The 143,517-nt window shown below is 48.2% G+C and overlaps 1 protein-coding gene and 1 long non-coding RNA gene across 7 annotated transcripts; one reads left to right on the top strand and one right to left on the bottom strand.

Annotated features, from left to right (window-relative positions):
• Positions 1-33,042: 33,042 nt before the first annotated feature.
• On the bottom strand, positions 33,043-43,649 carry LOC142924835 (uncharacterized). Its single transcript, XR_012941930.1, has 2 exons — positions 42,523-43,649; positions 33,043-34,079 (listed from the first exon to the last, which is right to left on the bottom strand). It is a non-coding gene; the product is annotated as an uncharacterized LOC142924835 (long non-coding RNA).
• A 12,585-nt stretch (positions 43,650-56,234) lies between these two features.
• On the top strand, positions 56,235-130,368 carry LOC116943124 (ral GTPase-activating protein subunit alpha-1-like). Of its 6 annotated transcripts, XM_076067685.1 has the most exons (42): positions 56,236-56,628; positions 66,401-66,511; positions 67,980-68,029; positions 71,905-71,962; positions 75,683-75,726; positions 76,559-76,742; positions 78,977-79,092; positions 79,826-79,964; positions 82,245-82,453; positions 83,500-83,901; positions 87,540-87,731; positions 90,365-90,514; positions 91,556-91,704; positions 91,923-92,034; positions 93,231-93,468; positions 94,682-94,852; positions 98,444-98,653; positions 99,904-100,028; positions 101,192-101,444; positions 102,203-102,283; positions 103,754-103,948; positions 104,663-104,830; positions 105,104-105,297; positions 107,246-107,344; positions 108,258-108,413; positions 110,015-110,143; positions 110,747-110,872; positions 111,773-111,831; positions 112,768-112,876; positions 113,644-113,754; positions 113,889-113,957; positions 115,380-115,511; positions 116,106-116,286; positions 117,324-118,275; positions 119,044-119,115; positions 119,369-119,492; positions 120,004-120,159; positions 120,342-120,500; positions 122,870-122,997; positions 123,924-124,048; positions 125,753-125,784; positions 127,660-127,798. In XM_076067685.1, exons 1-41 carry the CDS (start codon positions 56,520-56,522, stop codon positions 125,764-125,766), a joined length of 6,561 nt encoding a protein of 2,186 aa, XP_075923800.1. In that variant the 5' UTR covers positions 56,236-56,519; the 3' UTR covers positions 125,767-125,784; positions 127,660-127,798. The 6 variants fall into 6 exon arrangements, with proteins under 6 accessions (XP_075923799.1, XP_075923797.1, XP_075923800.1 ...); XM_076067684.1 differs by lacking the exon at positions 125,753-125,784 and having other exon boundaries at positions 56,235-56,628; positions 98,444-98,530; positions 127,660-130,368; XM_076067682.1 differs by lacking the exon at positions 125,753-125,784 and having other exon boundaries at positions 56,235-56,628; positions 127,660-130,368.
• The last annotated feature ends 13,149 nt before the right edge of the window (positions 130,369-143,517 follow it).

Genomic DNA, 143,517 nt, shown 5'->3' with positions numbered 1-143,517 from the left:
TGCTCGTAATTAACATAACAATGTCATTACCATAACACGATTCATCTATTTTATCTTTATATTGCCTAAATCTCTCTTTACACATATATTTGTATAGTTTATCTCTTCCGTCAACTAACTACACCTCTCTCATCTACATTTCTCTCCCTGTCACAGTACATCTCTCTCATAAGCATCTCTCTACCTGTCACAGTACATCTCTCTCATCTCCATCTCTCTCCCTGTCACAGTACATCTCTCTCATGTACATCTCTCTTCCTGTAACAGTACATCTCTCTCATCTGCATCTCTCTCCCTGTCAGAGTACATCTCTCTCATCTCCATCTCTCTCTCTGTCACAGTACATCTCTCTCATCTACATCTCTCTCCCTGTCACAGTACATCTCTCTCATCTACATCTCTCTCCCTGTCACAGTACATCTCTCTCATCTACATCTCTTCCTGTCAGAGTACATCTCTCTCATCTCCATCTCTCTTCCTGTCACAGTACATCTCTCTCATCTCCATCTCTCTCTCTGTCACAGTACATCTCTCTCATCTACATCTCTCTCCCTGTCACAGTACATCTCTCTCATCTACATCTCTCTTCCTGTCACAGTACATCTCTCTCATCTCCATCTATCTTCCTGTAACAGTACATCTCTCTCATCTCCATCTCTCTTCCTGTCACAGTACATCTCTCTCATCTCCATCTCTCTTCCTGTAACAGTACATCTCTCTCATCTACATCTCTCTCCCTGTCAGAGTACATCTCTCTCATCTCCATCTCTCTTCCTGTAACAGTACATCTCTCTCATCAGCATCTCTCTCCCTGTCAGAGTACATCTCTCTCATGTACATCTCTCTCATGTACATCTCTCTCCCTGTCACAGTACATCTCTCTCATCTCCATCTCTCTTCCTGTAACAGTACATCTCTCTCATCAGCATCTCTCTTCCTGTAACAGTACATCTCTCTCATCTCTCTTCCTGTAACAGTACATCTCATCTCCATCTCTCTCCCTGTCACAGTACATCTCTCTCAGCATCTCTCTCTGGCACAGTACATCTCTCTCATCTCCATCTCTCTTCCTGTAACAGTTCATCTCTCTCATCTCCATCTCTCTCTGTCACAGTACATCGCTCTCATCTCCATCTCTCTCTCTGTCACAGTACATCTCTCTCATCTACATCTCTCTCTGTCACAGTACATCTCTCTCATCTCCATCTCTCTCCCTGTCACAGTACATCTCTCTCATCTCCATCTCTCTCCCTGTAACAGAACATCTCTCTCAGCATCTCTCTTCCTGGCACAGTACATCTCTCTCATCTACATCTCTCTCCCTGTCACAGTACATCTCTCTCATCTACATCTCTCTCCCTCTCACAGTACATCTCTCTCATCTACATCTCTCTCTCTGTCACAGTACATCTCTCTCATCTCCATCTCTCTCTCTGTCACAGTACATCTCTCTCATCAGCATCTCTCTTCTCATCTCACTGCAGCGATTCCGTCTCTTTCCTCCATCTCTTTCGTCGTTTCGCGGTGGGATTTTGCTTGTTTGTTTGTTTACAAACGGCAAGGCACCGTCGCATCCCTGCCACCCAGCCCAAAAGTCGGCAACCAAAATAACAAGAAGAGATGTTTTTTGTTTCGATTTCGGTAAAACAATAAAAACCCCTAAACATTTCAAGAGCGCGCAATGCGTGTGAGTAACGTCACTAAGCAGTCATTAAAAGAGCCACTGGTTGCTGACCCCTGACCCAGCCCTCGCAATGTGGGTGAGTTAGCAGTAATGGGGGTGAGTTAGCAGTAATGTGGGTGAGTTAGCAGTAATGTGCGTGAGTTAGCAGTAATGTGGGTGAGTTAGCAGTAATGTGGGTGAGTTAGCAGTAATGTGGGTGAGTTAGCAGTAATGTGGGTGAGTTAGTAGTAATGTGGGTGAGTTTGCAGTAATGTGGGTGAGTTAGTAGTAATGTGGGTGAGTTAGCAGTAATGTGGGTGAGTTAGTAGTAATGTGGGTGAGTTAGCAGTAATGTGGGTGAGTTAGTAGTAATGTGGGTTAGTGAGCAGTAATGTGGATGAGTTAGTAGTAATGTGGGTGAGTTAGCAGTAATGTGGGTGAGTTAGCAGTAATGTGGGTGAGTTAGCAGTAATGTGGGTGAGTTAGCAGTAATGTGGGTGAGTTAGCAGTAATGTGGGTGAGTTAGCAGTAATGTGCGTGAGTTAGCAGTAATGTGGGTGAGTTAGCAGTAATGTGGGTTAGTGAGCAGTAATGTGGGTGAGTTAGCAGTAATGTGTTTAAGTTAGCAGTAATGTGGGTGAGTTAGCAGTAATGTGGGTGAGTTAGCAGTAATGTGGGTGAGTTAGCAGTAATGTGGGTGAGTTAGCAGTAATGTGGGTGAGTTAGCAGTAGTGTGCGTGAGTTATCAGTAACGTGGGTGAGTTAGCAGTAATGTGGGTGAGTTAGCAGTAATGTGGGTGAGTTAGCAGTAGTGTGCGTGAGTTAGCAGTAATGTGGGTGAGTTAGCAGTAATGTGGGTTAGTGAGCAGTAATGTGGGTGAGTTAGCAGTAATGTGGGTGAGTTAGCAGTAATGTGGGTGAGTTAGCAGTAGTGTGCGTGAGTTAGCAGTAACGTGGGTGAGTTAGCAGTAATGTGGGTGAGTTAGCAGTAATGTGGGTGAGTTAGCAGTAGTGTGCGTGAGTTAGCAGTAATGTGGGTGAGTTAGCAGTAATGTGGGTTAGTGAGCAGTAATGTGGGTGAGTTAGCAGTAATGTGGGTGAGTTAGTAGTAATGTGGGTGAGTTAGCAGTAATGTGGGTGAGTTAGTAGTAATGTGGGTGAGTTAGTAGTAATGTGGGTGAGTTAGAATTAATGTGCGTGAGTTAGCAGTAATGTGGGTGAGTTAGTAGTAATGTGGGTGAGTTATCAGTAATGTGGGTGAGTTAGCAGTAATGTGGGTGAGTTAGTAGTAATGTGCGTGAGTTAGCAGTAATGTGGGTGAGTTAGCAGTAATGTGGGTGAGTTAGCAGTAATGTGGGTGAGTTAACAGTAATGTGGGTGAGTTAGTAGTAATGTGGGTGAGTTAGCAGTAATGTGGGTGAGTTAGCAGTAATGTGGGTTAGTTAGCAGTAATTTGGGTGAGTTAGCAGTAATGTGGGTGAGTTAGCAGTAATGTTGGTGAGTTAGCAGTAATGTGGGTGAGTTAGGAGTAATGTGCGTGAGTCAGCAGTAATGTGGGTGAGTTAGTAGTAATGTTGTGGGTGAGTTAGCAGTAATGTGGGTGAGTTAGCAGTAATGTGGGTGAGTTAGCAGTAATGTGGGTGAGTTAGAGGTAATGTGAGTGAGTTAGCAGTAATGTGGGTGAGTTAGCAGTAATGTGGGTGAGTTAGCAGTAATGTGGGTGAGTTAGTAGTAATGTGGGTGAGTTCGCAGTAATGTGGGTGAGTTAGCAGTAATGTGGGTGAGTTAGCAGTAATGTGGGTGAGTTAGCAGTAATGTGGGTGAGTTAGTAGTAATGTGTGAGAGTTAGCAGTAATGTGGGTGAGTAAGCAGTAATGTGGGTGAGTTAGTAGTAATGTGGGTGAGTAAGCAGTAATGTGGGTGAGTTAGTAGTAATGTGTGTGAGTTAGCAGTAATGTGGGTGAGTTAGCAGTAATGTGGGTGAGTTAGTAGTAATGTGGGTGAGTTAGCAGTAATGTGTTTGAGTTAGTAGTAATGTGCGTGAGTTAGTAGTAATGTGGGTGAGTTAGCAGTAATGTGGGTGAGTTAGCAGTAATGTGGGTGAGTTAGTAGTAATGTGTGTGAGTTAGCAGTAATGTGGGTGAGTTAGCAGTAATGTGGGTGAGTTAGTAGTAATGTGGGTGAGTTAGCAGTAATGTGTTTGAGTTAGTAGTAATGTGCGTGAGTTAGCAGTAATGTGGGTGAGTTAGCAGTAATGTGGGTGAGTTAGTAGTAATGTGGGTGAGTTAGCAGTAATGTGGGTGAGTTAGTAGTAATGTGGGTGAGTTAGCAGCAATGTGGGTGAGTTAGTAGTAATGTGCGTGAGTCAGCAGTAATGTGGGTGAGTTACTAGTAATGTGGGTGAGTTAGCAGTAATGTGGGTGAGTTAGTAGTAATGTGGGTGAGTTATCAGTAATGTGGGTTAGTTAGGAGTAATGTGGGTGAGTTAGTAGTAATGTGCGTGAGTCAGCAGTAATGTGGGTGAGTTAGCAGTAATGTGGGTGAGTTAGCAGTAATGTGGGTGAGTTAGTAGTAATGTGGGTGAGTTAGCAGTAATGTGGGTGAGTTAGCAGTAATGTGGGTGAGTTAGCAGTAATGTGGGTGAGTTAGTAGTAATGTGGGTGACTTAGCAGTAATGTGAGTAAGCTAGCAGTAATGTGGGTGAGTTAGCAGTAATGTGGGGTGAGTTAGCAGTAATGTAGGTGAGTTAGCAGTAATGTGGGTGAGTTTGCAGTAATGTGGGTGAGTTAGCAGTAATGTGGGTGAGTTAGCAGTAATGTGGGTGAGTTGATAGTAATGTGGGTGAGTTAGCAGTAATGTGGGTGAGTTAGCAGTAATGTGGGTGAGTTAGCAGTAATGTGGGTGAGTTAGCAGCAATTTGGGTGAGTTAGCAGTAATGTGGGTGAGTAAGCAGCAATGTGGGTGAGTTAGCAGTAATGTGGGTGAGTTACCAGTAATGTGGGTGAGTTAGCAGTAATGTGGGTGAGTTAGCAGTAATGTGCGTGAGTTAGCAGTAATGTGGGTGATTTAGCAGTAATGTGGGTTAGTGAGCAGTAATGTGGGTGAGTTAACAGTAATGTGGGTGAGTTAGCAGTAATGTGGGTGAGTTAGCAGTAATGTGGGTGAGTTAACAGTAATGTGGGTGAGTTAGCAGTAATGTGGGTGAGTTAGCAGTAATGTGGGTGAGTTAGCAGTAATGTGGGTGATTTAGCAGTAATGTGGGTGAGTTAGCAGTAATGTGGGTGAGTTAGCAGTAATGTGGGTCAGTTATCAGTAATGTGGGTGAGTTAGTAGTAATGTGGGTGAGTTAGCAGTAATGTGCGTGAGTTAGCAGTAATGTGGGTGAGTAAGCAGTAATGTGGGTGAGTTAGCAGTAATGTGGGTGAGTTAGCAGTAATGTGGGTGAGTTAGTAGTAATGTGGGTGAGTTAGCAGTAATATGGGTGAGTTAGTAGTAATGTGGGTGAGTTAGCAGTAATGTGGGTGAGTTAGCAGTAATGTGGGTGAGTTAGCAGTAATGTGGGGGAGTTAGTAGTAATGTGGGTGAGTTAGCAGTAATGTGGGTGAGTAAGCAGTAATGTGGGTGAGTTAGCAGTAATGTGGATGAGTTAGCAGTAATGTGGGTTAGTGAGCAGTAATGTGGGTGAGTTAGCAGTAATGTGGGTGAGTTAGCAGTAATCTGGGTGAGTTAGTAGTAATGTGGGTGAGTTAGCAGTAATGTGGGTGAGTTAGTAGTAATGTGGGTGAGTTATCAGTAATGTGAGTGAGTTAGCAGTAATGTGGGTGAGTTAGCAGTAATGTGGGTGAGTTAGCAGTAATGTGGGTGAGTTAGCAGTAATGTGGATAAGTTAGCAGTAATGTGGGTGAGTTAGCAGTAATGTGGGTGAGTTAGCAGTAATGTGGGTTAGTGAGCAGTAATGTGGGTGAGTTAGCAGTAATTTGGGTGAGTTAGTAGTAATATGGGTGACTTAGTAGTAATGTGGGTGAGTTAGCAGTAAAGTGGGTGATTTAGCAGTAATGTGGGTGAGTTTGCAGTAATGTGGGTGAGTTAGCAGTAATGTGGGTGAGTTAGCACTAATGTGGGTGAGTTAGTAGTAATGTGGGTGAGTTAGCAGTAATGTGGGTGAGTTAGCAGTAATGTGGGTGAGTGAGCAGTAATGTGGGTGAGTTAGTAGTAATGTGGGTGAGTTAGCAGTAATGTGGGTGAGTTAGCAGTAATGTGGGTGAGTTAGCAGTTATGTGGGTGAGTTAGCAGCAATTTGGGTGAGTTAGCAGTAATGTGGGTGAGTAAGCAGTAATGTGGGTGAGTTAGCAGTAATGTGGGTGAGTTACCAGTAATGTGGGTGAGTTAGCAGTAATGTGGGTGAGTTAGCAGTAATGTGGGTTAGTGAGCAGTAATGTGGGTGAGTTAACAGTAATGTGGGTGTGTTAGCAGTAATGTGGGTGAGTTAGCAGTAATGTGGGTGAGTTAACAGTAATGTGGGTGAGTTAGCAGTAATGTGGGTGAGTTAGCAGTAATGTGGGTGAGTTAGCAGTAATGTGGGTGATTTAGCAGTAATGTGGGAGAGTTAGCAGTAATGTGGGTGAGTTAGCAGTAATGTGGGTCAGTTATCAGTAATGTGGGTGAGTTAGTAGTAATGTGGGTGAGTTAGCAGTAATGTGCGTGAGTTAGCAGTAATGTGGGTGAGTAAGCAGTAATGTGGGTGAGTTAGCAGTAATGTGGGTGAGTTAGCAGTAATGTGGGTGAGTTAGTAGTAATGTGGGTGAGTTAGCAGTAATATGGGTGAGTTAGTAGTAATGTGGGTGAGTTAGCAGTAATGTGGGTGAGTTAGCAGTAATGTGGGTGAGTTAGCAGTAATGTGGGTGAGTTAGTAGTAATGTGGGTGAGTTAGCAGTAATGTGGGTGAGTTAGCAGTAATGTGGGTGAGTTAGCAGTAATGTGGATGAGTTAGCAGTAATTTGGGTTAGTGAGCAGTAATGTGGGTGAGTTAGCAGTAATGTGGGTGAGTTAGCAGTAATCTGGGTGAGTTAGTAGTAATGTGGGTGAGTTAGCAGTAATGTGGGTGAGTTAGTAGTAATGTGGGTGAGTTATCAGTAATGTGAGTGAGTAAGCAGTAATGTGGGTGAGTTAGCAGTAATGTGGGTGAGTTAGCAGTAATGTGGGTGAGTTAGCAGTAATGTGGGTGAGTTAGCAGTAATGTGGGTGAGTTAGTAGTAATGTGGGTGAGTTAGCAGTAATGTGGGTGAGTTAGCAGTAATGTGGGTGAGTTAGTAGTAATGTGGGTGAGTTAGCAGCAATGTGGGTGAGTTAGTAGTAATGTGCGTGAGTCAGCAGTAATGTGGGTGAGTTACTAGTAATGTGGGTGAGTTAGCAGTAATGTGGGTAAGTTAGTAGTAATGTGGGTGAGTTATCAGTAATGTGGGTTAGTTAGGAGTAATGTGGGTGAGTTAGTAGTAATGTGGGTGAGTTAGTAGTAATGTGGGTGAGTTAGCAGTAATGTGGGTGAGTTAGCAGGAATGTGGGTGAGTTAGCAGTAATGTGGGTGAGTTAGCAGTAATGTGGGTGAGTTAGCAGTAGTGTGCGTGAGTTAGCAGTAATGTGGGTGAGTTAGCAGTAATGTGGGTTAGTGTGCAGTAAGGTGGGTGAGTTAGCAGTGATGTGGGTGAATTAGTAGTAATGTGGGAGAGTTAGCAGTAATGTGGGTGAGTTAGTAGTAATGTGGGTGAGTTAGCAGTAATGTGGGTGAGTTAGCAGTAATGTGGGTGAGTTAGTAGTAATGTGGGTGAGTTAGCAGTAATGTGGGTGAGTTAGCAGTAATGTGGGTGAGTTAGTAGTAATGTGGGTGAGTTAGCAGTAATGTGGGTGAGTTAGCAGTAATGTGGGTGAGTTAGCAGTAATGTGGGGTGAGTTAGCAGTAATGTAGGTGAGTTAGCAGTAATGTGGGTGAGTTTGCAGTAATGTGGGTGAGTTAGCAGTAATGTGGGTGAGTTAGCAGTAATGTGGGTGAGTTGATAGTAATGTGGGTGAGTTAGCAGTAATGTGGGTGAGTTAGCAGTAATGTGGGTGAGTTATCAGTAATGTGGGTGAGTTAGCAGTTATGTGGGTGAGTTAGCAGCAATTTGGGTGAGTTAGCAGTAATATGGGTGAGTTAGTAGTAATGTGGGTGAGTTAGCAGTAATGTGGGTGAGTTAGCAGTAATGTGGGTGAGTTAGCAGTAATGTGGGTGAGTTAGTAGTAATGTGGGTGAGTTAGCAGTAATGTGGGTGAGTTAGCAGTAATGTGGGTGAGTTAGCAGTAATGTGGATGAGTTAGCAGTAATGTGGGTTAGTGAGCAGTAATGTGGGTGAGTTAGCAGTAATGTGGGTGAGTTAGCAGTAATCTGGGTGAGTTAGTAGTAATGTGGGTGAGTTAGCAGTAATGTGGGTGAGTTAGTAGTAATGTGGGTGAGTTATCAGTAATGTGAGTGAGTAAGCAGTAATGTGGGTGAGTTAGCAGTAATGTGGGTGAGTTAGCAGTAATGTGGGTGAGTTAGCAGTAATGTGGGAGATTTAGCGGTAATGTGGGTGAGTTAGTAGTAATGTGGGTGAGTTAGCAGTAATGTGGGTGAGTTAGCAGTAATGTGGGTGAGTTAGTAGTAATGTGGGTGAGTTAGCAGCAATGTGGGTGAGTTAGTAGTAATGTGCGTGAGTCAGCAGTAATGTGGGTGAGTTACTAGTAATGTGGGTGAGTTAGCAGTAATGTGGGTGAGTTAGTAGTAATGTGGGTGAGTTATCAGTAATGTGGGTTAGTTAGGAGTAATGTGGGTGAGTTAGTAGTAATGTGGGTGAGTTAGTAGTAATGTGGGTGAGTTAGCAGTAATGTGGGTGAGTTAGCAGGAATGTGGGTGAGTTAGCAGTAATGTGGGTGAGTTAGCAGTAATGTGGGTGAGTTAGCAGTAGTGTGCGTGAGTTAGCAGTAATGTGGGTGAGTTAGCAGTAATGTGGGTTAGTGTGCAGTAATGTGGGTGAGTTAGCAGTGATGTGGGTGAGTTAGTAGTAATGTGGGAGAGTTAGCAGTAATCTGGGTGAGTTAGTAGTAATGTGGGTGAGTTAGCAGTAATGTGCGTGAGTTAGCAGTAATGTGGGTGAGGTGGCAGTAATGTGGGCGAGTTAGCAGTAATGTGGGTGAGTTAGTAGTAATGTGGGTGAGTTAGCAGTAATGTGGGTGAGTTAGTAGTAATGTGGGTGAGTTAGCAGTAATGTGGGTGAGTTAGCAGTAATGTGGGTGAGTTAGCAGTAATGTGGGTGAGTTAACAGTAATGTGGGTGAGTTAGCAGTAATGTGGGTGAGTTAGTAGTAATGTGGGTGACTTAGCAGTAATGTGAGTAAGTTAGCAGTAATGTGGGTGAGTTAGCAGTAATGTGGGGTGAGTTAGCAGTAATGTAGGTGAGTTAGCAGTAATGTGGGTGAGTTTGCAGTAATGTGGGTGAGTTAGCAGTAATGTGGGTGAGTTAGCAGTAATGTGGGTGAGTTGATAGTAATGTGGGTGAGTTAGCAGTAATGTGGATGAGTTAGCAGTAATGTGGGTGAGTTAGCAGTAATGTGGGTGAGTTAGCAGTTATGTGGGTGAGTTAGCAGCAATTTGGGTGAGTTAGCAGTAATGTGGGTGAGTAAGCAGTAATGTGGGTGAGTTAGCAGTAATGTGGGTGAGTTACCAGTAATGTGGGTGAGTTAGCAGTAATGTGGGTGAGTTAGCAGTAATGTGGGTGAGTTAGCAGTAATCTGGGTGAGTTAGTAGTAATGTGGGTGAGTTAGCAGTAATGTGGGTGAGTTAGTAGTAATGTGGGTGAGCTATCAGTAATGTGAGTGAGTAAGCAGTAATGTGGGTGAGTTACCAGTAATGTGGGTGAGTTAGCAGTAATGTGGGTGAGTTAGCAGTAATGTGGGTGAGTTAGTAGTAATGTGGGAGAGTTAGCAGTAATGTGGGTGAGTTAGCAGTAATGTGGGTGAGTTAGCAGTAATGTGGGTGATTTAGCAGTAATGTGGGTGAGTTAGCAGTAATGTGGGTGAGTTAGCAGTAATGTGGGTCAGTTATCAGTAATGTGGGTGAGTTAGTAGTAATGTGGGTGAGTTAGCAGTAATGTGCGTGAGTTAGCAGTAATGTGGGTGAGTAAGCAGTAATGTGGGTGAGTTAGCAGTAATGTGGGTGAGTTAGCAGTAATGTGGGTGAGTTAGTAGTAATGTGGGTGAGTTAGCAGTAATATGGGTGAGTTAGTAGTAATGTGGGTGAGTTAGCAGTAATGTGGGTGAGTTAGCAGTAATGTGGGTGAGTTAGCAGTAATGTGGGGGAGTTAGTAGTAATGTGGGTGAGTTAGCAGTAATGTGGGTGAGTTAGCAGTAATGTGGGTGAGTTAGCAGTAATGTGGATGAGTTAGCAGTAATGTGGGTTAGTGAGCAGTAATGTGGGTGAGTTAGCAGTAATGTGGGTGAGTTAGCAGTAATCTGGGTGAGTTAGTAGTAATGTGGGTGAGTTAGCAGTAATGTGGGTGGGTTAGTAGTAATGTGGGTGAGTTATCAGTAATGTGAGTGAGTTAGCAGTAATGTGGGTGAGTTAGCAGTAATGTGGGTGAGTTAGCAGTAATGTGGGTGAGTTAGCAGTAATGTGGATAAGTTAGCAGTAATGTGGGTGAGTTAGCAGTAATGTGGGTGAGTTAGCAGTAATGTGGGTTGGTGAGCAGTAATGTGGGTGAGTTAGCAGTAATTTGGGTGAGTTAGTAGTAATATGGGTGACTTAGTAGTAATGTGGGTGAGTTAGCAGTAAAGTGGGTGATTTAGCAGTAATGTGGGTGAGTTTGCAGTAATGTGGGTGAGTTAGCAGTAATGTGGGTGAGTTAGCAGTAATGTGCGTGAGTTAGCAGTAATGTGGGTGAGGTGGCAGTAATGTGGGCGAGTTAGCAGTAATGTGGGTGAGTTAGTAGTAATGTGGGTGAGTTAGCAGTAATGTGGGTGAGTTAGTAGTAATGTGGGTGAGTTAGCAGTAATGTGGGTGAGTTAGCAGTAATGTGGGTGAGTTAGCAGTAATGTGGGTGAGTTAGCAGTAATGTGGGTGAGTTAGCAGTAATGTGGGTGAGTTAGTAGTAATGTGGGTGACTTAGCAGTAATGTGAGTAAGTTAGCAGTAATGTGGGTGAGTTAGCAGTAATGTGGGGTGAGTTAGCAGTAATGTAGGTGAGTTAGCAGTAATGTGGGTGAGTTTGCAGTAATGTGGGTGAGTTAGCAGTAATGTGGGTGAGTTAGCAGTAATGTGGGTGAGTTGATAGTAATGTGGGTGAGTTAGCAGTAATGTGGGTGAGTTAGCAGTAATGTGGGTGAGTTAGCAGTAATGTGGGTGAGTTAGCAGTTATGTGGGTGAGTTAGCAGTAATGTGGGTGAGTTAGTAGTAATGTGGGTGAGTTAGCAGTAATATGGGTGAGTTAGTAGTAATGTGGGTGAGTTAGCAGTAATGTGGGTGAGTAAGCAGTAATGTGGGTGAGTTAGCAGTAATGTGGGTGAGTTAGCAGTAATGTGGGTGAGTTAGTAGTAATGTGGGTGAGTTAGCAGTAATATGGGTGAGTTAGTAGTCATGTGGGTGAGTTAGCAGTAATGTGGGTGAGTTAGCAGTAATGTGGGTGAGATAGCAGTAATGTGGGGGAGTTAGTAGTAATGTGGGTGAGTTAGCAGTAATGTGGGTGAGTTAGCAGTAATGTGGGTGAGTTAGCAGTAATGTGGATGAGTTAGCAGTAATGTGGGTTAGTGAGCAGTAATGTGGGTGAGTTAGCATTAATGTGGGTGAGTTAGCAGTAATCTGGGTGAGTTAGTAGTAATGTGGGTGAGTTAGCAGTAATGTGGGTGAGTTAGTAGTAATGTGGGTGAGTTATCAGTAATGTGAGTGAGTTAGCAGTAATGTGGGTGAGTTAGCAGTAATGTGGGTGAGTTAGCAGTAATGTGGGTGAGTTAGCAGTAATGTGGATAAGTTAGCAGTAATGTGGGTGAGTTAGCAGTAATGTGGGTGAGTTAGCAGTAATGTGGGTTAGTGAGCAGTAATGTGGGTGAGTTAGCAGTAATTTGGGTGAGTTAGTAGTAATATGGGTGACTTAGTAGTAATGTGGGTGAGTTAGCAGTAAAGTGGGTGATTTAGCAGTAATGTGGGTGAGTTTGCAGTAATGTGGGTGAGTTAGCAGTAATGTGGGTGAGTTAGCAGTAATGTGCGTGAGTTAGCAGTAATGTGGGTGAGGTGGCAGTAATGTGGGCGAGTTAGCAGTAATGTGGGTGAGTTAGTAGTAATGTGGGTGAGTTAGCAGTAATGTGGGTGAGTTAGTAGTAATGTGGGTGAGTTAGCAGTAATGTGGGTGAGTTAGCAGTAATGTGGGTGAGTTAGCAGTAATGTGGGTGAGTTAGCAGTAATGTGGGTGAGTTAGCAGTAATGTGGGTGAGTTAGTAGTAATGTGGGTGACTTAGCAGTAATGTGAGTAAGTTAGCAGTAATGTGGGTGAGTTAGCAGTAATGTGGGGTGAGTTAGCAGTAATGTAGGTGAGTTAGCAGTAATGTGGGTGAGTTTGCAGTAATGTGGGTGATTTAGCAGTAATGTGGGTGAGTTAGCAGTAATGTGGGTGAGTTAGCAGTAATGTGGGTCAGTTATCAGTAATGTGGGTGAGTTAGCAGTAATGTGGGTGAGTTAGCAGTAATGTGGGTCAGTTATCAGTAATATGGGTGAGTTAGCAGTAATGTGCGTGAGTTAGCAGTAATGTGGGTGAGTAAGCAGTAATGTGGGTGAGTTAGCAGTAATGTGGGTGAGTTAGCAGTAATGTGGGTGAGTTAGTAGTAATGTGGGTGAGTTAGCAGTAATATGGGTGAGTTAGTAGTAATGTGGGTGAGTTAGCAGTAATGTGGGTGAGTTAGCAGTAATGTGGGTGAGTTAGCAGTAATGTGGGTTAGTTAGTAGTAATGTGGGTGAGTTAGCAGTAATGTGGGTGAGTTAGCAGTAATGTGGGTGAGTTAGCAGTAATGTGGATGAGTTAGCAGTAATGTGGGTTAGTGAGCAGTAATGTGGGTGAGTTAGCAGTAATGTGGGTGAGTTAGCAGTAATCTGGGTGAGTTAGTAGTAATGTGGGTGAGTTAGCAGTAATGTGGGTGAGTTAGTAGTAATGTGGGTGAGTTATCAGTAATGTGAGTGAGTAAGCAGTAATGTGGGTGAGTTAGCAGTAATGTGGGTGAGTTAGCAGTAATGTGGGTGAGTTAGCAGTAATGTAGGTGAGTTAGCAGTAATGTGGGTGAGTTAGTAGTAATGTGGGTGAGTTAGCAGTAATGTGGGTGAGTTAGCAGTAATGTGGGTGAGTTAGTAGTAATGTGGGTGAGTTAGCAGTAATGTGGGTGAGTTAGTAGTAATGTGCGTGAGTCAGCAGTAATGTGGGTGAGTTACTAGTAATGTGGGTGAGTTAGCAGTAATGTGGGTGAGTTAGTAGTAATGTGGGTGAGTTATCAGTAATGTGGGTTAGTTAGGAGTAATGTGGGTGAGTTAGTAGTAATGTGGGTGAGTTAGTAGTAATGTGGGTGAGTTAGCAGTAATGTGGGTGAGTTAGCAGGAATGTGGGTGAGTTAGCAGTAATGTGGGTGAGTTAGCAGTAATGTGGGTGAGTTAGCAGTAGTGTGCGTGAGTTAGCAGTAATGTGGGTGAGTTAGCAGTAATGTGGGTTAGTGTGCAGTAAGGTGGGTGAGTTAGCAGTGATGTGGGTGAGTTAGTAGTAATGTGGGAGAGTTAGCAGTAATCTGGGTGAGTTAGTAGTAATGTGGGTGAGTTAGCAGTAATGTGGGTGAGATAGCAGTAATGTGGGTGAGTTAGCAGTAATGTGGGTGAGTTAGCAGTAATGTGGGTGATTTAGCAGTAATGTGGGTGAGTTAGCAGTAATGTGGGTGAGTTAGCAGTAATGTGGGTCAGTTATCAGTAATGTGGGTGAGTTAGTAGTAATGTGGGTGAGTTAGCAGTAATGTGCGTGAGTTAGCAGTAATGTGGGTGAGTAAGCAGTAATGTGGGTGAGTTAGCAGTAATGTGGGTGAGTTAGCAGTAATGTGGGTGAGTTAGTAGTAATGTGGGTGAGTTAGCAGTAATATGGGTGAGTTAGTAGTAATGTGGGTGAGTTAGCAGTAATGTGGGTGAGTTAGCAGTAATGTGGGTGAGTTAGCAGTAATGTGGGTGAGTTAGTAGTAATGTGGGTGAGTTAGCAGTAATGTGGGTGAGTTAGCAGTAATGTGGGTGAGTTAGCAGTAATGTGGATGAGTTAGCAGTAATGTGGGTTAGTGAGCAGTAATGTGGGTGAGTTAGCAGTAATGTGGGTGAGTTAGCAGTAATCTGGGTGAGTTAGTAGTAATGTGGGTGAGTTAGCAGTAATGTGGGTGAGTTAGTAGTAATGTGGGTGAGTTATCAGTAATGTGAGTGAGTAAGCAGTAATGTGGGTGAGTTAGCAGTAATGTGGGTGAGTTAGCAGTAATGTGGGTGAGTTAGCAGTAATGTGGGTGAGTTAGCAGTAATGTGGGTGAGTTAGTAGTAATGTGGGTGAGTTAGCAGTAATGTGGGTGAGTTAGCAGTAATGTGGGTGAGTTAGTAGTAATGTGGGTGAGTTAGCAGCAATGTGGGTGAGTTAGTAGTAATGTGCGTGAGTCAGCAGTAATGTGGGTGAGTTACTAGTAATGTGGGTGAGTTAGCAGTAATGTGGGTGAGTTAGTAGTAATGTGGGTGAGTTATCAGTAATGTGGGTTAGTTAGGAGTAATGTGGGTGAGTTAGTAGTAATGTGGGTGAGTTAGTAGTAATGTGGGTGAGTTAGCAGTAATGTGGGTGAGTTAGCAGGAATGTGGGTGAGTTAGCAGTAATGTGGGTGAGTTAGCAGTAATGTGGGTGAGTTAGCAGTAGTGTGCGTGAGTTAGCAGTAATGTGGGTGAGTTAGCAGTAATGTGGGTTAGTGTGCAGTAAGGTGGGTGAGTTAGCAGTGATGTTGGTGAGTTAGTAGTAATGTGGGAGAGTTAGCAGTAATCTGGGTGAGTTAGTAGTAATGTGGGTGAGTTAGCAGTAATGTGCGTGAGTTAGCAGTAATGTGGGTGAGGTGGCAGTAATGTGGGCGAGTTAGCAGTAATGTGCGTGAGTTAGCAGTAATGTGGGTGAGTTAGCAGTAATGTGGGTGAGTTAGCAGTAATATGGGTGAGTTAGTAGTAATGTGGGTGAGTTAGCAGTAATGTGGGTGAGTTAGCAGTAATGTGGGTGAGTTAGTAGTAATGTGGGTGAGTTAGCAGTAATGTGAGTAAGTTAGCAGTAATGTGGGTGAGTTAGCAGTAATGTGGGGTGAGTTAGCAGTAATGTAGGTGAGTTAGCAGTAATGTGGGTGAGTTTGCAGTAATGTGGGTGAGTTAGCAGTAATGTGGGTGAGTTAGCAGTAATGTGGGTGAGTTGATAGTAATGTGGGTAAGTTAGCAGTAATGTGGGTGAGTTAGCAGTAATGTGGGTGAGTTAGCAGTAATGTGGGTGAGTTAGCAGTTATGTGGGTGAGTTAGCAGCAATTTGGGTGAGTTAGCAGTAATATGGGTGAGTTAGTAGTAATGTGGGTGAGTTAGCAGTAATGTGGGTGAGTTAGCAGTAATGTGGGTGAGTTAGCAGTAATGTGGGTGAGTTAGTAGTAATGTGGGTGAGTTAGCAGTAATGTGGGTGAGTTAGCAGTAATGTGGGTGAGTTAGCAGTAATGTGGATGAGTTAGCAGTAATGTGGGTTAGTGAGCAGTAATGTGGGTGAGTTAGCAGTAATGTGGGTGAGTTAGCAGTAATCTGGGTGAGTTAGTAGTAATGTGGGTGAGTTAGCAGTAATGTGGGTGAGTTAGTAGTAATGTGGGTGAGTTATCAGTAATGTGAGTGAGTAAGCAGTAATGTGGGTGAGTTAGCAGTAATGTGGGTGAGTTAGCAGTAATGTGGGTGAGTTAGCAGTAATGTGGGTGATTTAGCAGTAATGTGGGTGAGTTAGTAGTAATGTGGGTGAGTTAGCAGTAATGTGGGTGAGTAAGCAGTAATGTGGGTGAGTTAGTAGTAATGTGGGTGAGTTAGCAGCAATGTGGGAGAGTTAGTAGTAATGTGCGTGAGTCAGCAGTAATGTGGGTGAGTTACTAGTAATGTGGGTGAGTTAGCAGTAATGTGGGTGAGTTAGTAGTAATGTGGGTGAGTTATCAGTAATGTGGGTTAGTTAGGAGTAATGTGGGTGAGTTAGTAGTAATGTGGGTGAGTTAGTAGTAATGTGGGTGAGTTAGCAGTAATGTGGGTGAGTTAGCAGGAATGTGGGTGAGTTAGCAGTAATGTGGGTGAGTTAGCAGTAATGTGGGTGAGTTAGCAGTAGTGTGCGTGAGTTAGCAGTAATGTGGGTGAGTTAGCAGTAATGTGGGTTAGTGTGCAGTAATGTGGGTGAGTTAGCAGTGATGTGGGTGAGTTAGTAGTAATGTGGGAGAGTTAGCAGTAATCTGGGTGAGTTAGTAGTAATGTGGGTGAGTTAGCAGTAATGTGCGTGAGTTAGCAGTAATGTGGGTGAGGTGGCAGTAATGTGGGCGAGTTAGCAGTAATGTGGGTGAGTTAGTAGTAATGTGGGTGAGTTAGCAGTAATGTGGGTGAGTTAGTAGTAATGTGGGTGAGTTAGCAGTAATGTGGGTGAGTTAGCAGTAATGTGGGTGAGTTAGCAGTAATGTGGGTGAGTTAGCAGTAATGTGGGTGAGTTAGCAGTAATGTGGGTGAGTTAGTAGTAATGTGGGTGACTTAGCAGTAATGTGAGTAAGTTAGCAGTAATGTGGGTGAGTTAGCAGTAATGTGGGGTGAGTTAGCAGTAATGTAGGTGAGTTAGCAGTAATGTGGGTGAGTTTGCAGTAATGTGGGTGAGTTAGCAGTAATGTGGGTGAGTTAGCAGTAATGTGGGTGAGTTGATAGTAATGTGGGTGAGTTAGCAGTAATGTGGGTGAGTTAGCAGTAATGTGGGTGAGTTAGCAGTAATGTGGGTGAGTTAGCAGTTATGTGGGTGAGTTAGCAGCAATTTGGGTGAGTTAGCAGTAATGTGGGTGAGTAAGCAGTAATGTGGGTGAGTTAGCAGTAATGTGGGTGAGTTACCAGTAATGTGGGTGAGTTAGCAGTAATGTAGGTGAGTTAGCAGCAATTTGGGTGAGTTAGCAGTAATGTGGGTGAGTAAGCAGTAATGTGGGTGAGTTAGCAGTAATGTGGGTGAGTTACCAGTAATGTGGGTGAGTTAGCAGTAATGTGAGTGAGTAAGCAGTAATGTGGGTGAGTTACCAGTAATGTGGGTGAGTTAGCAGTAATGTGGGTGAGTTAGCAGTAATGTGGGTGAGTTAGTAGTAATGTGGGTGACTTAGCAGTAATGTGAGTAAGTTAGCAGTAATGTGGGTGAGTTAGCAGTAATGTGGGGTGAGTTAGCAGTAATGTAGGTGAGTTAGCAGTAATGTGGGTGAGTTTGCAGTAATGTGGGTGAGTTAGCAGTAATGTGGGTGAGTTAGCAGTAATGTGGGTGAGTTGATAGTAATGTGGGTGAGTTAGCAGTAATGTGGGTGAGTTAGCAGTAATGTGGGTGAGTTAGCAGTAATGTGGGTGAGTTAGCAGTTATGTGGGTGAGTTAGCAGCAATTTGGGTGAGTTAGCAGTAATGTGGGTGAGTAAGCAGTAATGTGGGTGAGTTAGCAGTAATGTGGGTGAGTTACCAGTAATGTGGGTGAGTTAGCAGTAATGTGGGTGAGTTAGCAGTAATGTGGGTGAGTTAGCAGTAATGTGGGTGAGTTAGTAGTAATGTGGGTGAGTTATCAGTAATGTGAGTGAGTAAGCAGTAATGTGGGTGAGTTACCAGTAATGTGGGTGAGTTAGCAGTAATGTGGGTGAGTTAGCAGTAATGTGGGTGAGTTGATAGTAATGTGGGTGAGTTAGCAGTAATGTGGGTGAGTTAGCAGTAATGTGGGTGAGTTAGCAGTAATGTGGGTGAGTTAGCAGTTATGTGGGTGAGTTAGCAGCAATTTGGGTGAGTTAGCAGTAATGTGGGTGAGTAAGCAGTAATGTGGGTGAGTTAGCAGTAATGTGGGTGAGTTACCAGTAATGTGGGTGAGTTAGCAGTAATGTGGGTGAGTTAGCAGTAATGTGGGTGAGTTAGCAGTAATCTGGGTGAGTTAGTAGTAATGTGGGTGAGTTATCAGTAATGTGAGTGAGTAAGCAGTAATGTGGGTGAGTTACCAGTAATGTGGGTGAGTTAGCAGTAATGTGGGTGAGTTAGCAGTAATGTGGGTGAGTTAGTAGTAATGTGGGTGACTTAGCAGTAATGTGAGTAAGTTAGCAGTAATGTGGGTGAGTTAGCAGTAATGTGGGGTGAGTTAGCAGTAATGTAGGTGAGTTAGCAGTAATGTGGGTGAGTTTGCAGTAATGTGGGTGAGTTAGCAGTAATGTGGGTGAGTTAGCAGTAATGTGGGTGAGTTGATAGTAATGTGGGTGAGTTAGCAGTAATGTGGGTGAGTTAGCAGTAATGTGGGTGAGTTAGCAGTAATGTGGGTGAGTTAGCAGTTATGTGGGTGAGTTAGCAGCAATTTGGGTGAGTTAGCAGTAATGTGGGTGAGTAAGCAGTAATGTGGGTGAGTTAGCAGTAATGTGGGTGAGTTACCAGTAATGTGGGTGAGTTAGCAGTAATGTGGGTGAGTTAGCAGTAATGTGGGTGAGTTAGCAGTAATGTGGGTGAGTTAGTAGTAATGTGGGTGAGTTATCAGTAATGTGAGTGAGTAAGCAGTAATGTGGGTGAGTTACCAGTAATGTGGGTGAGTTAGCAGTAATGTGGGTGAGTTAGCAGTAATGTGGGTGAGTTAGTAGTAATGTGGGAGAGTTAGCAGTAATCTGGGTGAGTTAGTAGTAATGTGGGGGAGTTAGTAGTAATGTGGGTGAGTTAGCAGGAATGTGGGTGAGTTAGCAGTAATGTGGGTGAGTTAGCAGTAATGTGGATGAGTTAGCAGTAATGTGGGTTAGTGAGCAGTAATGTGGGTGAGTTAGCAGTAATGTGGGTGAGTTAGCAGTAATCTGGGTGAGTTAGTAGTAATGTGGGTGAGTTAGCAGTAATGTGGGTGAGTTAGTAATAATGTGGGTGAGTTAGCAGTAATGTGGGTGAGTTAGCAGTAATGTGGGTGAGTTAGCAGTAATGTGGGTGAGTTAGCAGTAATGTGGATAAGTTAGCAGTAATGTGGGTGAGTTAGCAGTAATGTGGGTGAGTTAGCAGTAATGTGGGTTAGTGAGCAGTAATGTGCGTGAGTTAGCAGTAATTTGGGTGAGTTAGTAGTAATATGGGTGACTTAGTAGTAATGTGGGTGAGTTAGCAGTAAAGTGGGTGATTTAGCAGTAATGTGGGTGAGTTTGCAGTAATGTGGGTGAGTTAGCAGTAATGTGGGTGAGTTAGCACTAATGTGCGTGAGTTAGTAGTAATGTGGGTGAGTTAGCAGTAATGTGGGTGAGTTAGCAGTAATGTGGGTGAGTGAGCAGTAATGTGGGTGAGTTAGTAGTAATGTGGGTGAGTTAGCAGTAATGTGGGTGAGTTAGCAGTAATGTGGGTGAGTTAGCAGTTATGTGGGTGAGTTAGCAACAATTTGGGTGAGTTAGCAGTAATGTGGGTGAGTAAGCAGTAATGTGGGTGAGTTAGCAGTAATGTGGGTGAGTTACCAGTAATGTGGGTGAGTTAGCAGTAATGTGGGTGAGTTAGCAGTAATGTGGGTTAGTGAGCAGTAATGTGGGTGAGTTAACAGTAATGTGGGTGAGTTAGCAGTAATGTGGGTGAGTTAGCAGTAATGTGGGTGAGTTAACAGTAATGTGGGTGATTTAGCAGTAATGTGGGTGAGTTAGCAGTAATGTGGGTGAGTTAGCAGTAATGTGGGTGATTTAGCAGTAATGTGGGTGAGTTAGCAGTAATGTGGGTGAGTTAGCAGTAGTGTGCGTGAGTTAGCAGTAATGTGGGTGAGTTAGCAGTAATGTGGCTTAGTGTGCAGTAATGTGGGTGAGTTAGCAGTGATGTGGGTGAGTTAGTAGTAATGTGGGAGAGTTAGCAGTAATCTGGGTGAGTTAGTAGTAATGTGGGTGAGTTAGCAGTAATGTGCGTGAGTTAGCAGTAATGTGGGTGAGGTGGCAGTAATGTGGGCGAGTTAGCAGTAATGTGGGTGAGTTAGTAGTAATGTGGGTGAGTTAGCAGTAATGTGGGTGAGTTAGTAGTAACGTGGGTGAGTTAGCAGTAATGTGGGTGAGTTAGCAGTAATGTGGGTGAGTTAGCAGTAATGTGGGTGAGTTAGCAGTAATGTGGGTGAGTTAGCAGTAATGTGGGTGAGTTAGTAGTAATGTGGGTGACTTAGCAGTAATGTGAGTAAGTTAGCAGTAATGTGGGTGAGTTAGCAGTAATGTGGGGTGAGTTAGCAGAAATGTAGGTGAGTTAGCAGTAATGTGGGTGAGTTTGCAGTAATGTAGGTGAGTTAGCAGTAATGTGGGTGAGTTAGCAGTAATGTGGGTGAGTTGATAGTAATGTGGGTGAGTTAGCAGTAATGTGGGTGAGTTAGCAGTAATGTGGGTGAGTTAGCAGTAATGTGGGTGAGTTAGCAGTTATGTGGGTGAGTTAGCAGCAATTTGGGTGAGTTAGCAGTAATGTGGGTGAGTAAGCAGTAATGTGGGTGAGTTAGCAGTAATGTGGGTGAGTTACCAGTAATGTGGGTGAGTTAGCAGTAATGTGGGTGAGTTAGCAGTAATGTGGGTGAGTTAGCAGTAATCTGGGTGAGTTAGTAGTAATGTGGGTGAGTTAGCAGTAATGTGGGTGAGTTAGTAGTAATGTGGGTGAGTTATCAGTAATGTGAGTGAGAAAGCAGTAATGTGGGTGAGTTACCAGTAATGTGGGTGAGTTAGCAGTAATGTGGGTGAGTTAGCAGTAATGTGGGTGAGTTAGTAGTAATGTGGGAGAGTTAGCAGTAATCTGGGTGAGTTAGTAGTAATGTGGGGGAGTTAGTAGTAATGTGGGTGAGTTAGCAGGAATGTGGGTGAGTTAGCAGTAATGTGGGTGAGTTAGCAGTAATGTGGATGAGTTAGCAGTAATGTGGGTTAGTGAGCAGTAATGTGGGTGAGTTAGCAGTAATGTGGGTGAGTTAGCAGTAATCTGGGTGAGTTAGTAGTAATGTGGGTGAGTTAGCAGTAATGTGGGTGAGTTAGTAGTAATGTGGGTGAGTTATCAGTAATGTGAGTGAGTTAGCAGTAATGTGGGTGAGTTAGCAGTAATGTGGGTGAGTTAGCAGTAATGTGGGTGAGTTAGCAGTAATGTGGATAAGTTAGCAGTAATGTGGGTGAGTTTGCAGTAATGTGGGTGAGTTAGCAGTAATGTGGGTGAGTTAGCAGTAATGTGGGTGAGTTAGCAGTAATGTGGGTGAGTTAGCAGTAATGTGGGTTAGTGAGCAGTAATGTGGGTGAGTTTGCAGTAATGTGGGTGAGTTAGCAGTAATGTGGGTGAGTTAGCAGTAATGTGGGTGAGTTTGCAGTAATGTGGGTGAGTTAGCAGTAATGTGGGTTAGTGAGCAGTAATGTGGGTGAGTTAGCAGTAATTTGGGTGAGTTAGTAGTAATATGGGTGACTTAGTAGTAATGTGGGTGAGTTAGCAGTAAAGTGGGTGATTTAGCAGTAATGTGGGTGAGTTTGCAGTAATGTGGGTGAGTTAGCAGTAATGTGGGTGAGTTAGCACTAATGTGCGTGAGTTAGTAGTAATGTGGGTGAGTTAGCAGTAATGTGGGTGAGTTAGCAGTAATGTGGGTGAGTGAGCAGTAATGTGGGTGAGTTAGTAGTAATGTGGGTGAGTTAGCAGTAATGTGGGTGAGTTAGCAGTAATGTGGGTGAGTTAGCAGTTATGTGGGTGAGTTAGCAACAATTTGGGTGAGTTAGCAGTAATGTGGGTGAGTAAGCAGTAATGTGGGTGAGTTAGCAGTAATGTGGGTGAGTTACCAGTAATGTGGGTGAGTTAGCAGTAATGTGGGTGAGTTAGCAGTAATGTGGGTTAGTGAGCAGTAATGTGGGTGAGTTAACAGTAATGTGGGTGAGTTAGCAGTAATGTGGGTGAGTTAGCAGTAATGTGGGTGAGTTCACAGTAATGTGGGTGAGTTAGCAGTAATGTGGGTGAGTTAGCAGTAATGTGGGTGAGTTAGCAGTAATGTGGGTGATTTAGCAGTAATGTGGGTGAGTTAGCAGTAATGTGGGTGAGTTAGCAGTAATGTGGGTCAGTTATCAGTAATGTGGGTGAGTTAGTAGTAATGTGGGTGAGTTAGCAGTAATGTGCGTGAGTTAGCAGTAATGTGGGTGAGTAAGCAGTAATGTGGGTGAGTTAGCAGTAATGTGGGTGAGTTAGCAGTAATGTGGGTGAGTTAGTAGTAATGTGGGTGAGTTAGCAGTAATATGGGTGAGTTAGTAGTAATGTGGGTGAGTTAGCAGTAATGTGGGTGAATTAGCAGTAATGTGGGTGAGTTAGCAGTAATGTGGGTGAGTTAGTAGTAATGTGGGTGAGTTAGCAGTAATGTGGGTGAGTTAGCAGTAATGTGGGTGAGTTAGCAGTAATGTGGGGTGAGTTAGCAGTAATGTAGGTGAGTTAGCAGTAATGTGGGTGAGTTTGCAGTAATGTGGGTGAGTTAGCAGTAATGTGGGTGAGTTAGCAGTAATGTGGGTGAGTTAGCAGTAATGTGGGTGAGTTACCAGTAATGTGGGTGAGTTAGCAGTAATGTGGGTGAGTTAGCAGTAATGTGCGTGAGTTAGCAGTAATGTGGGTGATTTAGCAGTAATGTGGGTTAGTGAGCAGTAATGTGGGTGAGTTAACAGTAATGTGGGTGAGTTAGCAGTAATGTGGGTGAGTTAGCAGTAATGTGGGTGAGTTAACAGTAATGTGGGTGAGTTAGCAGTAATGTGGGTGAGTTAGCAGTAATGTGGGTGAGTTAGCAGTAATGTGGGTGATTTAGCAGTAATGTGGGTGAGTTAGCAGTAATGTGGGTGAGTTAGCAGTAATGTGGGTCAGTTATCAGTAATGTGGGTAAGTTAGTAGTAATGTGGGTGAGTTAGCAGTAATGTGGGTGAGTTAGCAGTAATGTGGGTGAGTTAGCAGTTAGGTGGGTGAGTTAGCAGCAATTTGGGTGAGTTAGCAGTAATGTGGGTGAGTAAGCAGTAATGTGGGTGAGTTAGCAGTAATGTGGGTGAGTTACCAGTAATGTGGGTGAGTTAGCAGTAATGTGGGTGAGTTAGCAGAAAATGTGCGTGAGTTAGCAGTAATGTGGGTGATTTAGCAGTAATGTGGGTTAGTGAGCAGTAATGTGGGTGAGTTAACAGTAATGTGGGTGAATTAGCAGTAATGTGGGTGAGTTAGCAGTAATGTGGGTGAGTTAACAGTAATGTGGGTGAGTTAGCAGTAATGTGGGTGAGTTAGCAGTAATGTGGGTGAGTTAGCAGTAATGTGGGTGATTTAGCAGTAATGTGGGTGAGTTAGCAGTAATGTGGGTGAGTTAGCAGTAATGTGGGTCAGTTATCAGTAATGTGGGTGAGTTAGCAGTAATGTGGGTGAGTTAGCAGTTATGTGGGTGAGTTAGCAGCAATTTGGGTGAGTTAGCAGTAATGTGGGTGAGTAAGCAGTAATGTGGGTGAGTTAGCAGTAATGTGGGTGAGTTAGCAGTAATGTGGGTGAGTTAGCAGTAATGTGGGGTGAGTTAGCAGTAATGTAGGTGAGTTAGCAGTAATGTGGGTGAGTTTGCAGTAATGTGGGTGAGTTAGCAGTAATGTGGGTGAGTTAGCAGTAATGTGGGTGAGTTGATAGTAATGTGGGTGAGTTAGCAGTAATGTGGGTGAGTTAGCAGTAATGTGGGTGAGTTAGCAGTAATGTGGGTGAGTTAGCAGTTATGTGGGTGAGTTAGCAGCAATTTGGGTGAGTTAGCAGTAATGTGGGTGAGTAAGCAGTAATGTGGGTGAGTTAGCAGTAATGTGGGTGAGTTACCAGTAATGTGGGTGAGTTAGCAGTAATGTGGGTGAGTTAGCAGTAATGTGCGTGAGTTAGCAGTAATGTGGGTGATTTAGCAGTAATGTGGGTTAGTGAGCAGTAATGTGGGTGAGTTAACAGTAATGTGGGTGAGTTAGCAGTAATGTGGGTGAGTTAGCAGTAATGTGGGTGAGTTAACAGTAATGTGGGTGAGTTAGCAGTAATGTGGGTGAGTTAGCAGTAATGTGGGTGAGTTAGCAGTAATGTGGGTGATTTAGCAGTAATGTGGGTGAGTTAGCAGTAATGTGGGTGAGTTAGCAGTAATGTGGGTCAGTTATCAGTAATGTGGGTGAGTTAGTAGTAATGTGGGTGAGTTAGCAGTAATGTGGGTGAGTTAGCAGTAATGTGGGTGAGTTAGCAGTTAGGTGGGTGAGTTAGCAGCAATTTGGGTGAGTTAGCAGTAATGTGGGTGAGTAAGCAGTAATGTGGGTGAGTTAGCAGTAATGTGGGTGAGTTACCAGTAATGTGGGTGAGTTAGCAGTAATGTGGGTGAGTTAGCAGAAAATGTGCGTGAGTTAGCAGTAATGTGGGTGATTTAGCAGTAATGTGGGTTAGTGAGCAGTAATGTGGGTGAGTTAACAGTAATGTGGGTGAGTTAGCAGTAATGTGGGTGAGTTAGCAGTAATGTGGGTGAGTTAACAGTAATGTGGGTGAGTTAGCAGTAATGTGGGTGAGTTAGCAGTAATGTGGGTGAGTTAGCAGAAATGTGGGTGATTTAGCAGTAATGTGGGTGAGTTAGCAGTAATGTGGGTGAGTTAGCAGTAATGTGGGTCAGTTATCAGTAATGTGGGTGAGTTAGCAGTAATGTGGGTGAGTTAGCAGTAATGTGGGTTAGTGAGCAGTAATGTGGGTGAGTTAACAGTAATGTGGGTGAGTTAGCAGTAATGTGGGTGAGTTAGCAGTAATGTGGGTGAGTTAACAGTAATGTGGGTGAGTTAGCAGTAATGTGGGTGAGTTAGCAGTAATGTGGGTGAGTTAGCAGTAATGTGGGTGATTTAGCAGTAATGTGGGTGAGTTAGCAGTAATGTGGGTGAGTTAGCAGTAATGTGGGTCAGTTATCAGTAATGTGGGTGAGTTAGTAGTAATGTGGGTGAGTTAGCAGTAATGTGGGTGAGTTAGCAGAAATGTGGGTGATTTAGCAGTAATGTGGGTGAGTTAGCAGTAATGTGGGTGAGTTAGCAGTAATGTGGGTCAGTTATCAGTAATGTGGGTGAGTTAGCAGTAATGTGGGTGAGTTAGCAGTAATGTGGGTTAGTGAGCAGTAATGTGGGTGAGTTAACAGTAATGTGGGTGAGTTAGCAGTAATGTGGGTGAGTTAACAGTAATGTGGGTGAGTTAGCAGTAATGTGGGTGAGTTAGCAGTAATGTGGGTGAGTTAGCAGTAATGTGGGTGATTTAGCAGTAATGTGGGTGAGTTAGCAGTAATGTGGGTGAGTTAGCAGTAATGTGGGTCAGTTATCAGTAATGTGGGTGAGTTAGTAGTAATGTGGGTGAGTTAGCAGTAATGTGGGTGAGTTAGCAGTAATGTGGGTGAGTTAGCAGTTAGGTGGGTGAGTTAGCAGCAATTTGGGTGAGTTAGCAGTAATGTGGGTGAGTAAGCAGTAATGTGGGTGAGTTAGCAGTAATGTGGGTGAGTTACCAGTAATGTGGGTGAGTTAGCAGTAATGTGGGTGAGTTAGCAGAAAATGTGCGTGAGTTAGCAGTAATGTGGGTGATTTAGCAGTAATGTGGGTTAGTGAGCAGTAATGTGGGTGAGTTAACAGTAATGTGGGTGAGTTAGCAGTAATGTGGGTGAGTTAGCAGTAATGTGGGTGAGTTAACAGTAATGTGGGTGAGTTAGCAGTAATGTGGGTGAGTTAGCAGTAATGTGGGTGAGTTAGCAGTAATGTGGGTGATTTAGCAGTAATGTGCGTGAGTTAGCAGTAATGTGGGTGAGTTAGCAGTAATGTGGGTCAGTTATCAGTAATGTGGGTGAGTTAGTAGTAATGTGGGTGAGTTAGCAGTAATGTGCGTGAGTTAGCAGTAATGTGGGTGAGTAAGCAGTAATGTGGGTGAGTTAGCAGTAATGTGGGTGAGTTAGCAGTAATGTGGGTGAGTTAGTAGTAATGTGGGTGAGTTAGCAGTAATATGGGTGAGTTAGTAGTAATGTCGGTGAGTTAGCAGTAATGTGGGTGAGTTAGCAGTAATGTGGGTGAGTTAGCAGTAATGTGGGGGAGTTAGTAGTAATGTGGGTGAGTTAGCAGGAATGTGGGTGAGTTAGCAGTAATGTGGGTGAGTTAGCAGTAATGTGGATGAGTTAGCAGTAATGTGGGTTAGTGAGCAGTAATGTGGGTGAGTTAGCAGTAATGTGGGTGAGTTAGCAGTAATCTGGGTGAGTTAGTAGTAATGTGGGTGAGTTAGCAGTAATGTGGGTGAGTTAGCAGTAATGTGGGTTAGTGAGCAGTAATGTGGGTGAGTTAACAGTAATGTGGGTGAGTTAGCAGTAATGTGGGTGAGTTAGCAGTAATGTGGGTGAGTTAACAGTAATGTGGGTGAGTTAGCAGTAATGTGGGTGAGTTAGCAGTAATGTGGGTGAGTTAGCAGTAATGTGGGTGATTTAGCAGTAATGTGGGTGAGTTAGCAGTAATGTGGGTGAGTTAGCAGTAATGTGGGTCAGTTATCAGTAATGTGGGTGAGTTAGTAGTAATATGGGTGAGTTAGCAGTAATGTGCGTGAGTTAGCAGTAATGTGGGTGAGTAAGCAGTAATGTGGGTGAGTTAGCAGTAATGTGGGTGAGTTAGCAGTAATGTGGGTGAGTTAGTAGTAATGTGGGTGAGTTAGCAGTAATATGGGTGAGTTAGTAGTAATGTGGGTGAGTTAGCAGTAATGTGGGTGAGTTAGCAGTAATGTGGGTGAGTTAGCAGTAATGTGGGTGAGTTAGTAGTAATGTGGGTGAGTTAGCAGTAATGTGGGTGAGTTAGCAGTAATGTGGGTGAGTTAGCAGTAATGTGGATGAGTTAGCAGTAATGTGGGTTAGTGAGCAGTAATGTGGGTGAGTTAGCAGTAATGTGGGTGAGTTAGCAGTAATCTGGGTGAGTTAGTAGTAATGTGGGTGAGTTAGCAGTAATGTGGGTGAGTTAGTAGTAATGTGGGTGAGTTATCAGTAATGTGAGTGAGTAAGCAGTAATGTGGGTGAGTTAGCAGTAATGTGGGTGAGTTAGCAGTAATGTGGGTGAGTTAGCAGTAATGTGGATAAGTTAGCAGTAATGTGGGTGAGTTAGCAGTAATGTGGGTGAGTTAGCAGTAATGTGGGTTAGTGAGCAGTAATGTGGGTGAGTTAGCAGTAATGTGGGTGAGTTAGCAGTAATCTGGGTGAGTTAGTAGTAATGTGGGTGAGTTAGCAGTAATGTGGGTGAGTTAGTAGTAATGTGGGTGAGTTATCAGTAATGTGAGTGAGTAAGCAGTAATGTGGGTGAGTTAGCAGTAATGTGGGTGAATTAGCAGTAATGTGGGTGAGTTAGCAGTAATGTGGATAAGTTAGCAGTAATGTGGGTGAGTTAGCAGTAATGTGGGTGAGTTAGCAGTAATGTGGGTTAGTGAGCAGTAATGTGGGTGAGTTAGCAGTAATTTGGGTGAGTTAGTAGTAATATGGGTGACTTAGTAGTAATGTGGGTGAGTTAGCAGTAAAGTAGGTGATTTAGCAGTAATGTGGGTGAGTTTGCAGTAATGTGGGTGAGTTAGCAGTAATGTGGGTGAGTTAGCACTAATGTGGGTGAGTTAGTAGTAATGTGGGTGAGTTAGCAGTAATGTGGGTGAGTTAGCAGTAATGTGGGTGAGTGAGCAGTAATGTGGGTGAGTTAGTAGTAATGTGGGTGAGTTAGCAGTAATGTGCCTGAGTTAGCAGTCATGTGGGTGAGTTAGCAGTAATGTGGGTGAGTTAGTAGTAATGTGGGTGAGTTAGCAGTAATGTGGGTGAGTTAGCAGTAATGTGGGTGAGTTAGCAGTAATGTGGGTGAGTTAACAGTAATGTGGGTGAGTTGGTAGTAATGTGGGTGAGTTAGCAGTAATGTTGGTGAGTTAGCAGTAATGTGGGTGAGTTAGCAGTAATGTGGGTGAGTTGGTAGTAATGTGGGTGAGTTAGCAGTAATGTGGGTGAGTTAGCAGTAATGTGGGTGAGTTAGCAGTAATGTGGGTGAGTTGGTAGTAATGTGGGTGAGTTAGCAGTAATGTGGGTGAGTTAGCAGTAATGTGGGTGAGTTAGCAGTAATGTGGGTGAGTTAGCAGCAATGTGGGTGAGTTAGCAGTAATGTGCGTGAGTTAGTAGTAATGTGGGTGAGTTAGCAGTAATGTGGGTGAGTTAGCAGTAATGTGGGTGAGTTAGCAGTAATGTGGGTTAGTGAGCAGTAATGTGGGTGAGTTTAGAGTAATGTGTTTGAGTTTGCAGTAATGTGGGTGAGTTAGCAGTAATGTGGGTGAGTTAGCAGTAATTTGGGTGAGTTAGCAGTAATGTGGGTGAGTTAGCAGTAATGTGGGTGAGTTAGCAGTAATGTGGGTGAGTTAGTAGTAATGTGGGTGAGTTAGCTGTAATGGGGGTGAGTTAGCAGTAATGTGGGTGAGTTAGCAGTAATGTGGGTGAGTTAGCAGTAATGTGGGTGAGTTAGCAGTAATGTGGGTGAGTTAGTAGTAATGTGGGTCACTTAGTAGTAATGTGGGTGACTTAGTAGTAATGTGGGTGACTTAGTAGTAATGTGGGTCACTTAGTAGTAATGTGGGTGAGTTAATAGTAATGTGGGTGAGTTAGCAGTAATGTGGGTGAGTTAGCAGTAATGCGGGTGAGTTAGTAGTAATGTGGGTGACTTAGTAGTAATGTGGGTGAGTTAGCAGTAATGTGTGTGAGTTAGCAGTAATGTGGGTGAGTTAGTAGTAATGTGGGTGAGTTAGTAGTAATGTGGGTGAGTTAGCAGTGATGTGGGTGAGTTAATAGTAATGTGGGTGAGTTTGTAGTAATGTGGGTGAGTTAGCAGTATTGTGGGTGAGTTAGTAGTAATGTGGGTGACTTAGTAGTAATGTGGGTGAGTTAGTAGTAATGTGGGTGAGTTAGCAGTAATGTGGGTGAGTTAATAGTAATGTGGGTGAGTTAGCAGTAATGTGAGTGAGTTAGCAGTAATGTGGGTGAGTTAGTAGTAATGTGGGTGACTTAGTAGCAATGTGGGTGAGTTTGCAGTAATGTTTGTGAGTTAGTAGTAATGTGGGTGACTTAGTAGTAATGTGGGTGACTTAGTAGTAATGTGGGTGAGTTAGCAGTAATGTGGGTGAGTTAGTAGTAATGTTGGTGACTTAGTAGTAATGTGGGTGAGTTAGTAGTAATGTGGGTGACTTAGTAGTGATGTGGGGTAGTCCGTCCCTGGCCGCTGTCACTGTTGGTGAACTCTCCGGCTGGGATTGGTGACTAGGAGATGTTAACTCCCGCGCCTGATACACAGGAGGTCGTGGGTTCGGTGCTGACCGTGACGCCTGCTGTATATTTGGAATGTGCGTGTTTTCTATCCCTCTCTCCTCGCGGCCGCGTGGATTTTTCTCCGGGTCCGCCGGTTCCCCCCCACCCCCTCCCACATTCGGAGTCAACATCGCGCCTTCAATGAGTATTTGTCCGCTTATAAGCTTCCATGCGATGATAAGCCACTTCGTTGAGCTCATCATTTGTGGCAACCAGGTCGCTACTGAAAACGCGCTACATAGCAGTTCACAGTGGAGCCTTTCACCTGGAGAGAGAGAGAGAGAAGGAAAGAAAAACAACGTGCAAAACGTGAGTCGATTTGTGGCGGGTTCTCTCCACCACGATCAGCGAGAAAGTGGGGACCACACACACACACGTGGAGACCACACACACACGTGGAGACCACACACACACACACGTGGAGACCACACACACACACACGTGGAGACCACACACACACACACGTGGAGACCACACACACACACGTGGAGACCACACACACATACACGTGGAGACCACACACACACACGTGGAGACCACACACACACACACGTGGAGACCACACACACACGTGGAGACCACACACACACACACGTGGAGACCACACACACACACACACGTGGAGACCACACACACACACACACGTGGAGACCACACACACACGTGGAGACCACACACACACACACACGTGGAGACCACACACACACACGTGGAGACCACACACACACACACACACGTGGAGACCACACACACGTGGAGACCACACACACACACACACACGTGGAGACCACACACACACACGTGGAGACCACACACACACACACGTGGAGACCACACACACACACACGTGGAGACCACACACACACACGTGGAGACCACACACACGTGGAGACCACACACACACACGTGGAGACCACACACACACACACGTGGAGACCACACACACACACACGTGGAGACCACACACACACACACGTGGAGACCACACACACACACGTGGAGACCACACACACACACGTGGAGACCACACACACACACGTGGAGACCACACACACACACACACGTGGAGACCACACACACACACGTGGAGACCACACACACACACACACGTGGAGACCACACACACACACACGTGGAGACCACACACACACACGTGGAGACCACACACACACACGTGGAGACCACACACACACACGTGGAGACCACACACACACGTGGAGACCACACACACACGTGGAGACCACACACACACACGTGGAGACCACACACACACGTGGAGACCACACACACACACACACACGTGGAGACCACACACACAGAAGTGGAGACCACACACACACACACGTGGAGACCACACACACACACACGTGGAGACCACACACACACGTGGAGACCACACACACACACACGTGGAGACCACACACACACACGTGGAGACCACACACACACACGTGGAGACCACACACACACACACGTGGAGACCACACACACACACGTGGAGACCACACACACACACACGTGGAGACCACACACACACACACACGTGGAGACCACACACACACACACACACGTGGAGACCACACACACACACACACGTGGAGACCACACACACACACACACGTGGAGACCACACACACACACGTGGAGACCACACACACACACGTGGAGACCACACACACACACACACACGTGGAGACCACACACACACACACACGTGGAGACCACACACACACACACGTGGAGACCACACACACACACACGTGGAGACCACACACACACACACACGTGGAGACCACACACACACACACACACGTGGAGACCACACACACACACACGTGGAGACCACACACACACACACACACGTGGAGACCACACACACACACACGTGGAGACCACACACACACACACACGTGGAGACCACACACACACACACACGTGGAGACCACACACACACACACGTGGAGACCACACACACACACGTGGAGACCACACACACACACACGTGGAGACCACACACACACACACACGTGGAGACCACACACACACACACACGTGGAGACCACACACACACACACGTGGAGACCACACACACACACACGTGGAGACCACACACACACACACGTGGAGACCACACACACACACGTGGAGACCACACACACACACGTGGAGACCACACACACACACGTGGAGACCACACACACACACACGTGGAGACCACACACACACACGTGGAGACCACACACACACACACACGTGGAGACCACACACACACACACACGTGGAGACCACACACACACGTGGACCCATACACACACACGTGGAGACCACACACACACACGTGGAGACCACACACACACACACACACGTGGAGACCACACACACACACGTGGAGACCACACACACACACGTGGAGACCACACACACACACGTGGAGACCACACACACACACACGTGGAGACCACACACACACGTGGAGACCACACACACACGTGGACCCATACACACACACGTGGAGACCACACACACACACGTGGAGACCACACACACACACACACACGTGGAGACCACACACACACACGTGGAGACCACACACACACACGTGGAGACCACACACACACACGTGGAGACCACACACACACACACGTGGAGACCACACACACACACACGTGGAGACCACACACACACACACGTGGAGACCACACACACACACACGTGGAGACCACACACACACACGTGGAGACCACACACACACACGTGGAGACCACACACACACGCGGCACGCTCACACAATAGGCCGAATCGCCCGCTCGCTCGACCCCCACCACCACCACCACCGCAGCCCACTTCTGTGCGCCCTCTGCCCGCGTCGCCTCGTCACGGGCGAGGCCCCGAGCGCCAATAATCACGGCGATTGTCTCACGCGCCTTCCGCTCTACTGTAACTCGCGCCGCAAAGAAGGCAAAGATTCGGGGGGGGGGGCAGCGGGCACTGATGGATCGCCGCGCGGGTGGTCCTGAGCCCCCCCCCCGCCCTCACCCACCCTCATCCCCACCCGTCCCCCCCCCCTTTGTGGCCCACACGATGCGACACGGGGAGTGGTCACGGCCTACGCGTGCCTCTGGCGCGCACGGTGGGAAATACGCGCAGATTTTTCTCCGGGTCCTCCGGGTTTTACCTCCACATTTAGAATCAACGTCACGCGTTTAGGATTGGCTGCTATAAATTTCCGCGCGATGATCGACTTCGTTAAGCGATCATTTGTGGCCAGGTTGCGTCTGAAAAAGAGCGACATTGCTCAAGGGACCTTACCTGGTCAAATCATAGAAATAGCTTAATTTCAATTTAGGTTAACGCGCTGCGCTACGAACCCGGCGACCCCGGTTCGATTCCCGCTCACGACCAACGCCAGTGACGATTATCTGAACCGGTCCTGGGCCTCCCCTAGGTCGGCTCAGCCTCAAATGGGTAACCTGATGCGGTGTGTAAAAAAACATCGCCACTGGAGAGACAAAGGTCCAGGTGGAGGATTTTGCCCAGAGGGAGGAGATGTATCGAGATGAACTTTGGGGATGTGGGGGGGTCGAGTTTGGAGGCTTGTTGGGTAACGTAGGCGCAGGGGGGGGAGTCCTTGCATACCCACGGGACCTCTTTGCCATTACCAAAGTACATGTTGACTTAAAACTTTCGTGACTGCAGGAATTTATATTCTATGGTTCTTTCGGTAAGGTCACGTAGATAGAAAAAAATATGACAATAAAATAATAAATGCAAATCAGGTATCGGTTTGAACCTTTATTGGCAATTAAACAGGAGGTGTGTTAAGATGTTCAAACACCAAATCGATAACCCTTTTCGCAAGGGGTCAAGTCTTGCATTAACCACACGCACTTGTGGAGAAACATGCAAACAACCATGGCTATACTAATTATTATTATTATTTGATGGCATTGTCTTTAAAACTGATGGGTCTACACCAGAGACAGGAGCAGCCTTCTGTAGGGCCTCGTCTCGCTGCCAGTGGCAGACCAGAGACCGCCAAAAAGCGAACAGTACAAACACAGACTTGACGCCTTGCGTAGCCACCCACAAGGATCGGGTTGCGAGGTATAAGATCGGAACCAGGAGGCGATCGTGATGAGACGCCTGCATGGCTCTGGATGATGTGATCAAGGAGGATGGAGTGGTATGTGGTGTCAAAAGCAGTGGAGAAGTCTCAGTGAACTGGGATTGAGAGTGCTCCTTGGTCCGACAAGAGGAGGTCATTGACCACACACATGTACGTATGTTGAACTTCTTTTGCACCGTATGCAGCCAACCGCGCCAATCGGAGGTGCGGCGGAAGGACAACAAGCGAAACGCCAAAAGCAGTTCTCAACAAATGAGTTTTTTTTTCAATCTCGGAAAGTGCACGGCCCCAGCAGGCCTCTTAATATCGGACGGAGAGGAGCGTTCCAGACGGTTCGCAGAAGCGCATCTGAAAGCGCCGCACGATGCGAGTGACCGCCGCCTTTGTTCGAGGGCCGAGCCAAAAGCGGCCGCCGCCGCGGGGCTGACGGCCGCAGGTTGCGTGACGATTTCATTGCTCCTTGACGAGACCAGCAAAGGTGTCTGTTGTCTCGTTCGTGGCGAGCGCTTTGTGCGTGCAGCGCGTGCGACCTCGCGATGCGCTCATGCGGAAGCCGATGTGGCTCGGACGAGCACGGGGGAGCATTTTCAGATCGTGCTTGGCCACGGATTCCTTTGGCAGTGGGGTGGTTTGTGGAGTCAAAGGAAGCAGAAGGGTCCAGCAGAACGAGGAGGGAGAGTGATCCGCTGTCTGTAGAGATTAGAGGGGCATTGACTAGGCGTGTTATTTAATGAACAATATAATTACATACCGATAAACTATATATGAATATATATAAAGATACACCGTAAATGTGTTTGCGTCGTATTAATATATAGTTGACATCAACAGTGTGTGTATCTCAAACAATTGCTGCATTATATGATTTGCACGGGGTACATTACATACATTTGTATACATCACATTATCATTTTAACGTGTCTCCCTACACACGCGCATTCTCTCTCCCTCTCTCTGCGATCCAAAAATTACAATTTTATTTTTTTACACGCTGTGGGGACGAGGGGTGGCTGCGTACAGTGGTTTGCGCGCTGCGCTATAGAAACCCGGCGACCCCAGTTCGATTCCCGCTCACAGCCAACACCCAGTGACAATCATCTGAACCGGTGCTGGGCTTCCCCTAGGCTCACTAAGCCTCAAATTAGTACCTAGTGCGGTGTGTAAAACGTCGCCATTTGGGAGACAAATGCGGCCGGGCGTGGTGTTGAACACCCACCCCCTCGTGTGCCGTAGCGTCCTTTCATAGGTTCTCGCTAACTGCACTTGCCCCAACAGTCTATTAAAGGCTATAACGGGGTTTCTTTGTCGTTGGTGGGGCGTGGTGGGGGGAGGGGAGAAAGAGGGCCCGATCTCAGGGTACCGAGACGAGATAGCCGCACCCTACGCCCTCTGTGAATCGAGAGCAACAAACAGCACATGGAGCGTGGAGGGAAATCATGCGAGGAGGAATCACCAACCGTGCTTCGCTGATCCTCGCTACAAATTGCCACTGACTTGTGTGTGATTATGGATTACAGCGCGCGCGCACACACACACACACACGTGTACACACACACTCTCTCACACACACACGTGCCTGCCCATGTTATTAGACCGCGTCTCAGAGGGGGTATTAAAGGAGCTTTGCATGCATGTGTTACTTCCATTCCCGGCGGAATGATGATTTGCATACAAAAAATATACGGATTTTGACCTTTTACATTTAAACCACAATCTCCCCATTTATATTCGTCGCGCCCGCAAATGGCAGCTCATTGTACGCGCTCTGTTAATATTTGCCGATCGGCGTTGTTGCCCGCGGCTTAATCTCTCGACTGAATATTTTCTCTCTCTCTCTCTCTCGAGGTTTTTCGCCGGTCAGACTGGAGTAGGTGGCGCGTGCCTATTAGTCACAAGCATCATAGCGAGAGGTCTACTGGATGTGGCGTATCGGACGTGGAACTATATAGTCTGGGTTACCGGAAAAAAGAGAAATCCAGCTCTGGTACAGCATGTGTATGGATGTATACGTGTTGGATGTATGGATAAACATTGTACAAAGATCCTCCGTCTGCACAGTTGCTCTCTTCTTCTCTTCATAAATCAGCTTGTAACAGGCAATAGCATCGTTTTCAGCTGTAGCTGGACGTAGGAACAGGTTTGTTCGTATCTCTGAAAGTTCATAAGTCGAATGTTCGTAAGTAGAGGTGGTCCCTGTAATGTCTGTTTCTCTCGCGCGTGCCTGGTGCACGGCGAGGTCTCATAAATCAACTTGTAACAGGCAATAGCATTGTGAAGAGCTGCAGCTTGACCTAACGGACAGCTTCATTCGTATCTCTGAAAGTTCGTATGTCGAATGTTCGTAAGTAGAGGTGGTCCCTGTAATGTCTGTTTCTCTCTCGCGCGCATGTCTGGGGCACGGCGAGGTCTCGTAAGACGCCCGCACGGCTCCTGGCTTCCTGCTCCGGCAAAGCGACAGACAACGTCCTCCACCGTCTTCATTCTACGATGCCTTCCACTTCATTGCGACGTTAATATTCTTGCCAGAGCTCGTCAGACGAAGCCACTAGATCAGCGTTCTTCATTTGCAAGGGCCGCTGGGGCCACTGGCAGCCCCTGGTGGTCGTTAGTGCGGCCGCTGACGTACGTCCGACAATAGGCAAACGTAACAAGAAAAACCCCATCATCATCGTGCTGCTATAAAACCCAACAATGGTTTCAAATGTGTGGCGGTCCTCACACTGCTGATGATGTCTTATCGGCGAAAGTGCCCCCCACCACCCTTACTTTGAAAATTAGTGGAGAACACTGGGCTAGATGATGACAATAAGTGGCAGGACAGACGCACTAATGGATCAACTCACAGTGATTCTGAATTTCACGACGCATGCGGCCACACTGTTTGACACTTACGCACCAATGTTTGTTCGATTGTTTTCAAGTCATAGACGTCGTGTATAGTGGGTTCACGTTATTCCCCTGCAGCCACTAGAGGTGCTCTCCACCGTGCTCAAATCGAATCGAGACCCACCCCTGCATTGTGACAAATTCATGCGAACTCCCAGAGCGGTGAATCGTTCCACCGCGCTCGACGACGACGTCAAAAGCTTTCGTCCACATTCTTCCCCGTTTGTTTCGGAATTTTTTTTATCTCTTTCATAAAATAAATATATATATATACATTTAATATTTATTTTCGATAAATGTTTCCATTATTCAGAAGCAAAATGCCCTGGTTCAATTGTGTGCATGGCAAGGCAATTCAGAGCCTTGTAATTTACTCATTCAGAGTAATCATGGTGATGGTGGAGGGGACGCATATCTATTGATGGTGATAATGCCCTTAACAGCACTGGATCTCGGGCTATAATTTGAGGGATACGGAACATTGTAATCAGACGTCCGTCCGGTGCCCGCTCGCTCTGCCAGAAAATTACCGGCAAGCAAGCGTAAACATAATCCGCTGCCATTCAGCATTCCCAGCGTTACGCCGCTTGGGGTGGCCACGGCGAGCTCAGACGGCAGCTGTGCTGCGTTTTGTGCGTGTGTGTGTGTCTGTGTGTCTATGCGCGGCTGTGGCTATGGGGAGCGGTCGTATAGCGGTTAGCGCTACGCTGCGCTACGAACCAGGAGACCCGAGTTCGCTTCTCGCTCACGGCCAATACCAGTGACGATTATCTGAACCGATCCGAGCCTCAAATGAGTACCTGGTGCGGTGTGTAAGCCATCGCCACTGGGGAGACAAAGGTGGTCGGGCGTGCTGCTATCCACCCACTCCTCGTGTACCTTTCCGGCCTCCATAGATGCTCGCCAACAGCACTTTTCCCAAACGTCTGTTAAGGCTGTAGGGGAATCTTTGTTAGCGCGCTGCACCACTATTCCGGCGACCCGAGTTCGATTCCCTCTCACGGCAATCACCAGTGACAATGATCTGAACCGGTCCTGGGCCTCACGTAGGTCGACATCCTGGTGCGGTGCTTAAACATCGCCACTTGGGAGACAAAGGCGGCCGGACGTGGTGCTGGCCACCCACCCCCTAGTGTACCGTTCCGGCCTTCATAGGTGTTCGCTAACAGCACTTGCCCCAAAATCTGTTCAGGCTATACGGGGAATCTTTGTCGTTGTCTGGCACGCCGGTTTGAAAAATACAGACTGGCCTACCTAAGATCCATCCGGGTGTTAACCAGGTTGGATTACGGCGTGAGGAGCTCAAAATTATTGAATCATTTGGACACAGTCCCATCGGTGAGCTCTTCCGGCAGGCGAGGCTGCGTTGGCTGGGTAACGTAGCCCGCATGCCCAGCCACCGTGGAGAGGAGGGATAATCAGCTTCTGTTTGGCCGGAACGAGCGGGCCAAATTGGCGCGGTACGGGCTAGAGAAGAGATACACTGATGCGGAAGATGTGGAGCTGAGTGGACTTGTCGATGACCGGTACCAGCGGTGAAGGACGCTGGAGGCAGTCGCCCTCTAACAACGGAGGGCAGAGGAGCGACGCTCACAACAACGAGCGGAGCGCTGGGGGACTCAAATACAGCACAGTAGTAGCCACAGGAGTTGCATAGGCCAGTCATCTCAATTCAGTCAATCCACGGCACCTGGGTCTGTCCCGTGACTTCCTGCCAGCGGGCCTTCGACACTTAATGTGGTCTCAAAGTGCACCTAGCATGGCACAAGCGCCACGGTGACGTCACCGTAAATTAGTGGCGAACTGCGTTTTTTTATAGGTGCCCACTTACAGCACTCGCCCCAACAGTCTGTTCAGGCGATACGGGGGATCTTTGTATTTGTATGTCTTGTCTTGATGTTGTGTGTTTTGGAACATGCCCCCCCCCCCCGCCCCCTCACAGTTTTAAATGGAGGGGTTTGTCATTGAGAACCGATACCAAGAGGGACAGGGTCACCTCAACTTGTTCCTCGGGATACTTAAAATAGTCGCGATTACAACCCGCGTGGGGGGGGGTCCTCTCCCTGCCTGCCTCTGTCTGGATGTTGTGGCTCACGTGGAGAGGAGGGGCTGATGAGCGGTGTCGCTGTTGCTCCGTTTGTTTACCCAGGCGAGGCTCGCCGAGTCTCAACTCTCCGTTGTTTTCCCCAATCGCTTTTTTGTTTCCCAATTCAAATGTGGCACATTTAGACCGTCGGAGTAATTGGGCCGGAGGGACAATTTTTCCATACAGTCAGGACACGCATATGATAATAGGGTTTTTCCCCTTTTTTCTGGTAACAAAACTGAAACCTTTTACAAGGAATACATTTGTGCATTAACCACAATACTCGTGGTCAAAATGCAAAAAATAACGATAATATATGCATTGTCCTTGAAACTTATTGGTCCACACCAGGGACGGCTTTCTTTTGAGCCTCGACCCAATTGGTGCTAGACCAGAGGACGCCAAAAGGCGTACGACAAGGGGAAAATCCCTATTATTATATTTTGGTACTGGCAAAGGAGGTCACGCATATGGTTATTTAATTTATTTTAACACCGGTATTAAAACATTTCAATTGTTCATTCGTTAAGTTAATATTTTTTTCTCATCTGTTATCATTGTTAATATCTACAAAAAACTCGACCAAGAGTCCTGAATGAACTGAGACAAAACATAATTTGATGGATGTTTATCAACTTGCTGAACTGGGATGGCAAAGTGCTGACCTCTCCTTTGCGGACTCGAGCTCACTCGGGAGAGGATCTCAGAGGTGGCTCTGTGATATCAGCTTGCGCGGGTCATTCTCGAGCACCAAGGGTTTGTACTATTCAGCAGTAGATCCGAATAGATTCTTCGTCTCGAGACGTGACGGCGGATAGACTTCGAGGAGAATGATGAAACAAGGACTTTGGCTTTCGCAGGAGCAAATCGTCTTGCATCCTGTGCCGTGATGAGTGTTTTCTCCATGAAGTGTCCACGCCAGATGAGACGCATTCCCTCTCCGTCGTCCTGTCGGGCATTGGAAGTCCTTGGACGTTGGGCGAGATGTTAACTGCCTCGCATGGTATGCAGGTGGTCGTGAGTTCGATCCCGACCCTGACGTGGATTTTTCTCCGTTTTTTCTCCAACCCACATCGGTGTGCTGAAGTAGTAACTAATTGGCATGTTCTGTTTTCGTGACAACCCTTACGAATTGGCTGCGTCGGGTGGTGGCGGGTTTAACGACACACTTGTATTTACGTGATATAACCTCACAAATAATAATTTTATTATCGAGAAGTTTCTGCTTGCCGCGTCCGCTCTCGTTACTTCCACTCGGCAGAAAACGATTTTACTACGATTCACTGTCTTTTTTTACCAGGTAAGGCCCACTGAGCTCTTTATCAGAAGCGACCTGGTCACAAATGATAGCTCAACGAAGTGGCTCATCATGTGGAAATTTATAGCAGCCAAATATTCTAAACCGATGTTTCTTATATAAATGTGGAGGGAAAAATCGGAGGCCTCGGAGAAATATCCACGCCACCACGAGGAGAGACACACCGCAAACTCCAAATACACAGGCGCCAGGGTCGGGATCGAACCCATGGGTTCATGTATACCAGACAAGGTAGTTAACATCTCGCCTCCGTTGTACCACGTGCTCCCCCGTAACGAACTAAAAGTGTCACTTTTTAAAACAAATAATCGTCACAATAGTAATGCAACATTCACGTTCAAAGCTCGCTCTGCGATTGCTTTCGAGGAGTCAAAACGTGAGATGAAGTTCCAATTATTTCGGGGGTTTAATCGCAGCAAATTGGGGAAATTGGATATGAGCATTCCACTAATCATTTGACAGCCTGTTGAAAATCGAGGGCACGATTTACTGCGGTTTCAGATGTATCGTAGGTAGGGGATGGGACGTGCGGATTCCAAAGGAGACATTACACGGTTACCATTTCAAAGTCCGCTATTGTGCCACGCGATTAATTCAAGGTGCATCGTCTATCTCACTGCGCGTGGCAACGGGCGCATCAAGAAGTATATATTCATTCTTACTTACACCTAGTCACAGCCCTGCTCTGATTGATTAACCACGCAAGGAACATACATATCAGCATCACTGAGCCATGCTCAATCCACTGCTGGGGTGAAAGCCTCGCACCAGGCCGCCGCCACCTCTAACGATCCTGCGATGTAATAGTCAAGCCTATAGCACCTGCACGCGAGCACATTTCACTACTCCACCTCCTCAGCGGACTTCCCTCCCTCTCTCTCCCGCTGATGCGTTCCACTCCTTCGACTGCCGCTGCCGTCAATGATGACCAGTGGTCCAGGACATGTGTTCTTGTTAAAGTAATACTGCATTGCATCTACTGTCTTGGGGGTGGTGGGTTTCTATGCGGTACATTCGTGTGTAAGTTGTGCCTATTTAAACAAAAAACACGGTAGTCGAAACGTGAGTGATTTTTTTTTTTTTAAGTGGGGAGCGGTAGTGTTGCGTTTCGCGCGCTGCGCTACGAACCCGGCGACCTGATTTCGATTCTGCTCATGGCCAGCAATCAGTGACGATTGTCTGAACCGGTCCTGGGCCTCCCCTTGGTCGACTCAGCCTTAAATGAGTACCTGGTGTGATGCGTAAATATCGCCACTGGGGAGACAAACGCGGCCGGGCGTGGTGCTGTCCACCCACCTCCTCGTGTGCCGTTCCGGTCTTCATAGGTGCTTGCTAACAGCACTTGCCCCAACAGTTTGTTAACGCTATACGGGGAATATTTGTCTTTGATATTCATGGGGAGCGGTGGTGCGGTTAGTGCGCTGCGCTACGAACCCAGCTACCCGATTTCAAATCCCGCTCATGGCCTAACACGAATGACGATTATCTTAACCGGTCCTGGGCCTCACCTAGGTGAACTAAGCCTGAAATAAGTACCTTAGGATACAAAAGCGGCCGGGGTATGGTGTTGGCCACCCAATCTCTCGTGTGCCGTGCCGGTCTTCAAAGGTGCTCGCTAACAGCACTTGCGCCAAAAGTCTATTAATGCTAATCCGGGGGTCTTTATAATCACGCGTGGTTTTCGTGATTTTCGGTAGCAGCTAACAGTGGCGAGTGATATCCGAACCAATTCTGAAGTGAGCGTGGTAAAGTATGATCAAACAACCCCCATGACCGACATGACGCGGGGAGGTCTTCATCCAGCAGTGGATTGATCAAGGGCCGTACAAAATATGTCTTTGATACAGGACGGAGAACCCAGCTGCTGTGAATATCTGTATTTTAATCATATTAATATCTGTATTTTATTTTCAATGTATACACTCACTACCATCGCGGCACGCATATAAATGATTGTCCCTTAAAACATTAATATGCATGGGCGCCATGGGCCACGTGAGTGTGCACACGACTACACCCTATTGCTAACTCGTCAAATGTTTTCTAATTAACGATGGCGAGTCCAACAGTGTGGAATTCAAAAGACAATACTGAATACGATTGCACGCGTACGGCTCTTTTGCTTAGACGAAGACCTTCCCACGCATCCTCACCGTGCTTCACCACGAGCCGGTCAACGTTACCATTACACAAGCCACTCACTTGATTCCTCGTAGCATACATCAACCGAATAGTGAATGCTCAAAACGTACACTTATTTTCTGTGCGCGTCGCCGGTGTAGTATATTAAACCAAGATTTTAAAAAAAAACTCGTAACCAACAACATTCTCTGTCGCGTTTTTTTTCTTCTCCTCGTCTTTTAAATTGCGTCGTTTTTAATATATATGTTTTATGGGTGCCTCGATGGCTCGAATCTTGTGCACCGCGTGCCAATTCGACGGCGCGCAGCCGTTCCAAAAAAAAAAAAAAGAGACGGCAATTTATTTTTGGAGAGACACTTTAAGATAACCGTGGCATTGGGGGTGAAAATTGCTGGGTTTGCGGACCTCTATTTGAGTTGACATCGCTGCTTTGTTAGAGAGGGAGACGCAATTTTATTTTGGATTTTTATCACTGCGCAACAATTGGCCCCTGCGGCCCTCCCCGTGTCACTCGGCAGAACGCCGCAACAGGAGTGTGCCGAGTGAGTGAGAGAGTGTGTGTATGTTTTGTTATCCTTCAAAAATCCTGCAACTTAATTGAGTGTCTGTCAATTCCCTACCCCACCCCCCACCCTCCTGTCCCCTTTCCCGTGTTTGACATTCGCGTTTTGCGGTGTATGTGGAGCCGCGCGATTTCGTACCGCGGAATAAAGATGACATCCGATTGGCAGTCTGTGTGCCTTCGAGTCCGCGACGCCGCGAGAGGTGTCCACATTCTGCGCCATCCGCCCGAATGTGCGAGCGGTGAATGGAGCGGCGAATAAAAGCAAACCCCCGATCCCTGACGATCCTGAGCCCGTAGGTGGTAGTTGGCCACCAGTGAATCATTAGCAGACGGCGTTGGAGAAAATTAATATTCTTGAGAAAAAGTAATGTTGGAGGACGGATCTTGCGAGCTCACTTGAAATGAAACGGTATCGCGATTGCTCCCGGACAGAAGGCGTTTCGTGTACCCGTCCAAAGCCCTCGGGCTCGGACCTTCGGAGCAGAATCCAGGGCGTGCGTGACCTGCGCGGCAAGCGAGAACTGAAACGCTTTTACGGAATTCCCCCCGCAACGTTGCAAAGCGAGCCACGGGCCAAAGCCGTGGACTTCTATCGGCTTTGGAGAACGGACGCGCGCGTCCGGTACCGCCGCGACTCAAACGAGAGAGCGGAAGGGGGGGGAGGCTTCGTTAACATTAAGACCACGACAAAAAGCGGCGTTTCGGATTTTCGCCGAATCGACCCCAGGGTGCCGAGCATCTACCGCGGAGGAACAATTGTGGTGGTGGGGGGGGGGCCTCCACGCACCCACGTGGACAAGGGCCAGACGAGGGGGCTGCTCGTTTCTGTCCCGCGAAACGCGCGCCGCTAATGAGCTCCTCTCCCTTAACTCGTCGCGCGGGCGCGCCAAGGACGAATGGATGGGGCTGGCACCCGACCAGCTCCGCTGCGGAACAAAAGACTCGCACGGCGCATCAGAGGCGGGAGACGAACGGCTCTTCCCCGCAAGCGGAGGGCTCCGACGTCCGCCTCGCGCGGCAGCAGCAGCAGCAGCAGATGCGAATGAATCTCCCTTTTTTGCCGCCGCAGATGTTTGCCCATTAAGGGCAACGTTTAGCCCGGACAATGATTAAAGCCCCGGTAGAGGTCTGGTACGCGCGCGGTCGCCGCGTCTCAAACAACAGGGGAAGGCCAACCGCTGGCTTCCGGCGATAAGAGTCGGAGGCACTTTCGGGTTCTTTAATTTTAGCGCGTGGCCCAGCTGATTCCCGTTAAATTCTTGTCGCAAAAAAAAACCGGTGGCTTGAATGATGGTAGCTTACACTTCAGTGCTGCTTTAATTCTGCGTTTAATAAAATACCGCGTGGCACTAATTACAAGAGGAGTAACGATGCATCAGTTCATCGATTAATATTGATTACGAAGCCCAAATTGCATATGTGAGAATCGATGTTTTGTTTTACTAGCGTGCGTGTGTTGAATGTAACGCGTTCCATGTCACATCTGCAGCCACGAGTGTCCGCTATGTTCACCACAATGATTGATTGTGGGATACAACGTATTTGGTACCGTACGTAAGCCAGCCGTGATAATCGGAGGAGCTGACAGACAGGGACTAGGAGAGGTTCCAGTTCAGCGCGAAAGCCGTAGGACAACATGGGAGAGGGCGACACATCATCATCAGGATCCATGGGCAGATAGCAACGTAGGGGGTCCACTGTGCATCTCGTCATTTGTTTCCACTTTCCTCCGTGGCCACAATCTGGCACCAACGGCTTGCGTCGTCGCCGTCGAGATATTCTCTGTTAGGTCATCTCTTTCCGATTTCCTTGTGGTTTCTTCCAGGGCGACACGGGCGGTCGTAAGCGGAGGAGGGTGCTGAATGAGGGCTTCACCACGGAGACTTGTGCGGTCTACAAGGCGAGCCAGGGGCAAAGACATATGTGTAAAAAAAGCTTTATAGCTCATCGGATTACCTCCAATATAAATAAATATTCTGACTCTGAATCCAGAGCGGTAGGAGAAGCGGGGCAGCAGGGGAGGATTGGGCCAAGGAAGTGGACATGGCAGAGACGAACAGAGCGGTGGTGTTGGTGGCGGCATGACACAAACAAAGGCCCACTCCCCTGTCTGTGCACGTGGGATTTGCTCCTTCTATATATATAATTAATGTACAGCGTTGTGGGATGCTATTAGCATGAATGACGCTCTATAAAGTGAAAGTATCATTACCCCCTACCTCACCCCTTCTTCCTTCCCCCCACGCCCCGCCACGTGTGCGAGCCGAGCGTGCGAAACTCAGATCGGTCTGTTCAGCCATCCCCCCCCCCCCCCCCCCAGGGCTCACCGATGATTCCCCCACCTGCGGAAGACTGTCGCCCTCGTGCCCGAGAGACCGCCGGCACGACCGCCCGCTTCTTGCTTGGCTGGCTAAGATGTCGCTGGTGCCCAAATACTGAGCATTGGTTACTATACTGCACCGATGAGTCCGAGTAAGGGCGAAACCGGTCTAGAGTTATTATTATATTCTTAGTTTTTTCGGTAAAGTCACGTTGAAGGGAAACAACAAAATAATAAAATATATATGTGTGTGTGTCTCGCTCCTGCCTGTCAGTTGGCCGGTCACATTTGCTCGAACATTTTTATTTTTACGGTTCGCCTACGGTTAAAAAAAGAAGCACATTCACAGTCGTCTTGAGTAACTGTCGTGATCTATTATTTTATTTCTACCTACGTGACTTTACCGAAAGAACCAAAGAGTATGGATTCCTGCATTCACGAAAGCTTCAAATCAAGATCAAATCAAGATTGTTGATGGGGGGAGGGGGGGGGGTCGTGTGTGCATACAACGCACGAGGCCAAACGCTGCTCTTCGTGGACACTCTTTCTGTGCGTGTCGCTTGAATCGAAACTATCGGTTGGCATCAGAGGCCATTCATTTCGCCCAACATACAGAGAAGGGCCCCTTGGGCTGGCGTGGGTCCCGATTGTCTGAGTTCGGTTTTGAGATTTTTTTTCTTTTACTCTCGGCGGTGCAAAGAGTCGGGCGATGTTGGCGACGTACGGCATTTTCGTTCGCTCTTCCGCGATGGGGCAAATTGCAACATCCGGTGAGTACACAGATAAACGCAGCAATTTAACCGTCCAGGGGCGAATACAATGACAGACCTTTAATCGTGTAATGTCCATCCACTCATGGCCCAATGCGGTCGTTGTGCAGCGGCAAACACGTGCGGGGTAAACAAGAGTCGATGCACTACCGTTACCCCCCCCCCCCCACAGGGGCTACGGACGAGTGTCATCTCGAGCCACGATGCTATTGTTCCACTTGAATAAGGAATGTTTTACAACAAGAGCAACAATTGGGGATAGGAGGGGTGAATTATTAGCAACCTAAACGGCCCAAAAGGTCAGATTACCATTTTTGACGAAAGTGCTTTTGAGTCGTTTGTTGGGGGAAATGCGCGGATCTTTCTGTTACAGACGGCAAGGCAGATCGTGAAGACTCGGCAGATCGTGAAGAATGCGTCTCGGATGTTTTGTTGTTTGGCAACAAATGGGCCCTAAGTCTATTCCTGCTGAAACGCGAGCTTGGTGTAAATTCCACATTCCTACGGTGTCGGACAGTATCTCCACACAATGACCATTGTTTCCATTTTTTGTTATATTTTCAAGATTTTATTTTGTTATGTTTTTCTCGATTTTATTCTCGCCTGTAACGACGCTAGGAATATCCATTCGCAAATCCACAAGAAGAGTGTATCAGCCCGTGTTCGAGAATGGCACCGTGGAACTTAGTATCACAGAACTACTTATGAGAACCCTTCAAGTGACCTCTTATCCACACAAGGGGCACTACACTTTCCCGTGGCAGAATCGGAATTCAACCAAATTAAGTGTATTTTTTTCCTTCCTGCAATCATTGAGTACAATAAAAAATGATAAAAACTGAAAATAAATAATATCCTCGAACCTTATACTCCAGAACTGGTGTGATGTTTGCCATTGAGAAGTTACAACTCTGTGCTTTGATGCAATTAATAATTATTGGTGACCGGACCAAGACCATCAATTCGCTACACTTGAGAACCAGGTTTAATCACAGGCGATTGAAACGCAGATTCGAACCCAGGATCTCAGCCGTGTCGAATCAGTGCCCTGACCCCTGACCCTTGACCCACCAGCCACCCCTGGCATGACCACTGTTGTAAAGTGATATCCATTTTGATCTACATTTATTGGGTTGGGCCCACGTGATGGCTCTTTCATGCCAAAAGTATTGTCATTAAACCCTCCACTACCCAACAATGTTGTCACTTTTGGAAAGACCCTATGCATTTCATAATAAAGATTTTTATGTATTCGTCGGCTGACTCAGCCTATCATCCCTGTGGGGTTGACAAAAATCAATAGCACTTCGTGAAGAAGTCAACAGCGGTTGGTTGCGGAATTTACACCGCTGGCTCAAGGCAGGGGATTTGAGCGGCGTGGCACATTTCCCGCTCGTTGCAGAGTACCGCGGTTCGACAGTTCGAACCAGCAGCAGCACTGGTTATTACTTTGGGTCTTATTAACCCTAAAAATCCTAATAAGCGCCGTCTGCTTCACAGCGGACGTTAAAGATCCCGTGGCGCCATTTGCAAGAGTGGGCCATTGTGTTGCCATCGCCGTGGGTCCACATTTTCCAAAAAACGAGCCAATAATTACTTAATTGCAATTATGTACACAGCAATCATCGCCCCCCACCCCCCATCCCATCCTTTGAAAACTTGGCAGGACCCTCCTAAGAAAGAGTCCACGAGACTCAGCCTTTCCTGCGTCCATTCAACTTTAAACTACTTCGACTTTTGACCCTACAGGAAAGACACTGATCAGTGGGTGGAACAACGTGTGACCAGTTGCACGGAACTCACCGTGAGAGACGGGGCTGATCACTAACGGTGGGAAGCATCTGCCGTGGGTTATCACCGACCATCAGTTGTGAGGCAGACACCGGCTTATGCTGTACCTATAGCCCTGCCAGTCTAAGCCCTTAAAAATGAATTGACAGAGGCCGTCTGATCGGCATTGGTTGTCGAACAGTGACACCTACAGGTGACCACTGCACATAGCGTGGACAGAGTCATTCACGGCTTACCCACTTTGCAGTATATGGTGCACGTGGGGTATAAACGCCGGTCGTTCTCCGTGATTTTTTTTCTTCCAGGAGACCGCCCTTCGGTTACGAGGCTGGTTTTTTTTGCAAGGGAGACCTGGGTGAAAAAAAGCTTAATTTCTCACTCGACAGATGAGATCAAAATCTTCGTCTCGACATGTGACGTCTTCGTCTCGACACGTGACGCTACTGACGTCACAATCGGAATGAAGCATTGGGCAAAATGGCAACGACTTGTAAGAAAGAGTGCGGCGTTTGAAAACCAAAACAACAAAAATAAACTCCTTAAATTTTTGTTTTTTAAACAACGGTTTTATTAACAACGTCGTTTAACTCACGGTCGAGAAGTACGTCAATGATGCGGCGCCTGCTCCCTCATCAAGGCTTGCTTGAATTAATTGATAACTTTATAAATGAATCTTCAATGTACAACTTTTGTTTGCGTGGAGTGAGGGTGCCCGTAACTCGTTGACACGGAGCAGGCGTGGCGCCTGAGACACGTGGCGCCTGAGACACGTGGCGCCACGTGGCGCCTGAGACACGTGGCGCCTGCTTCTTGGGCGAGGCGATTCGAGAGTTTAGGGACCGCGGCGTTTTTTTTATCTACACGTCTGTATATAAATAATAAGGCGTCCATACAAAATGTAAATTGCTTTAAAGTAGCGAATTAATTGATTGTTTGATGCCGATTTTGATACAGCCATGCATTGTCACCGGATCTGAGTACGTGTGCAAAATTTGGAATTGATTGGACAACAGGAAGTAGACTAAATTTTGATTACAAGATTTGACCACGATACAGGAATCAAGTTACGTAAAACCATTGAAAAAGTGGCAAACAGCCTCATATAAATGCTCACGGAAATGCTCAGCAATTTTGTAAACCTGTTCCTGGGGGTCTGATATTGAATCACCGTTCTTTCCCCTAATGATGGTAATAGGTTTGGCGCTACAGGTTACTTTTTGATAGCGTTAAAGAGCGATTTGTGATCGCGGGACATTGAGTCAGAATCCATCTCCTCAGCAACCTGCGACTACCACCCATCCTTGCAGCACCTCACGGCTCTCCGAACCTCCGAGCGAAGGCTGCGGTAAGCCTCCTCATTCTCTGACGTGGGATGCTGTAGACGATGAGAGTGGGCCAGTCGCTTTTTCTCAGCCAGCCTGAACACCTCCTCTGTCAGCCAGGGTCTCTGGGGAGGTCTGGACTGTGTACCCAAAGCAGCCATTGCAGTTGCATGAGCCACAGTCCTAAACTCGCCCATTTCCCCTTGACATCAGGAGGAGTGGGGGACGATGCCAACCCCAGCCGCAAGCGATGATGAAATTCTCGCTTGCAACTTTCATCAGCTAGCTGAGACCATGCCACAATGGGTTTGAATGGGGTACTGGGTGTACACCCACCACTGGAGTGGAAGAATGGCAGGCGCATCTTACAGATGACAAGTCGATGGTCAGTGAACAGATCAGCTCCACAGTAGGTCCTGGTGTCAAGGACATGGGCCTGAATCTGCTGTTCCGTCACTATGTAGTCCAGCAGATGTTCTTGCTTGGACCCGGCATGAATCCATAATGTTGTGTGGATGCGCCGATGCTGGAACAGCGTGTTGGTAATTACAAGCTCATGAGCTGCACACAAATCTAGCAGCCTCCTACCGTTGTTATTGAGCTGATCTGGCCCATGCCTTCCAATCACTCCAGACCAGATGCCAGCAGCACGACCAACTCGGACATTGAAGTCACCCAACAAGATGACTCTATCCCGAGGGGCCACTTTAGCTCACACCTGTGACAGGAGGTCATAGAAGGCATCTGAATCATCGACCTTGCCTGCATCCCTCCACGGATGTTCATTTTCGATGGGGGCATAAGTAACCACGACCACCACTCCTTGCCTCTGCTTGATGGGAAGGCGAGCCAAAAGTAGCCTGGGGCTTACAGCTTCCCATACCTCACTGCCACGCTCCCACGTCCCCTTCATTATTTTGTTCAGAAGAAAAGCCACTCCCTGTTGTTTGGCAGTCTCCTGCCCCGAGTAGAGGACTGTCCACCCCTCATGGTGGCAGGAGCCAGAGCCGGTCCACCGGACCTCCTGAATACCACAGAGATACAGGCGGTACCGGTCCAGCTCCCGACAGAGGAGTGGTAGCTTCTCCTCCGCAGTGTGCGTTTGAACATTCCACGTGGCCACCAGTAGTGTTTTTTTTGTTGTTTCTGGAGGAGCCCTGAGGGTAAGGATTGAGTCTCCTGGCACCGCCAAATGGGGTTTGGCCAGGAGACGTCATAAATGCCTGTCCCCCCGGGGCCTGCGACACAAGCTTAATAAGTGACTAAAACATCCTACGCTCACTCCCTGGAGCCTGCACATGGGCAAATGCTGCCAAAAAAATTACCCATGGCAAAATGATGTTATGTGTGCTGTTCTGTGAGATACAGGCATTTGCAGAATGCCGGATGCAAAGTAAACTGATGTAAAGATGTATGAACTTTCAATTGTAAATCCTTAACCCTATTTGTTTATATGTCTCCGATCCATAACTGGTGGCATAACTGGTAATACTTTACACTCACACAGAAAACAAACTCAACACATTCATCGATAACACTCTGTGGCCTTAAATGGAAAATATATATATACAATGGGCACCGTTTCATGTAATGATCCCTTCTTCATAGAACATAAATAGAGAGGCCAGAGAGATAGAGTAGGTAATTATATTTATCATCATTATATTTATCATAATTATAAGAGCTGTAGACTGCACTTTGCACCATGGGACCTGCTAAGATGTACATGAAGCAACACGTTTTCTGACCACCGGTTATTAAATTGTCACAGGAACAGTTACAGTAACAGACTTGATTTTAAGCTTTCGTGACTGCAGGAATTACTGTTTGGTATGCTTCTCTCTCTGTGCCCCCTGTTGTATCTGTGTTAGTTCCCCCTACTTGGGTGTCTGTTATGTGTTTCCCCTCTCTCGTAAAGTTACAGTAACAGTTAGCTATTGTGTAACAGAATAAACCCTTCAATATGCACAAAGTACCACTGAATAATGTTATTACTGACTATTTGTAGGCTGACCAAAGCCCAGCTTAGCGCTGACCCAATCAGCAGCGCGGGTGTTCACGGCTGTCCTGCACGACTCTGCGACGATGCGTATTTTGGGATGTGCCACGTGACCCCCGGCACGGCGTCCCCCACGCCCCGGGAGCTTCTTCAGGAACTGTTTCGGTGCTGGGGAGTGGAACGTTGGACATCATGCGGAAACAACGCGTCGAGGGCAATCCGAAAAAAATATATTTCGGAGGACTAACCAGAGGCGCGAAGAAGAACCACAGTTTTATATGAATTCGCATATGAATAATAATTATGAAACATTTTAATTTGTTTTATATGTAGGAGAAGAAATTTAGAACGTGACTCATCATAATGATTATCAGCGATGCTTTATCCACTGCTGGATGAAGGCCTCCACAAACCACGTAGGTCACAGGGAGTTATTTGACCATACTTCACCACGCTGGTAAGTGCCAGTTGGTGAAAACGGGGGGGGGGGGGGGGGGCGTGGGCAGGATCGTTTCGGATATCACTCGCCACTGACATTAGCCATGCCCGGGAATCAAACTCAAGTAAGTCATCAATCCATAATGCAGGTTTTTTTTGGGGTTAGATCACGTAAATACAAATGTGTCGTTAAACCAGCCACCACCCGACACAGCCGATTAGTAAGGTTTGTCACGTAAACAGAACGTGGCCAATTCGTTACCAGTGTAACGTAGCTCTCAGAGACGCCGTCTTGTCTTCCGTATATTTATTAAGAATAAAGTCCAGTGACAACTCAACACGTAACCGCGAGTGACCCCGTACACTTGGGTATTAACACAACTCTATTCTGAGACAGCACAGCTCCCAGTCTCAAGACAACTTGCAGGGGCCGCTCGCGCTGTTCCTCATCCTCGCCTGGGTCCGGCCACGCGCTTCTTCCCGAACTTGACCGTCCTAGGACGGAAGCTGTAAAATTTACGAAAAAATTGAGCGGAGTAATAATTGTATCTTGGGTACATTTAATGGCAGTGAATCTTGCACGAAACGAATGTCATCAAACACTGCACTGCATTTCACCGTAGCACTGTATTAATGGCATTGATGCACAAACTATGTCATAAAACACCTAACTTATGTCACTGTAGCAGTGTATTTAATTGACCTTCAATGAGCCTTTTGCCCGTCCTAGGACGGAAGATGTAACATTAAAGGTGTACATTTACGTTTTATTGTGATTTTAATTTTTTTTAGGAATTGTTGCACGTCAATACATTTTCTTAACTTATTTTTTGCTGCCTGTAATCCCAGCACTGCTGCCTGTAATCCCAGCACTGCTGCCTGTAATCATTGTAATCCCAGCACTGCTGCCTGTAATCCCAGCAATGCTGCCTGTAATCCCAGCACTGCTGCCTGTAATCACTGTAATCCCAGCACTGCTGCCTGTAATCCCAGCACTGCTGCCTGTAATCACTGTAATCCCTGCACTGCTGCCTGTAATCCCAGCAATGCTGCCTGTAATTCCAGCACTGCTGCCTGTAATCCCAGCAATGCTGCCTGTAATCCCAGCACTGCTGCCTGTAATCACTGTAATCCCAGCAGTGCTGTCTGTAATCCCAGCAATGCTGCCTGTAATTCCAGCACTGCTGCCTGTAATCCCAGCAATGCTGCCTGTAATCCAGCACTGCTGCCTGTAATCACTGTAATCCCAGCACTTCTGCCTGTAATCCCAGCACTGCTGCCTGTAATCCCAGCAAAGCTGTCTGTAATCCCAGCACTGCTGCCTGTAATCCCAGCACTGCTGCCTGTAATCCCAGCACTGCTGTCTGTAATCCCAGCACTGCTGCCTGTAATCCCAGCACTGCTGCCTGTAATCCCAGCACTGCGGAGGCAGCAGCAAGGGTTGGTGGATCACATACAGATTTTGTGAAACTCTCTTCCTGTGCGCGTCTAGGTTCCACATGCCCTGGGCTGGCCAGGAGAAGGCAGGACAGCAAGTGTGGGCTAATCGCCATCTGTTTCCATCTGTACGGGGATAGAGCGTTGCTCCCCTCTCTCGCACATGCGTGGGGGTTTTCTCCGGGTGCTCCAGGGTTTCCTCCTGCGTGTATTGGAATAAACGCGACTTGTCATCGCTTGGCTGACAACTTCTTCAAATAAAACCCCCCAATGTAGCAGCAGGAGGACCCTCTTGAAAAAGAGTCCCGTGGCTCAAGTGTGGCTCTCCCGCATACATAAGTACATTGTTAATATTCTTTGTTACTTTCGGTAAAGTCACGTAGATGGATAATAAAAAATAAAAATAATAATTAAAAAACAAAAATCAAAGCAAAAAAAACCCACGACGATTCGATCGCAACACAAGCGCTTGTGTAGCGAACGGAACGTCGTGGATTTTTTTAGCTTTTATTTTTAATTTTATTTTTATTATCTATCTACGTAACTTTACTGAAAGAGCCAAAGAATATGAATTCCTGCAGTCACAAAAGTTTTAAGTAAAAAATGACATTATTCATAATAAATAGGCATGCCATGAACTCACATTCAACTCAAATGCGAATACTTCATCTTGGAATAATTGCACAAAAGTTGGATTATTATGAATAATTACTATTCAATTACTGTGCTTCTTGCTTTACCGGTGAGATAAAATAATAGCAACGCGTGCATCAAACGCGTGTACTGTGCATCTGTGACAATTGCATTTGTTTGTCGATGTCGGGTGGTGGAAAGGATCTGAACGCGACGATATTTTGCCAAACACTCCACGTGGTCGAAATCAACAACAAAAAAGTAAACTACACATCAAACAGGCATTGCTCAAGATCAATCTGAGAAGGTGGCCGATGCATTTATACCAGTATAATTAGTATCATTCGGTGCATCTTTAAACACAGAATTGCTGCTACATAGCCCGGTGATTGAAGTGTCGTCATTGTCAGCTGCTGCATTTCGCACGATCAAAGCGCCGCCCTTCTCAAACTAAGTGGCATGGCTCTCACCTCCCCCACGCTCAGCGCCGCACCACTGGTGGAAATTCCACGGGCCCATGCCAGAAATGAGTGGAATCGGTCCATCAATAGCATGCTCAGCTGTTCCGCGCGAGATTGCGTTTTTAAAACGGTACCATACAATTTGCTTCAACGCTCTGAAAACGTGTTTCGCAAAAAGTTGTCGCTACCACGCACGTCTGTGGTGCACCGTCCCAGTATTTGCAGGGACCGAATGAATAGAAGAACTGTCCTGCAACGGAGCAGCAATGCCAACAAGAACATTTTCGAAAGTGAACAAAGAGTCAAAAAAGGTCGTACTTGGCAAATGGAGGTCACACTATCTCAGGTAACATCATGCTCGCCAACTAGACTCAAGCCATGCTTCTAACCCTAACCACACTACCCAACCAATCTCTATCCCTGTTCCTAACCATAACCACACGAGCCAACCAATCTCTAGCCCTGCACCTAACCATAACCACACTAGCTAATCAATATCTAGTCCTGCTCCTAACCATAACCACACGAGCCAACCAATCTCTAGCCCTGCTCCTAACCATAACCACACTAGCCAACCAATCTCTAGCCCTGCACCTAACCATAACCACACACGCCAACCAATCTCTAGCCTTGCTCCTAACTATAACCTTGGCCGACTGTTTTTGCATCACATAAATTTTTCTTAGGTTTGTTGAATTCCCGTCTCTCATCTTCTTGTTGTATTTACCTCCGTACAGTTTACGCTTTCTACGTGTTGCGTTGATGTCACCCTATATGCTCCCTCGCTCTTTGTTTTTACACCTGATGAAGATCGCTTGTGTTGCGGTCGAAACGTCGTGTTTGATTTGTTTTATTGTGATTTTATGGTATTTCTACATACGTGACTTTACCGAAAAAAACCAATGGGTAATTTATGCAGTCACGAAAGCTTTAATTCTTTATTATAACCATACTACCCCACCACTCTCTATCCCTGCACCTAACCATAACCACACTAGCTAATCAATCTCTAGCCCTGCACCTAACCATAACCACACTAGCTAATCAATCTCTAGCCTTGCATCTAACCATAACCACACTAGCTAATCAATCTCTAGCCTTGCACCTAACCATAACCACACTAGCTAATCAATCTCTAGCCCTGCACCTAACCATAACCACACTAGCTAATCCATCTCTAGCCCTGCACCTAACCATAACCACACTAGCTAATCCATCTCTAGCCCTGCACCTAACCATAACCACACTAGCTGATCAATCTCTAGCCCTGCACCTAACCATAACCACACTAGCTAATCAATCTCTTGCCCTGCACCTAACCATAACCACACTAGCTAATCAATCTCTTGCCCTGCACCTAACCATAACCACACTAGCTAATCAATCTCTAGCCCTGCACCTAACCATAACCACACGAGCCCACCAATCTCTGTCCTTGCTCCTAACCATAAAATCGACATGGATCTGGGGCCAGGCAGTTAGAGGAAGACAGTGCTTAAATATTGGCAGCAGGTGTCGTCAGATCGTCGCACGGATTCATCGATATGAATCGATATAAATCGATTCTTGCGCTCACGTATTGGGACGTAATGAATCGTAGCACGTCACAACACACGTGTTCTCGTAATTCAATGCACGGCAACGCGGCTCACTGCTATACATTGCATTCTACGCCCATCACAATGGGGCAAATGGTAGCAACCTTGACTCGAGACTGTGACAATCGAATCAAGTTAAAATCAGAATATGTAGCTATACAGGAGGAATCTAATGAGCTATGAAGCTCTTTTTTACCGGACATCTGTGGAAGAAAATACCTTTATGGCTCATCGGCTTTCTCCCCCAGTATAAATAAATATGTTGATTCAATCTTGATTTGAAGCTGTCGTGACTGCAGGAATCCATACTCTTTGGTTATTTCGGTAAAGTCACGTAGGTATAAAATAAAATAAATCACGACGTTTCGATTGCAACGCAAGCAATCATCATCAGGTGGGAAAGCCACAGCAAAAAAAATTATTGCTGCAAAAAAATGTTCTTGCTGTGGTTTTCCCACCTGATGATGATTGCTTGCGTTGCAATCGAAACGTCGTGATTTGTTTTATTTTATACCTACGTGACTTTACCGAAAGAACCAAAGAGTATGTTGATTCAGATCACGTGGTGGCGTGAATTTTCTTGTCTCCGTGTCCTCCGGTTTTCCCCCTCCACATTAGAAACATGCATTACGATGTCTTATTATTATTACTTCGGCGCTATAAATGCCCCAATGATGGACCAATTGGTTGATCTATCATTTGTGGCCAGGTCGCTTCTGAAAAATAAGTTAACACCTGAGTGGGTTTTGCCTGGTGGGATGGGTATGGTTTTATTTTTTTATCTACGTGACTTTACCGAATAGGACCAAATAGTATGGATCCTTGCAGTCACGAAAGCTTTAAATCTAGAATTTGGCTGATTTGTTTACCTAGCTTGGACTTTGCACTACTATCGTATTTTTTGTACTGTTTGTCGTTGTAACGTCCTTACCCACCCCTTACTGGGCATCTGTGGGAAAAGAAAGAGCTTAACAGCTCTTCTCGATCTCAACAACTCTGAAGTCTCATTTAGATGGCAATGCAAATAAGTGTGGGCGTGTCTCGATCCCTCCACGCCCCCATCGGAAGTGGGCGGGTCCCGCAGTGGCGGAAGTGGGCGTGTCGCGCTCGGCCCGCCATGACGGCGCCAGTGACAGCTGTGAGCCGCGTCCCTCCGCTCTCCAGCCGCGTCATGTAACGTGCTTCTAGGGCGGCCTCCCCCCCCCTGCTAGCTTCTACCGCTCCCTCGCTCACTCGCTCGCACGCCCAGGGCTGGAGCAAGCCGACGGGCGGACACTCGCGCGGTGACAGACGGACGGGCGAGAGGAGGAGGAGGTGGCGGTGGCGGCGGCGGCGGTGGTGGTGGTGGTGGTGGCGCCGCCGCCATGTTTTCCAAGAAGCCTCACGCGGGCGATGTGAAGAAGTCGATGCAGAAGATTCTGGACCCCAAGAAGGATGTCCTGACTCGCCTCAAGCACCTGAGGACCGTCATAGGTGGGTGCATGCCGACAGTCGCCCGTGGCATTCGACGCACCGCCGCTATCGCCAGCGTCAACCGGCACTACCACCACCACCATCATCAACAGCAGTGATATCAGCGCCCAACATTCACCACCAATCGTCAACCTCATGAGCAACAGCAGCATCGTTATCACCGCCACGAGCATCATCAACAGGATCAGCACCAGCATCATAATCACTCATTAGCAGCAACAGCAGCATCATTACCACCACGAGTACCGTCATCAACAACACCCAAGATCAACACCACCAGCATGCATGTTCATTCATTTGCAATAGCACCATCACGAGCAATACCATCACCATCATGAGCACTTATCATCAACAACGCCAGGATCAGTAGCATCATCAGCACTCATTACCAACAGCAGCATCATCAGCATCATCAATACCAACATCACTAGCATAGACATCAACAACATCAGAATCAATACCAGCAGCAGCACCGGCATCACGCATCAGCAACAGTACCGGCAGTACCATCATCACTCATGTTGCGGTGGTGGTAGTGCAGATTTGTTGTTGTTGTTGACACAGTTGGTGCCATCTGCTGGGAATTGGGCGGTGAGGAGTTAGTGGTGGCGTGTGTTGTGGGGCGCGGTGGCGCAGTGGTTAGCGCGCTGCGCTACGAACCCGGTTACCCGAATTCAATTTCCGCTCACGGGCCACACCGGTGACGATTATCCGAACCGATCCCGGGCCTCCCCTAGGTCGACTCGGCCTCAAATGAGTACCTGGTTCATGTGTTAAACATTGCCACTCGGGAGACAAAGGCGGCCGGGCGTGGTTCTGACAATCCATCCCCCCTCGTGTACCGTACCGGCCTCGCGAACAGCACTTGCCCCAAAAGTCCGTCAAGGCTATACGGGGGATCTTTGTCTTTGTGGTGGTGCAGGAATGCTCTGCCACACGTGACGTGCCAGTTAGATAGCATTGCTATTTGAGATGTGTAATCGGCGCAATGGACGGACCTTCTCACTTGCTTGGCAAAGAGGTAAATTGATCTGATTGAGAGCTCGCCTGTGAAAGAGGTAATGAATCTGAATGGGTATTCACCTGGTTGAAGAGGTAATGTGCCAGAACAGACTCTTACCTAGCGAAAGAGATCATGAATCTCAATGGGCACTTACCTGAAGAGTCGATGCAGCTCGGTGATACATTACCTGTTTAAAGAGTTATTGGATCTAATAATAGGGTTTTCCCCTTTTTTCTGGCAACAAAACTGAAACCTTTTTACAAGGATTCATGTCTGCATTAACCACAATACCTGCAGTCAAAATGCAAACAAAAAACATACTATGATAATATATGCATTTTCCTTGAAGCTGATTGGTCAACACCAAGGGACGGCTTTCTTTTCAAGGACAATGCATATATTATCATAGTATGTTTTTTGTTTGCATTTTGACTGCAGGTATTGTGGTTAATGCAGTAACATGAATCCTTGTAAAAAGGTTTCAGTTTTCTTTCCAAAAAAAGGGGGAAAAACCCTATTATTATATTTTGGTACTGGCAAAGGAGGCCTAATGAAGTTATTGGATCTGTAAAAGAAGACCTAGATATCACGACCTGATTGGTGAATTAGATCGTGGTGACACAACTGAAAGAGGTAATGGATCGTCAATTGCACCTGGTAAAAAAAAGAGTGTAAATTAACACTTTGCTTCTAAGTGATTGTTCACCTGCTGAAAGAGGTGACATTACAATGAGCGTGTAACTAAAGAGGCTTGCGCGTCATCGGGGCACTCACCTGGTGATAAAAGTACTGACTGTCAATAAGCTGAGAGAGAGGTAATATACATCTCGGTAGACCCGCTGAGAACAAAAGTAATGCATGACATGGAACACCTGGTTAAAGTAGTGAATCTCATAGTGCACACCTTCTGGAAGATATCATGAATCTCAATATATCCTAACCTGTCAAAAGATACGCGAGTCACAATATACTCTTTGGTTCTTTCGGTAAAGTCACGTAGGTAAAAAAAAAATAATAATAAAAAAAATTAAACAACTAACTTAAATCACGACGTTTCGGGCGCAACACAAGCGTCCGTCATCAGGTGGGGACAACCACAGCGAAAAAGCAATCGCTGAAGTATGCCTCAATCTCTATACCTGCCTAAAGATATCATGAATGTCAATATACCCTCACCTGTCTAAAAATGTTGTGAATCTCAATGATCAGTTGACCTGTTGAGAGAGTTCCTGAATGTCAGTCAGTGCTAATCTGGATAAAGATGTCATGAATCTCAAGAGACTCACCTTGTGAAAGGTTATGGACATCATTCAATCCTTGGTGAAAGAGATGATGAACCTGAATCTGCACGCATCTCTCTTATAGAGAACATGGATCCCAGAATCTCAGTGAGATCTTACCTGGGTTGAGGTGATGAATATCGCCGATCAAAAAATCTCGAATGAGCTTCGTGACCATTAACCTGGTTAAAAAAAATCATGTTTAAGCTCGACCAATAATTTATAACTAATGTTCAGATCCCGTAACTCTGCCCAGTTGTGAAAATGAGGCTCACAGTGGCTGCCATGTGTACATTTTATGATGTGTGGACATTGGTTAAGTTTGTCAAGCCTACGAAGAATGGATAATCGTGAATTGGGGTTCAGGCTCACCTAGTTGCAATGTAGAGAGGTAATGCATCTCATTAAGCTCACTCCTGGTTAATGTGTCGTGGCTTTTAACCAAACATTCTAAAAATGATTGCATGCAATAGCTGCGTCATTACCTGTGCCAGGACCTTGGGATCACGACAAAGTCAAATGGTAGGTCGATATTGATTTTTAAGGGTGTTGCAGATACTTAAATATTAAATGCCCAATGCAAATGCTTTTGGTGCGTTTTAGAATTACGTAATAGGTATCACTTAGGGGAAGGTTAGTCACATAAGACAGTAACGGGACCATTTTTGACACTTGGATGGCAACTGTTGGCATGAATACGCTGATAAGAAAAGAGTTATAATATTTTCAACCTGTAATGCACACATAATAAAGGTTTTTGGGTTAGATCGCGTTATTTATAAATGTGTCGTAACCCTCCACCACCCAACGCGGCCAATCAGCAAAAAAGTGTCGCGTTGACAAAAGACAATTAGTTCACTACTTTAGCCCACCGGTGTGTTGAAGAGTGAATCCACAACATTTACAGTTTGAATACGACGTTTCGCTGGTAATTACATCCAGTATCATCGGGCAATTTGCCAGAATGGCGGTGGGCTAAGGTAGTGAACTAATTGTCTTTTGTCAACGTGACACTTTTATGCTGATTGGCTGTGTCGGGTGGTGGAGGGTTACGACACATTTATAAATAACGCGATCTAACCCAAAAACCTTTATTATGAATAATATTGGTCGCGAAAGCCTACGTGTTAAACTGTAATGCACACAGTATTCACTCTCTCGCTTAGAACGACTCGGAGGCGCGAGAAACTGCAGAAAAGCAGGAAGGCAGCCACTTGATGAGCCGGAGCCAACATTTTCCCAAGCTCTGCGGTTCTCTATGTATTAAGGTGTTATTGGACAATTAATTAGTGTTTTATAGCTATATATTGACTTACGAGTCTGCTTGTTGGAGGAACAGCAGATGTATGTTGATCTTCTTTCGCACCGTACGTAGCCAACCGTGCTAATCGGAGGTGCTGGGGAAGGACAATAAACTGAACACAAAAAGCTACTCTCAAAAAATGAGTTCTCAATATAGATTTAAAACCGAATAGCTCATCTGGAAGCACGCGGCTAGCCAAAAGACGCTTCGAGGATACCCGGAGTTTACCTGATGGTTTATGCTCCTTTACGAAATTAGCATTTGTGGCAAGAAACTTTGTGTGTCACGAATTCGACCTTATAAAGTACGTCAGATGTTGCACACCACAGAATTGAGGATGGTGAGATGGATCTCAGGGATTGCATGACTGAATCGTGTTAGCGACGGAGACGAGGAAGACGGCAAAAGTGTGGCAGTGCCCGTCTCAGACAAGCCGGGAGAGCATTGACTCGGATCGTTAGGATGCGGCATGAGCGGATAGCAAAACCACATCGGAGGAAGGTTGATAAACTTCTAAGCAACAGGGTGGAGAATTGGCAAGAGGCGGCTGGGCGCGATGAACCACGATACTAATTAGTGTGTGGAGTGGACGTGGAGATGATGGCCAAGGATGGGAATGAGTGGAGAAGGAGGAGCAGAAGGCAGACCCCCACATAAGTGAGAATAATGCCAAAAAAAAGCTAGGTTGGTCAAAAGATGATGAAAGCTCTGGCTCTTTATTCGATGCTGATTATAGGATATGAGGCCTGAGTGGAGGTATTTATCAGTTTAAATCTCAAACATCTCCTTAAGCAGCAGGGAAATGGTGCAAGGGTTATTATAATTACATTATTAAATTTGTTTACCCAGGATAAAATGAAGCCTGTGATGCATTACCACGAAAAGCCGCTGTAGATTTGTACCATCCCGCACAGCTCTATCCATTGTTAATTCAGTGTTTTATGGCGAAAATAATAAGATGTGACGTCCATGTTCACTTGATTGAAGACGACAGGGCTTGACCATGTGTGACGGTCATAACGTCTTCCTTTTTTCAAAAGGTGCAAGCAAGCAAGCCCATAGCAGAGGAGAGTGGCGGAAGCAAAACCGTGTCTTTCCTGAACAGCTTTAGCAACACTCCAGGCCCTTTGGGCTATCAACACATGCCAGTCAGTTTTCTTCTTCTTTCGTATGGCTGATGGAAATGCAGAGCAACAACTACAATTGCACGTTCAAGGTGGTCAAGCCAGATAACCGCGTCAGGAGTAGCGGAGTGTCTCCTTCGTATTTGTGGGATCGGGCATTGCGTCATACGTTGTACGGTCTCTGTTCTGGATGACCACTGTCTCACACTGCTGGAGAGATTTTAATTTTCCATTTGTCCATCATCAGGTATCCTGCATCGACTACCATGGTTTGTGCAGTGGATGCGATTTAGATGTGGCCCAATCAATGATAATACAGCAGTGGATCGACCTGAAGTTTGGATCAGAATTTACTCCGCAAACAATTTATCGACATCTCACTCGCGAATAAAGGTTCCGATGTCCACAATGCACTGTGAACCAGGCCCGAGGGATTCCAACCACAATTGCGATCGTGTCGTTCATAATGAGCAGCGATTACAATGGAATTGTAATGTCGGCTAACAATGCCCACCGTAACTGTGATTATAATTAACCCCCGGGTATGTTGTGAACCAAAGAACCGTGTACGTGAGGGTGCTTGAATCACAAATTAACATTGGCTGGAAATAAAAGAGCAGACTGACCGTCCTGCATGAGAATGAGAAGTGTGCGTTCCGGGGTTGGCAAGCGGCAGCGGCTCTTCAGAGATACCAGCTTGACATCGACAGCAACAAATGGAGAAAGTGGTTGGTGGGACGGTGGAAAAAATCATCCCAGAGGGTGACTCAGGAGTAGCAGGGGTGAGCATTGGTCAGACCAGGGGTCGGCAAGCAAAGTAATAAGATAACAAAAAAATTCGAATTTGCTATTAAAAAAAAAGCTCTTTCAAGATCCGCAATGCAATGTGGTTAATGCTATTCTATTTAGGATTTTGTGCAGCACCCCTTTGACAAGGCGCTTTGAAATGCAAGCCGACAGCGGTCGGTAAGGGAGGGGATGGATTGGATGGAGGGGACATGGGCAGGGAATGGAGTTGATGTTGCTGGGGGTAGGTAAGGCAGAATAAGTTGGAGGGTTACGGTGAGAGAGGGACCTGTCTGATGGGTGCAACGTGGAGAGAGAGGCAGTGGGCTGTGGGGCACGTGCGTGAAGTGGTAAAATGGGCATGGATGAGGGTAGGTGAAGGGTGGTAGGGGTCCTTAGTAAATAACTGTCACGAAGCAGCAGTCCTGAAGGAGCTGCGCGCGGCTCCGGGGCCGCTCCTTGCCGACACCAGGGAGCGGCTCTGTGCAATGAAGGCGGAGGGGAGGAGGGAGGAGTGGACCGTTCTGGCCGTGTGTAGTTAAACATCATTACCACTGTCATGTTTGCTCAAAGTAGCACCCCCTGGCACAGGGCGGTCTATGTTAGCTTCCCCGTTCGATGGTTTCATAACATTGCAAACACTTTTCGGCCGAACATGCAAGCGTTTCCATGCGCTTTCGGTATTACTGAAAACATTTAATTACGGCTAATGTTAGTTTCGGCAGCTTAGTTAAACGGACTGCGCAACGTCTAGACAGCGCCCTCCCACTGTGTATTAACTTTATACTTTTTATATTTGATGTAATTAGAATTAGTTTACTCTTGTTACTTGTTAGAAGGCCTCCTTTACTTGCGGAATTAGCCATGGCTTGGATAAGCAATTAAAAAAGGAGTGCCTGCTTGTATATTTGTATGTACGTTTAACTTCTTTCTCACCTTACGTGAATCGGAGGTGCGGGTGGAGGGAACAAAGTAATAAAAAAGCAGTTCCTGTATTAGAATACTGCATGCGCTTGCTGCTTCTTTCGCAGTAACTTTGTGGAGCTCAGCTGAGAGCGGTCATTACAGGGCTGAATAGCGGGAGTTAATTTATTGTGCGTGGTTTTACACCCAACCAGTATTTCAGAGCCAATGGGGACTGCATTACTTCCAGTCGTTGAAAAGAATTGGAGCCTCTTGCTCCTTGATGGTGAGCCAGCAAGGAGGAGTGTGCACCATATGTCAAGGTTATGAAATGTAGGCATTGATTCATTTCATATTGCGGGAGGGGAGCGATTTTGGGCCACCGTTGACTTTGCGCAACATGGCCCTGCGTGAGTTATGGGACACTCTCGTTAAAATACAGAACAGCTTTAACAGCCCTTTTAGCTCGCTCACCTTTGAAAGAGCTTTTTAGCTCAATGGGCCTTACCCGAAATAAACCGATGGACTGAACCTACATAGACCGATGTCCCAGACATGCCAAAATGGGCCGCCAGCCTCGACTTATTGAAACCTTGAATTAAGAGACCTATGCGCAACATTGGCAACTGTTACAGCTAAGGAGCGCGACAGACGGACTACACGTACCACCCAGGCCTGCAGCGTAGTACCCTCAATACGGGACCACCCTTCATGCCCTCGCCAACCTAGAACCCCCCATCACGAGTAAACAGCTGTCGATATGTAACTTTGGCTGAGCAAGACGCACCTCCAGCCGGAGACCTTGACCCTTGGGGCATTGCGGTGGCAAGATGTTATCTCGTTTGCCTGGTACGCAGGAGGTTGTGGGTTTGGTCCTGACCCTGACACCTGTATATTTGAAGTTTGTATGTTCTCCCCGTGGTCATGTGGCTTTTTCCTCTGTCCCCCTATTTTTCCGTCCGCATTTAGAATCAATATAGATCATTTGGCTCCTATACCTTTCCACGTGATGATTCACCTCGTCGAGCTGTCATTTGTGGTCAGGTCGCTTCTGAAAAAAAGAGCTGTATTTGCTCAGTGGGCTTCACCCGGTAAAATAAAGCAGTTTTGTTTCTAGTTTGAACGAGGCGACCGCAGAAGGTGGTGGCACGAACGTGCCCCTGGCGGCTTTATCAGTTGCAACCTTGTTCGCAGGTAATATCTACCATCTGTGCGGCCCACTGCATCGCCTGGCATACAGAGGGGACCCTTTCAGCGATTCGTATTACCCCCCCCCCGGTTATTGCGGCTCGAAAACGCGCGAGTATATTAACGGGTGCCCCTTCCCATAATACGGTTTGCCTGCAAAGAAAATAATTTTGACGTAAAAAATAAAAAAACCGCTGATGGTTTCCAGATGGACGTTTTCAGCTTGCGGAGTAAAGGCCCGGCTCCGATAGGTTACGTGCGCCGGGGCTGACGGAACATCGACTTTTATCTTGTGCGGATACGCTGCACTGTTGAGCGCATGAGTATATTTTGAAGCAGTTATGTAATTTGTTGTCGTTAAAACTAGTTATGCTTCTTGCTCCTTAGTGGTGTTTACGATGCACTGTATATTCTTTACATCACATGATTTGATTAAATATTTTTTCACGATTTAAGTTCGAAACTGGAGCTCCTGCTACGACACGTTATATACTTTTCCACCTTGGGTTAAAACTATTTCTTTCCCACGTTTACAGCAGGTGCCTTTACTGCGCTACGGTTTTTAGCCATGGACAGTGTCAAAGTCTACGCGAATATGTTGAGCACGCTGCATGTGCCTGTGTAAAATTTTAAGTTGAACAAGTGAAAACAAATCCAAAATATTCCACAAAGCATTGCAGTGAGAATTTTATTTTATGATGTTTTATTTTTATTATTTTATTATTTCCTTCTACGTGACTTTACCGAAAGAACCAAGAACATTTCAGTATTGTAATTAAATAATCAATTCCACGAATAAAAGAGTGTGCCAGCCATGGTCTGATCTCCTGCCAATGTTATTAAAACGGAGATAACGTGTATCGCGTCCTGGATTGAAACGTGCAGCGTGAATAGTTCCATTATCCGCAAGCGACATTCTCGGTGTGTGCAGCGATTGCCGAAATGCTAACGTGGTAATTTCAGCATTACAGGTACGGAGGTCCGGTATGTTGTTTTTTTTACTTTGTAGTTTTTTTTAAAATGTGAGCCGTGTAAAACCACGCATCTGAATCTGATGCGAACACCAGCTTTGGCAAGAGTTTCCAGGAAGTTTAAATTGCAGCGCTTGCTTTTGTTTAAGGGCCTCGTAATCTCAACTGCACAGGAGTGGCCACGTTGGGAAATTATTTTGGAGGAACCTGTGACTGCTCTTGCCTGCTTTGTGTTTACGGGCTTTGACGTCGCCTGCTCCTTGCAGTGCCTCACGGTAATCGTCAAATGATTCCGGACCAAATATTCTACTTGTCGGTAGGTACCGCAAGAGGTGGCATAACTTTTAACGGTTCCAATGAATGGGTTATTGAATAATTCACTCTTTATATATATACAAAAGGGAAATTTGTGAATATGTGTGTCTGTTAGAAATGTTTAGCATACTTCCCGACATGCAACAAACTTTAAATTTGCCATGTGGCTAACTTACATACTGTACACAATGTTAAAAGTATAAAAATAGAATTTTGTTTTTTGGGGGGGGGGGGGGAGGGCGCAATAATGGATATATTTTGCGTGCCAAGTGAGCGGTGACGTCACATCTGTTATGTCACCCCCATGCGGCAGCGTCACGCAGTGTGCCTGCTGACGTCACGCATCCTCCCCACCCTCCGCGTAGGCCGTGTATTAATCCAAGACAAGAATCCAAGTCCCAGGCGAAGCTGGGTTTGACTAAAGTTACACACGCATGGCGACAATCATCACCCCATACTGGCAGACCGCTGCTCTGGGTCACTTGCAACTCAAGGGTGCCACGGTGGCAAGATGTTAACTACCTCGCCTGGTATACAGGAGATCGTGCGTTCGATCCCAACTCTGACACCTGTTGGATATTTGTAGTTTGCATTTTCGCTCCCTGTGGTCGTGTGGGTTTTTCTCCGAGTGCTCCGGTTTTTCCCTCATTTAGAAAAATGCTATTAGAGTATTTAGCTGCTGTAAATGTGCACATTATAAGGCACTTGTTCGAGCGATCATTTGTGTCCAGGTCTCTTCTGCAAAAGCGCTACAGAGCTAATTGGTCCGTACCTGGTAAAATAAAAATGGTTTATAGTTTAACTGAGACTCGTCCCTGGTCTCTTGAGCGCTCTCACCTGGCTAGACAAAATACACTTGGACCTTGAGTTGTGCCGTTTTCCAATCCGTTGCCTTGCAGACACCGCGGACCAAGGTGAACTCAAGCAGTTCTTGGAGTTCAACTACTCGCACGTCTACTACGTGTTCTTTGAGAATTTCGTCAGCATTGAGGCCAGCCTCAAGCAGAAGGGTGAGTGCCAAAACCGCACACAACACGGGCCCGCCTTGTAACCTGGGGTGGGGTGGTGCCATTGCATGCGTTGCAAACTTAATCTCCCCAAGGGGAGATTGCTGTTTTGTTTTGTCATCCCCCCCCCATCCCCGTACCTCCGATTAGCGTGGTCGGCTATGTTCAAAAGGGGGGGAAAAAAACACCCATTTTTCACCTTCCGTGGATCTGGTTCCTCCCGGGGTACTAGTGCTGGGGTAAACCACAATAATCGGCCTAATCTTGCCGGATCTTTTAAATGCCGAGCGGGGTTAATCCTGGCTCTGCCGAGAATGTCCGAGATTGCCTGTAAAATAACAAGTGTTGCAGGCTTGGCCCGTGAGATAGCCGGGAAATGTCAGTACAGGAAGTGCTTAAGTGTGGAGCTTGTATGTTTCACTCCTCATGTGCGTAGGGGTTTCTCTGCGTGCTCCCATTCTTTCCTCCGACATGTCGCATGCCCATAAGTTGAACGAGCCAATTTATGCACGAGCGTTGAACTTCTTTCGCACCGTTACGTAAGCAACTGTGCTAATCGGAGGTGCCCCGGGAAGAACAACAAACTAAACAAAAACATCCTACTTAGCCAAACAGCGTACAAACATCATTTCACGGCATTTTTCATTGTGTTGAGGATTCACGCTGGTTTAAATTTCAGCTTCATCCTCCTTTATATATTTTCCCGCAGGGAACATTTGTCGTGTCGTCAGTGTATTATTATTATCTTGTTTGAGCATCAACTAAGCTCGGAACAACCAGACCCTTTGTACGTGAGACAAAATTTACTCGTAATTAGCAGGTGTCCCGCGTTGTGTGTTCACCTGATGGATTTCAGGACTGAATGTTCTAGCGGCAGCCTCTTGAGTGTATGTCTCTTTTGGGCAATGGTTGCAATGTGCGAAGAATGCCCCGTTCAGAATGTTGCAGGACTTTGTCGTGTGGCTTTTAAATGTGCGTACGTTTGCGATTGTTTTGACAGTTTTACCTTCTGTGGGCATGTACAGAGTGACTGTTTTCTCTTGGCTTACAACCATCACCTTAACCGCATTTATTGTTGAAGTTTTTCTTTCACATTTGATAATGGAGCACGGAACAGGTTATGCAATCCCATGTGTATGTGTGTGTATGGGGAACGGTGGTGCAGCGGTTAGCGCCCTGTGCTACAAACCCGGCAATCCGAGTTCGGTTCCCGCTTACGGCCAAGACCAGTGACGATTATCTGAGCCGGTCCTGGGCCTCCCCTAGGTCGATTGAGCATCAAATGAGTACCTGGTACGGTGTGCAAACAAAGGCGGTCGGGCGTGGTGCTGGCCACCCACCCCGTTAGTGCCGTACCGGCCTTCATAAGTGCTCGCTAACAGCACTTGCCCCAGCAGTCTGTTACAGGCTATATGGGGGATCTTTGTCTTTGTGTGTAACTATAAGGCAGCTAATGTTATTATTCTTGCAGGTCACAAGTCTCAGAGGGAAGAGTTGGAATCAATTCTCTTTATCTTCGAGGTGGGAGATATTTTTTTGCATTGTTATTGATTTTATGTTGGCGTGTTTGTCACGGACTCATTTTTTCACGATTCGAATGGTCTGCATTGCTCGTAATTTGGCAAACAAAGTGATTAACTTGACTACTGTGTTCATTTCTAAACTTGTAACTGCTTTTTTGATTCCACCGTTCTGTGCATGAATTGCATTTACTTCATGGGCCTATTACAACCTTAAGCGTTTGCCACGAAAAAATTGGAAGAAAAATTGATTAACCTGTTTTTTTTTTACCTTTTCCCCCTAATTCATAATATTCCGTGGCCGTTGATATTGCCCGGTATATACTGCCCTATAAATTACCTCCTAATTTATTAACACTTCGATTTTCACTGATGGTTACGCTATATTGAGATCGGCACGAATGTCGCTGCTCGCTGCGTACGCACTCGAAGCGTTGCAGAACACCTCCTTGTGGGCACAAAAGTGAGCGCGCAGTGTCTTTCGGCAAATTCCATATGCTTACGGTCGAAACGTGAACTCTTAGAGGAGGAAAGCGGCGAACGCAAGATGCAAGGTGCGCGCGGACTTAATGTTCATCAGATTGATGCACGCTGGTTAGTTTTTTGGCCGATGGAAATGAAGAGGCACACGAGGATGGGACGATAAACGCAGACGAGGGATGGTTTTTTTTTTGGTGACTGCAAGTGGGGCTCAGGACAGGACACATCACGAGCGGGGTGCGCTGCCAGCTGCGGACGTTCGAAATGGAAGTCTCTTCGTCTCGTGGAATGACGCTGGAAATTGGAGTGTACGTTGTGAGACGGATCAGAGAGAGTGGTTTACCAAAAATGAATATAATTTCTCTCGAAAATGCTGGCTAAATCATTTTCTTAACACGTTGGTAGACGACTACCACCGATCAGGTTTGTTGTGAATGCGATGCATTGACTTTCTATTCCTTTGGTTAAGAGAAAAGGTGCCCACATGTGGTATAATACATTCATATGCTTTGGTTCGGCAGTTTTCATTTGTGCTGGAATCTACGGTGAAGATGTGAAAATGGCAAACGCTTTGTTACTTTTGGGTGAAAAGTGAGTCGTGTAAGCCATTAAAATCCATTGCCTGGTGTTGCGACACACTCAAGGTCACAGGCGGTTGGCTACGCGACGTGTGACTTTAATGTTTTTGCGTTACGCTCGCTTACCGTTGCGTTGTTTTGGCATCGTACGGTTAGCAAATGGTGCTGCGTGGCCCAGGTGTGGGAGCGGCGGGCAGGTACTGATTCACCTTGGTCCCCGGGATCGTCGCTTGCCATTGGTCGGGATGTTGAGTTACGGGGCGAGTATCGTTTTGTCCCGTGTACAACAACAACAACAACGACAATTTATCACAATCTTTATTTATCCTGGAGGAATCCGATGAGCTATGAAACTCTCTTTCACAGATGTCTGATAGGGGGACGGGTTGCCAAGTTACAGCAACAAGTCACTAACATTGACCTGTCAACACAAATCGATACACGGGTAATGCGCCCGTGACGTAACAAAACCGTCTGGGAGCGTGCAATTTATGCACAAAGAATGAGAGACGGAGAGACAGGAAGCGATTCGGTGGGGGGGGGGGGGTCCGAAAGCACGGAGATATCTTTTTGTTTTTTAATGCTTTCATCTGTTTCAATAGCGTATCCCTCTGCTACATCCTGTCTGCATCCTTAAAACCTTAACCATACTCCCCCTTCCTAACCTCAAACCCTCGCTTTCCCTGTCATCACCCTTCCTTGCCGTCCCTTCCCCAACACTCAAAACCCCCGTTCCTTTTTCCCATCAGCCAATGCACAATTTATAATTCTTGTAAAGCGCTTTTTTTACAAAAGCGCCTTATAAAATCTTTTATAAAATCCGAGATAAGATGAGATCGCAGCTCGACGCGAGCTCGTCACGAAACGCCGATCGCAGAACGGCGGTGGGCGGGGGGGTAAACAAACTCCACGAACAGCCGCCCGATTTTGTCGCGACAGGGCCCAACGAAAGGAGAAAAATTGGGCTCACTGCCGCGTGCAGGTGGAGACCACGTGTGGGGACATGAAGAGGTTATAAGAGGAAGGCTAAGTGTGGAAGATAACAAACATACTGGGGGAAGGAAAGGTAACAGGGGGAGGGAGGGAGGAGGGGAAAGGAACCGTCGGGGGGAGGGGGGGGGTGGCACGGGGATGTTGAAGAAGATGTTGAAGAGGGAGCTGAGTTGGCTTCATCTTTCGTATGGCTGATGATGTAGACGCAGAGCAACAACTACAATGTCGCATTCAGGTGGTCAAGCCAGATAAGCATGTCAGGAGCAGCGGAGTAGTGTATCGCTGTGATGTCTCCTTCCTATTTGGGAGGGAAGGGGACCTGTCAGAGTTGCGTGGGGACTGAGTGCCAGAGGGTGGTGGGCCTAGCGGCTAAGAGAGCGGCATAAATCATACATCAGTTGTGGACATGCAGTTTTGGCGTCGCTACTACACAAAACGTGAGTGGTCTGACAGGTCCGAGGAGATGAAAAAAAAATTCCAAGTTCAACGAGGAAAGAATGTTGTTGGGTTGGCCAGGTTGGCTAAGATGCCAGAGCACCAAGACAGCGCCTGCTGAGATCCCTGGGTTCGAATCCATGCTTCAGTCACTCGCAAGTACTCCAGTGCAGTGAGGTGATGGCTACAGCTTGGTTACCAATGACTCCGTACAAAATAAACTATCCAGTTTGAATGCGGTTTTTATGACTCGCGCTTTGCCTTCTTCCAGCTCTGAGAATGAGCTAAACACTTGGTTCGATTGACGTGCGAGAAATTTTTCTCTGTGACCTTGGAAGGCGTTCCCCAAGTGTGTGGATAAAGACGTCTGTTGCAGTGACCTGTTGAAGTGGATGGCGATGTCATCTGTGAAGGCTGTACCCTGATGCAGGGCGGTAACACTGCTGTGCCGTACGAGTTTAGAATTCGAATGTCTTCGTCACGTGTCATTGATGACGAAAGCACGATTCCGTGAAGCAGCCTTCGTTTGTAAAGTGGGCTTTACGCCCAACAAACACTTCTCAAACTTCCTCACGTTAAATAGAGTACCATGTACACAAATGCACCGACACTTTCAAATATAACATGGGACCTTTTTTGCCAGTATCATAAAGTATGAAAACAAGAATAGGTTTTACCTTTTCTGGCAATGAAACAGGAGGTGTTAAGATGTTCAAACACCAAACAGAAACCGTTTGCAAGGAATCAAGTCTGCATTAACCACACACAGTACTTGTGGTGAACATGCAAACAAAACATGCTCTGATAATTAACATATGCATTGTCTTTGGAACTGATTGGCCTACACCAGAGACAGCCTTCTTCATGGCCTAGTCTCTTTATTGCCTAGTCTCACCTGTGTCAGACAAGAGAACACCAAAAAGAATTGGCTTTGTCCTGTTCACCTTTTGGCGTTCTCTGGTCTGACACTCCAGCAAGTCTAAACCTGGTCTCCGTTGTCAATAAAGTTATACAAATCTGGTCACACATGCATGACGCACCCCCGACATTTGCTTTGCCATACAGCAGGTGGACGGGGGAGGGGGGGGGCGGTTTGCGTGGAGGAAAATTGTGGGTCTTATAATTCAGAGAACACGGGAGATGTTAGACACCAGGCAGTACCGTAGTTCTGGAGAAGGTCGTGGAGGTGAGCACAGGGGCATGATTGCCGGTTAAAGCCCTCGATGCCTCACGACATTTTAAATGTAACCCCTAAGTGGGACCGTGCGATTGAGATGTAAGCGAAAAGTAATAGGAAACGGCTGTCTCGAGTTTTTGGTTTCCTGCGAATGTGTGAGCCCTGTTTACCGCTCTTTTAAAGTAAACTGTGCCGTTTCGTTTTGTTTGACAGAAAATTCTCCAGCAGCTGCCCGAGAGGATCCACAACAGATGGCAGTTCCACAGTATAGGTACGAAAAACAACAACGACCCCCCCCCCCCACCGTGTAGACTCAATTCACTGTTGGGGCAGGTGCTGTTAGCGAGCACCAATGAAGGCCGGCACGGCACACGGGGGGGGGGGGGGGGGGGGGGGTAGATGGCCGGCGATGTTTACTAAACACCGCACCAGATACACATTTGAGGCCCAGGTCCGATTCAGATAATCGTTACTGGTGTTGGCCCGTGAACGGGAATCCAACCCGTGTCGCTGGGTTGGTAGGGCAGTGCACTTACCGCTGCACCACCGCACCACCAACAACCCTGTAAGTAATTCGCCAAGCACGCACTGCTCCCCCACGCGAGTATCGCCACCTCTCGCTTGCTCCCCGAGTTTGTGTTCACTTGGCGTGGCGGTGGCGAGATGTTCACTACCGCGCCTGATATAGAGGAGGTCGTTTTGGGTTCTATCGCCACCCTGACACCTGTATATTTGGAGTTTGCATGTTCTCCCCATGGTCGTGTGTATTTTCCTCTGGGTCGACCGGTTTTTCCCTCCATATTTAGAAACGTGTTTAGAGTGTGTATTTGGCTACTATAAGTTTGCACGTGATAAGCCACTTCGTTGAGCTATCATTTGTGGCCAGGTCACTTCTGGAAAAGAGCTATTATAGCTCAGTGGGTCTTACGGGGTCAAATTAAAATATTTTTTGTTTTTCGCATTTTTTTACTCTTACGGCTGCGGGCGGCTGCAGGAATTTGCCCAAGTGTAAACAACGATCGAGTTATTTATGTCGCGGGCTTTACAACAGTGTCTCCTGTTTGGATTTTCAGTGTTGATGTAAAGGTGTTGGCCCCTCCACCCCTATGCTTGTGTATAAATATTTACAATGGCCCTGCAGCCTATGACCAAATCACCCGGCGGACGCGCCGTGATCTCGTCGGAGGATCTCGCAAGCTAAGCGGGGTTGAGCCTGGGTAGCACTTGGATGGGCGACCTCCACCGTGCAGCAACAGGTTGCTTATATTTCGATTTAAAGCTTTCGTGACTGCAAGGATTCATCTTCTTTGGTTCTTTCGGTCGAGTCACACAAAAAAACGTCGTGAGAATATTGTGTTATTTTATTTTATCAATGTATTATTTTATTCTCATTCTACGTGACTTTACCGAAAGAACCAAAGAAGGTTGCTTATAGGTGGCCACCGTCACGGGGCGACGTGGTGGCCAGGAAGGGGGCCGTGCGGCAAAATCCACAGCCGCATCGTACTCATGTGCTCTCACCTCTTGTTACTTTCACAAACCCGCACTGATCAAAGTGGTGAAGTATGGTCAAATAATCATCTAGCAAGCGGATTGTTCGTGTACACCACGTGCAAGTCTTGTTTAAAAAAATAACATCGGCCACCGACACACACATCTGACACGCCACAGCTGAATTGTGTTTGCGAGTCAGCGTGGCCCGAGAAAATAACGGGCGTGCGTGCGTGGTTTATACAGTGTAGCGACGCTGGTGCTTGATGACGGGCATTCCAGCCGCTGACTTGTTGGGTGCTTGTTCGCTGTGAAGTCGCATTCCAGAACGGGGCCGGCATCGTAGCAGCTTCACGCAGCTGCAAGAGGCAGCGGGCCCGCCCAATGCGTTATTTATAACCACCGCTTAATATTTTGCAAGTGCGATTTCGAGTGCGTTTCATCGGGGTTTGCTGCGGCTGGCGTTCGAATGCTCGCTTGCGATGAAGTGGGATGCCTTTATTTGGGTGCAGCGATTAGTGCTCCGCGCTACGAACCCGGCGACCAAAGTTCAATTCCAGCTCACGGCCAACACCAGCGACGAATATCTGTACCGGTCCTGGGCCTCCCCTAGGTCGACTCGGCCACAAATTAGTACCTGGTGGAGTGTGTAAACATCGCCACTAGGGAGATCAAAGGCGGCCTGGCTGTGGTGCTGGCCACCCACCTCCTCGTGTACCGTGCCGGTCTTCATAGGTCCTCGCTAACAGCACTTGCCCCAACAGTCTGTTACAGGCTATGCGGGTGCTGTTTGTCTTTTGTTTTTGCCTACGATCATTGCTGTAGCATTGCCTGTTATTATGGAGAGGCGATAGTGCGTTATGCGATTGTGAAACGTACTGTAAAAGATTAATAGTAAAGTGTGCTCTGTGATTTAAATCAGGAGAGGCTTTTAAAAGCTTATTTTGAATAAAAAAAAGAGAACACATTGAATATGAGCATTATTGGACAGTTTCTGAGAGTTTAATCCGTGTGGTACTAGGCGTGTGACGATTCATGCCCTGGGCGATTTGATGAATTGTCACCATTCTGGGTCATGATTCGATTCAAGAATCAATAGATATTTTTGTAGAATTTCCATGCCTCTAGTGGCTGCAGGGATCATCGTGTGAACAAATCACGTGTGTGTGCCGTCACATGGCCGAGCAGTAATGTGTTTTGCCGCTTTTGTTGCAAAGGTCCACGGTTCTAATCCAGTGGCCTGCCTGATTAATCGGGGTGCCACGGTGGCAAAATGTTAACTACCTCGCCTGGTATACAGGAGGTCGTCGGTTCGATCCCAACCCTGACGCCTGTCTATTTGGAGTTTGCGTGGATTTTTCTCCGGGTCCTCCAGTTTTTCCCACCACATTTAAAACATGCATTTAGGGTATTTGGCTACGATAAATTTTCACGTGATAAGCCACTTGCTTGATTCATCATTTGTGGCCAGGTCGCTTCTGAAAAAAAGATACGTAGCACGTTGAGGCCTTACCTGGTAAAATCAAAAGTTTAGTTGAGTTTAGCTGGTTTAATACTGCGGGTGTATTGCCTATAAATAACGAGGCACCGTCTGCTTCACAGTGAACATTCAACAGCCCGGACCGTCATTCGAAAAAAGAGTAAGCCACTGTGTGCTGATATCATGGTCCAAATTAATCAAATATGGAATTTTACCTGCAAATTACTTGGATTATACAAGGGAATCGCTGCCTCTTGGAAAAAACCTTGGCAGGATCCTCCTGAAAAAGAGGGGGTCATGAGCCTCACTGATGATTTCCTGGGTAAACAAGCATAATAGGAATACAAATAATAATGTGCAAATCAAACAAGCGAATCTTACACGCATGCACACAATCAAGTTGATTCGTATATTGTGACTATGATAATATATTTCAATCGATAAACCATACTTCATTATAACCCGATTTGGACATCGCCACATTGTACGAATAAAAAAAAACTTTTATTGTGTTATGATTCGTGCCTTTTTTGTTTCATGTTTTTACGTTAATTGTGTACGGTATTGCTCAGGAGGTCGTGGCTTCGATCCCGGCGGTGCCTGTTGTATATTTGGAGTCCGCGTGATCTCTCCCCCCCCACCGTGGTGGTCGAGAGGATTGTTCTCCGGGTTCCTCCGGTTTTGCCCTCCACATTAACAAAAAATTACGCATGCTTAGATCGTTGTAACTGCTACGACAGTCTAAATGCCCACGTGTTATGATGACATAAGCCACTTCGAAGAGCTACCATGTGTGGCCAGGTCGTCTCTGAAACAGAGCTAATAATTCGGGGGGGGGGGCGGTGAGGGGGGGGGAGGCTTTACCTGGTAAAATAAAATAATAGTTGCACAAATTTTGCCGATGAGATAAGAAAAAGCACGTTATGGGCTTGGTGCCGATACCCTTGCACAAGCGAGCAGGTGGCACGTGGCATTGTTTCGTTCCAATCAACGTGTTGTCATCTTCTGCATCTCTTTCAGGGCTCATTTTAAAGAAGCTGCTTCATTCTGGAAACTCTCTTAAAGTAAGCTGTGTTTTTTTTTTATCTTAGCTTGGACATGCATTTGTGTGTTTTGTTTTTGTTTAACAGCATAGCTTGGACATGCATTTGCTGTAGCTTTGAATAAAGAAAGAGGAAAATAAAAGTTGTATAGTAATTTGTGAATGCTATTATACAGTTTTTGCTTTTTGACGATGAAAAAAATCTTATCACGAGCTTGTTTGATGCAACCTCATGTTGCTTGTGGGTACATATTAGATGTTCCAAAGTTTAATTGCTTCAAGTACAATGCATGTCTGTCGAAAGGGAGTCGCCATCTTTCCGTAAAGTTGGGAAAAAATTTACTTTTCGGTGTCCCTACTTAATGAAGTTGCGATCGCTTTAACTTTGCATTATTTGTTGCGAACCAAGCGGGGTGAAAGCACGCCTTTACACAAATCAAAGCAATGGTACCAATACGTCGTTGGCTGCTTCACGCATGAAATGGTGGTGAGGGGGTTGTTGGTCAGAACAACATTTTAAAACGGCGGTGGTTACAGTACGCTGCGCAATGAACCCGTCGACCCTAGTTCGATGCCCGGCCGCGGCGAGCATCGGTGGCAAACGATACCAGAACCGATGTCTCTGCCCCCACTACACCAAACCCGCACCTGCCCGGCGTTGGGGAGAGGTCTTCATTGGTGAATTTGGAATGGCTGAAATGCATTATTATTATTATGACTATTGGTTATTATCTGAGCATGTGGTGTCACCACTGCTCACTCTGGGTTGTGGATTTGTGATGCGCGTTGCCCGTTGCGTGTGGCTCTCATGTGCTTCCTGCCCCCCCGCCTCCCTCCGACCCCACCCCCGACAGCTGCGACGTGAAGGGGTGCGGCTCTTCCTGCTGTGGATCCAGGCTCTTCAGGGAAACTGCTCGGAGGAGCAGAGGCTGATCTTCGCCTGCCTCATACCCGGATTTCCCCTGCCCCTGTCCGAGCAAGGCCCCCGCTCTCTGGAGACCCTCATCAACCCTCCGCTCGCCCTGCAAGAGGGCACAGGTGCGCGCTCTCGCGCTACGGACGGTGTGAAAAACCACGTTAGCTGCGGTCAATCTACTGCTGGATGATGGCCTCCCTGCCACAGCTGCTGACATTTTTCGCGGTCTCACGATGCAACAGTGCATCCAACTCCTGCAAGCGAACTTTCATTTTAACGGTGCCGTCTCCGCAGCGGACGTGCTTTCGAGCACCTAACCTCCACAAACTGGGTCCAGTAATAATGACTGATTTACAGCTCTTTGTCGCTTGAAGGCCTTGCCGTGCCTAGCCTGGTCACAGAAGGTTTTCTGACCATACTTCACCGCCAGTGTAACTGTGGGCTAGTATGGCTAGCGGGCGGGAGGGGGCACTGAGGGTAGCGAAGTGGAGGGGGGGGGTTGCGTGGGGGGGGGCGCGGTTGGAGGGGGGGGCGAGGTGGGGGGGAGGTAGGGGCGGCAGGTTCCCAGGACTGGTTGCAGATGGGCCTCGCGACCGATGCTCGCCATGACTGGGAATTGAGTTCAGGTCGCCGTGTTCATTGCACCCTCTAACCACTCCACTCCTACACAGAAATGTTTTTTGGAAAAACAAAAGTGTACAGTGGTTCATGGATATAATTAAGAAGCAAGGATATGGTGGCTGACAACCTCTATTTACCCTTCGCAAAGAGAGCCGGCTGTAATTTGACTGCATATCCAATTACACCCTCGGTTAATTGTTGCACTTAGGCTGCGTGCTTACTAAAGCGTAATAACGTAGACCACTGGCTTACTGCAATAAAAGAATGAGTCGGATGTAATTCATGTGGCGTCAGGCGTCACGTTGCTGATGTGCCTGTGTAAGTCACGTATCATTTCTAGATGTCCGGCCAGGTGGCTTAGTGGTCGAACGTGCGACTCTCAATCGCAACAGCGCGAGTTCCAATCCTGGTTATTTGGGGTTGGTTCAGCCCATCATCCCGTAAAAGAGTCAATAAAATAGGTCTCACTTTGTTGAGAAGTCAACAGTGGTTGTCCTCTACATAGACTCACCCCCGACATAATAATGTGGAATTTCCACCAACGGTTTAGGTCTGTAAATAGGAGGAGATTAGCACCGCCTCGTTTCATTTGAGCAGGGAACCCCATTGTAAATCTGTGAGAAAAAGCTGCATAGCTAATCGGCTTCATTCAGAAAAAATAAATATTCCGATTCTGTAATCCCAGTGCAATTGAATAGTTTCAAGTAGCGATTCGGTTTTTAAATGTAACACAAAGTATGGAATCTTTCAGGTTTCTCTCATGAACATTTACAGGAAGTGCTCGTTTAACAAGTTTTGGCGATGTACACACAGAAAATGAGATGGCGTGTACTGTATCACTGTACCGCTCAGCCGTGCAGCTCAAGAAAGTAGTTCATCATCGACTGCGTTATAACGGTGTGGGCATTATAACGGTGTGCGCATTATAGCGGTGTGCGCGTTCCGCTTTATAACGGTATCGCGTTCCACGTTAGAACGGTATGCGGGTTCCACGTTATAACAGTGAGCACGTTCCACTTTATAACGGTATCGCGTTCCACGTTATAACAGTGAGCACGTTCCACTTCATAACAGTATCGCGTTCCACGTTATAACGGTGAGCGCGTTCTGCTTTATAACGGTATCGCGTTCCACGTTATAACAGTGAGCACGTTCCACTTTATAACGGTATCGCGTTCCACGTTATAACGGTGAGCGCGTTCTGCTTTATAACGGTATCGCGTTCCACGTTAGAACGGTATGCGGGTTCCACGTTATAACAGTGAGCACGTTCCACTTTATAACGGTATCGCGTTCCACGTTATAACAGTGAGCACGTTCCACTTCATAACAGTATCGCGTTCCACGTTATAACGGTGAGCGCGTTCTGCTTTATAACGGTATCGCGTTCCACGTTATAACAGTGAGCACGTTCCACTTCATAACGGTATCGCGTTCCACGTTATAACGGTGAGCGCGTTCTGCTTTATAACGGTATCGCGTTCCGCTTTATAACGGTATCACGTTCCGCTTTATAACGGTATCACGTTCCACGTTATAACAGTGAGCGCGTTCCACGTTATAACGGTATCGCGTTCCACGTTATAACGGTGTGCGCGTTCCGCTTTGTTCGAAAAGTGTTCCCTAATGGAAGAACCGCGTCATAGCGAAACCGTGTTTGAGTGCGAACATCACACGCTAACCGGCGACTTTACGAACATTATTGACTCATCTGTACACTCCTCCTTCCACGCAGCCCAAGTTATTCCGGAAGAGATAACGCCACTCATTCCACCACAGTCATCTGACAAAGCTCAGGAAGATCCCACAATCTACTTCTTGGATGCACTGTTGAAGTACATGGTGAACCAGGTGAGTCATCTGCTTCTGAGTGAGCGATTACAATTGTTGAGGCGTATCGTGCCATTTCACAGTGTCCATAGTAGTTTTTATGAAGCAAAAGCTTGGGTTGCCCTGCTGAAATCGTGGCTTGTTCCATGTGCACCGTTCATAATTGTGAATTGTTTAATAAAGATTAAACACCTTCAAATATATCGGAATGTGCCCAATGTTATCATATCTAGGAAACTGAGCGGGGTTAAGCCTGGTGGTTAGTGCTCAGATGGGGAACCATTTCCACCACCCACAAACAGGCTGTGATAGGGCTGGCAGGATAACTGTTGGGCAACAGAGGGCAGTGCTGACATTTTTTTACATTTCTTTCCTTCTGCGCTGTCCGCCTCCACCAACCAGCACCAACCAGCGTGGGGAAATGAACTCAGAATCAGAATATTTACTAATGCTGGAGAAATACTGGAGGGATCCAGTATAAGGAATCAAGTATAAGTAAATCAGCAAACAATAAAAAAAACATGATAGGAGTATGGGATAGGTAAGCAAGTCACTAAAAATGTAATGAAACTAAACCATTTTTTTAAATAAAACTAAACTCTGATAACCCCCCCCCCCAACCCCCGTGACCCGGGGGAGACCATCCAGCAGTGGATTCACAAACGGCCCTGTGGTGTGCGTGGCACTTGACGGGACACCAGCCTTGCCACAAGCGTCTTGGTCCGACCACCCTGCTGTGCTGTGCCCTGTGCAGGCCAAGAGCTTGGAGTGGAAGGACAAGGAAAATCAGGAGAGGGGATTCGCGTTCCTCTTTGTAAACTTCAAAAACTTCTACTTGCCTTACATCTTCCCCAGCTTCTCGTGGGAAATCAGCTTGTATCACCCGGTCATCGGTATGTGCTCTCCTCTCTCTGCCTGTTGACAGGAAGTACGCGCTGCTGCTTTGGAGGGGGGGGGGGGGGCGGTGGGTGGGTGGGGGTCATGTTTATTTTCGTGTGGCGCCAAATTTCTGGAAACCACGTCTTCGCGAGCCGCTGGGCAGCGCAGGGGACACACGTGTTCCACGTGCACCTTGAATAATTGTGAATTGTTAAAGAAAGATAAACACATATTCTTGGTTCTTTCGGTAAAGTCACGTAGAAGGGAAACAATAAAATGATAAAAATGTAAAACAGTAAAATTCTCACGACGTTTCGACTGCAACACAAGCAATCATCATCATCAGGTGTGAAAACCACAGCAAATTTTATTGTTCTATATTTTTATTATTTTCTTGTTTCCCTTCTACGTGACTTTACCGAAAGAACCAAGAATATGAATCCCTGCAGTCACGAAAGCTTTAAATCAAAAGATAAACACGTTCAAATATATCGGAATGTGTCCAAATCGGAATAGCTTAACCGGGAGATTAAATGATTCCGTTGAGGCGCGTGAAACCTTGCCTCTGTTACAAGGTGCGATCTGGGTGCGTAGTTTTTTTTAATTCTGCTCTTCACGGGCGTATCGGTGCAGGCCAGAAAGCAGAGCAGTAAATGCCACGTAAAATGTTTGCTCTATTTGTTTGTTTTTCTTCCGCTGTGCCAAAGTGTGACGGTTTTCCTTTTGGCAGCAGCCATCAGCTTTCTCCTCTGCTGCCCCTGTAGTGGGGCGCCGGGCGGTGGCGAGATGTTATCTCCTTTGCCTGGTATGCAAGGAGGTCGTGGGTTCGATCCCGACGCTGACGCCTGTTGTATGTTTGGAGGTTTGCATGTTCTCCCAGTGGTCGCGTGGAATTTTGTCTGGGCCCTCTGGTTTTTCCCTCCACATTGAGAAACAATCATTCAGAGTATTTGGCCGCTACTATAAATTCCCACGTGTGATGGTAAAGCCTTTTATAAGCTATAATCTGTGGCCAGTTTACCTCTGAAATAGCTCAGTGAGCTTTACCTGGTAAATAAAATAGTTTTGTTTATATTCGTTGAGTTTCATAATCTGAGCCCTCTGCCTACCACTGTTTTTTCTCTCTCTCTCTCTCAAGCAGATGTCCCCTTTTCCCAGCATGCCCACGTCCCACTTGTGTTCAACATTTTGAGATCATATTTAGTCCCTTCGTTTTAGTTTTTATAGCGCTGCGCTACGAACTCGGCCATCTTTGTTCATGTTTTTGTTTGTTGCGGTTGCACCCGAGTCAAGAGCCGCCGCATGGCTCAGGGCTATGCCGAATAAATGAAAAAAAATGAACTGAACCTGGATAATCTCTTGAGATGAAACTGCTCATTTGCAAGGCTGTCTCCAGAACATCAATCCGCACATAGCTAGCGCATCATGACACGCATATTAATATTTTTCTTCTATAACTTGCGCAAGTGCTTTACAAGTATTACAATGAACGTCTGGACCAGTCAAACGCAATGGTGAATACGTCAATAATGTAATGTTTCACAACGCCAGTTGGCATGCATTGATCTCCGTCTGGAACAGTTGCAGATGTTGCGTAAGAAGTGTTTTAATTCAATAGTTCTACAAGTTGAGACCGGAGGCATATTACCGTGTGTCCGGGAGAATATAACTCCCCAAACTGTAATGTGTTTGAGAACAAGTGATGGACTGGACTCAACAGATGCTCAGGCTTCTGATGTGTTTTCGGGATTGTACCGCGTGTTGTTGGCCGTGTGACGTCCCGACGTTTCGCTCCGCGGTGCCAGGAGTTCATCCAGGAACCAAAGACGGCACGACCGTGAACTCGCGCGAAAGCGTTTAGCGTCCATGAGCCAAAAGCGCGGTTCACAGTTCCGCGCTCTCTCGAGTGCGTGGGGAGCGGTAGTGTAGCGGTTAGCGCGCTGTGCTATGAACTCGGCCATCCGAGTTCGATTCCCGCTCACGGCCACCAAACAGTGACGATTATCTGAACCGGTCCCGGGCCTCCCCTAGGTCGACTCAGCCTCAAATGCATGTATGTATGTTGACATTTATTTACACCGTAGCCAAACGCGCAAATCGGAGGTGCGCGCGGTTTATTGACATCGCCACTGGGGAGACGATGGCTACCGGCCACGGTGCTGGCCACCCACCCCCTCGTGTTCCGTTCAGGCCTTCATAGGTGCTACTCGCTAACGGCACTTTCCCCAACAATCTGTTGGAGGCAATACGGTTGTGGTGGTGGGCGACCTTTGTCTTTGCCCTCCCGCACGCAGACATCCCCCAGTGGAGGTCGAGGCCACACTATGTCCTCATCGGCAAGGACGCCGAGACCAACCACGCCATCTACTGCACCAAGGAGCCCTTCCTGGCGGCGCGCGTCTCCGTCGTCAAGTGGCTCGTCGCCTTCTGGCTCGAGTCCAAACCCATCGCCATCCCCAAGCTGCCCGGCGTCGACGGGGAGGACGTGCCAAAGAACATTCAGGTTGGTCAGCGTCGCGTGATGGTGGACTGTCTCAACTAAACAACACTGAAAATCCAAACAGGAGACACTGCTGTAAAGCCTGCTGTGTAAATAATTTTGTCGTTGTTTACACGTGGGCAAATTCCCGCAGCCGTCCGCTGCCGTTAAACGATTCAAAAACTATTTTAATTTTACCCCAGGTAAGGCCCACTGAGCTGGATAGCTCTTTTTCAAAAGCGACCTGGCCATCGCATATGATAGTTCAGCGAAGTGGCTTATCAACGTATGTTAATTTATCGCGGACAAATATTCTAAGCGCATGTTGAATCTAAATGTGGAGGGAAAAACCGGAGGACCCGGAGAAAAATCCACGTGGCCACGGGGAGATAGAACATGCAAACTCCAAATATACAACAGGCGTCAGGGTAGGAATCGAGCCCACGACCTCCTGCACATCAGGCGAGGTTAAATAACATCTTGCCACCGCGAAGCCCTGTGCAACTTCAAATACAAACTGAACCAGTCCGTGGCCTCCCCCTTCAAATGTATACCTTGTGCGATATGTAAATATCGCGGGGAGGCGCGGTGCCGATGGAACACAACATTTTTGATGACACATTATGAACTTAATAACGATGTATGTCACTTTGTCAATCCACTGCTTGATGGAGCTCTCCCCATGCCATGTTGGTTGTGTGGATTACTTGGCCGTGCTGGCCACCCACCCCGCCTTGTGTGCCGTGCCAGCGATTGCCCTCTCGGTCCAAGGCTCTAGGGGGGGATCTTTGTCTTAGTGCCATGTGGCATGACAGTGGGGGGCTGTCCCCGACCCCCCCCCCCCCCCTTTTAACAATAACTGGACAGGGGAGGTAGGATCAAATTGTCTTTGATCCGTTTCACGTGTAAAGATGTGTCTGCACCGTTAGCCTATATGCAACAAAATCAATTTTCACTCGTCGTCATTGGTAAATTCTCACGCGCGCGCCGTGTGTGTCGCGACGGCTCAATCGCCGCGCCTGCTCAACGGTTGCGCGCGCGCGTCTCTCTCCCCGTGTGGTGGCCGAAAGCGAGCAGCGGCGGGCTACGCGATCGCGGAGGAGCAGCGGGTGTGCGTTGGCGAGACGCGCGACAGCGTGACGGGGGGAGGAGGAGGAGGAGGAGGGACAGGCGGGAACGGCGGTGGCTGTGGCGGCGTTGGTGGCGGCGGCGGCGGCAGCGGCCCCGGGATAGCGATGGGGCTCGGTGCCGGCGGCGGCGGCGGCGGCGGCGGCGGCGCGGGTAGCGGCTCCCAGCCCGAGGGGCAGGAGCAGCAATCGCACTCGAACACGAGCACGCTGACGGAGCGCGAGCCCAGCACCTCCAGCCTGTGCAGCGTGGACGAGGAGCACCTGTCGGACGCCGAGATCGCGCGCAAGGTCTTCCACTCGTCGCGCGAGAACGTCAACTTTGTCATCGAAGTCTTCCGCCAGGTCAGCAGCGCCGCGCCCCGTGTGTGTGGCATTGCACGTCGTTGCGCGTGCGTGCTGGTGTGTGTAGCGTCTCCCGTTTCGCAAATACGTCGTAGCTTTATTATTAATACCGCTGCCTGATTTCCGTCGTTTCAACCCCACGCTGACATCGCTGACAGCATCATCGTCCATTCTTTATTGTATTCAACGCCTCTCAGCCTTCGCCTCCACCACCTGCTACCCTGTAAATCGCTGAGATTTTTGTCGTTTCGACATTTGTCATTGCACCTTTCAGGATCGCATCCCCCCCGACTTTAACCGGGGTATTGTAGAATAATTTAATTAACAAAGGAGGCAAAGGATTATATATTCCAGCTGTGGATTTTGCTGCCCAGCGCTGCTCTCAGCAAGCATATCCCCACCAATATAGCACACAAGTTTATACAGACACACTTGTTTATTCCCAAGCCTGTATCATCCTCCTGCCTGTTTTTTTTCATTCTACAGTGTGGGTGTAAGCCAGACTGGTTATTTTTCCCGTTACTTTGTACGGTATCCCGTAGAATAGTTATTTTTTTTTTTAAATGTTTTGCCAGGCTGTTTTCGTTTGTCCGCAAAAATAAGGCAATTGCTTAGGCGTAAATTATTAGGGAAATTGTCTTTGGTTTGTCAAGTCATAAAATGTCATTTAGTTTGGCTCACAGCATTGTCTTGTTCACGTGAATAATTTTCAAATGTAAGCACTTGAGCTTTGAAGAAACGTGCACCATTGTCTCACTGAAAACTTAGAATATACCGCGTTTGCAGTGCTCAGTATTGACTTACCCTTTTAACGATTGACGGTTGTCAGATCGCAGAGCAACTGTGTCCGCGCTATGCTCCACTCTGTCCAGGAGGTGGTGCAGCAGCACTGAGTGTGGATGACCTACACACACAACCTATGCCAATACCCGCTCATTCGCCACTAGTGACGGTGACGTCACCACGGCGCTTGTGCCAGACCAAGTGCACTTTGAGGCCACGTGCAGTGTCGAAGGCTCGCTAACAGGAGGTCTCGGGACGGACCCAGATGCAATGGGTTGGCCGACTTAGACGACCGGTAGATGCACCAGCTGTACCCCCTACTGTGCCAATTTTCTGCATTTTAGCCTCCCGGCGCTCTGCTACACACACAACACAGTCTATTGAACAGTGTAAAGTGGTATGGTGCGCATATCGATATGTATGTTATTTGTCTTTGTGTAAGTGTCTGGGGAGAGGTGGCACAGCGGTTACCGCACTGCGCTACGGACACGCCGGCCCGCGTTAGATTCCCGCTCATGACCAACACCGGTGACGATTATCTGAACCGGTTCTGGGCCTCCCCTAGGTTAACTCATCCTCAAATGAGTACCTGGTGTGGTGTGTTGTAAACATCGCCACTGGGAAGACAAAGGCGGCCGCGTGTGGTGTTGATGGAATACAACGTTTGTGATGTCCCTTTGTGAATCCACTGCTGGATGGAGCTCTCCTCATGCCATGTCGGTTGTGTGGATTACATGACCATACTTCTTCATAATAAAGGTTTTTGGGTTAGATCGCGTTATTTATAAATGTGTCGTAACCCTCCATCACCCGACCTGGCCAATCAGTAAAAAATGCGTCACGTTGACAAAAGACAAATAGTTCAACACTTTAGCCCACCGGTGTGGTGAAGAGTGAATCCACAACATTTACAATTTTGAGTACTACGTTTCGCTGGTAATTACATCCAGCATCATCGGGAAATTTGCCAGAATAGTGAAGCCATCCACCTGCTCCCGGTCTTAAATAGAGCAGCAGCAGGGTGACGTCATCATTTAACCCAATCTGGTGCAGAAATCAGAGGTGGCGGAGGGTGGGGTTATTGTCATTACATACTACGTTAGTAATCAGTTAATTGTTATCTGTTTCCCCTAAAAGGAATTGTAATATGTATTATTTAATAATACGCTTCAGATTGGGTATAGTGATTGGATTAAATTAAATAATACACATTACAACTTATTAGTAATCTACAAATGATTACTAATCATAACAATTAACTGATTACTAATCTATTATATAATTATAATACCCCCCTCTCCGCCTCTGATCTCTACATCTGATTGGGTTAAATGATGACGTCACCTTGCTGCTCTATTTAAGACCGGGAGCAGGTGGAGGGCTTCACTATTCCGCCAAATTGCCTGATGATGCTGGATGTAATTCTAGATTTAAAGCTTTCGTGACTGCAAGGATCCATACTCTTTGGTTCTATTCGGTAAAGTCACGTAGGTAAAAAATAAAACAACAAAAATCACGACGTTTCGGCCACAACACAAGCGGCCTTCATCAGGTGAAGGGATCAGGCTGTCTCGAGGACAGCGCTGGAGTGAAACACAGCCACGCTCAGACCGCGACCTTTATGCTGTGTGCGAGGAAACAAGGTGCCTTGACAAAGGAATTAGCATATGCTAATTCTTTTGTCAAGGACTTTACGTGAAGGAATAACACAAATGCACACCACGTTTTCTCATTGAAAATAGACACATTTCAAAATATCACTGTCCTGGTCAATAACATCAATTTTCTATACTTTCGAGGCATAAGCATTTAGAAAATAGCACTTACTACCCAGGAACAAAAATCGTGTTACATAGTGTATTTGCTGTGACCTGGAATTGGTCACGGGGTTAACAGCGGTAGTGCGCTAAGGTCCCCACCACATTCCTCTTTCACATCCATGTGTAATGGTTACGCAGCAGGAGTGGATTGTTTTCATACGTTGCCTCACATGGGATTGCATTGTGTCGCACGAAGGTGGAATTTCGCAGCACAATAGATCCTGCTGGGGATTGTGTATTCAATTGTTCCGAGTATTGTTGCGAACACATTTCGTGTTTTCACCAGCGTTTTAATTCAAACCCACATGACCTCTGCATTGCATGGCAGCCGAAACCTCATTGCTTATCCGGCTGCACAATGTATGGACCACCGTCGGGTAAAGCGTCGATCTACGTACGATTAATGGCCGTTCTGTGCTCGCGCTACATTCAGACTCGCGGAACAAATGGGACAGAACAAACGAAAATACTTTTGTTTTACCCGGCAAAGCTAAACAGCTCGTTGCAACGACAATACAAACGAGAGCGTGTACACACGAGACAAAAACACGTGTTTTCCTTGGTCACCCACCAGCGACCTACACTATAGACAAGGGCCGTCGCCCCGGCACATTGCCCTTTTCAAGGCCGCGCGGCGTCATTGACCTGAACGTTTTTGAACTCGCTCTAAACTTTAAACAAAACACTCTTATTTTACCAGGTAAGGCCCACTGAGCTATGTAGCTCTATTTTTCAAGAAGCGACTTGGCCACAAATGACAGCTCAATGAAGTGGCTTATCACGTGGACAAAATATTAGTAGCCAAATGCCCTAAACGCATGTTTCCAAATGCGGAAGGATAAAACCGGAGGACCTGGAGAAAAATCCACGCAGCCACGGGGAGGACATGCAAATACCAAATATACAGGCGTCGGAGGTCGGCCTCGAAGCCACGACCTCCTGTATACCAGGCGAGGTAGTTAACATCTCCTAGCCACCGTGTTCGCGGGCTCACGGTTCTTTCCTCTGTGCTGGGGGGCGGTGGGGGATGTGCAGGCTTTCCTGTTGCCCATCTGCGAGGCGGCAGCCATCCGCAAGGTGGTGCGCGTGTACCAGGAGTGGATCCAGCAGGGGGAGCGGCCGCTCTTCATGAAGGAGCCCGAGGAGGCGCCGCCTCCTCACCTTCGCCCACCGCCGGCCAGCGGTGCCAAGGCCAGGACGGCGGAGAGCGACAGCAACGGAGCCGAGGTAGAAATTCGAAGAAGCTCATGTTCGGACGGAAAGACTGGCATTTGCGCGAGCGCACATTGAGTAGGGAGGGGGGGACGTGCCTCTCTTTGCACATTGCTGGGGCCGATAGAAATCAACGGTGGTGCTGTTCGTTTCTAATAATAATTGACATTTGTTAGGCGCACTTCATTCGTAGATCTCAGTACGCCACCGTGTATGGAGAGCAGGGAATTAAGAAACCTGCATGGTCAACGGCCAGAACTCTGGGGGGGGAGGGGCGTTAAAGGCCAATTTAAAGAGGTGAGTTTTAAAGACAGACTGAAATATATCAAACGACTCTCATTGTCTTATTAGCAAAGGCAAGGCGTTCCAAAGCTTTACATCTGCAGTACCGAAAGCCGGATCACTGCTGTTAACTCGATAGACTGCTGTTGATGCATGCAGTCTGTGTCCGTGATAAGCCGCGTCTTGCAAAGTGAATGTACACACGAGAGCTTGGCCATCCTATTATTTAAATAATTGATAACTCTACTGATAATTATCGGTGGGATTTATTATAATCAATTTGACTCATCGGATAACACAAAAACCAGTCCAGAACACATGGCCTACGTACATTTGTCAACCTAAAAATCAGCAATTGTCTCTCCACTGCTGGATCAAGACCTTCTCCATGCAGTAACTGTCAACCGTGGGCATTGTTTGACCATACTTCACTTTGCTGGTCTGAAGGAAGAACATTTTCTCCCATGACTCGCCGAGTAGTCGGCTCGTGTGAATTCCCCGGGGCGCCACGGTGGTGGGATGTTAATTCCCTCGCCTGGTATACAGGAGGTCGTGGGTTCAATCCCGACCCTGACACCTGCTGTATATTTGGAGTTTGCGTGGTCTTCACGTGGTCGTATGGATTTTATCTCCGTGTCCTCCGGTTTTTCCCTCCACATTTAGAATCAACATCACGCGTTTAGGGTATTTGGCTGCTATAAATGTACACATGACGAGAAGCCACTTCTCGTTGAGCTATCATTTGTGGCCAGGTCGCTTCTAAAAAAAGAGCTGTGTAACTCAATGGGCGTTACCTGCTCAATTAAAATATAAATCAATTTTAATTTAAAGCTTTCGTGACTGCTGGGATTCATATTCTTGGTTCTTTCGGTAAAGTCACGTAGAAGGGAAACAATAAAATAATATTTTTTATTAAATAATAATTTGTATTATTTTATTGTTTCTCTTCTACGTGACTTTACCGAAAGAACCAAGAATTTAAAATATAAATAGGTGACAATAAATATAAAATCTTCTGGGCTCTCAAGCTTCCTTGCTACATCAAAGAAACATATCAACAGGATAAGAGCCATTTGTCTTTCACATTGCATCTTATGAACCATGAGTGCCACCGTAAAATTTAACTGCGCCCTTTGCCGTAACCTAAGCTTTATTTTAAATATCACCGTGTACCATTGTTTGTCAAACGAGTGCTCCATTTTCCTGATGGCAATGATACAACAACATTTCTAGATTAATACATTTTTCCGAATAATAGCACATCTTCAAGGTGTCGTACCTGCATCTACGGCAGAGAACAAAAGACGCAAAAACGATTAATGGCATTGTGTTGAAAGGCTCTAAATTATTATGAAAATACATAATGATCCTAATTTTAATTAGACCTCTTCGAATTTGCTAGCTCGTGATTCCAACAAGGCGGCTTCAATGACATGAATTAATTCGTGAGGATTGCATTTGCGCCCCCCTGAATATGTGTAGATCATCACCCCTTAATTGCATTATTTGAATGCGTTGAATTTTGGCGGGGGGGGGGTGGGGGACGTAGAAAACTCATTGGCAGAAGATGACAACGAGACAAGCTGCTTGTCACCAAATGGGGTTGTGTAAGAGTGTCTGTTGAATAGCGAATCGTGGCTCGAGACCTGATGATGGTGGTGATTTTTTTTTTACCCCTACGCATATTCTGTGAATGTTCTGCCCATGCCATTCATCTCCCGCACCTCTGATGAGCACGGTTGGCTACGTACAGTGCGAAAGAAGTTCAGCGTACATGCGTCTCGTGGCCGCGCGCTTTCTCTCCTTCGCTATTTTTCTTGTAATCCACGGAAGCTTATTGCAGACTCACGGCAGTTAAAGTAATCCTTGCGGCAAGGCGACAGAATACATGCGTGTGCGTGGTTCGTTTCCTCGTTTTGCGCTTTTCTCCATGTTCTCAGCAGTTGGCGGAAATGTGACTTTGCTGCTATTGTCGTTAACGGTGAGGTTACTGATGAAAAGTAACTGGGAGGTTTTACCCTTTCAGGCAAATAAACAGGGGTTGTGTTAAGATGTTCAAACAAGCCATCAAGCCTGCCTTAACCACACGTACTCGTGGCAAGAACACGCTCGGATTATATATTAATTTTCTTTGTAACTGATTGGCCTCGACCAGAGGACAGCCTTTTTATGGCCTTTTCTCACCAGTGTTCGACCAGGGAACGCCAAAAGGCGAACAGTACAAAGACAATGCAAGTGTCAGTCCTTTGTTGTCGTCCCGCACCTCCGATAAGAACGGTTGGCTACGTACGGGCGCGAACGAAGTTTAACATTCATACATCGGAGGGGTTTATAGCTCGGGTTGCTCATCCGTTTCACCCTTCCAGAGAAAACTGCCGTCGAGTAAAGGTGGCGCAGGGCACGCGCGCACTCCCAGCTGGACCCGGAACTCCTCCTACGAGGACGCCATCAACAAAGCGTCGGAGATGGACGACGGCAACAGGAGCCTCTACGCGGGGGTGCAGGCCACCCTGCAGGTCAGCGGCCCGATCCCGAGCGTGTACCCCCCCCCCACCCATCATCGTCCCGCCCCCCCACCCCCCCCCCCCTCAAACCGTATACCGAGCCGAGGGTCACAAATACTAAAAACTAAAAAGCAGATTGACACGAGCCGTTTAACCCAGAGGCTGATAAAGCCTTGGGCCCTCATCTGTGTGTAGGGCCCTCCTTTAAAACTAAACTATCAAACTATTTTCATTTTAGCAGCTAAGGTCTGGCCTTCACAAAAGGTAAGCTCAACAAAGTGGCTTATCGTCGTGTTGAAATTTATAGCCGCCAAATACGCGAAAACACGCGATGTCGATTCTAAACGTGGAGGGAAAAACCGGAGGACCCGGGGAAAAATCCACGTGACCACGAGTAGAGAGACATGCAAACTCCTAATATACAGCCGACGTCTGGGTTTGGATAAAACACATGACCCCCTGTATACCAGGCAAGGTAGTTAACATATCGCCATCGTGGCGAGCTGTTAACTACCTTTTGCAATTTATACTTCGAATATACAATTACCGTGGTGTGTTTATTCAAGACAGTTTATTTTAGGAACCGATCGTGCCATTGTGTGCCGAATAAATGTAAATAAAAAGTTAAATGTTTAGTAAGCGTACATTGCGTGTGTTTTTTTACTACATAGTGAATGAATATTCACGTTGCATCTTTGGTGGAGCGATAGCGTTGACCTATGAACTCGGCGATCCGAGTTGGATTCCCCGCTCATGAATAACTATCAGCGGTCCCGTGGTCCCACTCCTTTACCCCCCCCCCCCCCCAACTACCCCCCACTGCCCAGTGTGGGGTGAAGTATGGTCAAATAACTCCCACGACCGACACACTGCGCGAAGGCCTCCGGCCTACGTCCAGGTGTAGATTGACGACAGGCGCAGTAATGTATGTGTGTTGAACTTCTCTCATACCGTGCGTAGCCAACCTTGCTGGCTACGCTATTGGAACAACGCCGTCTCTCTTGGGTAAGTGCCGTTGCACGGTGACGTCTCTTCCCGTCTCTGTGCGCGCAGGTGTTTCTGACCACATCGGTGAACGTGTTCCTACTGGAACCCAGCAATGACATCCCCAAGCTGCTGGACGAGCACGTGGACATGTGCAAAAGAGTGCTGAACATCTACCGGCACATGGTGATGAACACGTCCATGAACAAGCAAACTTGGTGAGACATTGGTGCCACCGGCAGCAGCAGCAGCAGCAGCTGTTTGTTTTTTGCCAGTTAATGCGGTGGGTCTGCGATTCTATGTAATTTGTTTCAGACCATGGGATTAAGTAAAAAAAAAAATGTATATATTTAAACGTCGATAGATTTCGTGAATGTGTGGGACTGCATCGTGATTGGGCGAGAGTGTCAAATGATGGTGCTGTTGACTTTTACAGGGAGCAACTCCTCTTGGTTCTTTTGAGGATCGCGGAAACGGTTTTCAGGAAGCTTCCGCAACAAGCCAAATATAGGACGTTAGCTGGAAAGCTGGCCGGACCAATATTCCAGGTGAACTTGATGTTTATCTATAAAATATTTCCCCCCCGCATCTCCGATGAACACGGTTGGCTACGTACGGCGTGAAAGAAGGTCAATATATATACACATACACACACATACACGCACGTCAAAGTCAATAATATTAGCCACTGTTGAAGTTTATTCTTTCGTTTAAGCAGGTGAGAACTCATTTGCAAGGGGTGGCCAGGGGAAAGGATTGCTCCGAATAATCTCAAATGAGTAATCCACGGGTAATTTTTCAAACGGTAGCGTATAAATAATTAGACCGCGACTCCGGCACGCGATGGACTACTCGAACCGTGAAGGAGACGGCGGGCAAATCCGACGGTTTACACGCGACAGGATGTGTCGGAAATTCGCGAAAACACTCGATGTCGATTCTAAACGTGGAGGGAAAAACCGGAGGACCCGGGGAAAAATCCACGCGACCACGAGTAGTGAGACATGCAAACCCCAAATATACAACCGTCGTCTGGGTTTGGATAAAACACATGACCCCCTGTATACCAGGCAAGGTAGTTAACAGCTCGCCATGATGGCGATCAATCAAACTTCATTTCTTTAAAGGTGCCTTTTTTAAAACCGAGGCCCCTTTGCGCAAAGTATGTATTATCCTCCATTAAAGCTCTAAAACCATGCAATTAAAAGAGTAATAACGAGACTAGTCTGCAACCATCACTTGTGTAACATTAATTTAGTTTTCATATTTAGTTTATTTTGGGTTCGATCATCGTGTAGGTGGAATGCCATTTTGTGGAATGCCAATCAGGATCAGAATATTCAAATATAGTGGAGGAATCTGATGAGCTGTAAAACTCCTTTTCACGAAATTGTAATTTTGAAAAGTGAGAATTTGTATTTTATACGACCTTTTGCTGGAGATTACATCCAGCAGCATCATCATCAGGTGTCAACTGGAGCTCCACTCTCACGTGACGAAGAGCTGCTGGTAACACCCCGATCGAAATCCTGCATGTAAAATTATTTCAGTTGTGTAGAAATAGTTTTTAAATGGTTTGCAGTAAATACCAGGCTAAACAACAGGGTCAGCATTTTAACTTCTCTTTTAAAAACCGTTGGTCGGTTCAAGCGAGCGGCGGTCCCTTATACCGACGAGCTGGGGAATTCCTCGGCCCGCGGCGTGACACGGTGGGCACACGTGGGTGGGGGGGACCCCCCGACAGACGCTGATCGTCGCTTGGATCAAAGCGAGCCTGAACGTGCTCATCACGCGCGAGCTCTGGGACGAGCTCCTGTCGGTGCTGTCGGCGCTCACCCTCTGGGAGGAGCTGATCACCGAGTGGGCCAAGACGATGGAGACGCTCACCAAGGTGCTGGCGCGCCACGTCTACTCGCTGGAGCTGGGCGACCTGCCCCTCGACAAGCTCAGCGAGCAGAAGCAGAAGAAGCACAAGGGGCGAGGTGTGCGCGGCGCTGGGGGGAGGCGGACGACGTTGCCGATTCGACGCCGATTAACCCTTTCCCGGTCCGATGACGTACGTGTACGTACGTCATCCGTTTTTCGATCTAAACGAAAGCAGAAGAAAAACTAAACTAAAATAACGTTATCGGTACCGAGGCTCCCACAAGGCCATGCGGGAAGGGCATGTGGCACAGTTTGACGCCAGCTATTATAGAGTGCTGACGTGTCGCTGACGTGTCGCTACGGTTCTCTGCGGTGACAACGGCGGTATGCCTCACTAAATGAAAGTAACGCTGAGCCGCTTGCGCGTTCCGAGATTCAGCAGTGAACGGGAAACCACCCACCCTGCAACTTGCAGACGTCGCGGAACGGGAAAGGGTGAAATGCAATAACACGCACGTCCACCCCACCTCCCGCCCTTGAAATATTCCCTCGGTTTTTTTCTTTGCAGTAAAAAAACTGTTCCCAGCTCCCGGCTTGTAAAATCAGGTGATCGAGAATAGAGTTTAGCCATTTCTATAACCTCTATAAGATTATATAATAATAAATATGAGTAATAGTAATTATATGTTATTATGGTGAAAATCTTGATTTGAAGCTTTCGTGACTGCAGGAATCCATACTCTTTGGTTCTTTTGGTAAAGTCACGTAGGTAGAAAATAAAATAAATCAAGACGTTTCGGGCGCAACACAAGCGTCCGTCATCAGGTGAGAAAGCACGTGACTTTACCGAAAGAACCAAAGAGTATGGTGAAAATGTTGTTTGCCAAGGTCAAAGGTCTTGCTGAGATCACCACTAACACCTTAGGTTTCTGGATCCTTCCGGTCAGAAAGAGCGTGTGCTCTGTACGATGAAAGTCAGTCGACGAAATGTCCTGACTTGCAGGCTGAATGACATGCAGACAACATACCTTTGTTGCAATGGACATTTTCAGGGACTCCAGGAGTAAGAGTCACCAACTCAGTCGTTGCAGAAGTCATTGATTTATTTTTTCCCTATCACATTTAAAGCTTATGGCCATAGCACATACTCTGCGTCATTACCAAGGACACAGTTTGTCCCGCTAGAATAAGCAATATGCCAGAAAGTCACACGCACACTCCTCCCCGAATATGGGTACGATGACCCCCACTGCGCCACAGTCGCTGATGCGCGCTCCCACCGTGCCACCACCCCCTCTCCCTCCTCCACCGTGCCACCGCCCCGCCCAGGCCTGTGCCAGGAGGCGAGCCGCGGTGGACAGGACAAGTCGTTCTCCCGGGGATGGAGTCGCGATCAGGCACCGCACCCCGCCGAGCCCATGATGCGTCAGCGCAGCGCCACCACGTCCGGCTCCCCCGGCGCCGAGAAGGCTCGCGGCATCGTGCGGCAAAAAACCGTGGGTACGTCACTAGCGCCGTCCCAGGCGCCGTCACGAGGTCTGTCACTAGCGCCGTCATGAGTGCTGTCATGAGCGCCGTTACAAGCACCGTCTCTAGCGCCATCATGAATGCTGTCATGAGCACTGTTACTAGCGCTGTCACTAGCGTCGTCACGAGCTCCATCGGGCGCACGGTGTGGAAAACGCGGAGCGGAGAGACGTCCATTGAAGGGCGCCGCGGTGTTGAGATTTTAACTACCTCGCGTGGTATACAACAGGTCGTGGGTTCGATCCCGACCCTGACGCCTGCTGCTGTATATTTGGAGTTTGCATGTTCTCCAAGTGTTTGTGTGGATTCTTCTCCTGCTCCTCCGGTTTTTCGTTCCACATTTATAAACATGCGTTTATAGTATTTGACCCGCTGTAAATTTCCACTTGGTAAGCCACTTCATTGGCCTATCATTTGTGGCCAGGTTGCTTCTCAAAAAGAGCTATAAAGCTCTGGGCCTTACCTGGTAAAATGAAAATTGTTTAGTTGAGTGTTTTTGCCTCTGCTGCTGCCGCTGCGTAGGTATTTTTGGGTTTGTGCCGAATTGCCGAGCGGGTAGAAATGGGTTAGCCGCATGCACGCGAAACCGCACAATCCGAGCCCGCATAAAGCGAGGGCACGGTGCGGCATTTTAAAAACAACACCATATAAAATTCGACGAGTACGCGTAAAACTCATTACATGCGTTTTTACAAATTCCAAATTTTTTGTTGAACCCTCCTAACAATACTAATTTAGTTTTTTGTAATTTTTCAATCGTACTGTGGCCAGTCAACACATTATTTGAAAGCATGATATTAATTCAGTTGAATCTATCTGTTCTGTTAGTTTTTGAAGTTAAATTTTCGTCTTAGAATCATTTAATATGTGTCACCACACTGCATTCAATTATTTTAAATAACGCGATGTGTGAGCCAGTGTCTAGTGCTAATATCCTGCCCTCAAAAAATGTTCACCACCTCTCATCCACATAACCATTTCAATATGAATGGTTTGTGTTGGTTTTGTTTTGTTATCAAAAGGCTTTGACCCACTCATGATTATCTACAAGCCCTTTGTTAAATTTTTACACAATAACCTTCAAAGGCCGGATATCAAATCTCTGATATAATATTGCAAATGAATTCCATTAAGAAGTGATTGACGGTGGCGTTTATAGTATAAAAAAAACGCGATGCTTTCCTAGTGGCGCTTTACGGAGTACGTAACAACATGATATATTCTCCTTGCTTCATGTACGGTTTCTCATCGCTTTGCTTGCCTATGTGTTACGACTTTTTGAAGGCAGTTGATGTGATAGGAGAGCTCTATGCTTTAGGAGCCATGTAAGGAATTGACTGCTCTGATTAGATGTGGAACGATTATCCCTTTCCGCCCACCCCCAGCGGTTCGACGATTTTTCCCCAGCGATTTAACGGTCCCCGTTTTGATTCAAGAATCGTTTTCTTTGTTTAACGTTCGGATGAATACAGCAGCCGCGAGTGGCTGCTTGGGTCACATGACCCATCGTGATACAACACCAATACCACGATTAGCACGGTTGCTTTTAACGGCAATGAGTTTGGCATTAAGCTACCACGTGTCCTTACGCACAAAAACAAACAAACGTGGTGTTTTATCGACGACGAACGCCGACGTCCTACTGATTGAAAGGGATCCGTTCTTAAACGTGCGACTCGATGCATATGGGTGGCGACCTTGAGAACTTATTCTGATAATGAATTATCATTGCACATCGATCAATTATTCTCCGTAAAACCCTTACAGTTGTTTGTTCGTTGTTATTGAGAACGATTCTGCACAGAGGTGTGTACTACCGCCAGTGCTTTTCGCTGCTCCATTTGTTTCATTTAGTTACTGCACGTTCACCGGTGACACGTTCGGAATTGCATTGCGATGTTCTCTCGACGTGTCTGTGGGCACCCATTGTCATCGCGAATGTTAAACTTGAGTGAGGGTCGGCCGGCACATTTCCCGCTATTGTGAGCACCCCTTTCAACGGTGCTCACATCGGCCGCTTTTCGCCTTTTCTCTTTCGTGGAAGGTGCATACATTTGCAACGTGCCTGGCGTTATTGTGACTTGCTGCAAATCGCTTTGTCGGCCGCGTTTGAATACCTCCATTGCTGCTTTGTACGCCTAACAACAACCAACCCCTTAGAATGTTTCAGCGAATGTTTCTGCCGAACTCCCGAGAGCCGCCCTTTATCTAAAAAAATCTCCTCACCTCGGTTTTTATTTCACCATCGTTGGTTCTTGTCTCGTTTTGTGCTTTGGCGCCGCGCAAAGCACCACCCAAATTTTTCCCCTTACGCTCCGCTCCGCAAATTCCTTGCCGCCCAATCTAGCCCCAGTGGCCACTTCCTGCAGTGAGCCACGTCAAACACGATTTTTCGCAAGTGTTTTGGCTAGCCGTCGAGCAAAGACGGTCACTGCATCGCCTGAACTCCGGGTCATCCTTGCAGCGGTGGCTTTAGCCTAACCATCGAGCAAAGACGGTCACTGCATCGCCTGAACTCCGGGTCCTCCTTGCAGCGGCGGCTTTAGCCTAACCGTCGAGCAAAGACGGTCACTGCATCGCTTGCTTTCAGGTGCGCTTCTGCGGCGGCCTGGAACGCTTTTCCTTCCGATGTGAGGAAGCCACTGCTGCTCTGCACTTGAAAGTCGTGTAGAATGAAAACGAATTTCTTTAGAACTGCTTTTTATATTTATTTTTTTGTCCCCCTCCACACCTCCGATTAGATTAGCGCGGTCGGGCTACGTATGGTGCAAAAGAAGTTCAGCGTGCATACATACGTTCTCGTCGCACTGACCCCGTTTTTTTATTTCAAGTCGAACGCGATTTTTACGGCCGCTCAAACAAATATCGAGTCTGCGAGCACAATATGAGGGTTCAGGCATATTGGTTATAGCCCGCAAGGATGTTTATGGGGGGGGGGGGGTGGAGGGTTTTTGGGTGTTCATGACGTAATTTCAAAGAGTTTCCCTTTTTTCATTAAGTGTCTGGGAGGGGAAAAAATCATTTGAGTCTGAATTGAAGTAGCAAATGAATAGACTTCCATGCAGCATTCAGCAAAAACATGTTTGCAGCCAAAGATAAAGTAAAGTTTGCGCCCGGCGTTCAAACATCAATAATGAGTTTCCGCTTCAAGAGTCTGCAGGAGCATTGTTCGGCCTGTAATAAGTTCCAACAATTAGATTAATTAATTAATGTTGTCAGTCGTGGTGGTGGTGGATTGGTGGGGGTGGAACGGTAGTGCAGCGGTAAGTGCGCTGCTGCGCTACGAATCCGGTGACCCGAGTTTGATTCCCACCCCACGGCCACCAACACCAGTGACGATTAACGCCTAGGTCGACTCAGCCTCAAATGAGTACCCGGTGCGGTGTGTAGGAAACACCGCCACTGGGGAGGCATCGGCGGCCAGAGGTGGCGCTGGCCGCACACACGCTCGTGCGCCATGCCGGCCCTCATAGGTGCCACTCGCTAACAACATTCTGTCGAGGCTACACGGGGAGGGGGTTCATTGTCTTTGTCTTTGGGTGGAAAATACAAACTGTGCCGCAGACTACCCAGACCCCCCGCAGCAGGGCCAGCCGCTGCGGGTTCGCCACCACTCGCAGAACGAGGGCGGCCAGGCCGACGGATTCCGCGGTGAGCTCGAGGATGGGGCGGCAGCGGCGTCGTCGGCGATGCCGGCGGCGGCGTCGGCGGCGCTTCCGCGCAGCAGCAGCGCGTCCGACATCATGGAGCAGTTCATCTCGGAGAGGGCCAAAGGTCGTCGTGCGATTTCTGTCGTAGCCGCGAGCCGGCGCGGCGACAGTCGGAAGGGCAGGATAGACGGACGGATAGATAGGGAGGAGCTCGTGAGGCATATGACGATGTTTTTCGATTTATCTGGCAAAAATCGAGTCTTTCTTACCTTTCTGCACACGCTGGGGCATGCGTGCAAGAATCCTCACGTTCTTGATTTATATCAGTTACGTGCGCAGTGGGTATTGCTGACATCACGTTTAGACTCGTACGAACACGTTGGTGCAAAGAAGGATGTAATAAATTATACAAATGAGGCGTAACAAATGAGACGTAATCGGCAAGATTCTTGAATGTGATCGTGGCCAGGAGTCGAGTCAGTTTGTCGAATTGTTCCAGGCCCAATGGGGGTGGCAGCGTGGTCGATGTCGGATCACTCCGGTGCACGACTCTACGTAGAGAGAGAGACTGAGATGGTGGAAAAGTTCAGCGAGAAATGTGGCATCACTGTCAAGGTTTTTCTAGACATTCGGTGAATCACAAGCACAGCTGTTTCATTGCATGCTGTTTTAGAGAGGTCATTTACATAAGCGCTCTACTTGATGTTTTCCCCCCCGAAGCATTTTCTGCATCCTGGATTGGATATTTGAAAGGCTGCGAGTCAAAATAAATTGGCGCCATCGTCTTTGGAAAAGGAAGCCATAATGTGGCATACATTACGCTACTTTGATGCCGTCTTTGTGAAATTCTGCGCAATCGTGGATGTTAACCGTGTTTTTCAAAGGCAAGCAAAGAGTTCCATTGTCCGTGTGGGCGATTGGAAAGGTTTTTTTTGAGCGCCGTATTAAGCAGTAACTTAAGTTAAACTGGGTCATGACTGGAGGCATCTCCAAGGTAGCGCTACTGAGTACTACTGCGGACCGTTACGACAGGTTACGATGAGGCTCGCTACCGAATGTCATAGCGTAGTACAGAGTTGAGAGTTAAAATAATTAGACGGCTCATCTGAATCTCCCTGAGTTCTAGGTGCTATGTAGGACAGTTCTTTATAACAGCATGAAGCAATTCTAAATTATATTTCATTACGCCGGCTGGGAATCAAATTCAAAATAAATTAAGTGCTTCAAAATCAAGTAATTTAAAAATGTAATTAGAAATTATTTCACTCGATGGTTGCATTGTATTTAAACAACATTACATGTATCTCACGGTCAGAAAATGTTTTTAACCCCCTTTCCTGACTGACGACGGCATTTCCCACCCCGCCTCTGCAGTGATGAAGGAAGATGGCATGGCCCAGCTGCGGACGTTCATCTCCGACGCGCCTTCCACCAGCGGCGACATCAGCGACATGATGGACGAATTCATTGCCGAGCGTCTCCGGAGCGCTAGCGCGGTGGTAAATGCCGCCAGCCACGTCACCGAATCTTAAGTACAAGCGTGTGCCCACGCGTACGTACGAGCAGGGCCGTCCATTGGGGTAGCGGGGGGGGGGGGTGAGTGGTGCCTTACATGGGAAAAACTGGAGGACCCGGAGAAAAATCCACGCGACCACGGAGAGAGAGAGAGCGGCACGCAAACTCCAAATATGCAGCAGGTGTCAGGGTCGAGATCGAACCCACGACCTCCTGAATACCAGGCGAGGTGGTCAACATTTCCTAGCCACCGTGGTGCCCCTCTTGCCACCATTCGCCGTACCCTAGGAACGGCGCAGCGTATGAGTCATTGCGATTTCGGAGTGCCGTTCGTTGTTTTTTGTCTTGCGTTATCCCAGTTGTGCTATCGGTGTCATCGTGTGGTGGGACGAGGAATCCATTCACACGTTTCGCAGAGCAGTGTAACTGTCCGTCCGCAGAAGCAGTTCTTAGTTCTCAGCCCAGTTGACCAATCAATAGCTGCAAAAATGACACTAGATGTTAGCTACACAACTTACGATTGGCCTAAATTCTTGCTCTGAGACTGACAAGTATCGGTTTGGCTGTCGTGGGACCGAACGTTACTCTCGTGCGGCAGGGACGGTGAGAGAGCTGGTGCCACCCCCCCCCCCCCTACTGTGTCGACGAGGGCTCACCCGAAAGGAAACTCAGAGATAGTAAAATTTTGATTTAAAGCTCTCGTGACTGCAGTGATTCATATTCTTGGTTCTTTCGGTAAAGTCACGTTATATATATTTTATTATTTTATTGTTTCCCTTCAACGTGACTTTACCGAAAGAACCAAGAATATGAATCCCTGCAGTCACGAAAGCTTTAAATAAAAAAAATAACAAAAGCCATTTTGAAATCACAGTCAACACGTGTTTGTGTGTGTATCCGCTCTTGTAGAGCAGCGGTAGTGTAGCAGTTAGCGCGCTGCTACGAACCTGGCGATCCGAGTTCGATTCTCGCTCACGGCCAACACCAGTGACGATTCTCTGAACCAGTCCTGGGCATCTCTTAGGTTCGAGTCAGCCTAAAATGAGTACCTGGTGCCTTCACAAGCACTACTCGCTAACAGCACTTGCCCAAACGGCCTGTTAAGGCTATACGGGGGGGATCTTTGTCTTTGTACCCGCTATCGCAGAGCTCCAGTGACGTCGCCATGACGTCGTCTTCGCACGTGCAGAGGCGGCGATCCTCGAACCACGCGAGCGGCAGCCCCGGCAGCGCCGAGGGCCCTTCCGAAGGCCCCGAGCTCCACTCGCGCCGCTCCGGGGATCACGAGTCCCCCTTCGAGTGGCCCTCCCCCCCGTGCCGGCCCAGTAGCCACGCCAGCCAGGATAGCCAGCATGAGCCCTTCAGTGCCTTCCAGCCGCACGAGGGCATGAAAACCAAAGGTGCGTGCGCACGTGCTCTCGATGCCTCCGTCCGTCGCCGTGTCTTTATTGCCGCGTCGTATCTGTTAATCTTTTCTGTTACTTATTTTGACTTCACAGTGGTGTTTTGGGTTTTTTTTTTCTTTCCCCCTCTCCCGCCTCCTCGTTAGGACCACTGTCGCGATGCACCAGGTTACCGATTGGCATCTGTTCTTGAGCTCGCGATGCGTCGAATCGCACGCGGCACATTGAATATTTTTAGATTCGTGAATTTTTGTATGCAGTGGCGCAGTCTGTCGCACATTGCCCTCGATTCTCGGATACAATTGATACCTGAAACCAATTCCGAGGTGCCCCCCCAACAGTGCGCACTTCACTTACTGGCATGGTGAAGTATAGTCATAGAACCGCCATGATAGACACAGTGGTGCGGAGAAGCCTTCGTCCAGCAGTGGATTGACAAAGGGCTGTGGATTCTATTTCATTAAATGGATGTCGTTTGTAATTGGTTCACGTGACCTCTCCAGCATTTATGGATGCCTCTGCATTTGGTTCCTACCATATTGTCACCTCCGATTAGCACGGCTGGCGAAGAAGTTCAACATACGTTCAAAATAAACAATTCATTCTTGAGTTGAATCAAGGCGATATACTTTTACTCGAATTGTTACGCCCCTACGACACATGAGTGTTCTGCTCTACTTATTAGTTTGGTTCGTTTTTTGTTTGTTGAGGATGCAACTGCTGCCTGGAGTCAGTGTGGTTTGACACGTCCTCAGATTTTGTCGTGTTTGAGTGGCCGGACCCCAAACTGGATGAGCCCTGGAGCCCGTCGGAGTTGACGGAGAGTTTCCACAGGGGTAATGACGCTCCTGCTCCACTCGAATCCATGCTCGGAGAAAACTTTAGCCTGGCCTCACAATGCCTCTGTACTAACGAGCAATCGAAGCCCAACCACCGCCGTTATCGGGTCCGTTTGTTCCACTAACCGCGTTGTTTGCGCGTGCAGAGGCTACGTTTGCAAAGTGCGAGCGGTTTGCACTTGTTGTGTTCCGTTTAACAGCTTACCCCGTCTTCGGAGAGCTGGCATCTCTGTTTTTGGTGACCTTTCAGACGACACCTTTTGGCTGCGTGTGCTAACTACCACAGTCTCACCGGCACGGACCTGCCATTTCTGCGAAAATGAGAATTCTGCCACCCAGAGCATGTACGGCGGCGTCACCGTTAACAAATAACAAGCAAACATCTCTGCTTGTGTGAGAAATGATCTCGTGCGCGCACCATTGAAACCCTATCAAGGGTTTCGCAGTAACAACCGCATGACCCGACTAACGCCCCTCTTCACATCACGATATATCCACAGTGTAATCGTTATGTATGCTTCAGAGTGAGTGTGTCTGTTTGTGTATCAGAGTGTCTTTATATATAGACAGAATAGACACTATGTATACAGGCATCTCAGTCGATCAACCCATTGTAGCTGGGTCCATTCCGTGACTTCCTTCCAGTACAAGTGCCGTGAGGACATCACCGCCACTTGTGGTATAATATATTGCACCAAATTGCAACGAATATGTAAATTGCCTTTATTCACGATTTAGTGTGATATGTTCACTTTAAGGAGGATGCAAGAGAAAACATGATTTTACCGAAGCACCTATACGCTTAGACGTGTGCCCTGGGCTGCCCAGCGTGGGCTCAAAGCCTCATGAATGAGAAGAAAGTACTTTAAAGTGACTTTCAGAAGTGCGCAGTGCTGCTGTTGCGACATTCCAATTGTGACGTACGAGAATGCTTGGTACTTAAACCACATTAGTGTCGCTAAAGCGGTACGCCACCACTTATGAACCGTTTAAGTCAATTGCGTCTTGAAGAAAGTCAAACGCCTGTCGAATGCCGCAGTACACCGCGAAAGGATGTAACCACTGAATGAAATGTATTTCTTTTTTTCGGTTGCGTCTTGCGTTAAGCGCTAGTTGAAAAACCTCCGAATATTGTCACAGAGAGACTTGGCGTGCTGCAGTGTGAACCCGGCGATACCGAATTGGATTCACCTACCATGGCTAACACGCTGCCTGTGAATAAGCGGCGAGCGATATCTGAACCGGTCCTGGACCCTCCCCTTCATAATCCCATCCCGCACTGGCCCGGCGTGCCCCAAGTAACGGCCAAACAATTGCCGTGACCGCCACGGTGTGTGGGGAAGGCCTTCGTCCATCCAGCATTACAATCTCGCCGAGCGATGTCAACACATCTCGCAGCACAGAGTGAGGCGTTCCCTTTCGCTGCTGCTGCTGCTGCTGCTGCTGCCTCCCGTTTTTGCTGCACAGGGTACAGCTTCAGCAGCGAAGCGTCGACGAGCACGGGCTACAGCCTGAGCGAGGTGGAGGCGGCGCATGCGGCGGCGGCGCACGCGGCAGGCGAGGAGGAGCACGAGGTGGTGAGCCTCACCACGATGCACATCGACTCGGAGACGAGCAGCCTGAGCCAGCAGCCCGTGTCCGCCGAGACCGTCACCATGACCGGTATGGTCGCACGCGCCATGCCGCGCCTCTACACCCACCTCCCCCCCCCTCCCCCCCGTGGCTTTCAGAATCTGAATATTTATTTATGCTTCTTCTTTCGTACGGCTGATGTAGATGCAGTTCAACGGCGACAATTTCACATTCGATTGGTCGTCTTGTTTTCGTGTGGTGGGGAGTCTTCGGCAACGTTTCTACGTACACATCGCGTTTTGCGAGAGTGAGTCGGCCAATGGGCGGCTTCAGGAGTGGCCTGGCGAACATCTGAAACGCTGCCTGTGAACGATGGCAAGCGGGCAGTGGCGTTACTAGTGCCATCCATGGTTCGAGGTCGGCTTGGCTAATCTTCATTGCCCATTGGTGTAGGAGGTAGCCGCAATCTGCCGTGCGATGTGTGCCACTCGCACATGCACACACCCTCGCACCGGGTGGGGAAACCCACGATGCATTGATGGCATAGTGGTTAGCGCCACTACCCTACGAACCCGCTGACCCGCGTTTGTTTCCAGGCCACGACTCACATCAGTGGCAAATTATATTCGAGCCAGACCTGGGCCCCTGCCATAGGTCGACTCAGCCACGTGGCATCTTGGGAAATCCCATGATGCATTGCAACCGCGTGTTGTGGTGCATCTGTGTGTGGTTATTTTATTATTTTTTCTTTCACGTCATGCCTTATGGAACTCGGTGTTTGTGTTGAACCTTGGGCACCCGCAGGTTCGGAGGAAGGCGGCTCTCCCATCCACTCCGGCTCTAGCACGCGCGCGCACACTCCATCTCCGTGCGTGTCGGCCCCCGAGCACCGCGAGGCCCGGGAGCTTCCCCTGCACGCCGACGACGACAACAAGCTGCACTACACAGGGCTACAGACGCCCGACGATCTAGGTAACGGGAGTTCGATTCCTGGCCAAGTGAACGTAAGGGGGGTGGGTGGCGGGTGGAGGGCGCACCTGTTCGAGATGCGTTGGATTGTTTGACGTTCGCCACAGGTGCGGTGGTCGGATCGTCCCTGAAACGTCGCCACTCGCGCACCAAATATCCGCATCGCCCGTGGGAAGTCCTGACACGCGGTTTATTCGCTTCCCGTTTATTAATTGCTCCCACCACCACTACTACTTCACGGCGTGCGTGCGTGCGTGCGTGCAACCCTCCCCGTAGAGGGCAGCGAGTTCCTGGTGGAGGACAGCAGCGTGATGTCGGGCGGCACGCTCATGGGCTGGCACCCCGATGTGGCCACGGTGCTGTGGCGCCGCGTCCTGGGCATCCTGGGCGACGTCAACAGCATCAAGGACCCCGACATCCACGCGCAAGTTCTCGACTACCTCTGCGAGCTCTGGCAGAACCTGGCCAAGGTCGGTGTGTCCCTGGCGAGATGTTAACGACCTCGCCTGGTGTGCAGGAGGTCGTGGGTTCAATCCCGACCCTGATGCTTGTTGTAAATTTGGAGTGTGCGCGTGTGTCTCCCTCTCCCCGTAGTCACGTGGATTTTTCTCTCGGTACTCCGCTTTTCTCCCTAAATATTTAGAATCAACGTGCATTTGGTGTATTTGGCAGCTATACATTTCCACACGATAACCACTTAATTGGACTATCATACGTGATTGCCAGGTCGCTTCTGAAAAATAACTACGTAGCTCAGTGGGCCTTACCTGGTAAAACATAACAAAGCATTTTTCAAATAGTTTAATAGTGTCTGTGGCGTAAGCCCAGGCTGGCAGACGTTGTTCCCGCAATGGTTGGGTGCCAAGTTTCCAGTGAGTTGCGGTTGATTTTGTTGCGTAACCAGGCGAGGACGCAAGAGAGAGACCCAGGGTGGAGTCTCGTTAGCGAGAGCGACCTGCGTCGCCAAAATGATGAAAACGAAATAAACAGGAAAAGGGCATCAAGCAAGCGTTAAATTTAGCCAGATGTGATTGATTGTATTTTTTTGTGTTTTAACGGTAATGCGTTTATTCATAGTTCACGGCGGCTTGCTGTTCTACGAAGCTATGGGGTACCGTTAAAATGGTGACTACTCTGTGTAAAGCTAATGCCGTTTGTAACAAGTCAGAGTCTTGTACACGATGCACGGTTGAAAGGTTATTACGCTAATTGACGGAACCGATGGAAGATGTATCCATCTGTCTTGTTAGTAATTGACAATTTTTTCCCGCTTAATTGTTGTGGAACAGTATTTTTGCCCGTGCGGCGTAGTGATTTCACACATGGATCATGTGGCCGCCTGAGTTAATTTGTTTCTTAACAATGAAGGCCACTTAAAAGTCACTGCCATAATTGCTGCTATTTGCCGACATTGCAATTAAAAGCTGGAGCCTGGCATTCTCTTCATTACATTTCTCAGAATTATTTATTTCCAAGTTAATTGCAGTGATGTCTTTAATAAGTAGTCTCATGTCTCATGTTTTCCTGTTGTTCTTATCGTATCTTATATAGATTTTTAGAGCGCTTTAATCCAAGGCGCTTTACAACAATTATACAATTGTACATAAGATGATAGTGGTTAAATAAAGAGTGGGGTTATTAAAAGTGGTGGTGTAGTGATGGTGACAGGAAGACAAGTGCAAAGGTTAAGTATTGGTTGCGGTAGGCCTGGTTATAGCTGGGGGGCAGTGGCATGGAGTAGCAGTAGGGGTAGTGATAGTGATAGGGGTAGTGATAAGAGTAGTGATAGGAGGGTAGTGATAGCGGTAGTGTTAGGGTTAGTGATAGGGGGTAGTTATAGGGGTAGTGACAGGGGTAGTGATAGGGATAGTGATAGGGGTAGTGATAGTGGTAGTGATAGGGGGGTAGTCTTAGGGATTGGGTTAGGCCTGGTCATAACTGGGGGATGGGGAGTAGCAGTAGCAGGATGATAGGCGAAGGAGAAGAGGTGGATTGTAAGGGAGGAACAGAAGCCCCATATTCCAGTGAAGATGATGTCTCTCTGTGGTGCGGTGAGAGTTGGTTCCAGTGAAGGGGAGCAAGAAGGGAAAAGTAACGAGAGTGTGACTGGGCGCAGGGCGAGGGAGACACAGAGAGTGACAGTGGAGGCTGGGAGCGTACAGGACGGGATGGAATAGAGTGGTAATATATGAGAGAAGCAAGATAGGGTGGGGCAAGACCATGGAGGGATTTACAGATCAGAGTCAGAAAAGGTAAACAGACGGCGAAAGTCCACAGAGCCAGTGGAGTTGAGAAAGTAGAGCGGAAGTGTGGGAATTGTGGGGGAGGTTAAAAATTATCTGGGCTGAGGCGTGTTTTGCACCTGTTGTTGGAGAGGAGCGAAGGTGCCCGTGTCCTCGTGCTTGTGTCATTTTGCAGATGAGAGACAACCTGGGCATCAGCCTTGACAACCAGCGGTCACCGCCGCCGCCCGAGCTCATCCCTCCTCTCCGCATGTTCACGCCGTGGCTATTCAGGGCAAGTCGACGGATGTGCGCGGCCGTCCTAACCAGTGCCGGATTATCCTTGTAGCAAAAGTAGCTACATATGTAGTAGCTACGGGCCCCGCACTTTCAAGGTCCCCGCGCTAAATGCTTTCAAGCTATCAGTTCCGGTTCAATGATTCTGCACTTGCTGTGTTACTATACCTTTTATGAACGACTGGGTGTTTAAGGTGAGCAATTTGTCGTATTATCTGGCTGTATAGCAAATGAAAAAGTACAATTACTTTACGATGCAATCCGATACTGGTCCTAACGTGCAGTGGGCTTTCACCAACAACATTACGATTTCGCGATCGATATTTTTTTTTGTGCATCATATTGCCGCACAAGTAAAACGTTGTGTCTGGAGTAAATCCTCCACCAGCCGACAAGGCCGTTAATAAAGTTGTCACGTGATGGCGACCACACCATTCTGGAAATGTGACCCGAGTCTCCTAATAATGTACGTTGGACTTCTTTCGTACCGTACGTAGCCAACTGTACTAATCGGAGGTGCGGTGTAAGGAGAACAAACCAAACACAAATAAACGTTCTGAAGAAATGAGTTTTCAGTCTACATTTTAAAGTACATGTCTCCAGTGGCTTCCTAATATCGAAAGGAAGAACGTTCCAGGCGGCCGCAGAAGCGCACCTGAAAGTGCACCTGAAAGCGTGCGGTGCGGTGAGCATCTTTGTTCGACGGCTAGCCATAAGCCTTCTGCGAGGATGACCGATCATCGGTGGGAACGCAGAAACAATGACCACCGTTTGGAAAATAACCGCCGTTACTACCAAATACGTTTTGACGGGAACGCGATCTGTGCTGTTTGATGCGCAGCCTGAACGAGACGGACGTGAACTAACTGTTTGCTCCCCCCCTCCCCTGCCGTGCGTTGGCATCATGGCAGGCGACGGCCCTGCCCGAGCGCTACAAGCAGGGCAAGCTGCACGCGTACAAGTTGGTCTGCAAGGTCATGACCCGGCAGCAGGACATGCTGCCCAACAGCGACTTCCTCGTGCACTTCTACTCCATCATGCACCAGGGCCTGCTCAGCCCTGACCTGGTGCTTGATCTCACTCACCACCACCTCCTCTGTCAAGATGCTTCTCGGACTCCAGGGACTGTCCCCTGCCCAACTCTCTACTCTCCTCTCACTCTACTCACCCCCTCAACGACTTCCTCTATCTCTCCCCTCTCATCATTACTCTACTCCCCTCCACGTACTCTCCTACTGCTCCCTTCTCATCTCAATCTGCTCCCCTCCACACACTCTCCTACCTCTCCTATCCCATCTGGCCCTACACCCCTCCACGTTTTTCATGCTCCAGCAACCGGGTCTTTTCTCTGTGGGAAGTTGCTCATTCTCCTCTGTGCCCCCATTGACTGGAACTCCTTTCCCCCAACCCCTCCATCCGTACTGGTGACTCTCAGCCCCCCCACCCCCCATATAAAGTCCAGTCTGAATCCATTTCTTTTTACCTCGTCCCATGATTTGAGCAGGAGAGCGGCACAATATTGGCACTTGTGCCTCGCAGCAGGAAGCACCTGAGTTCCATCCCGTGCAGCTTTTATGTTCTGCCCCTTGTTCTGCATTGGGGAAAAAGAAAAAAAAACATTTATAATTGGCGACGTTTTGGGTCATGGCCCTACTTCACACACACAAAGAAGCGTCTTCTCCGATCAAATGTTTCACTCCGCGTCCCGAGCATTGCCAGCGTCACTTTCCGTGCGCCGTACACATATCTGCCAACCCCTTATCAGTGCCCTACCTTATTACAGACCAATTCAGACTTTATTGATCACCCCGTACCCTTATGAGTCTCAACGTTCATCCTTCAAAGTCCCATCACAAGGGAGAAACACCAACAAATCTACAAAAATTATGTTACGTATTATGTATTAATTTTGATAATTGGTGTCAATGATACTACCTTATCGTGCTTACGCTCTGTGATCTTGTATGCTGCTGCTTTTCATTTGTCCGTACGATTATTATTTTTGCCCGTATTGAAACGTCTGTCCGCCGTATGGACCTGAAAACTCAATTTCCACGTGCAGGAATACGGGGTTAAACCGTGTGGGTTGATGGCTACGCGTACATCGCCCGTGCCTTCATCTCATATTGAATGGGTGCGGGCGCAAGCCGACGGCCGACCGAATGGGTCCGTGCTGAGTGTGGATGGGCAGCACTTGCGAGCACAGCCTGTCGATCGACTCCCAAGGAAGTGTGGCGGCACAATCGATAAAAAAACAAAACCCTGCTGTGGGCCAAGATAATTGTTCCTGTGCACGCGCGCACGTTAGTGTGTGTGTGTGTCGCGGTGGGGAGCGGTTGGTAGGATAGCAGTTAACGCGCTGCGCTACGAACCCGGCGACCCGAGTTTTGATTCCCGCTCACGGCCGACACCGGTTACGATTATCTGAACTGGTCCTGGGCCTCCTCTAGGTCGACTCAGCCTCCAATTAGTACCCGGTGCGGCGGTGTGTAAACATCGCCACTGAGGAGACAAAGCCAGCCAGGCGTGCTGCTGGCCACCCACCCCCTCGTGTGCCGCACCGGCCTTCATTGTAGGTGCTACTCACTAACAGCACTTGCCCCAACAGTCTGTTCATGCTATATGGGGGGTGTGATCTTTCTCTCGTTTGTGGTGTGCCATTCTGCAGGACACAGTGTCCACCATCATCCGGTTCTGCTCGCCGCGGATCTTCTCCCTGGGCCTGCCGGGCTGCACCCTGCTGCTCTGGGACTTCATCGTCGCCGCCAGCAAAGTCGCCACATGCGGCGTCGTGCATGTAGGGGCCCGCCAACAACAACAACCGCCATTCGCCACTGAGTGGCGGTGACGTCACCACGGCGCGTGTGCCTGGCCCGCCAACACACACACTCACACACCCACGCACCCACAAGACAAAGATCCCCGTATAGCCTGAACAGACGGTTGGGGCTGTTAGCGAACACCTATGAAGGCACCACGCCCGACCGCCTTTGTCTCCCCTGTGGCGATGTTTACACATCGCAGCAGGTACTCATTTGAGGCTGAAGCGACGGAGGGGAGGCCCAAGATAGGTTCAGATAATCGTCACTGGTATTGGCCGTGAGTGGGGATCGAACTCGGGCCGCAGGGTTCTTAGCGTGACGTGCTAACCGCTACACTACCACTCTCCACGCACGCACCCATGCACCCACACACGCAGCTGCACGAGCATCGATTTGCCGGCGCCCGTTTTAAAAGCGGTTAATTGCGGGGGAGCGGGGGGGGGGAGCGTGAGCGTGATCGCTCGTCACCTCCTCCCATTACTTCACGCTGGGGTTTTTTTTGTTTTTCTAATGACCCTTTAGTCGGAAATTGCGGCAGTCTCCTGTTTGACCCCGCGTGCTGCTGTGGTGCTCTCCAGGCTCCCCGGACAGAAGCGCAGATGCTGCTCGGCTCCATGCTGTGCTTCCCGAACCTCTACAAGGAGGTGTTGGTGTTGCAGCCCGTTGCCACTGACACAGCCCTCATCCCATGCAAGGACCTGAAGGTAAATGGGAGTCGCGCACCGCCCAGCTGGTTATTTGACGTGAATTACGGGGATGACGAGCTGTGGACGGAGTGGCTCGGCGGTCAGAATCAGAATTGGAATATTTGTTTACGCTGGAAGAATCTGATGAGCTATGAAGCTGCTTTTTCACGGATGTCCAGTAGGGGCGGGTCACAACGTTACAGCATACATACAAAGTGCAAATTATAGGCAAGGTAAACAAATATACATATAAAACGAAACCATTTTTTTTTATCCGACTAGGTAAGGCCCATTGAGCCATTAGTTTCCTCTTTGCAGAAGATAGCTCAACGAAGTGGCCTACCATGTGGAAATCCACAGCGGCAAAATTATCTAAATAATCTAGACGCACTTCTCTAAATGTGGAGGGGGAAGCGGAGAGCGACTTGAGCCGGCATCGCTGGGAATCCTGGGTTCAGAGTCTGGACGGAGCCACGAGTGATTCCCACTGGGTTCTCGAGTTTAGCGTGAGCTCATGGTCTCAGCCCGGCGGTCAGCAAATGGCTGCACTAAAACAAAAAATCATTGTATTGAATTTGGTTTGTCCAAAGGTGAGAATGAGAAAATCCATTTAATTGACGTTCAGAGAATCAAATAATCAGGTCGCTTGTGTGCCCAAAGAAGCCTGTTGAAGTGCCTGGAGAAGTAGTTATGCAACGTTCTCTTCCAGAACCATTCGCAGCTAGTGTGACGCTCTGCTTGTTGTGAGAGCTCCCAATGAAAATGTATTTTTTTTTTGCGAAATGGCATGAATGTAAAACTAAAATATGTATCCATTAACATATTCCATATTTTGTCCAAATGGGCGCTTGAATTTTCGAAAGCCGGCTTTGATGTTGTGATTGCAAGCGGCAGTAAATTCGTTTCATGTCCCCCCAGGAGCACATCATTAAATCCCTACTGAAGTCTGCGAAGGAGGAGCCTTCCGTGTCTGCACGGTAAGAGCCGCAACAAGTCACCGAGGCTGCTGCAGTGATCGTTTTACACAACATCCCAAACACAAGAGTTGCGTTTGGATTGAGTAAGTTGGAACAAATTGTATTTGCCCTTTTTGCGAGCTATTCAGCAGCTGCAGCATGTGAGTAATTTTCGTCCTGTGAAAGGGCTCATTCTGATTGAAAGGAACAAGAAAGCTATGGTGTTGATGATGAGCCATGAATGACATCTGACCTATAAACTAGGATAAAAAAATGTAAACAGAACCTACATTTTATGTTTTTCTAAGCTCTTTCCACTAATTTAATTTCTCGTGTTAACAATGTAGAATACTTTGACAAGTAGGCTTTCGCGACAAATCTGGCTATCCGCCTGATGAAGCTCGTTGTAAATTACTGGTGAAATGTCGTACTCGGATTGGAAATGTTGTGGATTTGCTCTCAAACACACTGGTGTGCTCTACACGAATTGGCCCGTTCTGTTTACGTGACAAACCTTACTAATTGGCTGTGTCTGGTGGTGGCGGGTTTAACGCCACATTCATACTTACGCGATCTAACCCAAAAAAACCTGTATAATGGAGAAGAGTTGAACGAATTGAATAAATATTCACAAAATGTATGCTTGACAAATAGTTTTCAGGGAGGTGGGGAGACGATGTTAACAGTGAAACTTTATGGGCTGTTATATAAATTACTCGCAGCCCACCTGTATATTTAACATGAGCATCCCTTCCTCCAGCCAGTCAGCCAGCAAACATTTTTCCTTATATTGCAGACTGCACGTCCTTTGGACATGTCCATCCGTCACCTCTCTTCAGCCAGCTAGCGAGCAATGTTTTTTTTCCTAATCTAGTATGATATGATGTGACAGTCAGAGTAATTTTTCCCCATGCAGTTACATGTTCAGATACATTTTTTTAAACATGTTCTTTCCAGGTGTATAGCGCTGTGCAACGTGGGTATTTGGATGTGCGAGGAACTGGCCCATGCGACGAAGCACTCCCTTATCAAAGAAGCGTTAAATGTTATCGGTGCAACGTTGAAGGTAACGTCTGCGTTCTCACCACGGTTATTGCTCGTACACGGGAGGGGCGGTGGCGATCCGTTGGATCCGCCGCGCTGCGCGACAAATCCTGGCGAGCCGAGTTCGATGCCCGAGCACGGCTAACGCCATCGGAGGATTTTTTTTTTTTTAGGTTTTAATTTTGGCACAGGTAAAACCCGCACCTCAAGATGAGCACGGTTGGCTACGTACGTTGCGATAAAGAAGTTCGACATACATACACATACAAACCCACTGGGCAATATATGGTCATTTTTGATGGAGACCCGGTAACGCCACAGAAACCTGGTTACAGCAACAAAACACAAACATTGGACAAAAGAAACCAAAAGCAGAGAGCGCTATCCGAACCGGCCTTTCGACCCCCACTCACCTCTTCACCAACCTGAGCAATCGACCGGCGCCGTCAAGTATAGTCAAACAATTTCTGTGACCGACGCGGCACTGGGAGACCTCGCTCCCCAGCAGTGGATCGACAAAGGGCTGTCGAGTGGAGTGCTGCAACTCCAGTGTTCCCAGCCGTGCAAGGGAAGGCGTGTGGTCCTATTATTACATCCGATCGCTTCGACATCCTCGTTAGTAGATTGCGCACACCGCTGCCACGCCGCGTGATTGACGCGTGCACCCTTCAGCGTCTCTCCTTTGTTGTAACCGTGCCTTGAGAGAATGTGGCTGATGCTGTCGCTGCTACTGCTGCCGCGCCGGCCCGACTCGTGTTGCCTTTGTGCTCTCCCGTGTCTCCCCGTTAGTTCCCCCACAAGCACGTGGCCCAGGTGGCATGCGACCTCCTGCACCTGCTGGTGTCATACGTCGACAAGCTGATGGAATATCACGTGGACATGCCAAAGAAAATCATCGGGGTACAACGTCACGCCTGTTTTCACTCTGCCGGTGTACACTTTCTTAGGTTTTTAGAAACGTGACGGCACTGCCCGACTTGTCACGCGGGAGCTCACGTCACGTGATTATTCGTCTTTTCCATTCCCCTTCGCAGATTTTGGTGGCGACGATGGTTTACCTGTTACCTGCAGCGGAGCACTCGCAACAAGAGCAAGAAAAGAGGGTGGGCGATCGTTTTTTAAATGAACAAGGCGACGCATTTTTTCGTTTCCGCAGAAAATTGTCCCGAAGGCTAGTAGACATGAAGTGTGCTCGGAGGTTTTGCGTTCGATTGTTTTGACGAGGTATTTTCATGGAACCTGACTTGAATTGCTTTAATTGGCCCCATTTATTACATTTAATTAGATTAACATTTTAAATGTCATTCATCCACGTGCGCAGCTCCATTTACAGTGCTTCCATTGTTGCTGCTTGTGTAATTGTTTATTGCATTTTGGTTTCAAGTGGTGGGGATATTTAACCATTTGGGCACGTGATGAGCCGCATCCACCCACCCCGCTGCCATCGATGTGTTGAACGTTCATAGTCACGGTCACAATTCCTTTTCTGTCTGCATCGTACAGCTTCATTTGTGTTAAATGTCTTGTACGTTCCTCCTTTGCTCTGTCTTCTTCTGTTCGTCGAATGGTATTTTAGCGTATAATACGCATCAGTTACAAACAGCACGGCTGACATGCCCTGTATCTGGAGTGGAAATCTTAATCGATAAATTAACACGTCTGGCACAGTCATGGTTTGAGTTGCGTCACTGCGTATGTTTTTCCAGTTGTCCTGTGTACCTCCAATGCCGCGAGAGGGCACCGCAGTGGCAAGATGTTTGTCACCTCAATTGGTATGCAGGAGGTCATGGGTTCGATCCCGACCCTGACGCCTGTTGTATATCTGGAGTCTGCATGTCTCTGTCCCTGTGGTCGCGTGGATTTTTCTCTGGGTCCTCCGCTTTTTCTCTCCACATTTCTAATCGACGTGCGTTCAGAATATTTGGCTGCTATAAATTTCCACGTGATAAGCCACATGGTTGAGCTATAATTTGTGGCCAGGTCGCTTCTGAAAAATATCTATATAAGCTCGGTGGGTTTAACATGATAAAGTAGAGATTGTTTAGTCTTTTTTTACGTCCGACGTTTCACTCCACATAGTGGTAGCTTCCACAGGGCCATCTGCAAAAGCCCCCCGACACGTGCAAAAAACATTGAACAATGCACGGTACAACCGGAAAAGCACATCGAGGCAGCTATCCATCATCCATGCAGTTTGCAACTAAACCAAAGTCTCCAAAATCTACGTGTGTTAAAGGCAGACCATTTCATTTTAATCGAGAACAACATTAAACGTGGAAAGTGGAGAGTGGCGGGGCATGAGAAATAGCAATTAGGTTCGCCCTGCTGTGGATTGTGACAAATCTTAAACATCCAGCCAGTGTAAACAGCGTGGCATCGCGTTAACGTCACCACCTGGGTGTCGAGGAACATCTTGGTCCGTGCGGCTCATCCCGCAGTCGTCCAGTTCACCTTCGTCTAGCCAGCGGTGACGGACGGCGGCACCTGTGGCACGCGGTGGGTTTTTGTGGCTCCCCCCCCCCCAGCTCATGGTGTCGCTGCTGCTGTGCCTGCTCGACTGGTGCATGGTGCTGCCCGTGGAAACGCTGCTGCAGTCGCTGATCCCCGCCGGCGCTTCCAAGCCCCACTCCGTGTCGCTGCTCAGCAGCATTTACAAGGTGAGCGATCCTCCGTGCCGGCACGGCTGTGCCGTCGATACCTCTGGATAGCTGTGAGAAACAGCATTGTAGCTCTTCATCAGATTCCTTCGGTGTAGAGATTCTGATTCTGATACGAATGGCTCCCCAGATTTACTGCTCGGGAAGTCCCCCCTCCCCATGAGCATTCCACCCCTGGTTTCTGTCTGCTTTCAGGTCTCCAAATCTTCCTCTTAAACCCTGCAAGTGGGGGGGATGGGAGGAGGGCCTTAATCACTTCCTCTGTCTCCTTCTCGCTCTTGCTCGGTGCCTCCCAAGCTTCCGAACGCTTTGCGTTGGCTAATGAGTTAACTATATTTCAGTCTCTTGTGAAAACTCACTTCTTTAAATTGGCCTTTACCCCCACCCAGTTCTGGCCGTTTACCCTGCAGGTTCTGTTTATTCGCTGCTTTCCATACACGGTGGCGCATTTGGATCTACGGATGCAATGTGCCTTGCAAATGTTAATTATTATTACGTCAGGAAGGAGTTGCTATCACCAATGGTATCGCGGCGACTGTTCCTCACTTTTGTTCACCTTTCTCGCGTTGCCGGCGGTCCCTTTTGCGCCCGCAGGTCCTCTACAGCTGTGTGTACGGCTACCATTTCTTCAACAACCCCAGGTACTGCCCCCTGACCCTGAAGGACCTCATCAGTGTCGACTACAATCCCACACTGCCCCTGGACGAAATCAAAGACCCCGAGCTGCTCTATCCACAGTCGGACAGGTCCAGCAAGCTCCTGACGGTGTCCGATGGTACGATTATCCTTTTATTTATCATTATTGCTGTAAATTTTACGACACTTGTTTCCCTTGGACTTTTTTTCAGGAAGGGTCCCACCTTCACAGCACATAAGGGGCAGAGGCCAGAGAGGTAGAGCCATTGTGCCTCCGTGTACGCTGCGAAGAAGGGCCTGAAATGTTCGCGTAATTCCACAGTGTACGTTGAATAACGATGTTGGCTACGTACGGTGTGAAAGAAGTGCAACATGCATACCACACTCGTGCGCAGCGCTGCCTTTTGGCTTCCTTGGTGGCGATCTCTGCCTTTAAGGTGCCACCCCCATTGTACGCACGTATGTCGAAGTACGTTGGACGTCTTCCGCATCGTACGTAACTCAACTGTGCTAATCAGGGGTGACGTTTAACGATTCAGATTTGTCGGTGTTTCTTTAGTGTTAATTCACAAGGCTCTTGTGTCTCACGATGCAACAAACGATGTGCTTGAGAATTCTGCTGACTCCCTGTATTGTCTGCTAGGCACGCACAAAAGCGTGGTTAGCCGAACGAGTTCATAGGCCCGGCCTAGATAGTTTATATGTCCGTACTACTAGAGATGGGCCAAAACATTATGATGGTGATTTCATATAATGGTCTGAAACTATGATATTTGGACATGATAGCCATTCGGAGGGTAGCAGTGGCTTAGCGGGTAGTTGGTGGTTAGCACACTGCACGGCCACTTGAGTTTGATATGACGGCCACGGCTACCATCAGTGGCAAGTGGGATCTGAACCGGTCCTCGGCCACGGTGATGGGTAGGGTCTTCCTCCCACAATGGATTGACAAAATGCAGTGAATTATTATCATAATAATTTATTATTAAACATAGACCTGATAATTTCGTACCAATTCACTCTTATCGACCATGTGAAGGAATAAGTTAAAAAAAAAAATGTTTTTGCGCCTTCACTGATGACACCAACTGTTTCCGGCTATGGACCACGCCAACTTGAGCCTGGTGTGGATGGGGCGGGGGCTGGTTATTGTTGCTGGCCGTGCGTTGTTCCCAGGAGCGGCTCGTATCCAGCGCGAGCTGATCCCCCTGGCGGCGCGGACTGTCATGGTCCACCTCGTCAACCACCTGGGCCACTACCCGCTGAGCTGCGGGCCGGCGCTGCTCGCCAGCCTGGTGCGCGAGCACCACGAGAATCCTCACGCCAGCGCCGCCGAGCTGTCCGCCGACCTCTTCGAGAACCCGAACCTGCAGTTCTTTGTGTTCAACAAGAGCACGCTGCTCTCCTGCCTGCAGATCCCCGCCGAGAGGGACGTCCCCGGCGGCGGGGTTGCCGCCGGCCTGGCCTCGTCTGCCGCGTCGAACGTCCGCGTCGTGGTGCGCGACGTCTCGGGGAAGTACTCGTGGGACGCGGCGATCTTGTACGGCCCCGCGCACTGCTGTCCGCAGCAGGAGCAGGAGCGGCAGCGGCAGCAGAAGCAGCAGCAGCAGGGACGTAGGCCGACCGCGTCGGTGGGCAGCGCTTCGCTGGATCATGCGGACGTCGACTCGGCCGGCTCGGAGGAAGCGGCCGAGCCAGCGAAGGGGGCGGCTGCTGCTGCTGCTGCTGCGGCTGCGGCGGCGGCGGCGGCGTCCGTCATGCAGGAGGGAGACTGCGCCGAGTCGCTGCCGGCGCCGTCTTGGGAGACGCTGGGGCGCGACCAGGACGCTCTGGACGAGACGCTGCGCTTCCTGGGCTCCACCAGCCCCGAGTGCCTGCAGCGGCCCGGTGCACCGCTCAACGTGCCCGCCGCGCCGCCGCAGTGCTCGTCGGAGAAGCTGGAGGGCGAGGTGCGCCGGGCGGTGCGTGCCCAGTGGCTGGAGGAGGGGAGGCACGCGCGCGCACACTCGGGCGACGCGTGCATGCGCGCCGAGCCCGAGTGTGAGCCCGACGCTCGCGAGCCGCAGTCGGCGTTCCACTACTGCCGGCTCTTCCTCAGCAGCCTGGGCATGCACTCGTGGGACCGCAGGTAACGGGTACGGAGAGCCGGCTCACGCACGTGATACTGTGTACTCGTTGGTCGGTTGGTCGGTTGGTCGGTCGATCGATCGGTTGGTTTGAAACTGCTTCTTGACGTTGTTTATGAAGGGCCACCGTCTCGTATTCGCCTGGTCAGATAGCCCCTATCACCTGCGTAGATGTGGGGAGGCCCTCATCCAGCAGTGGATTGACAAAAGGCATGTACAAGAGTCATTTGAGACAAATCGGTGTCTTTTGCAAGGGATACCAAGGTCAAAATGAAATTAATAATAATACTCTACCCGAGATCCGTTTACGGGACAGGGTGTGTGCTGTTATTATGCTATTTTCCTTTTAATTTTCACTCTGGAACCTTTATTCTGTCATGATGTTTGCTGTTAAGAAGTTTAACACTGTGCTTTAACGAACCCAGTCTAATCACGGGTGCATGATATCCATATTCAAACTTATCTCGGCAGTCGGTGCCGGCTGAAGGTAATAACCCCTGAGCCAACCTTCCGCATCCTCAATCGACCCGAATTTACTGTTTTATAAATGTCCCTGCAAGTGCCGCCTCTCGCAACAGCGAGCAGCGACGTGGCAGCGCCACTAGTGTCCCACAAACGTGACAGCGCGCGGACGCTTGAATTTTATGCATCGCGCAGATTGCAACGCTTGCTCGCCCGCCCGTCCGCGTGCGTGCCTGCGTGTGCCTGTTTCGTTACGTTGCATTGTGTCGATTGCCCCAAAATCAAACAATGCTTTGTTGCTGTGTCAGGCCGAGCTTCGATTTGCTGAAAAAGAACGAGAAGCTATTGCGGGAGCTGAAAAACCTCGACTCGCGACAATGGTGAGTCCTTCAAGGGGGGAGGGAGCAATTCTCCTTGCCGCCTCATCGTTTGATGAGGCACCGCTTCACCGTGATGTCTCCATTCCCGTAACAATGCAGCGTCTCTCGTGTCCTCTAAAGCCGATAGGATTGACCAACGCCCAGTGATCAATGCGTTTGTCTCGGGACGATGATTGCTTTTTGTATTTATTTTATTTTATTTTTTATTACTCACGAAGCCATTGCAGTGATTGGGTCCTTTGTGCGCGCGCAGCCGAGAGACGCACAAGATCGCCGTGCTGTATGTGGCCGAGGGTCAAGAGGACAAGCTCTCCATCCTCTCCAACCAGGGGGGCAGCCGGGCCTACGAGGACTTTATAGCCGGCCTCGGCTGGGAGGTGAGGCTCCGGCCAGTTTTTTGCCACGGGGGTGGGGGGATGCGGTTGATGGTTTTTTTACCGTACCGTCGCCACCATCGCCTCCCAATGGCATGTGCGTGTACCGCGACCGCAGTGCGCGACCGCACGCATGCACGGGCAAGTACGTTTGAAACAATAATTAAAGTATAAACTGTTTAAAAGTGGATTTTTGGGGTTAACTGTGATTTGGAATCTGCTGGACAATGAGTTATTTCCCCTGCCCCCCCCCCTCTCCCCTTCTTTGTTCTCAATTAACCTTTTTGTTTATGTCATCTAGAACAGCGTGGCACGCGCGGTGAACACTCACCATCGCGCGATCCCTTTTTGGCAACGTGCCATATTTCCCATAACCTGAATGTCAGGGTGACCTATTGTCAGCACGTGAATTTGCCGACCGCTTTGCACGTTCGAAGCACTGGTCTCAAAGCCGCGAGTTCTCGTCCGCGTGAACCCACACTCGCGTAACGACGATGTGAGCCGTTCGTCGCAGGTGGACCTCACCACGCACTGCGGCTTCATGGGCGGCCTGCAGCACAACAGGAGCAACGGCTTCTCCGCCCCGTACTACGCCACCTCCACCATGGAGGTGATCTTCCACGTGTCCACCCGCATGCCGTCCGAGTCCGATGACTCTGTGACCAAGAAGGTAATCGCTGAGGCCGCTGGGCCCGTCGTGACAGTAGCTCGGTGCGAACGAAGAAAACGCTGATGGACGCTCGCGTTTTGATCATTGTCGTTGACGTTGTCGCGGTTAATTTCTTTTGAAAGCGCGCGCGCGTGCGTGTAGCCTGCACACGCGGTAACTTCACCTGGTGTTCCGTTGCACAGCTGCGCCACATCGGGAACGACGAGGTGCACATCGTCTGGTCGGAGCACAGCCGAGATTACCGAAGGGGCATCATCCCGACGGAGTTTGGCGACGTCCTCATTGTCATCACGCCGACCAAGAACCAGCTGTTCAGCATCCAGATCATCAAGAAGCCGGAGGTGCGACGCCTGCTCGCGACGGGGTGGGGGGTGGGGGCGCCTGCCATAACTCTGCAACACGGAACGATACAAGTGTGAAAGAAGGCACTTATCGTCGCATTAAGATATTTTTCCCAGTGTTGTTCTTCCGAAGGCCGCTATTGATTTCCGTTGTCGCTTGGCACATAAAAGCACCGGGTGGGCCCATATATACACCCCTATTACAAACCGTGTGAAAGTGAATGAAAATATAAAGTCAGTCTTTAAAAGTACAGCCCCACTACATTTCGCAAAACAAATTAGCCGCCCCCCCCCCCCCACCCGTTGCTGTTATTGCCGCGCAGTTTTGCACCAGGGGTGTGTGAGCGCGGAGGCCAACTAGTTTTTGAGAGTTGGAAAAACGGCCTTCGATGGTTAAAAAAAAAATCCACTTTCGATTGTGCCAATCGTAGGCTAATCCATCATAAGCCAGGATAACTGGCATGCCCACCTCATTCACGTATTTTGTACGTACGTGTGTTGAACTTCTTTCACACCGTACATAGCCAGCCGTGCTAACCGGAGGTTCTAATTTTATTCTCACTCTAAAAATGCGTCCTTAATTCTCTGATCTTGGGGCCAAACGGGAACGGAGCCAGTTTGGTACTTTGATGGATGACCACCAGGGCTTGCCAGATGTTGTAGGTGCGGGCTGCAATGTGTCCACTATTACCCCTGGTGTGTTTGGGTTTTCTCCAGGTACCCTGCGTTCCTTCCACATGCCACTCATTACCAATATTGTCTGTTCGCCAAAATCCCAGTGCAAGTGCGGAGTTAAAGTCTCAGCATGGATTGCCTGGGTGAATAATGTGGCATTATTGTTATGATTTTTTTGGTCTTCCGAATCATCCAGAAATGCCACTTCGTATTGTCAGATCTCCAAAGCTAAGGAGATTTAAGCCTTGGACAGTGCTTAGGGGGGCAACCACCAACCATAAAACAGGTGTTATAAATCGCATCGGGGTTAGAATGTGGGGCAGCAGAGGGCAGTACAGCAAAGCAATGGTTGTACTCTATGATGCTCCCATAGTGGTGAAGTACTGTCAACTAACCAACACATCCGCACGGCATGTAGAGGCCTTCATCCAGCAGTGGAGATGATAAAGAGGATAAAGAGGCTGATGAGGCTGGTTGTAATTACCGGCGAAACATCATTCTCGAAATGTAAATGTTGTGGGTTTATTCTCCATCACACCGGTGTGCTGAACTAGTAACGATTTGTTTAACACTTAGGCTTTCGCGACCATACTACTTTAATAAAGGTTTTTGGGTTAGATCGGGTTATTTATAAAAATTGTCGCAACCCTCCACCACCCGACATGGCTAATCTTAAAAAAAATGTCACGTTGACAAAAGACAAATAGTTCACTACTTTAGCACATTATTGGGTATAGTGTTTGGTTCAGTTATTAAATAATACACATGACAACTAATTACTAATCTACAACTGATTCATAATCATAACAATTAACTGATTACTAATCTATTATATAATTACAATACCCACCCCTCTCTGCCTCTGATCTCTGCTCCAGATTGGGTTAAATGATGACGTCACCCTGCTGCTGCTCTATTTAAGACCGGGAGCAAGTGAGGGCTTTATCATTCTGGCAAATTGCCCGATGATGCTGGATGTTATTACCAGCGAAACATCGTACTCAAAAATTGTAAATGTTGTGGATTCACTCTTCAACACACCGGTGGGCTGAAGTAGTTAACTATTTGTCTTTTCGATTTAAAGCTTTCATGACTGCAAGGATTCATCTTCTTTGGTTCTTTCGGTAAAGTCACGTAGAATGAGAATAAAATAATAAATTGATAAAATAAAATAACACAATAATATTCTCACGACGTTTCGACCACAACACAAGCGGCCTTCAGGTGAAGGGGACGAGACTGTCTGGAGGACAGCGCTGGAGTGAGTGCCACGCTGAGATCACGACCTTTAAGCTGTGTGAGAAGAAACAAAGCGCCTTGACAAAGGAATTAGCATATAATTTAGCATTGAAATGGCTGAGTGATTAGCTTGTGACTTGTCACAGAAAAGGCTATGTTAAAGTTAACGTGACACTTTTTTACTGATTGGCCATGTCGGGTGGTGGAGGGTTGCGACGCATTTATAAATAATGTGATTTAACCCAAAAACCTTTATTATAGTAACGATTTGGCACGTTTTATTTACGTGACAAACCTTAGTAATTGGCAGTGTCGAGTGGTGGCGGGTTTAACGACACATTTATATTGACGCGATCTAACCAAAAAAAAACTATTGTAGAAAACGGATGCCCACTCGCAGCATTCTCCACAATCAAAATTCAAAGAGTGAAACAAAAGGTGCCTTTGTCCTGCAGGTGCCGTTCTTCGGGCCCTTGTTTGACGGCGCCATCGTGGACGGGAAGATCCTGCCGGTGCTGGTGCGAGCGACAGCTCTCAACGCCAGCCGCGCCCTCAAGACTCTCATCCCGCTCTACCAAAGCTTGTATCCTCCTTCACGAAGACCGCCCGCGGGCCACTCGCCCCCAGCCACCCCCGCCATCCGTGTGTCACCTCTGGCGGTGGAGGTCAAATGTTCTTTCGGTGGGGTCACGGGAGTGTCGCGTGCACCATCGCCACGACGGCTCCCCGTGACGTCGTCGAAGCGTCCACGGTCCTTGTCAAACACACACTGGTTTGAGCCGTCGGGATAGGGGCGCCACTGTGGCAAGATGTTAAACACCTCACCTGGTGTGCAAGAGGTTGTGGGTTCGATCCCGACCCTGAAGCCTGTATATTTGGAGTTAGCGTGCTGTCCCTGTGGTCGCGTGGATTTTTTTCTCCAAATCCTCCGGTTTTTTCCTCCACATTTAGAAACACGTGTTTAGAGAAATTTGGCCGCTATTGCATTTCCACGTGATAAGCCACTTCGTTGAGCTATCATTTGTGGCCAGGTTGCTTCTGAAAAAGAGCTGCCATAGCTCAGTGGGTCTTACCTGGAAAAATAAAAATAGTTGAGTTTAGATGCCCGAGTGAGGCCCTTTCACAGGTGGTGGGGAGCAGAGTGTTAGGGAAACACGGCAACAGGGCAGCAGATACCGTCCGTGATGGTGATGTCACCTACAGCGTTCGTGCCAGGTGAGGTGCACTTGGAGGCACCGCACACTCACAGAGGGCGATAGCGAGGCGCAGAATCGGAATCCCTTTGCACATTTGCAAAGGAGAGGGGCAGCCCTGATAGCAGCATCGATCAAAAGAAGCACATTAGCAGAATCGTGTTTTTTTTCTCGTGCCGTATCTCTTGGCATTTGCTACCACGTATGCACTTGTTGTATCTTGAGCTTCTTTCGCACCGTACGTAGCCAACAGCGCTAAATGCATTCGCCGCACGTGCGCGCCCCCCGCTAAAGTTCCTTAGTGCCGTCACCGCAGCTACGAGGAGCGGGCCCGGTACCTGGACTCGATCGTGCAGCACCACCGCGACCAGACGTGCTTCGAGGACTTTGCCTTCCAGCTCGTGTGTCCGGCTCCGTCGCGGCCCCTGCCAACCGAGCATGGTGAGAGGCACGCAGAACACGCGTGACGGCGTTTACACCGCCCGCGCGCCACCCCTCGTGTCCCCTGCGAAGCTCGGGAGCGATTGTTCCGCGGTGTGCGTTTTAACCCCGGCACGTGCAGAGAAACGTCGGGGACAGCGGCGCCCCCCGGCGCAATCCTGAAAACACGTCGGTGGCCGGGGGAGCCGGGCGGCACAACCGCCGTGAAAATCTACGCGACGTTGTTGTTGGCTTTGTCTAGACCGACCTTTGTGCCGTTATTAAAATAGACAATGGGGGGGGGGGGTGGGGTGGGTGTTGGGTAAGAAGTGGCTCCGAGTTAAAATCAGCGACGCCGATTCCCACTTGAGTGAAGGCCCCAGAGATCCGCTGCCCCCATGTACTTGAGCTTCGTTGTGGGGGATCCAGAGGAGACGTCCGCCCCATGCCGAGTCAGTGCCCGTTTTGGGATGGGCACACGCCGCGTGGAGATGGGAGCATGTGGCGCAAGCAAAACGGCGCCAGACTATGGTGGCGATGAACGTGCCGCAACGGCGGTTTGCCGCTCGGCATACATCGAGGCACTGACTCTTCACTGGTTGGGACGGGATGTGAGCGTGCCTGCATTTTTTTCACACGTGTACTTTATTTTTAATTGAATTAGCAATGGGAAGAGGTTCTCATCGTTGAATTCTACACGTAGTCTTGATGAGAATAACGCCTTAAAGGAAACATTACATCTTCACTCTCGGGTTGACGATGCCAGCGTTTTATGGTTGAAGCTACTAAAGCCGAGAACGAGTGGAGACGGAGAAAGTTACCTCCAAGTTCGCTGGCTCCTGAGGGTGCTACGGCAATCGTGGACTTTGCGGGGTCACGGGGGTCAGGGGGAGTTGTTGTCAAGGCCACGTGAAAGATAATTATTGAAGTTGGAAAAGGTTGTAATGGATAAAAGTGCCCATTCTGTACGCGTCGCAGGAAGTACTCGGCAATCATTGAGCTAGAGTTAATGTAATCGAGCAGTTTGGCTTTTGTCATTGGCTCTGTATTTAGCGGCACAGGTCTGTGTGTGTGCGTCTTCGTTTACACTTCCCTCATAGGTGCTGAGAAACAGCACTTACCCCAAAAGTGTGTGAAGGCTATATGGGGGGGGATCTTTGTTTGTGTGTGTGTGTGTTTACAATTCAAAGACAAAGATCCCCCATATACCCTTCACACACTTTTGGGGCCAAGGGCTGTTAGCAAGCAGCACCCATGAAGGCCTCCGTGAAGGCTGGCACAGCACACGAGAGGGGGTGATGGCCAGCACCACACCCGGCCGCCTTTGTCTGTGTTCACACTTCCCCAAATGTGTGCCCACACGTGTGTTTACAGTTCATTGTTGTATTTTCAGGCATGCATTGTTTTCCATTTGTGAAAAGAATATTTATCGTTCTCCAAATTGTGTGTTTGCTAACTTTTATACAATCTCTCTAATGACTGGTGTTCGTAAAAAAAAAAAATTATGGCTGTGACAGTTTGTAAAGTAAAGTCAAATTAAAATAACGCCCGAATTGTCGGAGCGGTTTGACGCGAGGGCCTTACGTTCGCCATTTTTTAAGTTGTCAACGTGGAATTTCGGAGTGAAATCGCAGCCCTAATTGAAGCGTGTGTTTTGTTTTGATCTCAAATCCCTCGTAGGTAGCCTTACTCTTTGATTACGCTTTTTATTTCTTCCCACTTTAGATCATTTTGCTTAAAATACTGAGTACCCCAAGGTAAGATCTTTGTTCAGTGGTCAATCAACACTAAACCTCTTAACTCCATTAACCGGTCTACGTCTCTTTAACCCCCCCCCCCCCCGAACCCCCCCGCCCTCTTCATCATTCATCCGTCTTTACCGCGGCGGCTCTCTCTGAGGGGCCCTTGTCATTTGGTTTTTTGATCGTAACCACCGCCGCCGACGTGCGCGTGTGTCCGATTTGGGAGCCGCCGTGTAAAGATGTGTGTTGGCATAACCCCCCGCTAACTGCGCTAACTAACGGCACTAACTGACCGCGTCGCCTTCTCACGCCCGCACTCGTCTTGTGAGCCCCGAGCCCGTGGGGGGGGGGAGGTGGGGGGGGGGGGGAGAGAACCGCGCGAGCGTTGGCCGGCACGGCGGCGCTCACGCTCTCCCTGCGCTCGCTTCGCTGGCGCTGAATGGGCTCGCCCGAGCACTCGCCCCGCCCCCTTGCCCCCTGACCCCCCTCCCCCCCCCCCTCCATCCGTGCCACCCGCACGTCACGTCCCGACCGCCGGACGACGAAGCGCTTCTCTTCTTGGGGTCGGGTGGCTGCCGCGGACCGGGAGGAGTGAGGGGGGGAGCGGCGGGGTTCTGGGTTTCTCTCGCTGCGGTGATCTCTCCCCGTGGTGTCCACTTGGTCCTGGGACGGTCGTGCCTCCTCCTCCCACGGTCTTGCCTCTCGAAGCATTGTTTGACGACCTTGCATGTTTTTTTTTTACTCGCCGCTGAATGTCACATTTCATTCTTCACCCTCGGAGCCTTCGTTCGTGAACGGAAGGGGGCGGCGGCGGCGGCGGCTCTCGGAGCGCGAAGCGTTTTTTTGCGCCGCGTGCCGTTCGGGGCGACGTCCGACGTTTCGCTCCCGAGCGCTGGCGGCTCCTCCGGCAGCGTGGAGGGGACGTCGTGTCGAACGGCGTGCGTGGCACGACCCCCGCAAACGCGTCGGGAGAGCTCCACGGCACAACCGCGATGAGCGTACGCCGTGGGTAACCTGGTGTCATGCGTTAGGAATGACGGTGCCTTAATAAGCACAGTGGCATGCAGTGATATCGCTGCAAGATGTCTGACGTGTATTCCTTAACTTAGGCAATCAATAATGCCCTGCGTTCGGGAAGTGAGGAGACCTAGAGTAAGGTGGAACACACCATTGTTAATATGGCAGCCCTAAAGTGCATTTGAGATGTATTTTCTCCATAAGTGTGCCTGTGAGTGTCTGTGTGTGGGGAGTGTAGCAACACCATTGATAGCGATTATCTGAACCCGTCCTAGGCATCTCCTAGGTCGACTCGGCCTCAAACGAGTACCTGGTGCGGTGTGTTAACGTCGCCACTAGGGAGACAAAGGCAACCAGGTGTGGTGCTGGCCACCCACTCCCTCGTGTGCCGTGCCCGCCTTTTGTAGGTGCTCGCTCACAGCACTTTCCCCAACAGTTTGTTCAGGCTATCCGGGGATCTTTGTCTTTGGGGAGCGGCAGTGCAACGGTTCGCGTGCTGCGCTACGAACCTGGCAACCCGAGTTCGATTCCATCTCACGGCCAACACCAGTGACGATTATCTCAACCGGTCCTGGGCCTCCCCTAGGTCGACCCTGCCTCAAATGAGTACCCGGTGTGACATGTAAACATTGCCACTGTGCGGTCATAGGGCGGCCGGGCTTGTTGCAGGCCACGCGCCTCCTTCGTGTGCCGTTCCGGCCTTCGTAGGTGCTCGCTTTTAACAGCACTTGCCCCGATAATCTGTTAAGGCTACGCGGGGGATCTTTGCGTGTGCGCGTGTGTGTGTCTGCAAGTCCGGCCGCCAGGCTTCCTACGCCGCGTTACCGCTTTGTCACGAGCGGCCGGTAAAGCGCAGGTGGCTGCTCCTTGCAGAATCGCCGCCGCAAGCGGAGGGCCCGAGCGCGACCGCAGCGACCTTAGTGGACTCCGTGTCTCCTCTGTCGGCACGCTCGGCCCGAAGCCGCGTCTCGGTCAAGCTCCGTCGAGCGTCCGGCTCCTCCAACAAGGCAACGTAGTGGGAGGGTCGACGGGGGGAGCGGGGGAGCGGGGGAGCGAAGGAGGGGGTGGACGACTGCCCCCCCCCCGCGCCCCCCACCACGATGCTCTCCTTGCCACAACCCTGAAACTCCCACACCTCCTTTCTCCCTACCTATGCACTCCGCACACCCGACAACTCTCCTCACTTGCCGAACGACACCCACGGACCGCCCCCGGTGCCCGAGTCGTGCCTACGCGAAGGGGGCAACCTGCTGACACTCGGTTTACCCCCCCCCCCCCCCCCCCACTTCACACCCCCAACCCCGCAGGACTGCAGGTCACAAACACTGTCCGACGGCGTCCACCGCCAATCGGTGCCAGGGGGCAGGCGGCGACGAAGTGTCCGTTAGCGGGTGTGCCGCTCGCTAAGCGGGCCTTGTTGCCGAACGTGGCTGTAGCGCCCACTCTGTCGTCGGCCCACTCTGTCGTCGGCCCACTCTGTCGTCGGCCCACTCTGTCGTCGGCCCACTCTGTCGTCGGCCCACTCTGTCGGCCCGCGAGCCTCGAGCGACGTCGTCGGGTGTGTATAGGCGGGTACTATACGATACTGTTCGTGCCGCGCGCGTACCCACGCGTACCCACGCGTACCCGCTCGCTCCGCGGTCGGCGGAAGTAGGCGCCCCTCGGCACGCGTGCGAGAGACGCAGGTTAACTTATTGTTAAGCGGGAACCGTACGACGTCTGCCTCAAAGATCACGTCAAAGATGAGATCAAAGTCGCGTACGAGTGGACGGGCTCGCACTGCCCACGTTGAGATTGGAATTAGGTGAGCGGCAAGAGGAGGACGGGCGGCATGCGTGCGCATCACCTATGGCCATAGCGCGGCATCGCTTTGCAGACTCGCACGTTAGGAGACTAAAATCAAATACTTGCGAATACTGTAAACGATGTTTTTTGTTTTTTATCGTGGCACGCTTATTTTTTTCCCCGTCTGGTTGTAAATGTTTATCCAGCACGTTTGTATGACCGTGCTCTTTAAGACAAAGAATAACGGTACAGGTTTTTTTTGTTTGTTCGTTTAAAACGGACGATCCGGTACTTTCTTTCGTGTGTGTGTGTGTGTGGTGCAAAGGTGTATCAACCTGTGCGTCATTGTTCTCAAGATGCAATATTTATGTCAACTTGATTGAGTTCCGGGAGTTGCGCGTGTCTCTCTGTGCAGGAATCTAAAGCTGTCTGTATAAGGCATGAAGTAGTTACAGAATTCCGCTGTATGATGTACTGTATTTTATAATGTGTATTATATATAACAAAAAATATGAAGATATGTTTGCCCAACAACTGTATCATTTCTTCGTTATGTATTTTTATGTTACGTTAACTTTTGGCCTTTTTTATGGGTTTTTTTGTCTTATATAAATAACTGGCCTTGTAAGCAGCACAAAAATATTCACTGTTTTCTTTTTTCACTGCAAAACAAATAATTATTAAAGTTGTTCCAAAGTTCCTCAGCTACTAACACAACGCGGCTGCTGCTGCTGCTTGTTTGCAGTACGGCGGTACAAATGTTCACGTTTCGCCCAAAAGCTTTCATTATTATTTAAAAATATATATATAATTGAATAAAAAGTGGATAATTTTTACAACAAAACCATTTCATTAATTTGTGACGATGGGCAAATCATGCTGGCTTGTTATGTTTTTGCATCGATTTCTCTGTGTCCGTTTATTAAAACTTGCACTTGAACAGTTTTGTAAACGTTTTAGTAACTTTTGCCCGACTCCTTTAAATTTGAATTATAACGCATTGTCCCTCTTGTCTGTATACAATTAAAGTCGGGACAAAACAACAACCCCCGCGCTTGCCACGGAAGGTACTGACGGAGCATGGATCGCCGACGAGCGGAGGAACGCTCGGTCGGTCGGTCGATCTGCCTGGGTCGTCACCGTGCCTGTCGGGTGTGCAGGCCGTGCGACTGCGCCGGAACCGCACGTCCCCCTACCCCCTCTGCCGCCGCGCCCAATGCGTTGAGCGATGCGTTGCTGGCAACACGGCCTACGCATGCGACGCCGGTAAAACCCGATGCTTGCTAGATCCCTCCACTGTGCGCGCTGTGTCACCGCGCCCCGAATCACTGAATATATTTGCACTTATACTGATCGCACCGTTAATAATTGGCGGCCGAGCCTTAACGTGACAACACTCGTTGTCGGGTGGATTTTTGTTTTCCCCTCTCTAAAAGGAAATGCACTGGTGGGTGTGTGTGCGCTACACAAATATCGTGACTCTCATGGTGTGTGAGAGAGTCTCACCGGGATTTTTATTTTATTTTGGCACCTGGGTAAAAGGCTCTTGAGTTGTAAAATGTTCACCAGTTATAGGGGTTCACGGTTCTTCTGGTCGCCGTCGTTATTTTTCTAAGTTGTGTAGCGGATAAATTTGCCCATTGTTCTGACATGGCATGATGATATACAGTGACTGCATGTGTACATATCCTGACCATTACTACTGAACCCACTCGAGCATTTATTAAGGGATGGCTTGTATTTTGTAATCATAATTAATATGGGGGTGATGCCCTCTAATAAAAATGTTAAAACGTTTCAATTCTTCTTCTCATCCTTGAGTAGCGCAGGCGGGCAAATGTGTGGGTCGCGTCACCGCTACTGCTGACGAGAGCCCTGGGAGGCGAAGATGAAAGCAAGCGTACATTTGATGCGTGGACTGAAACTATTCGTAATGTTCACGATACATCCATCCAGTCGTTCTCATGATATTGGATCATTTGCAGGTGTATGGTAATGGAATTCAACTAAACTATTGTTTATTTTACCAGGCAGGGCCGACTGAGCATATACAGCTCTTTTTCAGAAGCGAGCTGGCCACAAATGATAGCTCAACGAAGTGGCTTATCACGTGGAAATGTGCAGCAGCCACATACTCCAAACGCGCGATGTTGGTTCTAAATGTGGAGGGGAAAAAACGGAGGACCCGGCGAACAATCTACGCAAACGTGACGTGCAAACTCCAGATATACAGCAGCAGGCGGCAGGGTCAGGATCGAACCCACGATCTCCTGCAAACCAGGCGAGGTAGTTAACATCTTGGCGCTCCCATGCTTGTGATTGGCTCGTGTTAAGTTTAGTGTTACGTAGCATCACAAACTCCAAATGAAATAAACAATTGGTGGAGTTGGCCACACATCCCAATGTAGGGCCACAGAGATTGGGCAATTGTGTGCACCGTTTCTGGTTGCCTTCCCACGCCTCCCTGCAAAATCATCTGAAAGTTACAAATTGCACATCGTTTCGAAGCAATTTTCTTGAACAATGCCGTGTAAAATTGTATATTACTGTTATAAGCAACAACATAAATTAGATGGGGGTGGGGGGAATTAGATACCAAATGTTACAGTTCCTCAAATTGCTATTATCCTTTTGGGTGCAAAAAACAAATCGGGAGTCATTACTTCGTACTGTCCAACTTTACATGTTGCTGTGAGGTCGGGCGAGCAACTCCCAATCTGAAAGTTCAAATCCTGGTTGTGGGTTGACTTGGGCCCCTTCATTCCCTCTGGGGTTGATAACATGAGTACCGCTTTGTTGGAAAGTCAACGGTCATTGTCTTCCGTGTGGATATCTTCGCCCCCGCCATATGAACGTGGACTTTCCACAGTTGGCTGTAAAAAGGAGATGAGTACCGATGCCCCGATGCTCATGTAAGCAGGAAATATTTGACTGTGCTTATTCACGCTGTCAAGAATGCAAAGTACTTTGTAAAGACACCGCTTGGGTCCAAAGTGGACGTTATATGTGTGTATGTCGAACTTCTTAGGCACCGTGCGTAGCCAATCATGATGATCGGAGGTGTTGACTATCTCGCGGGGTATACAGGAGATCGTGGGTTCGATCTTGACCCTGACGCCTGCTGTGTATTTGGAGTTTTCACGTCTCTCTCCCCGTGGTCGTGTGGATTTTTCTGCGGGTCTTCCGGTTTTTCTCTATACATTTAGAAACGTTCGTTTAGAGTATTTGGCTGCTATAAATTTCCACGTGATAAGCCACTTCGTTGAGATCTCATTTGTGGGCAAGTCGCTTCTGAAAAGAAGATGTATTGCTCTCGGTCTTACATGGTAAAATAAACGTAGTTTTTTTTTTTAATAGATGAGAGAGTTTGAAAGAAATGGGGTCCAAAGTGGACTTATGTATGTATGGTGAACTTCTTTCGCACCGTACGTAGCTATATAATCGAGGGTGTGGGAGGTAAGACAATGTTGCCCGTCCTACCAGATGACAAAGGTTTGAAAAAAACAGCGTTTATATTCTTTGGGTCTTTCAGTAAAGCCACGTAGATAGAAAAAATATATCATCTGAAACACGGTAGGACCAATACCTCAGGCGTGGCTGATCATTGTTTTAACGCTGTGGGCACACACGAAATAGATTTTTCCAAGACGAAGGTACTCTGGAAACCCACTGGCTATTTGCAAATATTCGTTCATGAAGCCATCCAGATATATAAACACGGACACAATTTCAACCTATTAGATGGGTATAAACTGAGCAATCATTGGAAGGACGTTATTAACCAGGTTAAGTCATAACTGGCTGTGATTTTTAGTAGTTATTTTCGACTCTGGTGTTACATTAACAGGTTAAATGTCTCACTAACACAGCCACCGTTGCTCGTTTTCCTTGATGTGGCGGTGGCTCTACGATCTTACATTGACATGCTAATCTCTCGCAATACAATGGCCACCCTCGCAGCTTCGTCGTCGTGGAGGTGGCTCAGCTCTCCGATCTTACATTGACATGCAAATTTCTTCACTAGCCCCGCCCACTTCGCTTATGACCCTTGGGCTACGCCCATCTCAAACCTTTATAACGCCCTGCCTCAGCAGCTCTCGCTATTCTTTCACCTGATGATGATTGCTTGCGTTGCGATCGAAACGTTGTGATATTTTTTATGATTTGACCTATCTCCGTGGCTTTACCGAAAGACCCAAATAATATGAATTCCTGCGGTCACGAAAGCTTTCAGTCAAGATTTAAACAGGCACATCGTGCTCGGTTAATGAACTCGATAAATTTTCAAGATAATGTCTTCCTTTTTGACTCTTATTTACAAATTTGTTTAATTGCGTTTTGAATGTTGCACAGTGCGTGTACAATGCACCACATGTTTTAAGGTCTACGTCCAGGGTGACTAATGCAGCGCCGTTATCGCTAACTGCGGCGGCGATATTTCTTATCAATTACTGGCTTCATTTAAGCACGTTAATAATTTGTTCTTCTGCCGCCGTGCATTATTGTTGAAATGCATTCCCAAAGCAATTTGTGTGTATTTTACACATTGAGGAAAATTACAGCGGCCCACATTTGTCATTTGCAAGCACTTGATTATAATACCGAGGCTCCTGCTGCTGTTGAAGCCAGTATTCATTCGTAATACGGGCACGTGGTCTCGCTCTCCATCTCTCTGCCCCTGACAGTAATACGAGCTTGTTTATGGCTTTGTCTCATTTTGAGACACGAGATGGCCCAGTTTGACCCAAATATTATTTTAACTGCCGGACCTAACTTGCAAGGGGGCTAAAAAAAAAATCCCAACCAGAATGGGTCTCATAAACATTGCCACTTACGCATTTCAATCATTGCCTCTTCATTTCCCAGTTCGCGTGCATTTTAATCGTGTGCTGCTCAAATAATAAGAACGTACCAAGCCCCATTGTCAATTCACTGCTGGAAAAATACCCGTTTACATTCCATGTTGGTGATGGGTGGTGGGGGGGGTTCTTTGACCATATTTCACCAGTGGGCATTTGAAATTGGTCAAGGTGGGGGCCCAGAACCGGTTTGAGATTGGGTCGCTGGATTCGTTTCACGGTGCGCTAACCATTACACTGCATCACCCCCCGATATTAAAGTTAAGTGTTGTAAGTTTATCTAGAAAACCCAGGGGCATCTCTATCGAACAGTGAATCCCGTGACGCCGCAGAAATATACTTTGGGCAGCATTTATACAGTTATAGGGTGACGGAGGTCACATGGCCATTAGTGGCTCCTGCTGGGACCCCAAAATCCCTGAAACCGCCCATCCGCCCGAAGCCCCAATGACACTATGTACCACGCAGCTTCTGTAATCTCTTTGTCAGCACTGAGTGTACATGGACATCTCTTTGCTCAATCCACTGCCAGATGAGGGCTTCACCACGCCGTGAGGGTCACTGAGGTGGTGGGCGGAGGGGGGCTATTTGACCATATTTTACCACGCTGGTCCGTGCGGGTTGGTGGAAGCCGTGAGCACAGATGCGGGAGCATGGAAGTAGAGTAGAATGGACTTTGCTGTGCTGACTTCCGTGCAAGTCCTTGGACCTATAACAATGCGTGTGTGTGGGGAGCGGTTGCGTAGCATCTCGCACCCTGCACTACGAAACCGACGACCCGAGTTCGATTGCCGTTCACGGCTAACGACGGTGATGAATGTGAACCGGTCCTGGGACTCCCCTAAGTCGACTCAGCCTCAACGAGTACCTGGTGCGATGTGTAAACATCGCCACTAGGGAGACAAAGGCGGCCAGGCGTGGTGCTGGCCACCCACCCCGTCGTGTGCTGTGCCGGCCTTCATCAGTGCTCGCTAACAGCACTTTCCCCACCAAGCTTTTAAGGCTCGACAGGGAATTTTTGTCTTTGGAGTTCACTCATCCACTATCCAGGCTCCAATCTGCTTAGCCTCCGAGATCTGATTAAATCGGCCACATACCGGGTGATTTGTTCATTGTCTCTTTTCTGAATACTGGATGATATCATGTATTCAGACTGGTGGATGCTTAAGTAATGTCGAGTCATGTTAACAAAGCTACGTTGAGCCCAAGTAAACATTTGTTTCTGTATACGCTCATATACTAAATTCTAGGTAGCTCAAAAGTCAGTACACGTCTGGTTTGTATATTTTAACAAAGCACAGTGTTATTTCATTTATTTTAACAAATGTTTAAACTGACTTCCATTAACAATGCATGCATGAATTTTGAACTTTTCGAAAAATTACAGGTGTGTAATCTTTGCACATTCATCAATTATGTTTCGTCTCAATTCATTCGCAAATATTAATCAGGCTTTGGAAATTTCATCTGAAAAGGAAGAAGAAAAATAGATAATGATGAAAAAAATACCTTAAACAATAAGAAATTAAATGGTTTCAATGCCAGTGTTTAAATAAATGAAATAACCCTATGCGTCCTGACGTTTGGGCCACCCTATGTATCAGAATCGGAATGAGAAGTGTTGTTTCCCGAGTTAAAAGCCCATTGAGCTAAGAATCTGCTTTTTCAAGGGCGATTCTGCTGGCAGACGACAGAGCATTCGATGTATACACACACACACTCACAAACCATGCCATGCCATATGGTTTTTTTGTGCAATTAATTTGAAAACGATGCAAGTTGTGGGGTGGGGGGGGGACGAAGAGGCGCTGGAGCAGTGGGGCCCGCTCATTGTTATTAATTATCACGAATGTTTTGACATTTTCAGATCCACCCGACCTTCGTCTAAGCTACGAACACAAGCTCCGCAAAAGCCGTGTTTTCATTCATTCGCCTGCCCCATGACGTCCGTGTTAAACAAAAAACAAGGCTCTCATTGCTGCAGGACCGTTGTCTCCCTAAGCATCTGCCGCTGCTGTTCCGTGAAGGTGGGGGGGGGTGTTGTACCAGATGCAGCCGTTAGTCCATTTTCCACATCGGACTTTGCCAGACCCCTATGATGTTCACAAACACCACCTGTTTGCCTTCCGCCATAGCAGGTATTGTTTGTAATGCGATAATGTTGGTGTTTTGTTTGCGTGTTAAAGGGCCCCCTCCCACCTCCGTTGCGATTCTCGTTGCAGGGGCGAGGAGTGGGGGGGGCTAGTTACCTGACCATATTTCACCACTTTGGGGGTCTGTCAGGGTGGTGCGGTGAAACCTGGCCACCGTAAGACATGTGGAGCTCGGATGTACGATGCAACAACGGATCGTCCCCCGTGCAGTTATTTAGTGTCGCGTAAATACGAAGCAGGATCGTCGGAATACAATTACCCATGAGGAAGGTGGGGGTGGGGAGCGCGTGTGCGCGTGTGTGTATGCGTGACCGTGTGCGTGCGCGTATGTGTATGCGTGACCGTGCGCGTGTGTGCGTGCGCATGTGCGTGTGTGCGTGTGTGCGTGTGTGCGTGCGCGTGTGTGCGTGTGTGTATGCGTGACCGTGTGAGTGTGTGTGCATGTGTGCGTGAACGTGTGTGTGCATGAGCATGTGTGCGAGCGCATGAGCGTGTGTTCCTTCGGAGCGTGCGTGCGTGAGCGTGGGCACTTGTGTGTGCGCATGTGCGAGCGTGCATGTGCGTGTGAACGTGTGCGTGAGCTTGTTTGCGCGCGCAGGTGAACACCGCCGGACACTGTCGCGGCCGGATTTTAATGGAGCCGCGGAGGGGTTCTCGGTGTGATCGCGCCGCCACGGTCGCGACAGTCCCCGCCCCACGGGAGCCCCCGAAGGCACCTGTAGTCATTTTTAATGAAGACGAACAGGCGGCGGCGATGATGATGCTCAGCCCTGCGAGCTGATGAGCCAGTTCCGTGCGCACCTTGCCACCTGCAGCACCGCCGTGTGCCCGCGCTGGACTCGGCGCTGCGACGCACCGCTCCTGCGCCCGTTCTTATTTTTCTGGGGGGGAGGGGAGGGTCTTTTTGTCGTGATTTTTTTTTCTACGGAAATGTTTCCCCGATCGCGTAACCCACGACAAGCCGTCACGAGATGAAGTCCGCTTGTCCAGATCTCTCGCTTGTCCAGATCTCTCGCTTGTCCAGATCTCTCGCTTGTCCAGATCTCTCGCTTGTCCAGATCTCTCGCTTGTCCAGATCGCTCCCTTGTCCAGATCCCTCGCTTGTCCAGATCTCTCCCTTGTCCAGATCTCTCGCTTGTCCAGATCTCTCCCTTGTCCAAATCTCTCGCTTGTCCAGATCTCTCGCTTGTCCAAATCTCTTGCTTGTCCAGATCGCTCGCTTGTCCAGATCTCTCGCTTGTCCAGATCTCTCGCTTGTCCAGATATCTCCCTTGTCCAAATCTCTCGCTTGTCCAGATCTCTCGCTTGTCCAGATCTCTCGCTTGTCCAGATCTCTCGCTTGTCTAGATCTCTAGCGTGTCCAGATCGCTCCCTTGTCCAGATCTCTCGCTTGTCCAGATCGCTCCCTTGTCCAGATCTCTCGCTTGTCCAGATCGCTCCCTTGTCTAGATCTCTCACTTGTCCAGATCTCTCGCTTGTCCAGATCGCTCCCTTGTCCAGATCGCTCCCTTGTCTAGATCTCTCGCTTGTCCAGATCTCTCGCTTGTCCAGATTGCTCCCTTGTCTAGATCTCTCGCTTGTCCAGATCTCTCGCTTGTCCAGATCTCTCCCTTGTCCAGATCTCTCGCTTGTCCAGATCTCTCGCTTGTCCAGATCTCTCGCTTGTCCAGATCTCTCGCTTGTCCAGATCTCTCGCTTGTCCAGACCTCTCCCTTGTCCAGATCTCTCACTTGTCCAGATCTCTCGCTTGTCCAGATCTCTCCCTTGTCCAGATCTCTCCCTTGTCCAGATCTCTCGCTTGTCCAGATCTCTCGCTTGTCCAGATCTCTCGCTTGTCCAGATCTCTCCCTTGTCCAGATCTCTCGCTTGTCAAGATCTCTCGCTTGTCCAGATCTCTCCCTTGTCCAGATCTCTCACTTGTCCAGATCTCTCCCTTGTCCAGATCTCTCGCTTGTCCAGATCTCTCCCTTGTCCAGATCTCTCGCTTGTCCAGATCTCTCGCTTGTCCAGATCTCTCCCTGGTCCAAATCTCTCGCTTGTCAAGATCTCTCGCTTGTCCAGATCTCTCGCTTGTCCAGATCTCTCGCTTGTCCAGATCTCTCGCATGTCCAGATCTCTCGCTTGTCCAGATCTCTCCCTTGTCCAGATCTCTCCCTTGTCCAAATCTCTCGCTTGTCCAGATCTCTCACTTGTCCAGATCTCTCGCTTGTCCAGATCTCTCCCTTGTCCAGATCTCTCGCTTGTCCAGATCTCTCGCTTGTCCAGATCTCTCGCTTGTCCAGATCTCTCGCTTGTCCAGATCTCTCGCTTGTCCAGATCGCTCCCTTGTCCAGATCGCTCCCTTGTCCAGATCCCTCGCTTGTCCAGATCTCTCCCTTGTCCAGATCTCTCGCTTGTCCAGATCTCTCCCTTGTCCAAATCTCTCGCTTGTCCAGATCTCTCGCTTGTCCAAATCTCTCGCTTGTCCAGATCTCTCGCTTGTCCAGATCTCTCGCTTGTCCAGATCTCTCGCTTGTCCAGATCTCTCGCTTGTCCAGATCTCTCGCTTGTCCAAATCTCTCGCTTGTCCAGATCTCTCGCTTGTCCAGATCTCTCGCTTGTCCAGATCTCTCGCTTGTCAAATCTCTCGCTTGTCCAGATCGCTCCCTTGTCCAGATCTCTCGCTTGTCCAGATCGCTCACTTGTCCAGATCTCTCGCTTGTCCAGATCGCTCCCTTGTCTAGATCTCTCACTTGTCCAGATCTCTCGCTTGTCCAGATCGCTCCCTTGTCCAGATCGCTCCCTTGTCTAGATCTCTCGCTTGTCCAGATCCCTCGCTTGTCCAGATCGCTCTCTTGTCTAGATCTCTCGCTTGTCCAGATCTCTCGCTTGTCCAGATCTCTCGCTTGTCCAGATCTCTCCCTTTTCCAGATATTTCGCTTGTCCAGATCTCTCGCTTGTCCAGATCTCTCCCTTGTCCAGATCTCTCGCTTGTCCAGATCTCTCCCTTGTCCAGATCTCTCGCTTGTCCAGATCTCTCGCTTGTCCAGATCTCCCCCTTGTCCAGATCGCTCGCTTGTCAAGATCTCTCGCTTGTCCAGATCTCTCCCTTGTCCAGATCTCTCGCTTGTCCAGATCTCTCCCTTGTCCAGATCTCTCGCTTGTCCAGATCTCTCGCTTGTCCAGATCTCTCCCTTGTCCAGATCTCTCGCTTGTCCAGATCTCTCGCTTGTCCAGATCTCTCCCTTGTCCAGATCTCTCCCTGGTCAAAATCTCTCGCTTGTCAAGATCTCTCGCTTGTCCAGATCTCTCGCTTGTCCAGATCTCTCGCTTGTCCAGATCTCTCGCTTGTCCAGATATCTCCCTTGTCCAGATCTCTCGCTTGTCCAGATCTCTCCCTTGTCCAGATCTCTCCCTTGTCCAAATCTCTCGCTTGTCCAGATCTCTCGCTTGTCCAGATCTCTCCCTTGTCCAGATCTCTCGCTTGTCCAGATCTCTCGCTTGTCCAGATCTCTCGCTTGTCCAGATCTCTCGCTTGTCCAGATCTCTCGCTTGTCCAGATCTCTCGCTTGTCCAGATCTCCCTTGTCCAGATCTCTCGCTTGCCCAGATCTCTCCCTTGCCAAGATCTCTCCCTTGTCCAGATCTCTCGCTTGTCCAGATCTCTCCCTTGTCCAGATCGCTCCCTTGTCTAGATCTCTCCCTTGTCCAGATCTCTCCCTTGTCCAGATCTCTCGCTTGTCCAGATCTCTCCCTTGTCCAGATCTCTCGCTTGTCCAGATCTCTCGCTTGTCCAGATCTCTTCCCAACCGAAGCAGATACCACGTAGCAGCCTCCGAGAGCCCTTCAAATGACCTCCGGTCCACACCGCAAACACCGCGGTAGAGGCCGGCTCTGGGGTCCGCGTTTAAAGAGATTACGTTTTTTTATTCCGCCCTCGACGTGTGGCGTCTGTGCTATAACCCCGGCGAGACTTGAATGTTCCCCCAACGTATGTGGCGTCGCGGTTAAATTGGTGGGTTGTGGTTGCATGTGCGGCAGGGTGGTCCATTTATAGATACCCTACCAAAATAATCGGGAAAACAATTGTGGAAAACGACAGTTGTTTCTTTCAAAGCCTCTACACGTCTCTCATCAGCAAACGCGATAATCCGCTTCTCACATCAAACCGTCGCCCCGACGCACTTGGCCCAAAATAGCCGTCATGCTCACAATGTTCAGTCGCCTCTTGAGAAGACGGTGGGTAATTAGAAATAATTGGGGTATCTATAAATGGATCGCTTTTTTTCAGATATATAAGGCTTAGCCTTGAAAAGGACATCGCTCTTGTGTTTTATATTTCTCATTCATTGACCCCCATATAGTTGGGGTCATTTAAATCCAGGTAGTAGGAGCCCATCGAGATTGGACGCCTCCTTGTGAAGGGAGACCTGGATTGGTGTGAAACAATAGATCGTGGTGGAATCAAAACAGGTGATGAAAACGTAACCGACTCTAGTGCCACAAATCGAAACCTAAACTATATTTTATGTATATTGAACTTCTTTCGCACCGTACATAGCCAACCGTGCTAATCGGAGGTGCGATTCGCATGGTTGGCTTACCAGGTAAGGCCCACCGAGCTATGGCTGCTCTTTTTGCCGAAGCGACCTGGCCACAAATGATTGCTCGGCGAAGTGGCGAGAAAGCAAACCGGAGGACCCGGGGAAGAATCCACGTGACCACGAGGAAGAGAGACACGCAAACTCCAAATGCACAGATGTCACGGTCGGGATCGAACCCATGACCTCTTGTAGACCACGCGAGGTAGTGAACATCTCCTAGCCACCGTGGCGCCTCAAATGAACTCCATCACTAAGAGGAAACCTCAAAGTACAGTGAAAGTTTCCAGAGCAACACGAAAGTGGTTTTCCTAATTAATCATCATCAGCAAACATCAAACATGTTCTAAAGTGCACAAAATGTAAATAGTCGTTTCAACTACACTGGTAAAAATATATATAAAGAAAACTCAACAACAACATCGATGTATAATTAAGGCTGGGAGAAACACAACTCACGTTGCCGCTCTCTGCGTTGGCGCAACGCGCTTGCTTTTAGTATTCTCAGAACAAGTCATCGTCTCGTCGGCATTTGCAAATGTGTGGGCAACGTTTGAAAAAAAAAAACACATTTGCCTTTGCTTATCGGAGCAAGGGTTGCCGCCTTGTCACCCGCCGAGTTGAACCCCCCCCAGGGGTCACCGTCGCTCGCGCCGCTTTGGGCACGACCCTCTGTGAGTTCGGCACGAAATGATGCGGGAAGTGGGCGAGGGGTCCGCATGTTCAGATTTATTTAGATTATTTTGCTGCTATAAATGTACGCGCGATAAGTCGCTTTTTTTGAGCTGTCATTTGTGGCCAGGTCGCTTCTGAAAAATAAGCTAATAGCTCAGCGGGCTGTACCTGGTAAGAAAAAAAATAGTTGAGTTTTATTTGTATATATTTTTAGGTGATTTGATTACCTTTCCTATACGTCGCACTCCAATCGTGTGTTTGTACTGTTTGTTGTTGTAACGTTCTGACCCGCCCCTACTGGACCTCTGTGAAAAAGAGCTCTACAGCTGATTGGATTCCTCCGGTATAAAGAAATACTCCGATTCCGATATTTGTTTCCACGAAGCACTCGCTAATGACAACCGCTAACCCGGGACGATGGCACATTTCACAACGTGGCGGGGAAGTGCAATCGGGCTGAGATTTGCCACCACCTGCGAACGGATCGGGATGAAGAGAGAGGATCATCGCTTGCCAGCGAGAAGACATCACGAGCGCCACTCGCTCCGCGCTTAACGAGTTCCCCCGGGGTACGTACGCGCCCGTCCGCACGTACGCACCCGTCCGCACGTACGCACCCGTCCGCACGTACGCGCCCGTCCGCTGCGGTTGCACGGTCAATGCGCCGGTCTTCTCCTCCTCCGCATGGCTGATGTTGATAAAGCGCAACAATTATAATTGACACCGAGCTGGTTGAGACAGATAATTGCGTCGGGAGTAGCGGAGAGGTGTTATCTCCGCTGCCGTTACGACGACGACGCCTCCTCCTCCGTCGTTGTTGTGAATCGGCCATCGAGTCATCGTTCTGTTGATCCGTGGTTCTTTTCTGGGTGGCGAGCGCGGTCGTGATGAGACCTGACAGGTTTGGCGCACACCTGGACTAGTGCCGTGCCGCCAATCTTCGTGTGATTTACAGCCGCGTGGCCTTGCCAATGACCCTTCTTCACAAGCACAGAGGCTAGAGGTTTCTCTCTTTGTGTGCCGTGAAAGAAGGGCCATTGTATGCATGTCCGCTGAACTTCTTTCGCACCGTACGTAGCCAACTGTGCTAATCGAAGGTGCAATTGAAACGAAACGTCACCCAGTTTTACGTATTTTTTTTTTGTTTGGAGGCCTGAGTGTTATTGACGAACGTGTTGAATGTGTTTTTTTGCTCTTCGTTCTTGGACACCACTACCAACGTCGTAGTCCCACCGAATATTTGTCATCTGCTTTGTTCTGCACATCCGTGGCAAACGTATATCCTCTGTGACAGCTCGGGGTCGTTGCCGTGAAACCCTGGCCGCGATGTCGCCCTGGATTATTCACGACAGTAAATGTTTTCATACACGCGACACACACGCGCATGTCATTACCGACTGCCAAATGTTTACCGTACAGACGGTGAACCCAGCATCACTGGCTGCCGACATCACCGCAGAGACCAAATGTGAGTTAACGTGCTCACGTGATCACAAACCATTTTCACCAATTCAAATGAGGGTTTTTTAGAGGTTAAGCGGTGGTTGCAGTAGTTAGCTTGCTGCGCGACAAACCTGGCGACCTGAGTTCGATTCCTCGGCCAGTTAAACAATTTGACCTCCCCCACGCCGTGCGGTGGGTCGTAGATAGATAATTATTTTTTTACCATACTTCACCACCGCGCGAAGTATGTTTTTTTACCATACTGCGCGCGAGTTGGTGAAGCCTGGCGGGAGGAGAGGTGGTGGAAGGGGGTGGAATGCTGAGCAGCCAGCAGTGCCTGTGCACCTGACATCACCCCGCAGCCTATAACACCTGCTGCGCATGAGCAGTCTTTGGCGATCCAAGCGCTGCGCGGGCTGAAACCTATTTCGCTTCCAAGATCTGATGAGACCAGAAGCATTCCGGGTGATTTCGTCATGCGCATTAGTAACGTGGCACGTAACAATTATGGCCGTGCCAATTTGTTCGTGAGAGCATACCGTGCGCAGTAGCTGGTATGCTGTCTGCATTTTTGAGGATACAAATAAATAAATCTACTTCCAAAAATGTAAATGGATTTCACCTGATTTGACCCATTTGCTGAGCTCTGCACGCGCACTTGATGTCACTTTGCGAAGGCATTCCACATTGTCTTAACAGCCCCTGTAGAAATAAAAATATATATCTCACATCCCAAAAGGTATTTGTGAAATGAAGAGTGCGGTTCATTTTTGAATTGTGGAAATAAGTGTGCGGCGATTATCAGATCTAATTTGGCGTCAAAACTCACGCCGGGGAAGGGGTTTCAAAAAATCTTAAGATTTTTTTTTTCCGGACGGCCGGCATGAAAGGGTTAGACAAAAAAAATCTCTCACCCCGTCTCTTCGACGGACGATCACAACTGATTGCAGATGAAGATTACAGATAAAGAATAAACCTTTTTGCCGCACTTATACATACGGAACATTGCATTGAACAACGCTGACCGGTAAATGCATGCGTGTTGTGTTCTGATGTTCAGGGCCCTCGGCTTTTGGTTAGGAATGTTGCGTACAGCTGTCACACGATGGCACTAAAAGTTTCCTTCATAAAAGGATTTTTTTGTTTACTTCCCCCCCCTCCCTCCCCCTCCCTCCCGAGTGACGGCCATCAACGCTGATTTCTTATCCTTGTTTGTCAGAAAATGTTTTTGTGTGAC

This window comes from Petromyzon marinus, chromosome 17 (genome assembly GCF_048934315.1).
Source record: "Petromyzon marinus isolate PM22_M1 ecotype Great Lakes invasive population chromosome 17, UKy_Petmar_22M1.pri1.0, whole genome shotgun sequence".
NCBI classification, from domain to species: Eukaryota; Metazoa; Chordata; class Hyperoartia; order Petromyzontiformes; family Petromyzontidae; genus Petromyzon; species Petromyzon marinus.
This window is presented reverse-complemented; position numbering and strand designations above follow the sequence as displayed.

Excerpts from the sequence above, each read along its gene's own strand:
- LOC116943124 (XM_076067682.1), top strand. The coding sequence starts at position 56,520 with ATGTTTTCCAAGAAGCCTCACGCGGGCGATGTGAAGAAGTCGATGCAG. Across the intron at positions 93,469-94,681 it reads GAAGAAGCACAAGGGGCGAG|GCCTGTGCCAGGAGGCGAGC; the intron begins GTGTGCGCGGCG and ends CGCCCCGCCCAG. Across the intron at positions 110,144-110,746 it reads CCACATGCGGCGTCGTGCAT|GCTCCCCGGACAGAAGCGCA; the intron begins GTAGGGGCCCGC and ends GGTGCTCTCCAG.